At 44.8% G+C, this 144,179-nt stretch overlaps 1 protein-coding gene across 1 annotated transcript; it reads left to right on the forward strand.

The window, feature by feature from the left end:
• Positions 1-1,294: 1,294 nt before the first annotated feature.
• Positions 1,295-98,862, forward strand: FNDC1 (fibronectin type III domain containing 1; the record flags this gene model as incomplete). Its single annotated transcript, XM_079716660.1, has 23 exons — positions 1,295-1,403; positions 27,396-27,590; positions 29,937-30,023; positions 30,450-30,518; positions 46,336-46,542; positions 51,177-51,275; positions 52,786-52,903; positions 54,857-55,044; positions 55,764-55,871; positions 58,546-58,734; positions 60,184-62,733; positions 64,509-64,609; positions 66,750-66,861; positions 67,962-68,348; positions 75,861-75,929; positions 77,363-77,506; positions 80,235-80,465; positions 85,737-85,845; positions 90,604-90,683; positions 93,189-93,218; positions 93,989-94,150; positions 95,504-95,626; positions 98,747-98,862. 23 exons carry the CDS (start codon positions 1,295-1,297, stop codon positions 98,860-98,862), a joined length of 5,583 nt encoding a protein of 1,860 aa, XP_079572786.1.
• Positions 98,863-144,179: the final 45,317 nt, after the last annotated feature.

Below are 144,179 nucleotides of genomic sequence, written 5' to 3' on the forward strand. Positions count from 1 at the left end.
TGGGGAGTAATTAAACATTAAAACGGTTGCAAACTGCAAGAAGAGTTCCGGGAGCTCATAGACCTTGCAGGATGAACGAAGAACTGGGACCCAGGGGAATGTTTTCCCGAAAGGAAGGCCATAGAATTCTGCCTTTCCTGGGTGCTCACGGGGCAAGCGGCGCCTGCCAGGGCTTAACGGCGCGGATGTGGTGTTTCCGTTCAGAAAAGAGATGCTGTGTTTCTTTTTCGTCAGTCGAGAATTCGTCTTGCAATCTTTTCCTCTTTTCAGAAGGACACAAGTCTGGTCAAGTTGGGGCCTGTCACGACGGAGGGCTGACTCGACCTTAGGCTGTGAGCTGCAGTCCGATGAGGTCTGCGAGGACGCTGCTGGGCGACGGCGGCACCTGCGCGCAGAGCGCGGACCTGCCCGGGCGCAGGCGTCCTGGTCGCCTCGGGGGCTCTCCCAGTCCGCTCCGGCGGGCGGCGAGGCTTCCAAGGCGGGGAGCCGACCACAGATAGGTGGGAATCGGGAGAGGGAGCCCTAGGCCGTGTTAGCATCCTAGAGACCGGAGGAAGCGAGGCCAGACGAGTGCTCGGCCTTGAGAGCTCCGCGCTTACAGAACGCTGCCTTTGAAGCCAGTTCAGGCGCTCCGCAGAAACCACAGCCGGGAGCAGCAGTATCTGAGAACCTTAAACCCCTTTCCCGGGCGCGGGGTGTGGGAAGACCGGGGAGGGCTGCAGGAACGACCGCAACAGGCTGGTAGAGGTGAAGGGGCCTGGCTCGGGTCCCCAGCGTTGAAGCCAGAGGTATTTATTTAAAGTGACAGAGGGCATGCCTGGGCTTGGCAAGGATTGGACGTGATGGGCCATTCCCGCAGCCGGAAAGCCGGAGAGGTTAGACAGCGGGAGCGCCCGCCCGCACAGCAATCACCGCGTTTCTAGACCCGCCCAGCGGTTTTCCCGGGCGCTTGGGCACCCTGAGCCGCGACCCTGAGCCGCGGCCCTGCGCCCCGCCCGCCTCGGGCCATCACCCCGCCACCCTCGCCACCCCCGCAGCCCGCACGCCGGCAGGGGGCGCCCGCGCGCGGCTAAAAGGCGCGGCCGGCGGCCGGCGGCCTCAGTGCGGAGCGCGGCGGCCGCGGCGTGGGCAGGGAGCGAGCGGCGCGGGGCCTGGGCGCGCGGGCGCGGCGCAGAGCGCTCCGACGCACACCGACGGCGAGGACCCGACAGCGGCCCCTCTGCGCTCCCAGGCTCCAGCCCAGCGCCCACCCGGCAGCCGCCCGGCCCAGCCCGCCGCGCACGCCGGGCTCCCGATGGCGTCCGAGGTCGGGGCGTCCCCGCGGGCTCGGCTCCCGCTGCCCTGGGCGGCGCTGCTGCTCCTGGCCGCGCTGCTGCCAGTCGTCTCCTCGGCGAGGGCTCCAGGTATGCGCAGTCCCGGCCTCGGCCGCCCGGCTCTCCGCGCCTCCTCACCGCTTCCCTGTCCGCCTTCCGTGCGCCGCTCACCCGCCTGTCGCTCGGGGGACCGCCGGCCTGCGCTGTACTGGCTGCATGTCCTGTCACTAACCTGTGCGTCCTCATCGCTCGCGGGTCGGGGCGCGGAGGGGCGGCTGGTGACGCGGGTCCGGGCGTTCGGAGCCTCGCGCGCTGGAGGCGGGCCCGGGGACACGTTTGGCGGCAGGGGACCTCAGCGCAAAGCGGTTTCATCTTTGCCGTCGAACGCCTGGAGTCGGGAGACTCAGCAGTCTAACATTCCGGGAACATTCCGGCAAAGAAAAGAAGGGGGGAAAAAAGAAAAGAAAGGCGACCGCTCGGCGCTGCGGTGGGGGGAGGGGTGACGCTTTCCTTTGCCCAGAATTTCCCCGTGGGCACCTTCTTTCCTCCAGTTCACGTGCCCCGAGGCAGGGATGCCTGGTGAAGGACGGCACTCGGGAGACCAGAGGGAGGCAGAGAGGCAGGACTGTTCTAGAAGGGCACGGGGAAAGCTGTGGGCCGCTGCGGGGCGGTCGGGTACCTCGGTGCCCAAGGAGAAGCCGCGCTCTTACTTTGCATCTCGGTGGGAAGTTTGGAGCTGGGAAGGGGACATCTGTCTTGAGAGGAGGGAGAGGGGAGAGGGAGGGTCACCATTCCCCGAAGGATGAGGCTGGAGACGGGGGGGATGATTTCTTTGGGGTCCGAAATGTGAGCAACGCTTTTCAGAAAATGCAAGCGCGCTGTTTTCAGATTTCTTGTACGTTTCCCGCAGAGCGAGACAAATTTTTCATCCCTAAGCCGTTGGTGGCCCTTGTTTCCACCTCCTGTGCAGGCATTTTCACACTTGACACTGCGTGGCTTTTATTTATGTCATCGGTTTGTAGGAATCCAAGAAGTCGACATTTTTGTTGATACTGCTCACTCGCAGCTGGCTTATAAAAATTCAGATGCGATTCTAAGGAGGGCTACTTGCTTTATGATGCTATTTAGTGTCTCGATTGTCCTCCTACTACAAGGGAAAGGGGAAAAGTTGGGGGTCACATTGCCTTCTGAGTCTTTTTGGTGGGTGCATCATGCATAACGCTTGTCTCAGGATTATGCCAAGCGCTGGGATGCTAAATGCCACTTTTTCATAAAACGAGGGTCCAGCTGTAGGTTGTTTTCGTCTCTGTTAGCTACTTCTAGGAAAGCATTCACTGAATATTTGTATAGTACTTATCAAGAATAAAACGATTTTAAAGACTTTCAACTTCCCCACCTACAACCCGTGGCTTTTCTTTTTTTTCTAAATTAAAATTCTCTGAATTTGAAAGAGTTTTTGTATCAAAAACAGACTGAAAGTGGAACCAGTGCCACACTGGCATTTTACAGCCTTGAACCTGTTAGGTTCCACTGCCACCTGCCCGATGGTTTTACATTTGAGTGGGTCTGAAGTCTGGGTGGCTTGTGATCGCTCCCGGGATCCTGCTGTCTTCTGCGTGCTGCTCCTTGGCTTGCCTTCTGCTCTGTAAATCACTGAGCTGTGGAATGTGGGAGCTGGAACGCTTGCTGGCACTTCTCTCTACTGTGTTGACGTGGGATTTGCAATAAAATGATGACCAGACTAGAAGCAGACAAAGGAGGACAAACACATTTTGAAATGCATTTCTACTGCATTTAAATGATAGAAGGAAAGGAAGCGACGTCACCTGCAGAGAGCTCCATGTGCTGGGGAAGAAATCAGGGGGCACGTAATTTATTCATCTGCTTCTCTGGAAGGCTTCCTGCCTGTCTTGCTGTAACAGCTGCAGTCACTGCTCCAGACTTGTACTCTGGTACTTACAGCAGGGCTGTGGGCACACTGCTTCCTCTCTCACTGAATGAATGCATGGGCTTAGCAAGCTGCTCGAGTCAGGCCCTCTCCTATCCCCCAGACCTTTGGGATCAGAATCCCTGTCATGAAATCACCCAGAGCCACGTTCCTAGTGGCTGATCCATCAGCGCTCAGAGGAGCTTTCCTTAAAACAGAGGTGATTTGCAGGGCAGGCTGAAGATCTAAATAAACCCTTCAACTTGGTGGTCAATTAAAATGTCAAACAAAATAAGCAAGTGATGCATGCTCCCCTCCCCATCCCTACAATAAAATACTACACAACAGTTAAAATTGTGACTGCACTTGCAAGTCTGATAAGATATGTTTTTCTAAAAACACATGAGGACACACATACTCTCATACATTTATAATGGTTATCTTAGGATGGTTTTGGGTGATTTAAAAGCTTTTTTCTTTAAAGCTTGAGGAAACTGTCAGGGAATCTGCAAGGTCAAAGCGATTTTCAAAGTAATACTAAGATACTATTTGCCTTTTTCACAGTGTTGACGTCTGTAGTGAGGGTACAAAAGGTTAGTGAGAAAACTTCAACTGCGGGCACTGTAGTGTGACTCTTAGCATTGGTGCCGTCGTGAGCTGGTAGTCACTGCATTTTTCAGGCTTTTGAAGTTAAGAAAGGATATGCCAGTTTCAATGAAGAATGTCCTTGGTGCAACGGTAAAAATTATTAATTTAACCAAATCTCTACCCTTGTATGCATGTCTTTTTAATATTCCGTGTGAGGAAAAGGGAAAGGCACGTAAAGCACTTCTGCTGAGTGCCCGAGTTCATCAGGAATCCTGCAGAAAAGCAGTTGTGTGATAGTTTGAGTTGTGAGCTGAACTAGCTGCTTTTTTTCATGGAACGCCACCTTTACCGGAAAGAATGGCTGCAGACAGACCAGTTATTTTGACTTGAGTATTTGGCAGACATCTCAAAAAATGAACAAAGGCGGTCTGCCACTTCTGGTAAAATAACTGCTAGTATGTCTTGCCAGTGAGAAAATTGAGCTCTCAAGTGAAAATTAGAATTTTGCCATGTCACCTCCAACGTCCTAAGCTTGAAAGCTTCCCAATACTTAGAAACTTTTCTAACAAGATAGGTGGTGGTATAAAAGAATGTGGTTTTGAAATACCGTGTTATAAAATGTGTCAACATTTAGATGCTCTGCATAAGCAAGTGAACTGGTAAATCCAAGTGACTGATGCACAGTGTTACAAAATCTTGCCTGGCTAAAAGGTCCATCAAAGTGCAAAATAGCCCAGTGGATTTTTAATGTAACAAAATGTGAAAAATTCTTTTTATGGTTTCAGATTGTACATTGCAACTAACCTTTAAGAAACTGCTACTTGATGAGTTTTGGTGTAGTATCAAAGATTTTCCAAAATTATCTGTAAGGCTAGTAAAATACCTTTCCCATATCTGTATGAGGTCAGATTGTCTTCAGGTACTTCAGCCAAAACAACATACTGCAATAGGTTGAAGGCATAATTGGATAGGAGATCCCGCTGTCTTCTATGAAAGAGATTTGCCAAAATGCCAAAAAATGCCATTCTTCTCATTTTCTTTGTGTTTTGGAAAACAGTTATTTTTCATAAAATACAGTTTGTTGTGTCAGTTTGTAATGGTTTACTATTGCTATTTTAACATGAATTAATAAGTACGTAGTTTAACCTCTTCCTAGATTTAATTTCTGGTCAGTAGATATGGATAGATAAAATCCACAAAAACACAAACTCTGTGAGATCCTCATTAATTTAAGAGTAGATAGGAATCTGAGAAAAGGAAGTTTGATAACCACTGCCGTATAGAAAGGATGTAGGTTCAACATCAAGGCGCCTGGGTTTGAGTCTCAGCACTGCCATTCACCTGCTGTGTGGCTTCGGGCCAGTTAGTCAATCCCCACTGGACCAAGCAAATGGAAAGATTCCTTCCACCTCTAGAAGCCCTCACAGATTTTCCTGTGGCCCAACCTACATGCAGCTCTGTAGGGTTCCCCTCCTATTTCTGTTCTCTTTGAGAGGAGGGGGTGAATACACCCTTTCCTTTTATCTTGTACATTGGAGCCCCTCCGCCCCCAGATGAAAGAACTGTTTTATTTGTCAACTGAGCACACAATTCATTAGTAGGAATTAGAGGTTGTAATAGAATTGCAGAGTGATAATTTATGTTCTTGGAAAGTGATCACTGGTCAGTTCCAGAGCATCATCTTACCAAGACCATTCATAGCTCTATTTAAGACACAAAGGCCCATTCCCTGAAAACCGGCCCTGTTGGGGGTGAGGGGTGGAGGGGTGTATTAGTTTCCTGTTGCTGTTATAACAAATGACCACAAACTTAGTGGCTTAAAATAACACAAATGTATTATCTTATAGTTCTGGAGGTTAGAAGTCTGCAATGGGTCTCACTGGCCTAACATCAAAGGTTTTGTTCCTCCTGGGGCTCTAGGGAGAATCCGGTTCTCGACTTCTTCAGCTCCTAGAGGTGCCCGCGATCCTCACCTGGTGACCTCTCCAGCAATGGCATCACTGCACTTCCATCCATGCCTCACCTTCTCTGACTCTGACGTTCCTTCTCCCTCTTTCACTTAGAAGCCCCCTTGTGATTACATCGGACCACCTCCCATCTCTGGATCGTTAACTGAATCACATGTGCAAAGTCTGTTTTGCTGTGTGAGATCACACATTCACAGGTTCTGGGGTTAGGACATGCACATCTTTGGGGGCCATTATTTTGCTACTGCAAGGGGTGAAGGTGTGGGGAAAGGGAGCCTAGATGCAAGCGTTTCAGGAAAGGCCCCATCATGATTTGCTGACTAAGGAGCGGAGCTCTCTTCATTGGTCCCTGTGGAATTTAGGAATTTCTTGAGTTCTAATGAAACTTCTCTTCAGAAGCTTTTATTTCAGTTAGAAAATATGGACGTGAGTATTTAAATGTATAAAGATAAAGGAGAGAAAAGAATATATATGTATGTGTATTCACTTGTTTAACCATAGAATATTTATGTTAGGATACATCTGACTCAGTTGAGACCTTGGCTGCCTTTGGGGAGAACTGGGTAGCTGAGGGCAGGGAATGGATATTATTTCATTATTTTAAATAATTTTTAAAAATATTTATTTATTTATTTGGTTGCACCGGGTCTTAGATGCGTCAGGCGGGCTCTTTAGTTGCAGCATGCGAACTCTTAGTTGCGGCACGCACTTGGGATCTAGTTCCCTGACCAGGGGTGGAACTTGGGCCCCCTGCATTGGGAGCGCAGAGTCTTAACCACTGTGCCACCAGGGTAGTCCCTGTTGCATTATTTTAGTAGACATATTTTAGAGCATTTGGAATCAGGGAGATATTGGTTAAACACATGGTGAACATCCTTTTTTCCTAAGACATTATCCTTGTCTTAGTTACAAAGAAGACGAATTTAATTTAATTTGGGGGAATTGTGTCATTAGTATCATCTTATCAAGGAAAATTCTCCAGTATGGATCAGATGATTAAAATTTAGAAATTGTGAATAAGGAATTTTTGTGCCCCTGAGTATTAGGTGATGCCACGTGGAAGATGCGGAAGACACAATTTTCTCCCAGTTCCTTCCTTTTTCGGCTCCTGGCCCGGCAGGCGACAGCACTTGCGGTCCACGGCCCTTAGAGGGCGCTCGGGGCCTTCCCGCCGCGTTGCCCAGTTGCCGCCGCCCGCTGGCTCCTCGCGTTCCAGCCCCCGTCGCCGGGGCTTTACAGAGACAAGAAACTTAGGACACACGTTCATTTACCTGCTTTGGTTTTCCCTTAGTGTTTGCCTTTTTTTTTTTTTTCCAATTTTGCTACTCATTGGCGTTTCCTTCAGATATTAAGCTGGGAAGGACAAATCACTCACTGAGCGTGGACATGCCTGCAAGTTAGCAATTTTCAGTTGCTCATTGGTGAGAAAGAATTTGAAGCCTAAACCTAAAGCTGGGGTCCGCGGCGCTTTAGCTGCTGGGGTACCCCTGTTATATCTGCAGGTTCTGGCCAAAGCTGCAGCAGCTGGAGGATGGGTGAGCACCAGGGACCCTGAGGGGAGGTACCTGCCTTCTGGGCACTGGAAGTCACTTTTGAGTGAGTTCTGTTGAAACTGTCTCTCTCAGTATCTCCCCTCCATGCTCACTGAATTCATTTTGTAACCGGAGAGAGTAATGCAAATCCTAAGACAGGTTTAGAAGTGCATGGAAATAACTGGGGAGCTGCTCATTCTTCTCCTGTGGCCTCCTGTATGTGAAGGCCGTGATAAAATGATAACATCATCATAATCCTTCAAGTACAGTCTAATTAATCCTATGTTCATCTTTATGAGTTCTTAGGTGTGCACTGACTTTCTTTTTAATATGAACTGGCAGTTAAAGGTGCCGCACTTTACCATTTCCCTGTATGTCGTTTCATTTAATTTTCACTGCAGCCTTGTGAAGTTGGTAACATCCTCATCTTACCCCGAGGGGACTGGATTCAAGAAACGTTAACTGGTTTTCCCAGAGTCGGACATCTAGTTAAGTGGTTGTCCTGGGATTTGGACTCCAGTCTTCTGGATTGAGATCCCATGTTCTTCCTACAGACGCCCCGGCTCCCGCTGGCTTGGACGTTTCCTATGTTCCCCTTGGTCTCTTCGTTAGTCCAGTACAACCGTTTCCGATTTGCTCTGGATGCCCTTCCAAATCTGTGCTTTGGTCACATTGCTGTTGAGAAATGATCCTGTCATACACGGAAGCATGTTAAACTCTGGGAGGGCTTAACTTCAGATGGGGTTTTAGTGACCCCTATTCCCTGTTACGAAACCGATTGGGCATTTGGATATAAGCAAGATCCTTACTGTGGCAAGTGCCCTTTACTTAGTGGGCCCTGGAGGCCAGTGCTCTGTGTCTAGTTTGTTACATGAACCCTTCAACCTTTAACACAGGGGTTCTCTGTGGATGTTGGATCCGTATGATGGAATTCATAACCCTGAACCGCTGGCCTTGGATTTTCACCAGAATTCAAGTTTGATTACAGCAGAGGGTTAAATCAAGGAACAATGCTGAGAAACAGGAGCAGCTCATCTGTGGGGTTGACAGACCTCCACCCGGTGAGACTGTACTACTAAGGGCGTGAAAGTGTTTCAGACTTCTCAGACGAGATGTGTCATTTAAATGCTGGGATTTGTCTTTTAGGAATTATTCTCTGGTGTCACATCTCTTCATTCACTCCAGTAGTCCTGACCCAGCCGCTCATTTGCACTGTGACCTTAGGCAGGTCATGACTCTTCAGGCCTCAGTTTTCTCATCTGCAAAATTACGGGATTGGACTAGAGATCTGGAGAAGGGCCCCCTCCTGCTCTCACTTTGTGGGAGTTTCCATTGGAAGGTGTCCATTCATTCATCCATTCATTTAGCAAGCACAGGAATGCCAAGTCCAGTAAACACAGTCCGTCTGTGACAGCACAGGCTTGGGGAGGGGAGGGGAGGGTACAGACAGTGTGATGCGTGTTAGGACTGGAAGGTCCAAGACAGCTGTATTGTGTCGTCGCAGGCAGATGGTTGGCCAAAGCCAGCAGACACGGATCGGGGATGCACCTGTGTTGCTCTTGCGAGAAGGGTGGACGGTGGGTCCCTGCACCCTAGTGCTGTGGCTGGAACCACTTAGCATCGCAGGAAACAATCCGAGCAGGTGTGCAGCCACGGCTCCTGATTTGAGACGACACCGCATTTGTCTGCATCTCCCACTGAAAGTCCCCCGCAGCTGGACCACCCAGCGTGGGTCAGGGCCAAAGAGGCGGGAGCCCTGCTTGGTCACGTGTGGCCTCCGGGAGCTCAGAGGAACAACCCGAGCCAGGCCAGGCCAGGTGAGGGCGGCCCCGGCCAGGCGGGCCCTCCTGGCTGGGATCTGAAGAACCAGACCTGTTGACACCGATGGGTACTTTGGGTCGACAGAGGGGAAAGCTGCCGGCACGATCTCACGAGGGCAGCGCCACCTCATCCTCACAGTGTTTTATAAAACAAAATCCTCTACAGCGAAGGCTCGGGCTCTCCGGGCTAGCGATGGCCCAGCTGTGTGGTCGTCACACTGATGCTTCCACCTAGAAAGTGGAGAGCGTGGGTGAACCTGTCACACGGAGGCCAGGGGGGCTTACTATACTTATTGTAGGTCAGTGTAAAGACAGCTTTACGGGAGCATTGCCCCAGGCAGAAGGGTCAGGACTTCGGACGACATTATGTGTGTAAAAGGTCATTTGTTTTAATGGTTTTTAAAAGTTTTTATTTTCAGAGAGTTGTAGATTCCCTTGCGTCACCCAGTTTCTCCCGAAGGTCACATCTTGCGTGACCGCAGTGCACTGCCCTGGTCCGGGAGCTGACACCGGTGTAAGTCATCAACTTTATTCGGAGCTCACCAGTTTCTTGTGCTTTTGTGTGTGTGTTTCTGTGTAATTTCATCACACGTGTGTGTAGATTGTGCAAGCACCACGGTCCAGATACAGAACATTCCATTAGAAGGACCCCTCCTGCTCGTCTTTTATAGCCACGCCCACCTCCCTTCTTCCCCTCCTCCTTGGCAACCACTAATCTGTGCTCCATCTTTGTAATGTTGTCATTCCAAGAATGTCATATCAGGGACTTCCCTGGTGGTCCAGCGGTTAAGACTCTGAGCTTCCACTGCAGGGGGTGAGGAGGCTCCAATCCCTGGTCAGGGAACTAGGGCCAAAAAAAAAAAAAGTCATGTCATGTCAATGGAATTGTGTAGATAACCTTCTGAGGTTGGTAAAAGCCTATTTTTAAAAAGTATATATTTTTGCCCGTTCTGCGTGAGATCACTACAGTTAGTTTGCAAGTCTTTTGTGTGTACTGAGACATTATGGTGAGTAATTTGGCATGGCAGGGAAGTACTACGCCCACCCTGGTCCAAGCCACCTTACCTGGATTATTGCGATAACCTTCTCTCTGGTCCCCCTGCTCCTGCCCTCTTCCCCTATAGTCTTGTTTCTAAAACAGCATCCCAGTGATTCTCATGATGCATGAAGTCACAGAGCCTCCTACCTCTCTCAGATAAAAACCGAAGTCCTAGCAAGTTTCAAGGCTACACGTGATCGTCTTCCTCACCAGGCCTTCCCTCACTATCAGCTTCAGCCCCTGGGCCTCCTTGCTGCTTCCCTAATGTGCTAGGCACCTTCCAGCCCCAGTGCCTTTGCACTTGCTGTTCCCGTGGCCTGAACAACTTTCCATAAACATGTATGGGATATCCCTCACCGTCTTCAGGTTCTTTATGCGGTATCATCTTCTTGTGAGGCCTCACCTGACCACTCCCCACCATTTAACAGTATAATCTTACCCTTACCCCACAGCACTTCTTATCCCAGTTTCATTTTTCTGCTCAACCTCTATCACTACCTGAGAGTGTGCGTATTTCACGTGTCTGGTGGTAATTGCCTGTCTTTCTCCTCTGGAACAGAAGCTCCATCTTGTCAGTTTTGTTCACTGAATTCTCCCCATTGCCTGGAACGCTGCCTGAAAATAGTGGGTACTTAGTAAATATTCACTGAATGATTGGATATGCTTTCTTTGGTATTAATGACATATGATATACATTCAGTCTCTTTATGTGTGTTGACCTGAGGCCAGCAGGATATGTGTGGTTGGTGGGCGTGGGGCAGGCCCTTTCATCCCTCTCACTCACCTGTGGAGTCAGCACACAAATTTTGAGGAGTGTTGGCTTGTGTTGGAAGTCCCGTCTGCAGCGGGAGTGAAGAATTTTATTTACACGGTATTCTTGTTTCCTAGGGCTGCCCTAACAAAGGGCCACGAACTGGGTGGCCCTTTAAACAACAGAAATTTATTCTCTCGTCGCTCTGGAGGCTAGAAATCTGAAATCTGCAGGGCAAGGTCATACTCTTTCTGAAGGCTCTAGGGAAGAATCCTTCCTTTCTTAGCTTCTGGTGGTTTCCAGAATCATTGGTGCTTCTTGGTTTGTAGATGTGTCACTCCAATCTCTGTCTCCGTTGGCATGTGGCATTCTCCCTGTGTGTCATCGTATAAGGATATTGGTCACACTGGATTAAGGCCAACCCTAGTCAAGCATGATCTCATCCTAATTTGATTACATCTGCAAAAACCCTGTTTCTAAATCCCGTTCACAGGTACTGGGCATTAGGGCTCAACATATCTTTCTGGAGGACGCAATTCAACCCACAACATATGGTATGCCTTCATACCAACACAGTTCCTTTACAGTAGGTGAAAGAATTCGCACAACTTCCAGCACTGGGCCGTAGTTGAGAAGTGGGCAGATATGAGTCACTGTGTTGCATTGTGTGCTGAACTGTCAACCCAGAGCTCCAAACACCTACGCACATTCAGTGAGCCTAATTCATAGATCCAGCCTGGCTAAAGCCTTCGTTCATAAAGTAAGTAATTCAATAGTTAAATCAGGTCTTCTATGGGCAAGTAGCTCTGCTAGGCTCTAAGGCACAGGCTACAGCACAGGCCACAAAGGCTTTATAAAGAGGTTGGGATTGATGCAACAATAAATAATGGCATCAGATGTGATCAGTGTAGCAATACAGGATCATCTAGAACTTTCTAATCAACTTCCACCTGCCAGATAGAGTGTTAAGTTCTGAATGTTTTTACACTGACACACATAGAATCGTAAGATCAGCAAGAGAAATCACCAGATTTGTCCGAGGACTTGGCCTGGCGGGTGCACTTTAAAGTTGACACAATCTACGTTTTTCTCCTGTTTAGTAACAATTGGGATGTGTTGCTGTCTTTCTTTGATCTAGGCTGTATTCTCTAGTGGAGTCTTCTAGGTGGTGTGATGTGGCAGCCTTGCTCTCCCAGGGTGTCTGATTCCCTGACATTCTTTGTGTTATGGAAAGCCACCATGTTCTCTTGCTGCTGTAACACCTCCCTGGCCCTGCTGTTTATAATACTATTTTCTACCCTACCCAACAATTTCTTTCTATTATGTTCTGATAGACTGGGAGGATTGAAGCATCTTCTTACGTTGACTAACTCTCAGAATCCACATACATACCTACAGATACCCAAGCAAACCATAGTCAAAGGGAAGAGAGAAGAGGGGCAGAGAATACTAAGCTCCTTGACTTTCCCGAGACCTGGGCCGATCTTACTTTTCGGTTGTCATGACGACATTTTGACTGTAACACCCAGGGAGAGAGAGGTCTGGGAGATGAGGCACAGGCTACTGTCTGAGTAGATTGTGTGTCTCTTGTAGAACATGAGGGGTGTCTGCAATGAGTTCCATAGGGTCTGATGATGCTCTGAAGTTGCAGTGAGCTTTCCTTGCAGGGAGCAATTCAGGAACGTTCTGAGGGTTAGAGGGTAGGCTGGGTTAGAGCCTTAAGAGATTAAATGTCCTATTAGAATTCAAGTTGTGGAAAGCAGTGGCCAGGGCTCCACTCATGGGAGAAACCTCTAGCAAAGGCTGTCCTTGAATTCCACTGATGCCATACTTTGTTCTCCGATCCTCCTAGCCTGAAGAGGACCTTCTGAGCCCTGATAATGTTTATGGTTAGTAGCCCTCAGCTGATATTTAATGTCGGATGCCCTTGCTCTTCCTTTTGGATGCCAGTATAGTGCTTCCCTCAGGAGACTGAAGACCTTTGCCTTTCTTATATATCTGTGGTTACCTCACTTGTATCCCTGGGCAGTGCCTTGCCTAATAACCCCACATCACCCAGTTGAGTAACACATTCATAGATGTTTACCCTTGAAGGTGGGGGAAACCTATTGGAATTTGGGTAGAACCATATAGTCATGGAAAGCACTGAAGACCATTTTAGACGCACAGTTGATAGGCAGATTGAAGAGGGGAGATTGGATCAGATTACCCGACTTTCAACTCTCGAGATTTAAAAATTCTAATAAGTATATTATGTAAGCGTATTTCCTGAGATTGAGGGAAATGAGGACCCAAAGCCCACTCCTGCTGTGTGTGTGTGGGGGGCGGGCGCTGGCCAAGAGCCCAGGTACTGGGAATCCTGCCGGGTCATTTTCTATTGGGCTGTAATTGGTGACATTGGTCCTTCTGTATCTCACATTTATTGAGTGCTTTATGATTTTCTTTCACATTTTATTCTCACAAAAATCCTTGGAGGGTAGCTATAGAAAAGGAACGAATTAAGTTCGATATTTGCAGAGTGAAACATCGGTGGCATATTTGCTTGGTTGGGGGGCTTTGAATGGGAGTGGACACGTCCTAATAACAGGCGGAGAAAAAATGAGCTCTTCTGAGCCTTGACTTGACTTAACACTGACGGACCTTCCCTTCTTCCTGAAAATCTCTCCACTCCTGTCTTCCGTGATGCAATTTGAATCCTGGTTCTCCTCTTTATCACTAATGTTTCAGATTTAAAGCATTTTGGTCCCAGTCATCCTTTAGACACCAGTGTTCTTTGGTTTCATTGGAGATGCTAAGTAGGCAGTTGGATGCGCTGGTGCTCAGAGGAAAAGCCAGAGCTAGAGTTGTGAATTCGGGAGCCGTCAGCACATGGATGGTGTTTGCAGTCCTGGGACTGGATGTGCTAACTTAGTGAAGGGTACGCAGAGAAGAGGGGGGTCCAGAGCGGGGCTTGGAAGCACTTGCACGTTTTGAGTTCTGGCAAAGAAGGAGGAGCTGCTGAAGGAGACAAGTGATGGGGAAGGGAAACCAGGGAGTGTGGGGTCCTGGGAGGCGGGAGACTGTGTCTCCGGGAGGACAGGAGAGGTCCTTCCACGAGCAGCATGATTCAGCTGTCGCTGGAAGCAGCGTAAGTGAAGGAGCGAGAAGGCGGATTTGGCAGCATGACATCTTCCTGACACTTACAAGAGCTCATTCATGTGTCCCAGGGAATTCAGCTTCCACTAATGACTTTCAGTTTTATACCTTTGGTTCTGATTTCTCTCCAGGCCTACATTTATTCCTTGTAGTTATAGTGACAGCTGAGAGGCAACCAGATACAGCAGGAAGAGCATATGGTCTATGATTTCAGATAGGCCTGAGTCTAGTAAGTGACCACGATCACTTACTAGCTGTGTGCCCCTGGCGAGTCACTCAGCTCTCTAAGACTCAGTTTCCTCATTTATGCAAATGAGGATACTGTTTGGGTCAGCAGATGGAAGCTTTTATATATAGAATGGATAAACAACAAGGTCCTACTGTGGAGCACAGGGAACTATATGTTCAGTATCCTGTGGTAAACCATCATGGAAAGGGATATATAAAAAAGGAATGTATACACATGTATAACTGAGTCACTTTGCTGTACAGCAGAAATGAACACAACATTGTAAATCAACTGTGCTTTAATAAAAACAAAATATTGAATAAAAATGAGGACACCAAAGCACAGTTCACTGGGTTATTACAGAGATTCAAGAGCTAGTGGTTATGATCATGCGAACTCTTTTTAACCACCTCTGGATCCCCAGTGCGTAGCCCAGAATCTGACACGTAGTAGGTGCTCAGTAAATATCTGTTGCAGGAGTAAATGAAATGGCTGGCACTGAGTAGGTACACAACAAATGTTCATTTCCTTCCTTCTCTTTTGCTTCTCTATTTTTTCCTTTTCACAAACGGTCCCACTGCAAAACTTAAAACTTTTTGCTCATTGGATGTGTTGTGCATTTTTTCATCTTCATCGATAGATGATTTGCCTCTGCCCAGTTGTAACCAGTAAGTGATTATCTGAAATATTTAAAAATTTTAAATATGAAAACATATTTCAGAAAGTGATTATCCCTAGCAATCTGGGTTGTCACTGGGTCCGTGTGGGGTTGGCTTCTGGTCATGTCTGCCTCCTTTACTCTGTTTCATACCTTTCTCTCCACAACATTTGCTTGGCCTCTCTTCTAAGGGTATTTTTTGGGGAGCTCTCTGAGTAAGATGAGCGGTGATTATAGCGACAGTAATGCCCAAGTGTCTAACATAGTTAGACAATGACTTTCACATTTTGGGACAAGGAATGAATTTTCAGGGAGTTGTTTTTGGCTGGCATGTCAAGCAGTTTGTAGTAGGCTGAGTTTAAGCTGCACCAGCTATTTCTCAGCTGCGAATTGAATTTGAAGAATGTGCAAAAGATCCCACAAAAGCCTGGAAAACACTGGTTTCTTGTAGGGTCTCTGATGCCAGTCAACAGCAGGATGGAGTCCTATATTCCCTTCTCATATCTAGGCATTTTCTTTTTAGGGTCCCTTGTTTTCTTATTGTCATAGATAAATATGTCTATGGAATTCCTCCAATTACATTTCCCTAAACCATTCTGGGAAGCTGGTGGTTTAGATGGGGAAAAATTCTTGCTTTTGTCTCTGGAATAGTAGCTTTTGCTTACATTGGTTCCTGAATAAAATGGCCAAGGGCTTTAAAACCTTAACTCCAAATGTTCAAATTCTGCCAGCTCTGCTGGTTAAGTTCACCCTTTCTGGCTGAATCATGATCTGGGTAGAAGCACTTACTCAAGTCCATGGCATACTGACAAATAAATCATTGACATTGTCAAAATTAAATTCCTCAGTGTGTGTGAAAAAAAAAATAGACACATAAATGTATAAAATCAAAAAAAAAATTAAATTCCTGTAGTGGATCCCTTAGAAACAACAAACAGAAAGAAATTAAAGTTAAAGCAGTTCTCATTTAGAAATCAAGAGAAAAAGTGATTTGTTTTTATGGATCCAGAAATGATGATATCAGGTAGCCATGGATTGGGCTGCTGATAACACGATATCTGGTGAGCAGTGACTCAACAGGTGAGGGAATTGTTTATCTTACTCACCAATAAACTCGGGAGCAGAGAGGTTCTCAGGGACCTAGGATCTTTTCGTATTTCCACTCTGCCACCCCAGGCCAGGTCATCATTCTCAGACTTGTTACTTGATTGATGTTCCAAGATGGCTGCTGCATCTCCAGGTATCACATTGACATCCCGGGGAGGGGGAAATGGAGGAAGATACAAAAGGCAAAAGCATAGGACAGCAGATCCTGACCCTTTGATAATGCTTTCCTGGAGGTGGCAGCAGTAACTTTCTCATATGTCATTGGCTAGAATTGACCACATGACTACCCTTAGCTATAGGGGAAGCTGAAGCGTTATGAATATTCAGTATCTCAGCCTCTACTATAGAAGAAGGCAAGGGAGGAAGAAGAAGCTAGGCATGGCTCTTGGGTACCCAACCCACAGCGTCTATACAGCAGTTTCTGAATTCAATGCAAACTGCTAAACTGTTCTTAATTAGTTGGGAAACTTGGCTTGAATGGGACTAATAAAAATTCAACTTAAAACGTCTCAGAAAACATCCTGAGGGAAAAGGCAGATTCATTTTAAGAGTATCCTTTGGGCTTGAGAATTTGATTTTGGCTTTGCCGCTTGCTGTTTGTTTTGAAACAGAATTCTTTGCTGCTTCATTTTTGGGTCAATTTTTGTGTTTTTCTGCTTTGTAGATCTTTCCCAAGGTGCTGGGGGTCAGGAGAGAAGAAAGAAAGCAGATAATGAAGGGGATTAAAATGAGGTTAAACTATATTAGCAAGTATTCTGGCTTCCACTCTTCATCCCAGTATTCCCCCCAATACAAACAAACAACCTAGAATCTAGAACATTCTAAGCAAACTTTGTCCATCGGGAGCTGTTAACCCTTGAGGTGATGCGAGTGTTGGAATGATGGTGTTGTTTACCAGCATCAAGGGACTGTGGCTGCGTTGAGGGTGAAAGTGGCCTTGGCTGGGAAGTTGGGGGCCATCTCCTGTGGAGAAGGGGACAAAGGAGAGAGTGCTGCCCATGTGGCACTGGGCTCTTCCCTTGGGAAGTCCCCATGTGCCCACAGGAGTGCCTGGTGGCCTCAGGCGTGACCAGCTTGTGTGCAGCCCCCAAGGGGAGTAGTTTCCCGAAGCCAAGTGTGGGGATCAGCTCAGCCCATGACACGAGGCTGCCTGAAGCTGGCGCAGGGTGGAGGAGGCTTGCACAGAGCTGGATGCGGGTGCAGTGGTGCTGCCAGCAAGAGAGGGTGGAAATGCACTCAGACAAACTCTACTTAAAGACTAGCCAGTGGCTCAAATTTTGAGATTTGGATGGCTTCACCATTTGGCTTCTTTGAGCTAATGGAGAAAAAACGTGATTCACAGTTGTATTCAGTGACCATCCAGCACCCTTATAAGCACAGTGGCATGTACGCATATGAATCTGGCCTTTTCCTCTGAATAGAATGATGCTTTGTTGTTATCAAAATACTGGAAAATGCCCAAGGGGCCGGGGACCTTGCAGGGAATTCAGGTTTAGCAGAGGCTGCTGGCGTGGTGAGCAGGAGTGCAGTTGCACCCAGGGCTGGCCCCTCTGGGACTGATGCTCCAGCCACACACAAGAGCTGCCCAGGCCATTCCCGGGCCATTTGGAATCTTCTAGCTTCTCTACTCATACACCCTTACCAGGTAAATACGACGGGACATATTTGCCATATTTGGGGGCATGGGGTAGAATGTAGAATCCAGTAAGTCACCATTAACCTGGAGAAATTGACTGGGTTTTGAGGGATGTGAACCAGGGGTAAAGTCCAGAGAGCCCTGGCTACCCTTGATCTCCCGAGGGACCCGGAACATCTGCTTGCCTCGGTGTTTCTCTCTGCGTGAGGCCGGCATTGTGTGGATCCCCATGGTGGGGTCAGAGGTTCTGTCTGCAAAGCTCTTTCAGCTCCCTGGAGTGTTTTTTACGTTTGAAGACCCCAAAGATCTAGAGTTTGGTTTCATTTTTTATTCAGTTATACCTAAAGAACCATGCCAACCGTGGGGAACACTTGGATTGAACCCCATGCCTAGCGTGAAATGTCAGAAGAGGAGCCAGGCCATTATTTCCGTACTCTGTCTACCCAGCCCCAGATTTCCAGGTGGAAAACTCAATCGGCCACCTGTAAATTTTACTAGCATCAGTTTTACTTCGCACAGTAGCAAAACACCACCTACTTCCCCCCTCCCCTTCTTTTGGAAGGGAAGGGTCATAACTATTTGGCAAATAGAATTCCAACATCCATTTGAAAAATTACTTAAAAAGCAGTCATTTCAGTGTTTCGCCCACATGTTGCCAACCATCTGGTTGTTTCTGCATTTCTGGATAGTCCTGTGCTGTCTGGTATCTTATGGATAATTGTTGAAATTTTCCAGCTTTCCTCGGAATCATAGTCAGATCTGTAGATCACGTTGCTTCCTCCCCCAAGCTACACTGCAATTTCAGTATGTCCTAACCTTTTTTGGCGTATCGATTGGATTTTTGGTCAAACATTTGTGGTTACACTGAGATCTGTGTTTTCTTCATTTCAGAGTCTGGGAAGTATTTGGCGGTTTTCAGTGGAAAGTCAAACTTGAATTTCAGACAAAGCAGCAGTAGAGGGACTTGCACAAACCTGAAGGCTTTTTTTGCATTGAAGAACAGTCCTTGGTATACTTAAGAAATAATTTTAGCCTCCTTGGGTTTTAAGGGACCAGTTTCTTTCCAAAGCTTTTAACATTCCTTTGGGGGTTTTCTCCGTAACCAAGGTTGTCCTCTCCTGCTTCTCAGCCTCCACTGCCAGACTGGGTGGGCTACAGGGCACCCTCCGCTAAGCATGGCAGCCATCCCTGGCTGGTATTTGCCTTAATTTCTTTGGGTGTGTCTGCACTGGCAGCCTTTTGTGACCAAATGTACTGGCTGCTGGGGTAGCTTCAAAAAAGTTATTTTTGACTTCCATAGAAGACTTTGATTAATAGCCTCTTAATCCATTAGCTTCTGACTGCAAGTGGCGAAAACCCAGCTTGAACTAATTTAAATTCCAGAATTCATGGCTTGTGGAACCATACATTGGGAAGGGCATGACAATCCTGCTTAGGGATGCCCGGACTCTTTCTCTCCATCTCTGGTCTCTTCGCCGTGTGACAGCAGGAACTGGTCACCCACAATGCCAACCGAAAGCAAAGGCAGTGCTCAGGGTCCAGCTCCAATGAGAACAATTCCTGTGAAGTTTTTGGGGTTGGCTGGGCCACAGGACCAGAGGTCTGTTACCAGAGAACTGGGGGAGGCTTCGCTGGGTAGAGAAAAATAATATGTGTCCTTCACACAGCACATTTTTGGTTCCCTGCCTTGCAGAGATTTTAGGGTCTTATTAGGACTCTTTAGGAATGTAGGGAGCTGAGAGACTTCGGATTCCATTAATTTTAGTCCAGGGAATCCTGAAGAATCGACACCAATTCCAGTGAAAGATGGTAGAGATTGCAGTTGTGAGAGAACTCTGACCTCTGGGCATTTGAATGAATCTCTTCTGGCTGAGGCTAAACAGGATAAGACGTAAGGGAATAAAGCAATTTGGACTTCAAATCTTTCTATTTTATTTAAGCTGTGAGGCTGAGAAGCCTTCACTCTTGGACTTTACCTTTTCCCTGGGACTTTTGTAATAGGAGAGACAAATTGAAACGGGAACTTTTTTATGTTGCTAGTGTTATATTTTCAGAGTATCTTTATTTTGTCATTTCATCTCATTGCTGAAATCCCGTGGGCTATTTTGGACACCATGAGGCGGGCAAAATTTGGGATTGAAATAGGAAAGGCCAGAAGTGGATTTTCAGGCTAGAGGTCACCTTGGCTTTGGACTTGGTTAAAGAATGAGCCTTCCTCATTTCAGAGCTTTTTGGGCACCTGGGGGTGGGGGCAGTCCCCACCTACGGCCCCAGAAAGATACATGGTGGGACAGTGATTAGTACTGGGGGAGGCTCTGAAGGGGGGGCAAGTGGTCCTGACCCTCGCTCTGAAGAGGCAGCCACACTTGACCTCAGGTTGAGGTCATGCCCAGTGGTGTGAGGGAACAAGCTTCTGGGGATGCTCCGGGACTTCCATTGTCCTCTCCTGGTGTTTGCTTTGGCCTCTGTCCTCATCCTGTGCTCCCTCGCCTCCTTGAGGCGTGCTGATTGGAGGGGTGAGTGGTGAGAGCCCAGTCTCCATTGGTCTACTTTCTCTACTTGGTGGCATTCACGAATTAGAAGAGACAGGCACACAGGTGTCCTCTTGGAGCCTTCTTTGCTGTAGGAAGGCTGCATTCGGCTCCAATCCTGCTTACCCATGGGGAGTGCTGGGTGGAGGCCCAGGCCTGTTGCTCTCACCCAGCCTGTGAGGCAGTGGTCCTGAGCTGGTCTGCTCTGCAGGCTCAGCTGTGTCCACCCAGAACTGGAGACCGGAGGGGGGGACGGGAGCGGGGACAGGAGGTGCGATGGAGGTCACACATTAGATCCACCTTCTCCAGTGCAGCCTCCTCAGTAATAAACCTGATAGTTGGATTTCTGACTCCTTTATCTACTTTCTCAAATTGGTTGAGCTCAGATGTTCATAAGGACCGCTTTTGTCCCTTAGCCTTCAAATCCCGGAAGAGCTCCTTCACACCTTTCGTCAGGTGAGATAAAATTGTATGTGATTTGGGGGCTTCCCTGGTGGCGCAGTGGTTGCTAGTCCGCCTGCCGATGCAGGGGACGCGGGTTCGTGCCCCGGTCTGGGAAGATCCCACATGCCGCGGAGCGGCTGGGCCCGTGAGCCATGGCCGCTGAGCCTGCGCGTCCGGAGCCTGTGCTCCGCAATGGGAGAGGCCACAACATTGAGAGGCCCCCGTAACGCAAAAAAAAAAAAAAAAAAAAAAAATTGTATGTGATTTGTTATTTATCAGCTCAGGAGAAACATATAGGCCCTTTTTCATCGTTGTCCATCACTGCTATTTAACGTCAATCTATACATTGTGTAGTACAATATGACCGTGAGTTTTGAGATACAAATCTATTTTTCAGATTTAATTTTCAAGTCAAATCAAACTATCGTTTGAGTCATTTCCCTCAGTAAGTATGCAGTAGAAAACTCAAAGAAGAAATGCTTATTTTTCTTGTAATGACTGCATCAGTTATTGTCTCAGAAAATATTGGGTTCTACCAATTAACATTTTATCGGTGGATTTTCCTACCTCAGCTGGAGGGTAGCCTCCTTGTCTAGATGATTCTGTGAGAGGTTGCTCTGGCCAGTGCAGTCACAGGAATGAAAGGATTTGAGCTTGTTTGTCAGCAACTGTTCTGTTTCTAGATGGTAGGTGGACCGTAAATCCAGCTCAAAGTATTCATTCATTCCTCTGATATTCGTTGAACTCTGTGTGCCGACGCTTTGGTGTAGCGGATTTGACTAAAGTCAGTCAACTTGGAAAGCTGTGATGGAGCAGGTACAGAGGAAGCTTGCAGGCAGGTTAATGGTGGTCTCACAACTTCTCCCTCACGTCTGCCATCCATCTCCCTTCCCTTCTCTTTTTGCCTGTCTGGAGAATGTAATGAAGTAACTGGAGGATATTTTTAAAAAGTAGAACAAAACAAAACAAAGAAACACAACACTTTGGATCCAGAAAGATCCAGCTACTATTCTGAATCACAGTCTTAAGCAGGATTTCCCCATGGATTGTGTCATTTTTTTGGATCACTTTTATCCTTGATTCATTGTATGAATGGATTCTGAACTCTCCTTCTCTTAATCTGAGAAGTAGCCCTTGACAGAGCTCCCTTTCTAGGAACGTATTTATTTTCGGCTGTTGCAGATAGGTGTGTACCCTTAAGGATGGGTGGTGAGTCTGAACCAAGAGTTTCATTTTCAACACGTTCACTTTGGAACTCACATGGGCCTATCAAATAGGCAGTAGGGACTCTCCGTCTGGCATGGTTAGGGCAGAGCTGGGCATGTGGAAGTCATTGACTGTACGAGTAGTTGAAGCCTAGGTAGCACCTCACACTCCCCTCCCTAGACTCATCCTGAGATGGGTCCTCCTTACTTCCTTGGAGCCTAAGCAAGTTTTTTTTCACAGCTTTTGGGTCTCTTGGGAGAGAGAGGGAATTCTGGAGGTGAGAAATGTGTCCTTGAACAGATCTGTACCTCAAGCCTTCAGGGGCTGGGTTAGTGCTGGTTCTTCTCCAGACTTTAGCATGCACCTTGACCTGGCGCTCTTACTGATGGAGCCAGACTCCCACACGAGTCTCAGCATTCACACAGGACATTGGGAAGTTGTCAGGATCAGCAACCAAATGGTTTCTTCTGGAGTTAAGGTAGAGATCACCAGCTGGCTGCCAGTGGACTGAGTCTGGCCAGCTGGGTGTGTGTGTGTGTGTGTGTGTGTGTGTGTGTGTGTGTGTGTGTGTTCATATAGTGTTTCTTAAAACTTAAGTGAATTAGTATAAAATTGGGAGACTTCACACAAAAATCAGGATTTCTAGCTTCTTAGGAAAAAATCCCCAGAATATTGGACAATCCGGATCCTGAATTGCTTTTGGTCAGCAGGTGCCAGAAAGTAAATTGTGCCTTTGGTCAGAGTGTACATTCCTTAATATGTCTTCGCTTATTTGCTTCATCTTCCTGTCCTTGGAGGTGTTTGGGTTGGGGACCCTCGGTTGACCTCATTAGTCTAAACCATCCTAACGTCTTTCTCTTCAATCCATTAGCCATTTAAGTGAGTACTGAGTGTGTGGTCAGTATCCGATGCCCAGAGAGGTGCCAGAGTGGGGAGGTGGGGGGAAGGGAGAGGTGAGGGACTGAGCCCTGTCCACTATGATACATGAGCCCTGTAGAGGTTGGGCAGACCAGGCCGGCCGTGGGACCCAGCTCTGGACCCTGCCTTCCCGAGGGCTTTCGTCAGCCCTGGAGAATCCCTTGAGGCCACTCTGAGGACTCTCTTGAGGACCGACATTGCGGAGCCTTTGGAATCTTGAAATCCATCCTTGAACAGATGTGGATCCATACGTGGACCCTTCAACCAAATTGGCCTGCTAGGGCCCTCTTGGATGAGACCTGGAGTTTGGAGCTTAGACCAAAGTAAGAACTCTGGGTGCTGACTGTCCCTATTTTTCATTCTCAGACGGACCAGTAGAGGTCTCCTGGGAGCCATGGCATGGAGATGTCTAGCTTGGCAATTACCAGGTATCTGAAATATCATCAAAATACCATTTTGCCACTCAGTACCTGGTAAAACATTCTTGAATCTGGATGAGGTTTACTGGTATGAACTGTGGGATGACTCTGTCATGGTGTGAAATTGCTCAAGTCATAGCAGACTATGCTGGCTGCTGCTTCTGTCTTGAGCACCTTACCATCTGTCTCCATCAAAGACAGCCTCGAATGGGGGGTGATGGGGAAGGACACGGACAGGAAATTCTTTTTGTTTCCTCTGAAATCCCTTAGGGTGCAGCTTGAGCTCACGTCCTCATTTTGCCTTCTGTGGAGATGAAAAAACAGCTTGTCACAGCCCTAACCTGTCACACACACTCTGTGAGGTGCCCTCCCAACATCCCCTGTATTGGGTCATGTGATTCCTGTTCTCTTGACTTTGGGTTTGTCCTTCTCTTTGGAGAAGCGGTTCATGACATACATGGCTTTAAAGAGTATACCCCTGTATCATCTTCATCAGATGAGAATACTGAAAACTATTACAAGAGGGTTCTGTGCTTCAATTATCTAGCAGACAGGAGGGTCTGTTCTAAGTTTCTAAGAACACTTAAAAATAAATAAGGAGCCAGTGTATGTCATGTATCAACTTTATGCTACCAGAATGCTGATCTGGAACCCAGAATGCTGTCTGCAGACCCTGAAACCAATTTCACACTCCTTATGTCTCTACTTCACATTTAAGGAATGAAGTCATGAGACCTACAAAACGATGATCAGGAATAGAACAAACTGCCATGTTTTTAGCCCCAAGAATAAGTCTTCTGTCAAGTAATCCAAGTTCACACACATTGATCTGTACCTGCCTAGAATGGTTCTTCCTTAGATAGAGGCTGGTTTGATGAATACTCTCAGAGCTTAGGCACTTGTGTGGGGGGGCTAGGCCTGGAATGACCACAAATTTCCTTTCATGTAGCCCTCCTGTTCTTCTTTTCGTCCAAGCCTTTCTGAGGCATGGGTGATGTTGACTAGGCAGCATCAACAATGATACCAATTTTAAATATCAAAGTTGATGAGAATCCAGGGAATGAAAATGTCACTTAATTAAGTCACTGTAGTATTTTGTTTACTTGGCCCAATTTGTGTGTGTTGGCAAGTTGGGTGGGGGGACGGACGGGTTATGGTACATTGGTCTAAAGCCTTTGGAGAATCTTAAATTCAGGACTGATTTTACAAGCAGATTCACCCTAAGGCTGCCTCTAAGGGATGATTCCAGGGTCCCCAAGGTCTTCGTGTTCAAAAACGGCCTTTATTAGGTAACTCTCCAAGGCCTAAAATGTCACCATTAGAAAGTTGTTCCTTTGGCCTAAGATTTTGTTATAAGAATGCAAGTATTGTTCACTGACTCCATTCCTTCCAGAGAGAGGAGAGGATGGGTACAGGCAGCAGGAAGCAAGGTGACTGTAGGTGAATGCAGAGCAACCCCCAGAGGGGAAAACGGCATGGGAAGGTGGGACAGATGGCGGATCACATGATAAACACAGCTGGAGGCCTCACAGTTGGTTTCAGGAGACTAGTGGCTTCCTGAATTAATTCTCCATGAGTGTGGTCATTGGTCATTTATGAGCAGGGACAGGGTCTGAGGGTCTGTGAGCTCTGGGAAGAGCCCGGTTTTGCAGTTGGACACAGTAGGATCTGCATTTGGTTCCACCCCTGTTCCACACAGCTGTGTGACTCTGGGCAGTTCTCCTAACCTCTCTGTTCCAGGCCTTGCTTTCTTCATCTGCCACATGGAGGGAGTAAATAACACCTCTCAGGCTGTGTGTGTTAAGAGCACCTACTGCAGTGTAAGTTTCAGGGCAGAGGGTGGCAGGTGGTAGGCACTCAATAAGCCCTCTTTTCCTGTCCATTTCCCTCTCCCATTTTTATACTTTAGAGTCGTTTTACACCATATGGCCTTTTTCTTAGTGCACAAATGCTGATGCAGGCAGTTATCGAGTTGAGACACACTGATGGTACTTGATCATTGGCAAGAGGAGAACAAACAGACTCATGCGTGGACACGCTCGGAAACTGATGGGGTAAGCGGAATGCAATGATATGCGTTAGGTTTTGGCGACCCAGGGGGATTTGCCTCTTGTTCTTCTTTACTTTCCTCGTCTTATTGGAGCTCCTTGAGGTTTTGAATGTTCCCCTGTGCTGGGCTGATGCAACCATTTGACTGCGATTCTCATGTGACCTAGAAATTATTCCATGCTGTGTCCAAGGACAGATGTAAGGCAGAGCAGGAATGAACAATGAGCATATTTATAGATTGTTCCTCCTTTCAGACGTCAGTAATGATCATAAATCATCTTCAGACCCAGGCCGTTGTGTACTGATTGAATCACTCGCACCCAGAGGAAAACGTGATGGTGTTAGGGCTTCGCAAGTCTCACATTTCAGACCATCTATCTGAAGGGAGGTTTGGAATTGAACTGTAAAGAAAAGCATTATTCACTTATTCATTCATTTGTTTTCTTCCTTAGGAGAATCACCTAACCATGAACATCCTTTCATGGTGTTGGAGTCCTTGCTTTGTTTCCACCGATATTTTGGTCAGGGTGAAATATTGGATTCCTGGGAATGATTTCTGCTATTGTGGGAAATGGGGATTGCAACTAGAAAAGGTCAAACACGTGGCAGAGAAGGAGGGGAGGTTTTTGTAGTGAAGCCTTGGGAGAAATAAAGGAAACTGAGGAAAGGGAGCCCCGGTCCTCAGACAAAGTAAATCCTGAAAAGTTTCTCATAGGCGAGGAAGGGTCAGTGAAAATTATGGCAGAGTCGCCATGATTGCTAATTTTAAATATCCAGAAACTCACTAGTGTGCTGTCTTTATTGTCTCCTCAACTCAAAATTTCCCCGATGGTGTTAAGCTTCTTGTCTGTGCTTTCTCCCATCTCGGGTTTACAGGATCCTCACCTCTGACATTGCGGAAGGAATGCTTTCTGGGGTCTGGTCCGTGCTCATCTTCTGACACAGTGTTTTTGTCTCCAAAATGGACATTCTTTCTCTAGTGCCTCGAAAATTATTATATTCATACTCTATTTTTTCATTCCTTGAACTTCTTTAGTGGGGGTCCCAGGAGTTCTCTCCTTTTATCATTTTTACTCCTGAGGCAGCAGGGTAATTTTGGGAAGAATAAGTGTTAGAATCAGCCACACTTATTTTGTTCAGAATCTTCATTAGTGTTACAATCACATACTAACCAATCTATATGTTATCACGAAACACTCCTTTTTCCCTTTCTTCTTCTATGAGAGTCTAAATTCATTTTTCTTAATGTTACTAAGTTTAAATGTTTCTGGGTTTTTAAGATTACTTTCCCCCCCTGAGAATGCCTTGCATCATTGAATAATCAGTTTCAGATCCAGATTTGCCCCAGAATTGACTGTTGCGTGAATATTAGCATCTGTTTATATTATGTTGCATTGCAATATCGGTTACATTATGAGCTGAGATATTTTGTTTGACAAAATATTATGTTTCATTTTGGTTATTTTTGAAAATCAAGAACACTCTTTTGGAACTTCATAACTGGAGATAAAAATGTGCTTCTTAATAATTTGTCCTTCCTCTTCTGGGACAAAATATGGAAACATTTAAATTAGCTACATGCAGATAAAACCAGCGGGTTACCTCTCTTTCAAGGTGTTGATCTTGGTTTGTTTTCTTTGTGGAAACGAATGATTCTGTTATCTCACTTTGGATACAATGGAAATTCTTCCTGATCGTGAGAGTTTTATGTTATTTTTCTCAGAGTTGTTTGAAAGATTGTCCAGCTGTACCATGCAAAATCCTAAGAATTTATTTAATGCATGAATGCTTCTGGAGAATATGTCAAATTACTATTTTGTTAATCTTGCACTAACAAGGCAACATGATCAAGCTGGAGATCGCCTAGAGTTTATTTTGATTTTTCTTACTTTTGGTTTAAATTTACCACCCACAGTTCCCTGAAATGCGTAAAAGCTTGTAGGTTTGGTATGCCTGTTCTGCTGTCGCACTGTAATGATGTCCAAATGTGACGATACTTAAAGTCTTCAGGATCAGACAGATTGAAAGGCATTTGCTCTTTTGCTAACAATGTCAGAGAACATTGGAAAAAATTCGTTCTCCCAATCTGCCCTTCCCGTGAGTTGATAGTTGCGCTGTTTGCATAGCTGACCACCCACTGAAGCCAAGGCATGTGAAACTGCTGTCCACTAAAATGGGCCTGAAAGTCACGTGGGACCCACCCAAAGATGCTACCAGTAGACCCGTGGAGCATTACAACATTGCCTATGGGAAGTCACTGAAAAGTCTTAAATACATCAAGGTGAATGCGGAGACACACTCCTTCCTTATTGAGGATGTGGGTAAGTGACACTCTGGTCTTGTTCCCTGTCAGAACTAACTGTACACCTACATTCTCCTTCCATTCTCAGGGTGACTATTTGTGGGACAAAAATGGTACCCAGTGGTTCTTTGGGGATGGACAGCCAAGGTCAAGCGGCTATTAAGCAACAGCCTTCATCTTGCCCATGGGCTTCCCCAACCTGCCTTTGAAGTCCAGTATTCCTGGATCTCTCTCCACATTGATGTAGGGAACAATTTTTAGTTTCTGGATGTGCTTTTGGAAAATACATCAACCCTTTTTTATCTCAGGAAATTGACAACTGGACAAGTCTGTAGCCTGATCTTGAGATTTCTAATTTATAAACCATTTTATAATTAGGGATTACTCAAATAATATGTCCCTGTAGGGGTGTGTGATGTGTCATGCTTTGCCACATGTGGTTCAAAGATATAACATTTCTCGCCATTAGATTTGATTCTGGAAGTTTGGGGTATTTAGCATTTTGCCTAAATATATTCTTTTATAAGTGCAGGTGTAGGTGGTTTTGAACTTAGGCTTTGAGCTGCCTCCAGTGGATCCTCTATCTTCTGCTTTTTGGGTCCCACTGGCCTGAAACCCTGTTTATTCTACAGTCATCTCATGGTCCAACCTTAAGATGGATCATAAGAAGTAACAGAAGTCAGCACCTGTGACAACCAGGTTCCCCACCGGCCACGTTAGCATTCTGCTGCGTTCCTTCAGTGGATCAAAACCAGCTTGTGGCTTCTTAGTTTCCTGGTCACCATCCAGTACACTTACTCCTTCTCCACCTCCTGCATTGTGATATTAAGCTTTCTGGGTAGCAGAGCAGAAACTGCACGGAGGGGAGACAAAGAGGGACAGATTCCCGTCTTCATGGTTCCAGCGAAACATACGTTTCACTGGATCTGAATCTCCTCCACGTCACTAGGGCCCCACAGAGTCCTACTGCGAGGTTAAATGGAGTTTCTATCCCACCAAAGGCACGAGCAGCGTCACATTTGCTTGCTCAACCCTTGGGTTGTTAGGGTTGCTGCAGAGAAGAAAAACATGCAGTAAGAAAGCCCTAGAACTCACTGCAAACTGAGAGTGTCTCCCCAGCATCTTTCTGATGAGTTAACTGAACAGAATCGGAGACACGTTGATGAAATTTCTTTGAAATACAAATAAGCTCAGAGCGAAGAGAGAAAGTGCCTGGCGAAACCTGGTTTTGCTTTTTGTCTGAACCTAGAGCATTTCCCAGTTAGTCCGGCAGGTCGTGCCAAGCCCTCAATGCCACCAGGCCCTGCTATGGTCAGACAGAAGGCGGACCAGTCTTGAGCATAGCAGGGGTCCCAGATGTGTGGCTGCCCCTGGGCCTCTGGCTTGAGAACTGAAGTTTTGTGAAAGGAACGTTCCTCACTTTGAGCAATGCAATTAACGTTATTGCCTTGGACAGAGCTCTTACCTCTCCAACCCTTCATGCCCTCAAATGCCCACAAACTTTCATCTCTTCAAGGAATTGGCACCTTCATTTACCTTTCATAAGATAATAATTCATTTGGAGGAAAACCAGCACTACTAGAGTTTTGCTTTTTGAAGCTGCAAGTTCAGGGTACCCTCCACTTGTAACACGGTGTCTGGGTTTCCTTTTGTATCCCAGCAACTTCAGGATCTCAGCCAAAGAGACCTTTGCTACGTGTCCTTGACCTGTAGATGCATGTCAAAAAGTGAAGCCCAATTATTTCAAGCTTAGCATATCCAAGATCCCAGGAAATGTTTTTCTAGACTTTTGTTGAAATAGTCAAAGACAGCATGCATACATAGTAAGGGAAATATTTTATTATGAAAAGAGGAAAATTCCGTGTAGCTTTATTTATTGCAGTGAAGATTTCCCATGCACTAAATTTTATGAGTTACCCTGAAATTTTCTCACTATTTTTGGAGGTTGCCATTTGGAGTTTCCATTGGGAAATATTCTTTGTAGTTACTAACACTGTGGGTTAAACCAGTTATCTAGTGGACACTGCATGCCTGTTTTCTACATTGATTTCACATTAAAAAAACGCAAAAGCTTTTCTTGTTGACTGTTCATGAATGCAGGTTTATTACACATGTCATGTACTTTGTATTAAATAAATTTTGTGTTCTTTTGGTCAGGTGTGCTTCAGTTGCCTGGGATGAATGTCAGTGATTTTGATTAAAGAAAAGAGAGAAAGCTATAGTTAGACTGGTCACTTAATTCAGATTTTTATATTTGGTTATAACTGGTATAAGGTTATAACTGGTATATATTTGGTTATAACTGACTTAAATTGTCATTCTTGGAGATTTGAAACGGTGGCTTGATATAAACCATATGTTTCAGAGCCGGGGGTAGTGTACTTTGTGCTGGTTACTGCAGAAAACAACAGTGGAGTGAGCCGTCCAGTTTACAGAGCTGAAAGCCTGCCTGGTAAGTCTTATCTAGAATTGGAGGCTGTATTTTTGTGACTTAGATTGGGAGATTCTTTGCTTCGTCAGGTCAATACAAATCTAGAATCATTAAAGAGTTCCCAAACAAGAAATTTTTAGACTTGTATGCCAAGCTGAAAGATTGAAAACTAGGAGAGATTTATCCCTTTCTTTTAAAATAATTTTGATGTAGGTTATTAGCGTTTTGTCTTAAATTTCGGAGTACTCATTAGAGTAAACTATGTATAAAAGACCAGAAATGTGTGTTGTCCATACAGGTTAGGGGCCTAGTCACTCGTATGGCCTGAGCAGATCCTTTGGAAGATTGTTGAAGAGACCGTTGAAATATGCGTTTAGGGATGCACTGAAATGTGGACAGTCCAACAGTCCTCCTTTCTAACTATCAAGTTCCATTTTCCTAATTTAGGAGGTGAATGGATCAAGATTGATGGTTTTCCCATTAAGGGTCCTGGACCATTTAATGAAACCGTCACAGGTACTATTTGCTCATTTGGTTCGTGTCTTCACTGAAGCACCATCTCAAAAGAGGCCTGTGCTTCTGTCACACACACATGTGCTCACAAACCTTCATTTGGTTCCCATCGCTAGACTAACACACATGCCGCACAGTTTTGGTCGATCTGCTCTGTACCGGATGGTCCAGACTGCAGCCAGTGTTGCTCACTCCTCACTGCTCTTTCATGTTCTGGTGTGGGGGCATGTCTTCGTCTACATCTGGGGATGCTGTTGCACTGTTAACAGGCAAATATGGTGGTTGAGATGGCAGTCCTGGCCTGATGAGGATATTTACAGCTCTTCTACCTGTGGATGCAGAAATGAATGGGGCCCACCAAACAGTGGCTTTTATTGGCTAATATGCTGCCTCAAGGCTTTTTGTCTTTTCTTATCCATGGGATATTTTGTGATTTGTTAGATAACCTGCCTTCCATCTCCGCTCCATATTTGTATATATGTGTGTTTTATCATTTGGATGTTGATGTTGTCTGGCCATATTGTTTTACTTGTTGAGAGAAGTGTTGACATTTCCTGTGTGCTTCATGAATATATTTGATTAATGGTTAAACGATAATGCAAAATGAAAGCAGTTATTTCAGAGTGTGGTCGGGTGATATCCCAAAGGCAGTGAGGCAAGGAGCAGTGTTTTTAAATACATCAATCTGGTATTGTTGTTGAGAGGAAGGTGAGTATGTGGAAACCAATGACCCTAATCTGCTGCTCAGGTCAGATTTGATGGGTGTAGGCAGTTTTCAAAGTCCGCTTTATACAAAAAGGGAGTGGAAGAACAAAACAACCAGAAAAGGAAACTGGATTTCTAGGAAAGGTGATATGTTCTTGTTTAAATACGTTGGACGTGAGGGGATGTAGTGGCGATGTCTTATAGGTGATTGGAGATGAGGGCCTGAAAGTTGGAAGTGAGAAGCAAGAGGTAGGCATGGGTTTGGAAGTCATGCTGTAGAGGGAGAACTAAAGTAGGGAGAGTGATGAGTGGGTGAGAATTAGGAGAGACAAGAGTAGAAGACAAGGATCAAACCTTGGAAGACATTGACAGTAAAAGAGTCAAGAAGGTAGTACACCTAGAAAATGTGCAAAATAAGAAAGGACATTTATTTCAGAGGTTGTCTTCCCCTAAAGATACACATGTAAACATTCACAGACACACATAAACCTTTTACTGACAGATGTACTGTGCCTTGTATTTGAATTTTATACTTTGTATTTTAAATAACCATTTTATTTTTATCATCTTCCTGATAGAGTTTTCTGAATGGCAGTTTTAGAGCAAGTAATTTTCTTACTTTTTCTTAAGTAGTTAATTTCTTATGCCTTCTTTAATAGAAACAGGTGTGTGTTTGAGAGTGGGTGTGCATGTCCTTTCTGAGTAAGCACATGGGAATAAACCCTGGGAATTGGGAACCACAGACAATCATGCCCCAGCTCACTCTTGGTTTTATGGACTGTGAGATCCTTTAACCTCTCTCTGCAGGAGCCTCTGTAGGCCCTACTTGCCAAAGAATGCTCTGCTATAATACATAACTCTGTATTTGCCATACATTATGTTAAAAAAGAAGCTGGAAGAAATTGCTAGCCAAAACCTTTTGCAGTATATGATATAAAGCAGAACTTTAAAAAAATGCATATCCAGAATGCATAGACTTGGTTACAGTGCTCCAGAAAAAAATTACATTTCATTGTTAATGAAAATAAAAAAAATAATTTATGAGAAATTATCAATAAAGGATCAACATGCATCTGTACCTTTTTTAATATGGCCTGGAAAATATGCTATGCTATTGTTCTGAGGAAATTGTTAATATATGATAATCCTGTTAAACAAAAGAAGTACTATTCTGAATTCCAGGTATCTTCATGCAAAGGAAGGGATTTGTCCTAGAAACGCAGACATTAGCATCTGCACCTGGTGTGAGGCCCCAAGGGTTGGCTCTAGTGCTTTGATCAGTAATACCTCACGTTCTTCCGGTGTTTATTTGAAAGCAGAGGAAAATCCGTTCTTTTATTCTGCTGGAAACAGTGGTTTCAGTTCAGATTTCAGAAGGCCTCCTTTGCTGGCTAGAATCTATCTTGACCTCATTGTCTTTACTTAAAAATAGGACTTTAATTATTTAATTAATTCATTCAGGGCCTGCGGCTTTCCAGGCAGAGTTCTGGGTGCAAAAGACGCAATAGTGAATAAGATAGACAAGGGCCTTAATGGCCTTAATGAAGACTGTATTCTAGTGGGAAAGAAAGATCATAAACCTGTAAGCAAAAAGTAATGCATACAACCTGTATGAGTTTGATAGGGATGCCATAACAAAATATCACCGACTGGTTACCTTAAACAATAGATATTTATTTTCTCACAGTCCTAGAGTCTAGAAGTCCAAGATTAAGGTGTCAGCAGATTTGATTTCTCCTGATGTGTCAGCAGGTTTGTCTTTCTCTTTGGCTTATCTTCCCTCTGTGGGCATGCATCCTTGGTATCTTTGTGTGTCCAAATTTCTTCTCCTTCTAAGGACACCAGTCAGATGGGATTAGGGCCACCTTAGTAATAACCTCATTTTAACTTGATCACTTCTTAATAGGCCCAGTCTGCAAACACAGTCACATTCTGAGGTAACTAGGGTTTAGGTCTTAAACATAAAAATTTGGGGGGTGGGGAGACACAAAATTTAGCCTGTAACATAATCATAAATTCTTTGAAAAACCAACAGCTTGTGAAATAGAACAAGCAGGGTGGCGGAGCCTGGGAGGTGCCAATAAGATGGCGGAGACCCTATGGGGACTGTCTGAGAAGCCACAGGAGGGGAGGAAAAACGTGCAGGGAGTCCTGGAGGTGGGCTGGACCTGAGTGATTCTCAGATGGTCACTCAAGCAAATGTGGACACTCTCAGAAAATGATGGGACTAAGCAAAAATGCAACTCTAGGGCAGAAGTTTAGACTTCCTCTTTGGGTAGCTCATCTCATATCTTTTTGTTAGAAAGTGTTCTTAGTATGTAAATGTAAAATCTCTCCTGTTGAGATGTAAACCCATCTCCCTTTGTTTTGTCCCCAGGGAAGAGAGGTTGCACGTCCCTTCACATATTGGAATCCTATTATTTAGCTTTCCTGCAGACTTTTCTGAAGTTGTTTTAGCTCTTTTCCTGTGACGGGATCTGGGTAATCTGCTCTGTGCAGAACCAGGCACTGGGAGTCAAAATGAGGACCACGGTCCAGGATGAGGACCACGGTCCACCTCTGCTTCCAGCCAGCCCAGGGACTCAGAGGGCAATTCATCTGCTTTCACTTGCTCTTCATCTGGGAAATTTTAGCTCTCAGTAGGATCACATGTACTTTTAATAACGTTATGGTTTTCTAAAAACCTAGTCCTTTGCGCTTTCCTTAAGCTATGGTGCCCAAACTAGACATAAAATAAAAGTCGGATTTATGCCTCCTATTTTCTTTACATTATACTTAGTTCATGAAGCTTACTACTTTTTTTTTTTTTTTTTTTACAGTTAAATTAGAGCTCAGACTCAAGTTCAGCACAGAGTTCACAAGTCTCTTAGGCCATTTTCAACCAACACTGGCATGATACCTGTGGTCCAGCCATTCCTTTCCTTATCACAGTCACCCCCTGATCCCCAGGTTGCTCCCTGAATCCAGGTAACTTGAGGGCACTTGGCTTATTGTGCGCTTGCCACACCCACGTCCTGGACTGCACCCACCTCCGTGACAATGGTCCATTTGATGGTCTCACTCCTGTCACTTAAGATGAAGTTGCTCCCCTCCGCAATCTAGAATCATGAAATTCCCCATCATCTCACTTCTTAAGTGCCCTCGTGTCAGAAGCTTGTTTCAGATCCAATCAGGCTTTGTGTCTGTAGACCCTTCCCCCTTCCAGAGTCCAGAAGCCATCTCCTGGCTCATTTCTTGCTTAGTTTATCTGGGTCCCCAGCATTTCAACCGCACGCGTGTCAGCATGGCCATGCCAGACACCCTCCTCCCCCCAGCTCTCTGGTTTTCCCTCCTGTGTGCTAACTGCTGAGCCTTGTGGGACAAATAAAGAGCTAAGCTGATACGTGTTGTGACAGCTTCTCAGAGCTGGTTTTCTAACTTCATCTGGGCCCTCGGCTCCGCTTGGCATTGGTCTTACTCAGTTTCCTTTCTTTCTCCCACAGTGGCTAGTCCAAAATTTGGCCACTTTCTTCAGGCTCCTTCCCCCACCTGCCTTCCTCTCACTTCTAGCAAGTAACCTTGTTTCCTGCCTCCCTGGGAAGTAAAGGTCATCAGGGTGACACCTCTTGTCTTCCCTCTCTTGACTTCCAAACCTTCACGGCTCCCTTCCCTCCTCCTGGCTCTGAGGAAAGGTTGCTGTTCTCTTTAAGGTTGACTTCAGACACGTAAAGCTTCTTTGCAAGCGTGGTTAGACCCGAGGGCTGTTCTGGGGTTGGATTCAACTTTGGAGCCTCCCCTCCCCCATAGGAACTGGCTCAAAAGCTGATTTGAACAGGTGTCAAATTATTTGACACTGAAACAGTGAAACTATGAAACCCCGAAAACCAAAGCTTGGCCTCTTTCCTTTCTTCCCTGGCACTCCTTTCATAGGAAATGCCTGTGGACATATCAGGAAGGCGTGCCCCGAGCATGCGTTTTGGTCTTTTCTATCAGTAGTTCATCAAAATGAGCACCCATCTCCAGGTACATTTTCTTGCTAGTTTGTTTATATAGATGTAACTGATGTGGAATTTGAAAATTCTAACCCATTGTCTTGAGATGGGCTCCTTCCCTAATCTCTTAACTTAGAGCATAATTAATCCATCAAACCATAATCATCTCCACTGCACACTCTTGCAGCCCAGACTCAGGCTCAGCCAACAGTGAGAGCTGATCTTCTGAGCCCTTCAGCCATACAATGATGGGGCTCCCCAGGAAGACTCCAGGTTCAGTTCTAAGAACCTTCTCAGGTTCTAAGCTTCCTTCTAAGGTTCTAGGGTTCCTTTCAGCTTTGAAATTTCATGAATTAATGACACTAAGGCACTTTGAATGAGTGATCCTAAGCTTTGCAAGCAGTTGGGAAGCATTCCTGAGAAATGGTTGTTTGCCTTAGTCTCCACCCTACTTGGAGTGTCTTAGGTCAGCAAATCCAGGAAGCGTATTAGCCAAGGAAGAAACACTGAATTATAGTTTCTGGGTGTTGGGGTTGTGACTGAATACACAAAGATGCCCAGGATAAAGAACTGTCTCCAGTGATACACTGGAAGTGGCGCCCTCCCCTTCTGTGGATGCAAATGGCAGGCTTTCTGCCAGATGAGCCAAGGAGACGGTTGTGTTAACTCACTTAAACTGATGTGTGTGTGTATGACTCTGGGAAAGAGTAGCCTGTGTGGTACAGCAATAGGCAAACCACAGACAGCACTGCCTCCCTGGGCGGTCGTCAGATAATCCTGGAGCAAGATCCTGGGGCTGCTGAGTGTTGGACTTGAGCTTTAAGTGTAGCCCAGTTCAAACTTTCTAATTATGATCAAAGACTGTCCTCTTTGCACACACTGGTTTCAATTTAACAATTCTTTGGCCCACAGGGAATTAATAATGTCTGTGACATTATATTTTCAGTAGCTCTCTCATGCAATTATTAGTGGGTTTTTTTTTTTTTTTTTTTTTTTTTTTTGTGGTACGCGGGCCTCTCACTGTTGTGGCCTCTCCCGTTGCGGAGCACAGGCTCCAGACGCGCAGGCTCAGCGGCCATGGCTCACGGGCCCAGCCGCTCTGCGGCATGTGGGATCTTCACGGACCGGGGCACGAACCCGTGTCCCCTGCATCGGCAGGGGGACTCTCAACCACTGTACCACCAGGGAAGCCCCAATTATTAGTGTTTTTTTAAGTGTGCAATTCACAGGGCAGACCTGGTTTGTGGTTCCTGGCCTGGATGGCGAGCTCTTCCGGGGCAGGGCAAAATGATTTACTCATCTTTGTATCTCCAGAGCCTGGGCCAAGTGCATAGTATGTGCTCAAGACATGTTTGTTGAGTGAAATAAATTTGGAGGCTGCTTCTGCTCCACACCTGTGCTCTGGAGGACGCACAGTGTGTCAGGAGGTCGGGCACCCCCGTCTCGTTTAGCTGCTGACTCTGGGGCTGGCCCCGGGCAGGCCACTGTGTCGTCACTTTGTGGTGCTGTCATTAGTCAGAGATCCTAGTTCTTGTCCCCTGTTCTGGCGGGGCCTGGGGGAAGGATGGCGTTGAATGCATTTGGAGATTGGAGTCCCTCAGGGCTGGCTGCTCTGTGAAGACACAGTCAGATCCACCTGCTGTGGGGTTACCCCTCTCCACGGTCATCCTGGGGCTCAGGTCTCTTTACGTGAGTGCCTGTTTCAAAGCCGCCTCTCACATCAGAATGCGGTTAGACTTCACCAACCTTAGAGGCTGTTCTTTAGTCATAAAAAGTAGGCAGTAGAGGCTTGTGTGCAGAGCCATTTAACGTCATTTAGCCAGACGTTCTTGGGTGGTAACTCGGGAGTTTCAGCCCAGACAAGAATGCCGTGGGAAGGACTCAGCGCCGGCCAGCTGCCCGGAAGAGGCAGCAGTGGTGATCAGCCTTCCAGGACAGCAGGGCTGAAACCCACATTTTGTGGTGTTTCATTTCCATGTCTACACTGATGAGTGTAAATATCTGTGCACAGATTTTCCCTTCAGTGAATTGTTAGGAAATGAGCGACTGTGAGAGAGGCCCTTTCCTCCCATGGACGGGCGCTTATTTCAGAGGCTGATGAGTGGCTGCTTCGAGTGGGCGGGGCAGGGGCTGTGGACAGCTGGGGAGATGAACTGTCCCCACTGTCCCCACGTGTGTGGCCTTGAATGGAATGTCGGCCGACCTTGCCGTCAAGTCTTAGAGGAACCTGCAGTAGTTAATAAACCTACCGGCCCGATAAGGCGAGGATCCCGGGGGCTGGATGCCACTTTCTGACTGCGTATCTATCACCGGCTTTTCTTTCGATGTCTGAGTGAAGCAGGGGGTGGGAGGGGCAGTGATGTCACTGAAGAGGGTGGCAGCTTCTTATATAGGCTCCCTGCAGCGGAAGAGGTCAGTCGTGAAAGAAAGCACTTTCTTTTCTCAGTTGTCAACCTATTCATGTATGGTAACTGGATCTTTCATTTGCAAATGACATGTTGGATGGCGCTAAAAATTGAAATCATGAATAGCCTTTCAACAGAAAAAGGTCTTTCATACCCAGAAAACAACTGCATTGCTGAGTATCCTACTCCCAAATGAAACCAATGCAGAAGAGCTTTAGACTAAAACAAACCAGACCAAAAAAAAGCTTTGAATAATTTTTCTTAGAATTTTTAACACGCCTTCCTCTTAGCTTACATCGACCAGCAGGCTCTGTGTCCTCTGTGGGGTGAGGCAACGCCAGGTGTCCACATTTCAGCCGTTAAGGAGTTCAGGAAAGAATGCTTGCTTCCTTTGCTTTCTGTGGCCCTCCTGAGTCCTCAGGAAGCGTGGCTGAAAACTGAAGCACCACCAGATGGGTCCAGCAGATGCTTCTAACGATGCGCTTTCACATCCCTCGTGGAGGAGGCTTGGCAACGGGTCATCTGCAGGAGGTCCCCATCCTTCCTTCCACCCTGAGTCAGGTGAGGCTGGGCCAGGGACGGGGAGCGAGTGAGCTGGGCCCAGGCAAGGGCTCACCCTAGGCCCTGGTGCAGGAGGCTCAGCACGTCGGCAGCTGTGTCACTGTTCCAGGCTTGTAGTTGAGCCACTGCCCTGAGTAGGACACAGAGATCTTAGCTCTGCCTTCGTGGTGGTAGAGAAAAATGATCGGCTTAACGTAGGGAGAGACGCCCCTCAAAGGGCTTATGATCTGTAAGACTGAGGGATGTGTCCATGCAAACAGTTAGAGGACTGCTGATTTTTTGTTCTGGTAGTGGAGCACGGCTTCATCGCCAACTTGTGCAGAGTTTGCCTGTGTCGTTAATGTCCTGCTGGCTGCCACCATGGGGCGACCTGGCCTTCGCAGCCTCAGTCCTGTGCGGTGACACTGATGGTGTAATTTTCACTGATATCCATAGCACCACTGGGGTCAGAGTCAGCCACTGATTGACATTTTTGGATGACATCCTGAAGCTGCTGACATACTGCTCATTCTTGGGGCTTCTCAAACTGGTTTCTCAGAACTCGGGAGAACATGGCACTGCCAGCAGTCCAGGAAGGCATGAGATAAACGACGCAGATCCTACGGGAAGTGGTTTCTTGATGGTTGGTCATTTAAAATGTTATTTATGACTTTAAAACAAACAACAAAATATTATAGAGTAGTCTATAAAATTCAAATGCAATTTTGAGATAAAACCGAGATTGGGGCTAAATTGCCATGCTCCAGGCTTCTGGGGATTGAGCTCATTTTCTTTGCTGTTACATAAACCTTGGTGAAGCGTCTGAGGAGCTCTGTTCAGTGGTAAGGTGAGCCAGCACTTTTGTGAAACAAACAGCCAAACAAAACAACATGGTTGGAATGGAGAGGTCCCGGGTTGGCTGAAGCATTTGCTTTGTTTCTGAGACAGTCCTGCTGGATTTTGAGGACCCCACTGGGGACACAGATGCTGGCAGCCTTGTCCCAGCCTGTGGGGTTGGCCTCTGACTGCACCGTCCCTTTCTATACCCCACGTTGAGTAGGATTCCCTGTGGCTTCCTCATCTGGTGACAGCCTGGCTGTCCCTGCATAATCCTAGGAAGCAGGAAAGAGGAGTCTCTGTGAAACCTGGACAGGGGGCGCCAGAAACCTTAAACCGAGGGCACTTAGGTTTGTCTGTATTAAAAGTTAGTTTTAAATGCTTTATAAAAGGCTTCCCCTATCCTTAACATTATTCGTAATTGACATTGATTAGCTCGGGGGAGATCAAGGTTTTTTTTTTTCTTTCAAGACCTTCTGTCTTCTCCCAACCACCCCTCAAAAAGCAGCAGCGATGGACTGACTCCAGGCGATGGTTTAGGGGTGCTGTTCTGGTGTCTCTGAAGGACGCTGAGATGCGTGCCTGTCACACTCATTCTCCCCATGGTGTCCACAGTGCCTCCCAGCATGAGTCAGGCAGCCAGGCCATCGGGGTAGCTGCCCAAGTACTTGGCTGTTCATCAGATGGTCGCTCCTGGGAGACAGAAACACAGATGAACGTCAGGGGAATAGTGTGATGAGTGGATCATGACGGAACAAATGGACCCACCTGCCCTGAAGAGCAGCCAGGCCCTCGGGAAGGAACTTAGCTGGCATCTTCTGAAGCAGGGGTGCTCACGGCATGAAAGTCTTAGATGGTGACGCCTGGCTCTGCAGACCAGTCCTTCACCAGAGGTGTCTGTGAAGCACCAAGGGGGACCTCGTCCCAGACAGGCGCCACGCTTATGCCACAGCGCGCTGCTGGCGACGCCCACACTGCAGCCACCGTGAGTTTCGGAATAACAGTGCAGAGAGCCAGGGCCACAGCTCCGACAGACCTGGGTTCCGATGCCAGCTTAGTGCCTTTTGCTGCCCGGCTTCAAGATTCTCCCTTAATCTTTCTGAGCCTCACTTTTATTGTCTGTCGGTGGGGTGTTTATTGGGTTATTGTGAGGATGCTTGTCCAATGACTTACGTGGTAGGGATCCAATAAATTAGGAAGGTTGGTGATGCTCTGACAGACGCTATTCCAAAATGAAGCCACGAGATTTCCTTTCTCCTTGTTAAATAGCTGGGCCTGTCCAAATAGACAACAAGTCGGTTCATCGTTAAATGTACTGAGGTCCTGCAGAGCTTTGGGACTCATCAGACGTGTTGCGGGAGGATTGTGTGTCAGAATTCAGCCAGGAAGAAGGAGCCCTTGGCAGACAGACGCTGTGAGGTGTTGCTGACCTGCCCCCATGTCGGGGGCAGGGGACCCAGACTCACAGTGAGGGCAGCAAAGCGCGTGTCTGTCTCCTCCGGCTGAGACAGCTCATGTCACCCCCTCTGACGCATCGCCCCTCCCCCTCTCCACTTCCTCATCATGCTTATTCATCAAAAGCACATACAAGGCTCTGGAATCTCACCCAGACAGATAGACGTGGGAGGGGGGTGTGTGTTCACAAGCCCTCAGGTGTTCTGATGCGCAGTGCAGCCTGAGGACGGCGCCTCGTGGCCTGGCCGGAATCCCGCCCGCCCTCAGACCAGGGTCCCTGGTGGCCTTGAGGTCTGCTGCTTGGGGAGGGCAGGGAGGCTGCCTGGGGCAGAGGCTGGGCGAGTGGAAGGCCAGTGAGCACCCCGGGGTGAGGATGAGGACCATCTTCTCAAAGCTTGGAGGTCAGCACAGTGGGAGTCAGGTTGGTCCGTAAGCGGGACAGACCACTTACTCTGCGAAGCTCTAGACTGAGTGACCCCTCACATTCTCCCGGAAAACGAGGATGTCCTGCTAGCTGAGACCAGGCCAGGGAAAGCGGTCCCAGACAGCAGTGGCCGTGTACTTTTATACCAATGAAGAGGAGGGACCCGCTCAGATGGTAACTGAGATGCTGATGAGGGCAATGAACAGTGCTTTCTATTTATGGTGCAAAAAAAGTCACCTGGATGGAGACAGCCTCATATTTGTAGAGGCTTTGGCAATAAGTCCATCTCTTTTGCTCACGTCTGGTTCTTTGGAACCCATGTTTTTAGTGCCCAGTGTGTGTCAGGCATCACGAAAAGCTTTGTGATACACCCACAGCTCACTTTCTGGAAGGAGCCACCCATCCACCCACTGAATCTGATAAATGGGTGATTTCATTTTTATCACGACCACAAACACAACAGGCACTTAATGTGTGCTTCATAGATGCCAGTACGATGTGAAATGCTTTACGTGGATTCGATTACAAAACCCAGTGTGCTAGACACTAGTTTAGAGAGGAGGAAATTGAGGTGCGGGGAGGATTCTCAAAATCACACAGGAGTGAGAAGTACACGCAGATGCAGACCCCTACTTCTGAGCCTGCGGAAGCCCAATTCAGAAACTACACGTTTAACTAGCATTGAATTGTAAATGGGCAAAGCGTCATGTTGAATTTTGGATTTTTTTCTTTGTGATAAAAACAGATTTTAATTCCCTCCAGTTTCAGAATTCTTGCCAATTTGCATAGCTGGCGATACAAATCGGGAGAGACATTCTTCTATTTATTTATTTTTATACATTTATTTATTTATGGCTGCATTGGGTCTTCGTTGCTGCGTGCGGCCTTTCTCTGGTGGCGGCGAGCGGGGGCTACTCTCCGTTGCGGTGCGCGGGATTCTCATTGCTGAGGCTTCTCTTGTTGCAGAGCACGGGCTCTAGGTGCACAGGCCTCAGTACCTGTGGCGTGTGGGCTCAGTAGTTGTGGCTCGCGGGCTGTAGAGCGCAGGCTCAGTAGTTGTGGCGCGTGGGCTTAGTTGCTCCGCGGCATGTGGGATCTTCCCGGACCAGGGCTAGAACCCGTGTCCCCTGCATTGGCAGGCGGATTCTTAACCGCTGCACCACCAGGGAAGTCCTGGGAGAGACATCCTAATTGTGCCTGGCTTTGGATACTTATCATAATCTACACGGTAATTGTTTCACCCAGCTGACCTGCCTAGTGTACGGTGTGTAATCACTGTAGTTCTTCTGTGATCGACCCGTTCTGTGCAACGTCTACCTGGCTACGTGGTACCCAGAGTGATGGACGGAGTGTGTCCTGCCAAGTTTAAAATACACTCGGCACTGGTGGATGTGAACTTGACTACTCTTGGCAATTGTGACTTCCTGTTTTCAAGATAAAAGATTTACAGGGATTTATTAGAAAATTTTCAGAAGGCTTCTGTGAGGCTATCACATATGGCTGAGAGAAAACAGACAATCTCCTTGAGAGTGAATTTGAACCATATGAATAGTTTTTCTTCATGTGCGCATCAGCTTAAAAGAGGACTCCCAGATGATCTATAAAAGATCTATAAAAGCTGTTTAAAGTATGTATCACCAGAATTTTAAAGGAAGGAAAATTTGAAAGTACTTGAAAAAAATTGTGGTTGGCTTTTCTAAACTCAGAGATTTGAAGGATGGAGGGCTGTGTGTTGAGGGATGACACTGTCACCTCACTCTGGTTTCCAGGGTCAGTGGCCTCTGCGCAGTCTGGGGACAGTTGTCTGGGACAGTCTTGGGGGAGGGGCCTTGTCTGGTTCCTTAGCTACCTGCTGAGTATACTGTCTGATCCATTTAAAAAAATGCATACATGCAAATGTAATGCCTACTGTGCAAGGCATTACGCTCTCACTCGGAAGGGGGCCTGTCCAGCTCAGAGCCCTTGTCCCACATTCATTAGCAGAAGAGGTTGAGTGTTTGGTGGGATGGCTCGTGGGTAAGGGGAGAGCATGAACGGAAGGGGCGTAGGTGGACGAGAAGGGAACTTGGCATCAGTGGCTGAAGACAGGTCGCTGCTTGGCACTTAGCTGTGTGGCCTTGGGTCTGTTACTTCACCTCTCGAACCTCAGTTTTCTCGTGGGGATTATGGCATCGATCCTACTCACCTGGGAAATGTTGGAAGGACAATTAAAATGAGCCATGCAAGAGCTCGTGACAGACTGGGAGGTGCTGTAGGGAGGACTCAGTGTGGGTGGCTGTACTAGCCTCAGCCCTGTTCCCAAAGCTTGCTCAGCAGGCCTCGCCTCGTTCTCGAACCCTGGAGTGGAGGGTTAGACAGCAGGCTGGAGCCTGGGGGAAAGCCTGTACAGTCCGAGGGGGTGGCATGGCCGACGTTGAGTGGGCCTGGCGTGGGTCAGGACCTCAGGCAGAAACCTGTGCCGTCTGGGACCGAGCTCCTTGTCCCTGGAAACTCACGCCTTCCTCCTCCTCAGGGACCCTGTCATTTTGGGGCATTCCAGTGGTCTTTTTCCTTTTACTGTTTGTTCAGAATTTTGCTATTGAGTGTCAGGACTGTTTGTCCTGGAACCCAGCCCTACGACACTCCCCAAGGTCCCCCAGTAAAAGTGCTCTCTCCATGGACGCTGGTTCCACTGTAAAATGGGAGGCTGGAAGGGTCCCAGGACAGGGTCAGAGCCACAGAGCGGGGAATGCCATCTCTGGTCAGTAATTTATTTTTCAGCTGACTCCTGCGAGACCCATGCATGTGTTTTTGGTAGCTTTGCCCATTTTGCTGGAGATCATCCCAGAAGTCCCACGCTGATGTGCTGCCTTCTGCAATGGAGGGGAGTGTCGTTATGTCCCATGGGGCTTTAGAACAAGAGCTGTGGAGGGCAGCCCTGAGGCTGGTCAAGTCGGTGACAGCACCATGGACACCCACCACGTTTACTGCTGCCGCTGGGGAGATAGGCTGTGGTCGCCAGGTTGGTTGGGGGGGAAGCTGCCAGTCCCACTGGGAAAACGAGCAGAGCAAATGGCCTGTGGCAGCCTGAACAGGAGTCATTTCTCACCCCCGCGTCACTGAGGTTCCCTCGAGGAGGTATGAGCTTTTCTTAAAAGTAAAATAAGCATCGTATGTTGTTGGCAGAGATCATTTTCACCTTATAGACTTTTTAAAAAAACATAGCCCTGACCCCTGCCCAAAGCTGGGCACTCTGGAACCAAACACCAACCGCAGGGGCTTCACCTCAAAGAGGCCGTGGCTTCACTCGTGAGAGGGGCTTCTGTTAAAACAGTTTTGTGGGTAGGGATAGTTTGTATCAGGGGCACACAGAGTGAAACATGACTTAGAAGATGTAAAGAGAATGAAGCAAGGTTTTTTGCTTCCTTTAAAATTTCTTCTCTCGACCTCTATTCCCCTGCTTATGGCTCATGTCAAGTTTATTTAATAACTTTGCATAAATCTGAAAATGACACAAACTCCATTCCTGAAAAGTTAAACTCAGTTGTGTATTTTGTTCTGAGGAATGTGCTCCAAAAATGTGCTAACTTCAAAAACCAAACCAAAGCTTCATTGAGAATAAACATGCTGCTCCTTTTCCAGATTTTGCTTTCCATAAATGGTTTTTACAAGATATTTTCCCTATTTGTGTTTAAAAAACTATTCTTACCCTCGCCCCACACAAAGTCTGTTCAGCAGTGACACATGCTGATGGGGAAAATCCATGTCCACAGTCACCCACAACGCTTAACAAGATTTGCCAGCCTGTACCTTTCTAGAAACACTGGATGTCACGTTGTTATGAGTATATAACAGGAGATTCCCACTAGGAACTCATAAGAGTAATCAACTCATAGGATTAATTCAGGAACTCATTCGATTCATCAATGCTGTGCCATTAACGACTTGGACTGTTGGTACTGAACACTTTGGGTAAATCATTTTCTTTTGAATTATAGCGATAAGCATATTTGTCATTTCCGTAATTGTTTGGTGGTCCCTAATTTTTATAGAGGCTAGACCTTGAAATGGAGAGCCTACCCCTGAAGTTGGAATAAAATTGAAATTGTAGTATAACCCCAGCGAAAGTGGTTACACTCACATAACCAGGGTGCAAGACAAAGTTTTGTATAGTTAGTTCATTGACTACATTATTGGATTAAAAACAAAAAAAATCTCAGTAATCCCTACTTTGTGTACTGGGGAAAATATTTGTTGAACCATTATATGATATTCTTTTAGTAGCCTTTAGGAATGGCGGTGCCCAGTGACTGATTAGATAGCTCCAGCTAATATCCAAAAGGATATTCCTTTTGGTTCGATTCAAGACATCGGAGCCAGGTGTCTGGCTTTTCGGAATAACCATCTCCAATGGCTATTTACTATGCTATTGAAACTCACTAACTCAGAACATTTGTTTTTGTATTTTGTCTTAGTGTTGAAATGTTAGCTTAGGTGGGAATTTTCCACTTTAATAAAATTAGTCAGAACTGATGGCGGGGTTGATATACAGAAACTCATTAGGTAACTGGATCCCCAGAAAGGGCTAGAATGTGGCCCACTGTCAGAACCAGGCAGTGTAGTTGTCACATGGTCCATAGCCCTTGTTCCCGATGTAAAAACAAAACGTTGAACACTAAGTATTGGCCACTGGAATGCCTTGCCTTGAGAATGTTAACAGTGAGAGAGATTCTTTTTTTTTTTTGAATTTGGTTGTGCTGAGTCTCAGTTGCAGCGTGCCTGTGGAATACAGTCCCCTGACCAGGGGTCGAACCCGGGCCCCCTGCATTGGGAGCACGGAGTCTTAACCACTGAGCCACCAGGGAAGTCCCTAGAGTGATTCTTGAGATTTTCAGTTTAGTAAGAAGAGTTCTCTAAATGGATTCATTTAGCAGGAAGGCAACAACAGACATGGGGAATAGCAGCTGGGTTTGTCTGAAGGGGCAAGACTTGGACATGTAAGAGAAATTAAGATCAAGACCAGAAAGCGGTATTTAGTTCTTAGTGATTCACCATAAAGACAAGGAAAGCCCATTTTTTTTCAACTGTATAGTGGAAAAGCTTCCAGGAGGGCAGTTAAAAATAGCATGAAAGTGTTTGCTGTATTTCACGCTGACCTTTTGCTTTCACTAGAAGATATATAGTTTTGGCTTTAAGGGAGCAAGAGGAAGTAGATGAAAAGGAACATTGTAAAACATCCAAGATTTCTGGCCGGCAGTCTCGAACACAGTATGTTTTCACTTTGAGTCCTTGAGATCTCTCCGTGTGCAGTGTGGGGAGGAACGTGGACACGGAGTGTCGATGCCCTTGGGGGAAGGATGTTCTTACTAGAACTGGTTACCAAAAATGGATGTTTTAAGCCCAACTGCTCATTGTGGTGGCCGGTCTTTGGATACGCTTTCCATCCTTGATGGTGAGCTCCAGGGTGTGCTGTTTAATGGTCTCTGTGTCGTGTCCTCTTTAAGAAAAGGACGTGCCCAACAAGCCCTTGCGGGTCCGAGTCCACTCCTCCAACGACCAGCTGTCCGTGGCGTGGAAGGCGCCTCACCTGTCTGGAGCTAAGAGTCCACGCAGATCACGGGGTTTCCTTCTGGGCTACGGAGAAAGTGGCCGGAAGATGAATTATGTTCCACTGAGGAGGGATGAGCGAACACACGAAATTAAAAAGCTAGGTGAGTTTCATGTTCATTGCTATTCGTTATTTTAATGATGTTGGCTGTCATTTCAAGGTTTTGAAGCCTGTTCGTGACAGAGCGTCATATTCCAGTTGTAACGTTCATCTTCCAGGTATTAACAGTTATTCAGAAGCTCATTCTCTGTTCTATCCTCTGTCCATGCCTCCATTCTTCCCACCTTCTGTTAGTGGTGGGACAGGGCTGCCCAGCAAGTGCCCTTCAGTGGCTTCCGGACCCAGTTGCACTGGGTCACTTTTCTGGACGTGAGGGGGCGTGGCTCATGCTTTTCCATCTTGGCTCTGCTTTCATTGTTTTGCTCTCTAAGCTGCGTCTTAGATCCTGGGATACTGGTCCTTGCATCCCATCAAGATGAAATGTGGTGGCAGCTGATGGAGCCTGCGGACCAAGCCTGCCTTCCTTCTCCTTCCTCTTTGCAAGCGCTCACTGGGTGGAGAAAGCATCAAAGCACGGGCCGTGGAGGCTGTGACCGGGAGAGGTTATGTGCTTGGTTGCTTGGTTCCAGGCCTGATCTCTGCTGGCCTTGCTCCTCGATAGGCCTGGACGGTGGACCCGGACCACGTTCCCAGGGGCGCAGCAATGATCCCTCACGCCTGGCGCTTCCTTGGGGGTGGAGACACTGCAACACTCGTGCAACACTTCTGCTTTTCTCCCTTCCCTCATGCCCCCTTACCTACGTGATGAGTTTGGCAGGAGGCGCCGGGCAAGCGTGGCCCGGTCCCTCCCTATCGCCTCCTCTGGGGGAATCCAGGCTGCAGAGTACACACTCTGTTTTGCCCCTCTGTGCCCGAGTTGTGGAGGGCCCAGGGCTCCTGGGGCAGCAAGGTCTGTCTGACTCTGGGCTTTGGTGTTAGAACGTACACCTGCCCTGTGTTCTCCAGCTTAGTTTGTACGAGCCATAGATAGTTTGGCCTCCACTGCTTATTCTTGTTCACTTTCTAATTGGAGCTCAGGCAAGGAAGAGGGTGTGATTTATTGGGCCTTCCCAAGACTCCAGTGGGAACGAGGGTCTCTTCACGACGCAGTCATCAGGCGTGGCTTGGCTCCCAGCCTACACAGTGAGGGGCTGGAGGCTGACCTGGGCAGATTTGAGCTGGTGGAGACACCGAGCGGGAGGCCAGGCTGGACTCGCTCCCTGGAAGATTCTCCGAAGTTACCTTCACTGCTCTGCTCACACACCCACTGTTGGAAAAGTCTGTTGGGTGCTCATGGCACAGGGTCAGCCAGGCATTCTGTGGGCTTTACGGGGTCTCCATGTGGTGGCACAGGCAGCGGTGAGCCAGGCATGGCATTGAAGCCTCAAAATAGACTCCAGACTTTTTCCAGCCCAAAGAGACTAGCTACCTGTCTGCTCCAAAGCCGCACGGAAACAAGAGGGATCGTGGGAGCGAATGGAGAAATCCGAGCTGTCCGTGCTTCGTGAAGCCTGACTTCAGTGTTAGCAGTGAGACCCAGAGCTAGAGGCTCAGCACCTGGAGCCACAGAATAATTTGGGGACTCTTCATTCATTCATTCATTCCTGGGCCTACCCCTTGCCTTGAGTGGCTGTACTGTGCAGGTTAAGTGGCTCTGTTTTGGTGATTCAGGCCAAATTCTACCCAGGATGTCAGCAGATAAGTAGTCACTAGTTTTGGATTCTTTTTTTTTTTTTGCGGTACGCGGGCCTCTCACTGCTGTGGCCTCTCCCGTTGCGGAGCACAGGCTCCGGACACGCAGGCTCAGCAGCCATGGCTCACGGGCCCAGCTGCTCCGCGGCATGTGGGATCTTCCCGGACCGGGGCACAAACCTGTGTCCCCTGCATCGGCAGGTGGACTCTCAACCACTGCGCCACCAGGGAAGCCCCTGCATAGGATTTTAATTCCATTGATGACCAAGATGCCATTGAAAGTGTGGTACTGCAAGGAATGGCCAAATGTTAAGGAAACTTGGAGAAAAGTGGTGGGCCTGTGGTCCTGTCAGCAGAAACCCTGCCCTCGGAGTCATTCATTAAACATGTCCTCCTGGGCATCTTCCATGTCAGGCATCATGCTGGGTACCAGCTCCCCGGCGGTCCCTCACAAGGGCAGACGGTACCCAGAGTGCGTAGTGCTCACCGTTGTGAAAGCAGCTGGAGAGGGAAAAGCAGGCACCAGAGGCAGGAAGCTCTGGGCCTTCTGCGGGGGGAGGGAGGGCGCCAGTGTTGAATCCTGTGGTCAAAGGAGTCCCTGGGGGCATGGGAATACAGAGGGAGAGGAGGTAGCCAGCCCAGGTGAGGTGGGAGCCGGACAGTGAGGTGGGAGCCGGACAGTAATGAAGAATGAGCAGGTGTGCATTTGGAGTCCTTCAGAAAGTTTCCACGGACCTTCCGAAGTAGTTTCTGCCACGTTACACCGAGGTTGGGAAGTGAGCGAAAATGGTGGCTCTGACAGGGAGGGTTGGGGCTTGGGGTCCTGTGGTCCCTGGGCTGGTGACGCTGCCATCACTTTGGAAATTTTATTTCTGCCCTTTATTCAATCATCAGGAGCACAGAAAGAAGTGTGCTGTTATACCATGGTGTCTTTATTATATTTCTATGAAAAAGAGATGGACTGGTGCATACCCAGCTGTCAGGGGCTTTCTCAGGCCCGGGGTCAGTGCCCGGTGAGCCCTGGGGCCCCGCCCGTCCTCACCTGCATTAGTAAGAGCCTGGGGTTTGGAGCCACACAGAGCTGGGTGTGAGACCAGTCCTGCATTTAGGCCAGGACCTTGGGGTCATCTCACCCCACTGAGCTGGTTCCTCAGCTGTGAAAGGGGCACAATGAGAGTAGCTTCCTCGTGGGGCTTTGTTGGCACTAAATGAAGAATTGATGTGCAACGCTTAACGCAGCACAGAGACTAGACCCAGTACGTGTGAAACCACTGTTACAGTTTACTGCCGTGTAGACTGTTCCTTCGAGATCATCTCGGGCCCAGCTGACTTGGAGAGCACAGCAAGTCAAGAACCTGGGCGTTCAGCAAATCCAAGAACTTTAAGACATGCATCGCAGATACGTAAAAGAGTCAGTCGTGGGAAATTATTCTTTTCTTGGTGGTTCCTGATCAATGATAAGCCACTGCTTTTCATATTTAGTTACTTAGACATGTTCCTGGGTTGTGTTGAACGGCAGAGTGTTTCCTTTGTGGACGTTTGGTGTACTTGCCAATAGCAGCAAGAAATGAACAGACCTGAAAGGACTCCAGTGTTGAGAAGCTCAGTTTGATGTTCTATGAATTCAGGCGTTACAAACTCGATTCTTCCCTTTTGTAAAACATATATTTCAAAATTCTCTGACAGAATAAGACGTGAGAGCCTCAGTCTAACTAATTTATTCATGTCACAGTATGAGTTTCACCTGCCCTATGTGTGTGTGTATTCACACACACACACACACACACACACACACACACACACACACACACGGGAAGGAGCAGGTTGTCAAGTATTGCCCCTTCCCTTGAAATGTGATTAGACTACAGAAGTTTACTTTACATAAACAGGGCTCTCAGTGTGAGTGTTTTTGAGCATGGGTCTCCTTTTATGTTTAACCTGACATGCTGTTTGTAAAAATGACAGGTTTATTTTCCCACTGCCATATGGAAGTTTGCAATTCCTGCAGGCATGACACCAGTGTTAGAAGTTTCCTTTAGGGTCTTAGTGCCGCCTTGTTAATGTGCTGAGGTATTACCTGATGATATAACTATCCGCGTTAGAAGTATGTCAGGTTGCCTCATTTTTATTCTTGAATTGATCAAGGCTGTTACAGGAAACTAGGTCGATAGAACCTGGGGTTGGGCATTAGCACCTTTAGATTTAGGGAAGATTATGAGTCCTTTTAGGGGTGTGACCTCGGGCAAATCAATCCATTTTTATGGCTTTGTGTCCTTATTTGTAAACTAAGAAGGTCAAATTGGAAGCTAGCCAAGGTTTCACTGGGGTCTCAGACTCCGTGATTCCATAGCACTTGAGAGTTGTAAGTTTTAGTTCATTATTGTAATTTGTTTCCAAATAAAGTTTTCAAGTCTCGGGTAAGTTGGACATTAGTGGGCCCAATGCACAATTTGGGGGGTGGGGTGGAGGTGAACTAACTGAAAGAACAATCCAGAAATAAAGGATGAATTTAAACTCTTCCATTTGCCTTTAGCTAATCTTCGGAGACCCCGTTCTGAGGATTTCAGTTCGAAGGGCACAGCATCCCATCCGGGCTGCAAGCCTGGTGCACTGGCTCTTCTTGTCTCTCTCCCTTCTTTTTGATGACAAATAAAAACAGGGTCATTCCCTCCTCTATGTTTGGAGGTAAAAAAAAATTAGGGAATTGTGTGGGTAAATATTCCGTTCATTTCTTTTTTAAACGTTGTTCATCTTTCTTTGATGCTAATGAGCTAGAAACCCATTTTTCAGGAATTATAGGTAAAAATCCCTTCCACATTTCCTGACATAAATCGTGTTCTTTTTGAGTTTAGTTCCTACAGTTCTTGGTCTCACCTGTAGTTGTCCTGAATAAGTAGGAATGCCCAAGAGAGATGAGAAGGTAAAGGGGGAGGAACACAGACGAGCAAGGGTGTGCTTTCCAGAAAACCAGCTGCAGAACCTCATCCCTTGCTTGTTGGTCCACAGCCTCCGAGTCAGTGTACGTGGTCTCACTGCAGTCCCTGAACTCCCGGGGTCAGAGTCAGCCCGTCTACAGGGCTGCCCTAACAAAGCGGAAGATTTCAGGTATGTCTCCAAGGACGCGTCTGGTCAAGCCATGGTCTAGGGCTTGTTTGTTTCTAAATGATGCTGGCTGAGCGACAATGCACATGGATTTTATTGAGTATAAAAGGAAACAGCAGGGCAGACTTGGTCACATTTTGGAGGCATGTGTGTTTCTTTTCTACTCAGAGGCTGGAGTGTTCTTGTGATGAAATCTATCTCTGTGTATGTTTGAATGGCTTCAGATCTGTCATGATAGGAGTGCCAAGCATTTATTCCATTTAACAGGCACAGTCTGATCCATGCATAAACTGCCCTTGGTGAGAGACTGGGAACAAAGGGAGAGAAAGAAGAGTAGGTGTGGAGGGGGCAGCATGCAAGAGACGCACTCACACTTTATTTCAGCTAAAATTGCCTAAAAATCGCATTGAGAAGAGTGAGAAAAACTGTAATAGTGTCTTGCTGGTAGCCTGATCATTGGTTACTTACTAAGGGATACTTTTTTCCACATCCATTCAACAGATATTTTTTATATCAATCATATAGTAACAAATTAAATATACCTTTTCTGGATCATGTGCCTTAATTTAAAGAGGGAACCTACAGCGTAATGATTTTCATGAATTCACAATTTCTTTGAATTATACAATATAGCATATATCTATATATTATACTTTTATACTGATAATTATTATAATGGTACGTTGTATAAGAAAAATCCCACATGTATGTTGTTTCACTTTTTAAATTCTTTAATTGCTGCTCTAGAGGAAGTCCCTGTATCACTTTTCTAACAGGCTACATATTCCCACCTTCCCCTACTTGTACTGAAAGCCACATCCTTTTGAAACATGATCCCTGAAAGATGAAAAGAAAAACACAAAACAAATGAAAAACCCCCAAAATTCCAAGAGACTAAAAGCAAAACTGAAGACATCTTGTGAGTCTCAGTGTTACAGATTGAACAAAAACTATAAACTTTGTGACTTTACTGTATTCCATTGGAAGCTGGCAAACTGAATTCTCTTTTCTGTCTGAGTATTACTTTTAATCTGCCTTGGAATCACAGATTCTAAATTGTGAGGACCTTGGACTCAATGTGACTTGTGCAGTCGTTGAGCTAGAATTTTTATTTCATGCCATGATTGCCCAGGAAATGCTCTGAATTGACCCTTTCCTCCCCTAAACTTTTGCCTCCTGTAAAAATTGCATTATTTCCCAGAAACTCACAGTGTATATTGAGAAAACGCTGAGTGATTTGGAGTATCTCTGACCAAGGGCAAAGCACCTCCTTTTGTGCTACTCTTCTTATGTCGATTGAGTTAGGCAGCTTAGAATGTGTTTAAGAAGAGGAAGAGTGGGGATTTTGGGTTTTCTGCATTGACCAGTCAAATAATTGCTTGACTTTCTATTCATTTCATTTTATCTACCTCAAGCATAAGCAATTAAAAAAATAAACTCTGGGGACCAGAGGGACTCAGGGCAGAGCCTACTGTTGGGGACAGCCTTTCCATGTGCACAACTGTCATTGCAGAAGAGGATGAACTGGATGTACCTGAAGACATCAATGTCCGGGTAATATCGTCCCAATCTGTGCTGGTAGCCTGGGTGGATCCTGTTTTGGAAAAACAGAAGAAAGCTGTTGCATCAAGGTACCTTTCCTTCTTTCTTTGTCTTTATTTTCTATATGAGAGACATGGTTTTTCCGGCCCTGAAGAGATGTGTATCTATTTGAACGATTGTATTTTTGGACATATGTGAACGCTGACCTCTTTCGTAGCTGACGGGTAGACTGTTGTATGACAGTCTAGCTAATCTCGAGTGTGGTACACATTGCCCACAAATCAGATTTGTGTAAGACACACAGCAGGACCTCACCTCTCATGTGTTCAAAGTCTTAACTTGTGTTTGGAATTCTCCTAGATTCTGTTTCTTTCTTTGCCCCCAGTTGTGTTTTGCTTTGTCTCATGAATGTTCTGTTCACGCACAGGGGACGTGGGTCCATCTTGGGAGGAGCCTTACCATCTTCCTGTTATCTGGGAAGAGTGGCAGCAGGAAGGGTCCTATGTAGAGTGGTGGACGTCTGTCTGATGCCTTGCACACAGTGGTTCTTCTTTAGACAGTCTTCGGACACTGCACTGCTTCCTGTTCAGCTCCTCTGTGTGTAACAAAGTGCACATATTTTGTCTTAAGCCACGATCTTATGCTATTCTGGTTTTTACATTCATTTGCAATAGCAATGGAGGAAAAACCATAAGGTTAAAATAATTTTTGTGCTAAAAAGGCCACTGGTGAATGCCATTTCTAGTTAGTGGTAGATTAACAGAGTCACAAAAATTTTGTGTGTTAAATGACTAAGTAGTGTACATAGCCAAGAGAAAGCCAAAGATTTGGTGGTCTAGTCACTATGTATTAATTTTTGAACCTATTTGCAACCAGGAAAAGTGATTATACTTTAGAAGATGAATGGAATATAATGCTGAGTGTGTGTGTGTGTGTGTGTGTATATGATATATATTATAGAGCGAGATATTATACATTGGATATATATTAGATATATTATTTGTACTAGATAGAGCTTCTGTTACTGTCTGCTAGTAAAAAAAAGACATCTGCTTCTTGTCAAAGACCTCAGAAAATGCATAGTGATTCTCTCCCAAGCCATAGGGCCTCCCCCAACATGAAGTGTTCCTGATTACCACTGGACTTTGATTTCCAACATCTTGATGAAAACAAGAGGGCTTGAGTTTTCTTAGCAGAACTTTTATTGCAAATTGGTATGCTGTGTCTGCAACTGAAGTCTTATCCTAACTAATTAAATATCGTAATGAATAGCACACTTTTAATGCATCAAATGCTTTCTACTGTAAAGTGGCCACAAAGAAAACTTCTTAGAAAAGCAGTGCAGTAAATGTCATTTGCAACTCTTAATGTCAAGTGTTGAGGATGTCTTATGTCGGGGATTGCCCAGTATGACCATGTTGGGTCACACCGTACTTCTCTGCCTGATAATCACACAGCAGAGTTCCTTTCATAAGCGCCTCTCTCCTGCTCTGTTACACATTTTTGTTCCATCTCATGGTAATAAGTCTACTCAAAACCACATGGTGCCTTTCCTTATAGAACTTATAGAAAACATGCCTGCTTTGGCATGAAATGAGTCTTCTTGTCTTTCTTTTCTGGAGAGCCAAGGTACTTTGGGCCAGTTCTGGTTCTTAATATTGCGTCTTACACACAGTGTACACACACACACACACACACACACACACACACACACCCCTAATAAGGCCCTTGCCTCAGAAAAACAGTCTCCCTTCCATCCCTTCCTTTTAATCGCTGCTTGACCTTTTGAGCAATAAGACATTTTGGTGTTGAAAAGACAATAAGGTCCATCTCTTCTGGGCTATTTTAGACACATCTCCCTGGAACTTAAGTAGATCTTTGAGCCAATAACAAAGTCAAAAGTTCAGAATTTTCTCCTCTTTGATTTCTCTACTTACCTCCAAAAGTCATCACTGTGGGGAAGGGAAAACGTCAAGGAATCCAGTGTTCAGGTGCAGAGAATTGGTCAGAGGGGTGTGCTGTTGCCTTGCATTTTCTTACAGACAGTACACTGTGCGCTACCGAGAAAAGGGGGAGTCTGCAAGGTGGGATTACAAGCAGGTCTCCAACAGACGAGTGCTGATAGAGAACCTGATTCCAGACACCATGTATGAATTTGCAGTCCGCATCTCACAGGGTGAACGAGACGGCAAATGGAGTACATCTGTCTTCCAGAGAACACCAGAATCTGGTCTGTATTCAAAATGGCCTTTGGACTTTCAACTTGGGAATTACCACTAAAAGAAGATTTAAAGACAGTTTAAGATGCCAGTAGTGATAAAGGGCAGCAGAGGCATTTTTCAAAGTAACATTAACCCTAAATTTTGGAAGCGTTTCTATGTATGAACACAAAGAAGTTTCCTTGGGTCCATGTTGTATTCTTCACTGGCTATTTTCATGAGCATGTTATTCTGACATGTGGAGCACATTAAAACCACGTGGAGCCTCCATAAATCCCCACTGTATGTGTGAATGCCCCTGGACAACACATGGCTCTAGAATAGAGGAGAGACTCTTCTCTTTTAAGGCTGAGGTCGTGTTTGATTTGGGGGGAGAAATTTGTTCTATATTTAAGACTACAATTATTTTCTTTTAAACTGTGTCTTTAGAAACCTTATTCAAAAGAAGTTGAAACTGGATTTTCATCTTCTTTGTATATTTCAATTTTCAGCAACGAGGGAAATTCTGAATTCCTAAAAGCATTTCCCTATGTATGTCTAACCTTACTATATGAGTTGGTAAAACTGATATAAATCACACAAAGAGCAAGTGGAGAATTTTCTCTCATGTATAATAAAAATTAACACAGTAGCTCTGCAATAAAAAATGTGTATGTAGGGACCACGTGTCATTTACTTTTAGAATACCCATAAGGGCACAATTAAACCTTGGATCCTTGTCCTTTTGTAGCTCCTACCACAGCTCCTGAAAATTTAACCGTCTGGCCAGTCAATGGCAAACCTACGGCTGTCACTGTAGCTTGGGATGCACTGCTTGAGACCGAGGGGAAAGTGAAAGGTAGGAACCTCATTACTTAAAGTATAAGAAGCACGTGAGAGTGAAATACCCCAAAGAGAGCTGTGTACGTTGACTCTGATAAAAACGGGTTCTAATCGCAGGCTTGGTGACTGCACAAGCAACAGGGAAGCAACATACCTATGTGGGGTGCTAACGCAATGGACAAGGGTATTTCATGAGGGGTTTTCATTGTCAGTAAGACCCAGGTCATCATGAAGATGACTTTTCATCTTCCCTCTATGCAGGTATTTTGATGCTATTATCAAGAGGGCTGTTTTTAATTGTATGGATGTGACATCATAACCTTTAACCAAACAAAATGACACCCTGTTTTTCACGCTGTGGGCCTTTTCATGGTGCCAGTAAGATCATGGCAGGTAGGAGTGAGCAGAAATCCCATGGGACCATAAATGTCTCGAACGGGACTATAAATATTTAATGGGCTTGAAAATCAAGTAATAAAATAAAATGTTAAATAGACTTTTTCCCTATTTGTCAGCATTTTGAACAATTGATTTTGGGTGGGGGGCTGGTTGAGGAAAATATGAACTTAAAATAGAAAAAAATACTATAGATTTAAAAAAATGAAAATAGCATAGAATATCCACAACTAAATATTAAAATGGTCTGTTGAGAACATTAAATAAAAGCGCAGATAATTTCTTTTTAATGTAAAAACATTTAAGAACCTTTTGGAAGTCTATCTGGAGACACTTAAAAGGGTGGTGTTGAGGGTTCCCCTGACATCACCTATACAAATGTACTCTAAGGCTACTTTTTATTGTTGCTTGATTTTGGAAGAAAACTATAATATGGAAAGTTTGTGTAAGCTTAAGAAAATTCAGAAAATTATCACTGATCATCTTTGAGAATTTCTTAATTGAAGAAATTGGGTGGTTCTGTTTTATAGTCAACTGTAAGTTATCTTTTCTGACCTATAAGGATATCTTTTCACTGAACGGTAGAAATTACAGAAGGTAGAGGTAGGATAGTATTTTCTAAACTTAATGCTTTCTCACTTCCCACGTTTTTAAAGAATATACTGTACTATTCTTGCTCATTTTTTTCAGTGGAATAAATCAGAAACAAATGAAGAGAAAAAATTGTTAGGATACCCCCTTTTAATTGTTCTTTTTATGACAGTTTGAACATTGGTTCTGTATCATTATTGTGATGCTAAAAAGACTTCTGAAACTCGAATAAAGACATGTTTTAGCTGACTACCTTTTTTATAAAAAAAATTATGAAGTTATTTAAAAAAAGTTATTGCTCCTTTGGTGACCTTATTACCATGCCACTTATTTTTTTCCTCTTTCCCACATCTTAGTTTATATTTATAGCTCTTTGGCAAAAGAAGCTCCCTGGTAGTCAATTAAATATTGCCAGAAGTAATAAATAGCTACTGAGTTTTTATGTCCAAAAGAACTCATGTACCTCACTAACCTAAAGGTGTAGTGGTAGGATTGTAAATTCATAATTATCCTGGGGCATTTTTTATGCCTGAGAAATAGAAAACATAATAAAAGAATATACTTTGACATGGTTAAATTTTTTCCAGATGAATTGAATCCACAAAAAAAATATCAGAATTACAAAATTTTGTAGACAGTGGGTTCTTTTAATTCTTACTTTTGACCACCACAAATGACTAGTTTGTTCATTTTCAATGAGAAAAGAATGCTGGTTTTTCTTGTTTTTTGTTTTTCAGACAAATGTACTTTTTAAAGATTAGAGCTTAGGGAAAAGGAAAGATCATCCATGCTCCCCTAGGAAGTATGGTAATTGCTTGGTCATTCTGTAATTTAAATTATTTTTCTTGGTTAGCTCCTACCCATATTAATTTGATAAGTTTTGTAAATCTTGAGTTCATTGGCAGGAAAATAGGCATGACAGTTTTTAGTTGAGGGTGAAAATTATGCTTTAAAATGTGGCTTCCTTATGTTGCAGTATTTCCATATAAGCATAGAGATATATTAGTCCCTTGGACTGAATTTGCTATGATTTTCAAAGGCCCAAGGCATTATATATTTATCGATATAGCCAATTAAGGATGGAGACATTAAACATCACATAAATCCGTGACTCAGCAACTTTTCCTCACAGTTTTAAATACTGTGAAAAATCTTTATCTGAATATATTAAGAACTTTCGTATTTCCTACAAAAGTGAAATTATATTCCAAATATGGAATTTATCTGGCTTAATGCACAAATGCAGATAGCCCAGATTAATAAAATGGAACTCTTAGAGGTGTCAGCAGCTATTCAGAATCAGTTCCTAGGAATTGTCATCTTTTTTCCTGTGGTTTCATGTCTTCTGCATACAGCCTGTCATAGTAAATTAGTAAATAAACACAATGAAGAAAAAACCCAAACACAAGGGTAAATATTTTTGGTAAATGTATGAAGACTGGCCTCCTGGGGTCCATATATTTAGTTTGCTGTAAATGGAAAGTTGCCAGCTGACTGACTCCATAGGCCTGTCTGGTAGCCTGATTGAATTGCCAGTTCACCTTCTACTGTGTCTTTATGCTCCAGCTACTGACTTGGCGTGCATCGCTAGAGAATTAATTTTAGTAATGCACGTTCTAATTCATCCTGCCCATACAGTCTGTCTACTGGACACAGGACTGTTTTCAGTTTCCTCCTTCCAACCGTCTGCCAAATCATTTCAGAATACATTCTTTCATACGCCCCGGCTCTCAAACCATTTGGAGCAAAGTCCCTCACCTATCCTGGAGAGACTACTTCTGCCCTAGTGGATGGTCTGCAGCCTGGGGAACGCTATCTTTTCAAAATCCGGGCCGCAAACAGGAGAGGATTGGGGCCTCATTCCAAAGCCTTCATTGTCGCTCTGCCAACAAGTAAGTAAGCATTGTGTATTTGTGGTTCTCTTTTTCTCTCTCTTCATTACTGCTAATTGTGGTGTGTTACTTTGAATCATGCTCTTGGGTTTAGAACTGCTCTGTTGATGAATTTTGGGGTTAAGGTACCATACTGATGCCTATAATATTTTTGTGGCCCCTTTAGAAATTGATCTCCCCAAACGCTAAGATGTTATTGATGGCTAATAACATTAATTACTATTATAATAGTAATTATGAATTATGTAGTAATTATGTGACTAATATATTCATTATGTGATTCATCTTATATCACTGTGTAATTTGGGGTTTATGATGACAGGGAAAGAACATTTTTACAGACAGAATGTGACATTTTTAGTTCATTTTAATGAATAAATGGCACCTAAAATTTTTATAGTTTGTACACCATTATTTTGGGGTGCAACCTTACTCAGAAGAATTTCAGTTACCTTGTTTATCTGCTCAGTATCAAACCCCAGCATGTTAACAAAAACCAAAATTGGAGTGGGGTGTTTCTGGACTGTGTTTTCTTTCCTGCTTGTCTACATTTACACCAGATATTGGGAGCTTTCTCCTTCATTATATGCTGTGAGGATCCACAGTATACTGCAATATTACACAGTTCTATCATTAAAAAAAACCTGAAATAGATGAAGTTTGATCTCTCTGGATCTCCCATTGCTATATAAGTCCTTCTCCCCTTACAGCATCCCTTCCCGCATTCCATCCTGCTCTCAATAAAGGGTAAATTATAGGGTACACGTAATATAATGTTTTGCCTACCCCGGGGGTCTTTTTATTTTAGGCTTTATTGTGGGATTACAAATGTATCCATTATAAAAGGGATTTTAAGCAAGAAAAAAGCAAGTAAGGACATGTTATGTGGAATAGGGGACTCTTTGTCATGCCTCAAAAATTACAAATTTGTAGCTCGCCCCGGTCATTTGCAAATTACACACAACACATCTCCGTATAGCTTTCAGTATAGATCATTCAACATTTTGTGCCAGGCTTGTGTGTATTTCTTGCCTACATTGTAAAGAATGGCTATAATGCACTTGTAATATCTTGACAGTTATATTAAGAAAGTCCTATATAAGATTTTGTGCTTACAAAATCAGTGAATTACTTCCAAGTACTCATTTCAATTACTTCCAAGTACTCATCACAAGCCTGAAAAGCCCGGCTTCAAATAAGACGTGGCATACATAGCCTGAGTCAATTTATAGAAACTCGATACACTTCTTTTCTAGGACTATATTACTTAAAGCAAAATAGAACTTTAAAAGAGATTGCTATAATTGGGAAAGTAAGTGTCATGTCTAAAGTGTCATGTCTAAAGTTATCAATTATTATTACTAATTTTAAACACCTCCGTACTGCCATCTGACTCATTTTCATATTTCTTCTCTTCTTTGACATCAAATTCTTTAAAATCTATTACAGCCCCTACCAGTGAGTCTGATGTTCATCAGAAAGCAGACACGGAAGATCCTCCCAAGCCTGAAGAGCCCGAGCCTTCCTCATCTTCGCCCAAAGCTCCAGCTTCCTCAAAACACACTCGTTTGCCTGTTTCTCCCCAAGGGAGAAATGTCAAGAACCTGCTTCTTGACTTGAAGAACAAAATATTGGCTAATGGTGGGCTGCCCAGAAAACCCCACCTTCCCCCTCGGAAGAGTGGAGGGGTGGATCTTCAGTCGACAGAAATCACCGAGGAGGAAGCGCTGGATTCCCGAGGGCACCCACCAACCTCGCCCTCGGAGACCCAAGGCCAGAAGCCCCAGCAGAGGCCACCAAGTAGGCCTGTTCACCCGGTCCTGCCTGCGGGGCGGGCTCCAGGGAGAGCCCGAACGCCGGGGCTGCCCCGGAAGGACGGCGCGGACAAGCGTGGCTCCTCGCCCCCCTCCGCCTCTTTGGTCCCAGCCACACCCCCTGAGAGCCGCGCTCACCGCCCTTCCAGCTCTGATGACAATGACTCCGAGGGCCAAGAGGAGGAAGGGCCAGCCGCAGGCTCCCCGCAGCCGCCTCCCAGGAGCGCAGCGCACGCCCGGCCCGCCCTGGCGCCCGCCCGGCACCCAGCCTGGGGCACCCTGCGCGACGGAGGCTCCGCGAACCACGGCGCCAAACCAGCCTTGCCCACTCGGAGGGCGCTCCACTCTGAGGATGGGGAGGAAAATTCCAGGGCTTCAGCCCCACCCGCGAGACTGTCTCCATCCCACGCGGGGCCGTCTCAGCTGCTGCCCACCCAACCACAGCCCGGGCCCCCGCTCTCCAGGGGCTGGAAGGATGGTCACGATGCCCCAGCCGCCAAGTCCACGGCGCCGTTACGGGCTACCCAGCCCTCCTCGGTCTCCTCTAGTCTCTCCTCAAGGACACAGGCCTCTGAAGGCGGAGATGAGTCGGACGGCGGCGGTGACAGTGATGCTGAAGAGAAAGGGAAGCCGGCTGAAGCCACGGCCCCGACGGTGCGGTCCCGGGCGCCTGTCTCTGGACATTTCAGTGCGTTCAGGAACAGGCCTTTCGCTGCCCCCGGCAGATATCCGCACAGGCTTGGTGGCAGCCGAGGACCCCGGTTACGGACCTCCAGCTCCCCGCCATCCACCGTGGCCCCCCGGGTTCACTCGAGGGTGAATTCTCACCCAGCTTCTGACCACAGGCGAGGCTTGGGCGGCCATGAAGACAGCGAAGAAGAGGCAGGGGACGAACAGCCGCTCCCGGCCACCGTGGCGAGTGACCACGCGTCTTCCTTCTCCGGGCAGCCTGTCTCCCGGGGCGCGGACCACCTGAGAAGAGGGCCCCAGAGAGCGGCGAGCCTGCAGCGGAAGGAGCCCCTCGAAGAGAACCCCAAGTCCGCGGGGACCTGGGCAGGGGCGCATCCTCAGGCCAAATCTCCGCCCTCTAAGGCGCAGGATGTTCAACAGAGCACCGACGCGGGCGTGGAGGGCGGCTCTCCGCAGGCGCAGCTGCCTCCTGCGCCTCGCTCGCAGCACCACCGCGGGACCCGCGTACCCCGGAGGATGGGTGCCGGGTCCGCCGCTCCGGAAAAGCAGCCTTCATCGGCCGTCTCCGCGTCCCAGCAGCAGCCCCGCGGCCCGCAGAGCAAGGAAGAGGGGCGTCCGCCTTCCAAACCCCAGGCCGGGCGTCCCCACCCCATGTCGCAGGAAAGCGCCTCCTTCTCAGACCCTTACTCGTCCAGAGGCAGCCCCCACGGGGGGCTCCCCACGTCTCCCCAGAATCAGAGCGAGGATTCCGACGACAGCGCAGAAGCCGAGACCAGGGGCATCCGGGCGCCCGCATACTCGGAGGCTGCCAAGGTCGCCACCCCGTCCCTTCCCAAGCACCGCCAGGTGGAGGCTCCGGCAAGAAGCGCCGGCGACAGTCACCTCCGCAGCCCCCTAGGCAGGCCTGGCAGCCTCCACCCCCAAGCCCGCCCCAGGGTCCCCGGCAGAGCAGGGCCCCAGGCGGTGGGGAGGAAGGCCGGTGCGTCCCAGGCTGCGCCACCCAAAAGGGAGCCCCTGCCGTCAAAATCGCAGCAGTCGGTCTCGGCCGAGGAGGAAGACGAAGACGTGATGTTTTTTAAAGGAGGAAAGGACAAGGACAAGGACCCACTGTCTTCCTCTGTTCCAAAGTGGCCCTCCTCCTTCATCCCCAGGGGCGGGAAGCACGTGGATGGGAGCATCGCTAAGGGGGAAGCAGAGCTTGCGCCTCCCAGAGTGAGCTCCCCGCAGGACAAGAACGCCACCCCGGTGAAGCGTCCTCCTCCTCCACCTCCGGGCAGCTCCCCGAGAGCCACTCATCTCCCGCCCAGACAGCCCCCTCGCAGCCCTGCCACCCCAAGTCCCACGGAGACTCCCCCCTCCTCGCCGCGGTTCACCACGCGCGCCCCGGCCGTCTACTCGTCCACCACCCCTATGCTCTCCTTGCGCCAGCGCATGATGAACTCAAGATTCCGGAACCCTTTCTCACGCGCACCTGTGAGACCCCCTTCCAGACAAGGTAATTTGTTTTTAACTTAACACTTTCTTTACGGTTCTCAGCAGTGTTCGTAGAAATTCCTGAGAGCCTTTTATTTTATCGAGCATCTGCTCTGTCCAGGCATTGTGTTAGGAGCTTTGCAGATGTAACATGAGCGCATCCTCTTATCCATCGCCTGGGTTTGCATTGCTTCTCCTGGTCTTCAGATGAGGAAACCAGTGCTTAGGGGTCTGAGTGGTTTGCTGGAGGCCAGACAGCTGTGAAGTGGCTGAGCTGCAATTCCATTCCCAAACACTAACTCCACAGCCCTCGGCCATTCCGCTATCCCATACTGCTTCTTTGAGTTCCTTAACATGCTCTAAATCTGAAAATATGTCGTAGCCATGATGCCAAACTCAGGTTCCTGTGTTTTACGTTATTTTTAGTTGTCCCTGTGCCAGGGCATATTAAGGAGTCCACAGGAAGGAGTACCTCTCTGTGTGGGCTGGATCATGTGCTTGTTCTGCATATAAAACCCTCAGCTGAAAATACCCGGGGACAAACTCAAATGTCTTGGGTGAGGATTGCTCAGACATTGCAATTAGTGAATGTTGCTTCAAACCTCCAGAAAAGGCATGTTAAAGATGAATGTCACACAGCGGGGTAGCAGGCCGATGTGTGACTTAGGTTGAGGACAGCATGTAGGCAGCTGTGAACTAGAGTCTACATGGACCCCAGGGCAGGATCTAAGGTATTTACCCGAAATCTGCATTCAGTTAACTGGTGCCTTACCCTCTCCTTGCATGGAATCAGGGCTTAATAGAACACTTTTGAATGAATGTATTAATATTTGTTAATCTGTGCAATATGTTCTTAATTTAGCCCAGCGTAAAGACATAGAACAGTATCCCACGTGGAGTTCAGTTTTCCACTAAAATGGACTCTTTTGCACAAAAACCTAAGACCCTGACAATAGAGGTAAACCCCACATTCCCTTGTACATAGAAAAAACTCAATAAATTTTAAATTTTCATTAACTATTTGAGCGAGAGAAATGTCTCTGACCCGCAAATAGCTGTCAGGAAGCCCAAGCACTTTATCTGGTGGGCCAGGCTGGAGCAGAATGCTCCCAGTGGAGGCCTCAACCAAACTGCAGCTGATCAGAAAGGGCATGAGGTGAAGAGAGAGGGCCGGTGCAAGGAGCAGACAGACAGCAACTAAGGCCAGCCAGCTGGGCCTGCCACTTCCTCTCTGAGCAAATACTTCTCAAGCAGCCCACTGAAGTCAAGCTTTGAGTCAGCTCTGTGGGCTTATGCTCTGCAATTGACGATCGGGACCCAAGTCAGCTAGAAATAGTGGGCATGTTAAGTAGAATCTGTGGAGGAGAGCAGGACAGCATCTCGTACACTTTAGAGAGAATTTTCCCCATCCTTCCAACTCTCCTTCCCTCTACCTTCCAACTGGCTAAAATAAAGCTACAGCTACTAGCTTTAAGGTCTTAAGCCTTATCTGGAAAATTTACTTAGGCTGAACATGTTTATTCCCCCAGTAATGTCAGAAAACTGTGACTTCACCATACTTTTCATAGACATTCATATTTGTCATGAAGAAGTCACAATTTAAGACTATCATTATCTAATATATTTGAGCTATTGGTTTAAAATTCTGTTTAGTGTTCCTGTTTGAAAAGGTGTGTTACTACATATAGTTTGGTATGAAGCCAACTTTCCAGGAATGATGAATTTACCAGGTTCTGTTGTTGGATTTTTTTTGTTTCTGTTTTGGTTTGTTTTTTGTTTTTTTTTTGTACTGTGTAGGTTATAATGGAAGACCAAATGCAGAAGGGAGAGTACTTCCTGGTAGTAATGGAAAACCAAGTGGACAAAGAATTATCAATGGCCCTCAAGGAACAAAGTGGGTAGGGTAAACTTCTTTACACATACCGATTATTTTCATGCTGTTGGGAAGAGAAAAATGGTGGGCATTGTATAATAAAAAATGAAGCGGTCTTTTTTTTTTTTTCTCTAGTTTTAACCACTTGTATGTCAATATACTTATACTATATTGTTTCTTCCAGTGCTCAGAAAAACCCTTGATTCTCCTGAGTTAACTAGTTTGCTTTCTTCTCATAACTAATTAGGTCAGACGTGGGCCTTTGTTCCCATTTGCCTTGATTGGTTAGGAAGGTCACACAAATGTTTGGGCCAACCAGTTACAGAAGCACAGCCTCTCAAATGAACTTCTGTTTTCCCACTCCTGCCTGACAGCTTTATTTTATTTCTTGTTATTGTTCGATTAAAGAGTATACATATTTCTTGTAAATTGTCTCAAATCCTTTGTAAAAGGAAGCAGGGTAAAAACAATTGAACAAACCAAAAATCCCTGAATCAGATAGGCAGTTTTTTTTGTTTTTTTTTTTTTTTGCGGCACGCGGGCCGCTCACTGTTGTGGCCTCTCCCGTTGCGGAGCACAGGCTCCAGACGTGCAGGCCCAGTGGCCATGGCTCACAGGCCCAGCCGCTCCGCGGCATGTGGGATCTTCCCGGACCGGGGCACGAACCCGTGTCTCCTGCATCGGCAGGCGGACTCCCAACCACTGCGCCACCAGGGAAGCCCCAAATAGGCAGTTTTTATCAGATCACCTTTTGACTCTTCCAACAATTTGACCAAAATAAAAAATAAGAATTAGTGCTTTATGTATGTTTAAGCTAAATGACTTTAACTTCCTGGGGTGAAGATAAATGTTTAGGAGTTTTTGGTGGGTTGGGGGTGACAGGCAGAACACCTTACAATGTTCAGAGTTTTAAAATATTTTTTCGGAGACTCAAAAAATTATTTATAGTAGAATTCCCAGTCAAAACTTCCCATTTAAAACAATAAGGTTTAGGAAAACATACTGAAGAACTTCAAAGAATTTTCAGTCACAGGTGACCTAAAGATCCATTTTATCATTTCTCAAAGGAACAGAAATTTATGGAAGGAAGAATGCATATTAAAGCAAAGTGTCATTATAAACAATTTTGAATTGAAACGGTATGGAGTAGATTTCAAAAGTAGGGTTTATATAAATAAGTTTTATTTTAATTACTGAGACAGCACCCAACAAAGTGGCCTGCTTGCAGGGGCTCCTCCAATGGCCTGATTGTGCAGAGTCATGGTTTTCAAACATTGGTGAGCATCAGAATCCCTGGGGGGCTTGTCAGTGCGGTCTGGGTAGGGCCAGGTAATTCTCATATCCGACAAGTTCCCAGGTGAGGCTGGGGCAGCTGGTCCAGGACCACACTTTGAGAACCAACAGTGTAGAGCATGAGTTGTTTCTTAACAGAGATAATAATACCTTTTGTTCAAGTTTTATAATTCCTTAGAATATGAAAAATTTTCATGCATACTGTACTAGGCAATTTAATTACAAATTAAATTGGTTTTGTTATAGCAACTTTGATTTTTAACACTAACAGCCAAATAGAAACATGTCATGTTCATGGCAAGAAGTTAAAACAATTCAGAAATATATGAAAAAGATAAGCATCCCAAACCACTTCTTAGAAATAACCCCTATTAACAGTTTGGGATATAATCTGTCCAGAATTTTCTCTCTGCACTTTTAAGTTTATATACACGAATATATTTTAGTTCTGCAACCTAATCAGTCCTATAATCTAAGTCTGCATCAGGATATGTCAATAAATATAGAATTTCCAAATCCTTTTCATTGGCTGCATAGTATTTCACTGGATGGATGGGCCATAATTTATTTAATCTCTTTCCTCTGTTGATGAACACTTAGGTTGTTTCCTACTTTTTACATACTACAACATATTAAATGGTAAAAGTATTTTGAACATCTTTTGAATATTTGAGAAACTTAAAACAATTTACATATTATATAGATAAGCAATTATAATATGAAATGTGACTGTTTCGTACTTTATTCTTATTAAACCTTATGAATGATGCTGACAAAAATAATGTTTCCTATTCACATATGTTCATGTAGTTGGATTAAGGTGAACATTTTGAAATGTTCAATATATCCTTTAATCTGTGTCATGGATTTAGGTCGTGGATCTTGATCGTGGGTTAGTATTGAACGGAGAAGGAAGGTACCTCCAAGATTCACAAGGAAATCCCCTTCGAGTTAAACTAGGAGGAGATGGTCGAACCATTGTGGGTAAGTGAGAGTGTTTTTTAAGGAACAAAAGTGTCCTGACTTAGCTGTAGAGTGACATCTTCTCTCTTTCTCCTCCTACTCATTTTTTTTTTTGCGGTACACGGGTGTCTCACTGTTGTGGCCTCTCCCTTTGTGGAGCACAGGCTCCGGACGCGCAGGCTCAGTGGCCACGGCTCACGGGCCCAGCCGCTCCACGGCATGTGGGATCCTCCCGGACCGGGGCACGAATCGGTGTCCCCTGCATCGGCAGGCGGACTCTCAACCACTGCGCCACCAGGGAAGCCCCCTACTCATTTTTAATGGGGGCCCTTGAGCCATGTGGAAAGGAGGTGCCTCAGAAGGGGGCAGAACTTAGCTTCTTCCCTGATCCAACTGTCTTCTTACAGACTCCACCCTCTAGAAAAGGTGGCTCTTGACTTCATTCTTGGAATTGGGCAGCCGAGAGCAGGAGTCAGCAAAGCAGCTTCTAAAGCCAAACCCTGTCTGCTGCCTGTTGTTATATAGCCTGGGAGCTCAGAATAGTTTTTACATTTTTAAATGACTGCCAAAAAATCATAGAATGATAATATTTGTGACATGTGAATATTATATTAAATTCACATTTCACTATCCATACATAAAGTTTCAGTGGAGCATAGAAACATGCATTTGTTGGTGTACTGTCTGTGGCTTTTTTGCCCTGTAGTGGCAAAGTTGAGTAGTGGTGTCATAAAGCTTAAAATATTTACTCTCTGGCCCTTTACAGAATAAGTTTGCCACCTTATTGTCCACAGTAACACTTAAGTCTTTAGGGGTAGGAATGAAGAGGGGGAAAGAATTACTTTCCTTACTGGAGACTTCGAGTTATTGCAGGTAATGGGGCATAGCAATGAAATATTTATATATTTATATAAGGTAGTACAGAGTAATGGATAATATAAATAGCCTAGAAATTTCTGGATAGCAGCAGATACTGCTCCCTCACCTGATGTCCCTTTAATTATTTCTTTGCCTTTTACTGATGAAAATAGAAGCCTCTGAGAAGACATTTTCCGCTTGCTTTTTGCTTTCCCTGTGTCCTTTCACCTTGTTGCACAGCTTTTGTTTGATTTTTGTTTCAGATCTGGGAGGGACCCCCGTGGTGAGCCCCGATGGCCTCCCCCTCTTCGGGCAGGGGCGACATGGCAAACCCTTGGCCGGCCCCCAGGATAAGCCCATTTTGAGCCTCGGAGGGAAGCCCCTGGTGGGCTTGGGGGTCGTCAAGACAACCACCCATGCCTCCACCGCCAGCACGCGACCCCCGACCGCCACGCCCCCTCGGCCCACCACGACCAGCACCACGCGCCCAGCGACCACCCGAACCACTACACAGTCAACCACCACTACCACCACCCCCGAGCCCACCGCCCGCATCCCCACCTGTCGCCCCGGGACCCTGGAGCGACACGACGAGGATGGCAACCTCGTCGTGGGCTCAGATGGGATCCCGGAGTGCCACCCCGAGGAAGGTAACCGTCTTCGTTGTACCGGTAACTCACGTGATGGCACGCTGCGTTGCCGACTAGGGCCGCAGAGACTGTGGGGCGGTGAGTCGGGTTGCACAGTGGAGCTGCAGCTGCAGGCGCTTGTAGTTCACGGGGTTTACTGACCACGCTGTGTCACAACTAGGGTGGTCAGACTCAGCAAACAAAAATATTGCGTGGGATGTGCTTATATGAAAGCTTCTCTAAAATTCAAATCTAAGTGGGCATCCTCTGTTTTATCTGGCAATCCTTGTCACCACCCCAGTCAAAACTCTGGCTGAAACACGGGACATTGTCAGTTTGGACCAGTGCTTCCCAAAGTGTGTCCCACTGGATATTAGTAGATTAGTACTTGTTATAATAATAATTAAAATATAATAATAATTATATAGTAATTTTAAAAAAAAGGTTCTGTGATTAGCTGTGTGCTGTAAACAAGGTTAAAGGAATTTCTTACTGTTGGACTCTAACCGTGGAATAGTCTCAATGTGAATTTTCAAGTAAAGTAGCATTTCCCAAGCACGCTTGCTCAGTAGTCCCTTTGGAAAATGCTCATCCTTGCGTGGCAGCAGGGGCCGTCCACTGGCTAAGACTGAGCCCTTTCCCTGCTCTGGGGCACCCAGCCAGGGCTGCCCTGCGCCCCTGCTGTGTCGTCCTGTATTTGCCTCAGGCTCGAGGAGGCAAACCCACCCCCATTCCCTCGGGTCGAAATGAACTGCAATGCAGACTGTCAAGCTTCTGTCTTTTCAAGCTAACGCAGAGTGAAGACCCTTCATTTCAGGAAATCACACTCATGCCCCGAATTCTTACATAGCATCATTCACCTCATAAACCCAATCAGTTTGAACATGAATGCTGTCTCCAAACTGGGAATTCTGTTTGAAGTTAGTCTTTCCACGAACAAGTTCCGAAGAAACAGGAACATTTGACATATCTGAAAAATTCACACCAAAGAACAAGGAACACACTGGAGAAGAGGATGATTGGGAAGAAAATTCTCACACTACCAACTAACCCAGTGAGTACGAATTGGAATTTACCTTTGGGTTTCTGGTATGAAAATATTATGTATCTTCCTTACTTCTGCATAGGTTGATGTGTTTAGTTTTTTTAATTGAAGTATAATTAGAACAGATATTTGTTTAATAATTGGTTGTAAACAGAAGAGTGACTATTTTGGATTTGGTTCTAATTACTACTACTATTATTATTAATATTTTACATTTTCTTTTGTCTCCTCTGATGTAGGCCTTATTGCATGTTCTTTGCATTTCGGGGCTTTTTAGTTGGCATGAAAGTCAATATTTTTCTTGGTATTTTTTGTTTCTTCTTTTCTTTGCAGATCATGATAGAGATGTGTATTTTTTACTTCACTCCTGTCCATTCGTCTGATAGCCTAGCCCAAGCCAAATTAGTGTCCAGGTGTTAGTAATAATTTATCTCTAAAAGCAACTATACTCCAATAAAAATAAAAAAATAAAAATAAATAAAAAAGAAATGCAATGGTAGTAAAAAAAAAAAAAAGTAATAATTTACCTCTAGACAGCATTCTGAAAATAAGTACAAAGTCTTGGAAAAAAAATTAAATTTGGGGAGAGCAACCTATCATCCTCAAACAATATCATGAAGTACTATAATTTATGATTTTAAAAATACTTCTGTATGGCTTACCTTCTTTATTTCTGCTGCTCCACTAACAACTTTATTAAACATTTCATTCCTAGTATTAATTCTAATCATAGTTGTTTTTATTAAAAACATCTTTAATAATAGCTTTCTTGGGACAGAAATCACATGCCATCAAGTTCTCCCTTTTAAAGTGTACAGTTTTTAGCATATTCATAGAGTTGTGCAACAAGCACCACTCTCAAATTCCAGAACATTTTCATCACCTTCCAAAACAAACCCTATACTCATGAGTCGTCACGCCCCATTCTCTGCTCCTCCCAACTCCGGGAAACCACTCATCTACTTTCTGTCTCTATAGTTGCCTGTTCTGGACATTTCATGTAAATGGAATCATGTGAAATGTGTCCTTCTGTGTCTGGCTTCTTTCAATTAGCATACTTTGTCTTCAAGTCTCATCCACATTGTAGAAGATGTCTGTACTTCAGTCCTTTTATTGCTGGTTAATATTCCATTGTGTGGACAGACCACATTTCGTCCATTTATCAGTTGATGGACGTTTGGGTTGTTTCCACCTTTTGTCTATTGTGATTAGTGCTGCTATGAACATTCGTGTTCAGGTTTGTTCTTTTTTTTTTTTTTTTTTTTTGAATTCCTGTTTTTAATTCTCTTGTGTAGAGTTGCTGTGTCGAATGGTAACTCTCTGTTTAACTTTTTCAGGAACCACCAAACTGTTTTCCATAGCAGCTGCACCATTTTTATTCCCACCAGCAATGTATGAGGTGTCCAGTTTCTCTCCATCTTCACCAACGCCTGTTACTATCTGTCTTTTTCATTGACAGTGGGTGTGAAGTGGTATCTCATTGTGGTTTAGATTCATAGTCCCCTAATAACTAATGATGGTGACATAGCTATTTTTTATACTTTCTGTGTATAGGTTCTGAAATTGAAAGTGAGCACGATTAAGTCTTGTGTCTAGATAAACCCTGATTTAGTGAATTCATTTGATAAGTGTTTCTTTATCATTGTACAGTGATTTCATTATGAGAAATCCCGTGTGGTAATTTGAAGAGGATGGAGTAGCTCTTGTTTTTGTTGTTCTGGCTTCATTCATAATTTTGGAAAATAATGTCAGCAAATGATCATTAATCACCACATGGGTTGGGTTCTGTGGGAAACATAGAAAAGTCGGTGACATAGCCGTGCCTCTGAAACCTCACAATCTAATGCACAATCTACCTGAAATTACAGTAGAAACAGCTCCCTCTCATTAGGAAACCAAGTTGTTTATCTTTATGGCAGAGCAAGATGGGATAAAGATCCGTTTCTCCAGGCCTGAGGCTTTGGTGTCTCGTGTCTCCTTTTGTTCTCTCATCTCTGTTGTCAGGTCTCATCGGTTCCCACCGATTCTTCCTCCGTCACATTTCTTAGACTTCATACCTCCCTTGCTAGGCTGACCCTATGGGCCCAACACTCAAATTATTACTCCTTACTGGGCTTCCTTACACCAGCTTCCATGAGCCTCCTATCCAGATGTGCAGCTCGACACACATTCCTTGAATGAGACTCTGAGCCAAGCACGGCGCTTGCCTGAGAAATAGAAAGCATAGTCCCCGCTTCAGCCACCACTGGAATGCAACTGTCAGGGCTAATCCTGGAGAGGGGTAGAGGTGGAAGGGAGCATCTTAGGGGGGAATTAGCTTCTAAAGACGGCTTGTAATTAGAAAATCACAGTCAAAATTATTCACGAAAATCCTCTGCATTATCTATAAAGTACAGTAGAGTTTGCCATTTCTTAGTTGAACACGTTCCAGTGGCCTCGACCTGCAAAAACGCATCCTGTAAATGGGACAATGAGACTCAGGACAGATGCTGATGTCAGCGGAGCGACAGTCCCAACTCTCCCCCTCACACTTCACTCCCAGAACCACCTGCACCGTGTCTCCCTGCCTCTTGCTGTGCTCTCGTGTTCGTGTTTTCTCTCAAGTACTTTTTTTGTTGTATTCGGTGTACAGTGGGCCCTCCGTACCGTGGGTTTCACATCCACGGATTCAACCAAACTTGGATTCCTTGTACTACGCTATTTTATAAAAAGGACTTGAGCATCCACAGATTTTGGTATTCACAGGGGCTCCTGGACCAAGTCCCAGTGTATATCTAGGGACAACTGTAGTTCAGTTTATAATGTACACCCACAAGTGCTGGGGCTCCATGTGTATACAACCAATATTTATTTACCAAGCAAATTTTGGCCATGGCACTTTGCAACCTAGTAACCTGAAATTGCTGTTGTAGGGATGATGATTTAGAACCTGTGTTGTGACCCCTGAGAGAATACCTGCCCTTCCAAGAGTCCCCTCTTCAACCCCCATATAGCCGACCATTTGTCATCATCTTCCATTGGCACAGTCCTAACATTTTGTTTCTAGCACTCCAATTTTAAAATCATCTTTTCACATCTCTTAGTCTTGGCTCCCCTGGTTAAATCATGCCCCTCTTTCCCTTGAAAACACTGCTTTAAAATAGTGTTTTGGGAATAACCTTGTGTCATTAACTCATTCCAGTAATTTAAGCATTTGTTATAGAGGCCATATTGTTTGCATATTCCTGTAAGCATAGATGTATATATTATATGCTTGTTTCCAGCATATTGGTGCTCTTTCTCTCTCTTACACACACACACACACACACACGCACACACGCACGCACACTTTTTTGCTTGCTATGACTTCTCTATTAAATAATAAACTCCTTGCAGTAGAGGCAGCGTCCTCTGCTTCATCTCAGATTCCTTATGGTACCTAATTATGCATCTTTGGATATCTACACCATACCCCAAGCCATAGGCATTCTCTGTTTTCTACTGAGAAGTCTTTTACCAGAGATCCTTGTTTTTCAGGTTTCATTTCGACAGCAGATCTGATGGTATCGTGTGTGTCTGAAAGTGTTACGAGCCAGCTGAACGTCTTCAACAATTTGTAACATGACCTTGGGGCATGTTTTAGAAGAACATCAATCATTGTGGAAAACAGTTCCCTCCTGCCACAGCTCACTCTCAAGACAGAAAATACAAACAGAATAATTGAAAATTCACTTGAGCTGGACCAACCAAATAATTTGCAAATATCCTTGGGTTTCAAATGGCTGGAATTTACCTTCTCTCTAAACTTCTAATGAGAACCTTTTTTACAGTTTTAAAAAAATATCTCTGGAGCTAAGACCCGAACATTTTGTGCTCATTTTTTTTCATGACTGTTTGGATAAACTACTCAAGAAAATAAACTTGAGTACCACATGGTTGGTGGCTGGCAGCTACTTTTATATGAAGAGGTGGAAGCTTTTGACATTGATTCTGGTTTGGCTTATAAAACATCCAGTTTTATGTAGCTCCAAATGCTTCAAAAGCATTCAGGTGGGGCAAATTCTGAGGGTCAGCTTTTCCCCCAAAATTGTAAATCTACTTCATTACATCTGGAAGTTTCTTTTACTTGGAATCAAGATGGTGCTATTTTAGAAAAATTATGCCTGACTTTATTTGGTCTTAAAACAAAAAGAGGAGCACTAGATCACTCAGTAGGATGTTTACTTTTGCCAGAAGACTTAACTGTCACTCATCTCAAGAAGTGATCCAAGTTCGCAGGTGAAAGGCATCGTTTCTGTGGCCGGGTGCTGGACCAGAGCATTTCAGCTCCTCAAGGAATTGTATTTAGTATCAGGAATCCATGAAAGAAACCCTATACTTTGCCCTTTTCTCGTTCACTCTAGGATGCAAAAATTGTACAGTTTATTCATTCTGACCTGACCAAAAATAATAATGAAAGGAAATGAACCTGAGCTGATAATGAGGTACAACAAGACTACATTCTTGAAAGTTAAATGGACACGGGGGAAAATGGTTTCTGGGAAACAACAGCCAGATAACTCCACACGTTAGGTGGTGTCAGCCTGAGAACTGTCTAATTTAAACCAGCCCAGAAGTCATTCTTCTTGGATCCAGACATATTGACATTGGAATGACCTAAAAAAAATCGCGTCTAATCGTTTTTCTCGAAATGCCCATCCTGAAAGGCAGATCATTTACAACTTCTCTTTGTTGACTTTCGTTGGCCCTGTCAGAACATCCCCCGCATCACCACCTCCATGGTGAGGCGGGTGGGGGGCACGTCACAGGCCTCGGGTGTATGCGGGGCTCTTCGTCGCAGAGGGGCCAGACAGGCGAGGCAAGGTTGCCACTGTCCTCGGCTGCTGGAGTTTGTTTCGGCAGCATCGCATTCATGAAGTTATTCAAAGTAGGCTCAGACAAGGCTAGTAGAATGACTACATTGGTGTATTTCTCAGGAATGATCAATGATTTCCTAGCAAGAAAACAATTCAAAATTGTTGCCTGTAATATTTTGAGTGAAGGGGGTCGGTATACTTTCTCAATTCCCCTTTCATTATGCTGCAGAATGACGATTCTAATAAAATGCCTTAAGGTTTACAAGCAAAAGACTGGTTAGTCCAACTTCTGAACAGTGGCAGCAGTTTGATGAAGTATAAAGAACATAGCCTTTGGAGCCAAGGCCTTCAAGTCCAATTCTGTTTCAGCTCTTTGTCCTTTACCAGCTGTGTGTCTCCAGGCATGTTTTAAATCCTTGGTGTCCCTGGCTGAGAAGTGGGTATAATGAACCCCATTTATCTTATGTGAGGATTAACTCGAACCATATATATGTGACAGTGCCTGATGCCCAGAGGGCAAGTGATAAATCCTGGTTCCTGCTTGCTGTCCCCTCACACCCCCTCTGCCTTTTAAGTGTGCCTTGAATTGAGAGTTCTGTATAATTGCTGTGGCTTCAGGTCAAAAGGAAGAAAGGAATTCCTCTGAATTTTTAAGGTGCCTCAAAATTTTTGCCAGCTACAAAGAAACGGTCTCCTTTTTGCAGCTGCGTTTTCCTCCCACAAGTTGAGAAGTAATATATTGATCTCCTCCCACCTTCTCAAAAAAGCTTCTGCTGAAAGGACCCAGATGGTGGACGCAAAAAAAATGTGTTTTTTGCCTTCACTCACCTTTCTTAACCAAGTTGTCGTCCATGCTCGTGATGTCAGTTCAGTCATTAATAATAGTCATTTTAACAATGGTTCTTATAATTAGGGCTTTCTGGAAGACATCAAAAAAGCACATATAAAAGTGTATTAATTGCATTTAGAGGATAATTTTGCAGTCATAATAGATCTCATGGGTTTGTAAATAAAGCCCTCCCCGTTTGTAAAGAAGTTTGTCATCACTGGAATATTATTTCCAAACTTCATATGCAAGTTAAGAAGTCTAATCCGTACGGATTTATCTCCTGAGTCGGTGAGAGAGGGTGGGAGCTTAGAGGGGCAGTGAAGCCAGATTGGAAAAGAGGAGAAGCAGGAGGTCACCCTGCTTCTGGAACATGCGAGTGGCAAGATCCAGGGGGTGGAGAGAATGAGGGTGCCATGAACACAGGAGCTCCCGGAAGGAGGGTTTTTGTCCCCATCCTGGGTACCAGCTGCCGCTCTCTGCTCTCCCAGGATGCCTGTTCTCAGGCCTGCAACATCCCGGGCCAGGGGGAGCCTGAGCACCGCAGAGGTGGGAGGAAGGTCAGAAACAGCCCCTTGTGCTGGTCGGGAATGCTGGGGAGGTATCTTTGTTTTGATCCTTGAGGGCACCCCAGTGCCCTTTTCTGAGTACAAAGGAGAGAAAATCTGGGTTCCAACTCCCTTCCTTCTGAGGAAGCTGAGGAGCCCCTGGCAGGGGGCGCTTATTCCCCTGGAACCATCATGGGGCTGGATCACTGTGCCCTCGGCGTGATGCTGAGAAGAAACCCGGGGGCATTTGCTGACCCTTCCCCCCTCCTCCTTCACTAGATGAGTTCTCAGGATTGGAGACCGACACGGCAGTGCCCACGGAAGAGGCGTACGTGATCTATGATGAAGGTACTAATGTTTTTGGACACATAATTTGGATAGTTTTCTGATGGGAGGATCTTATTTTAATGACTAAGTGGATGACTTCAATTTCCGTTTCCTTCAGAACTCAGGGGTGGGTGGCAATGCTTAGGGAAGGGTGGTTATACCGTCCCCCTCCAAGTTACCCCCCACTACAGGTTAACCTAAAGGAGAACAGTGTGCTTGATACACAGATGCAGCTTCCAGACAAGTTCCCTGCGCCCCGCTTTCCCTCCCTCTCAACCCCTCCTTCCTCTAGAAATTCTGGAGCTGCTTCCTTCTGAGCCTCCTGTCCCCCATCCACACTGTTAGTAAAGTGACTTGGTTTAACCAGGTCTCAGCCTCCAGCCTTGACCCTTCCCATTCTCATTCTTTCCTTTCTCTCCTTTTCTAATTACATAAAACAATGCAGTGCTCTAGATGCGCTGATATTCTTTTTTTTTTTTTTATCATAGCATGTTTTCAAGTCAAGGTAAGTTTCTAAGATAAAGAATACACATGCCTTGCATGACATCTGGAGCAGTCACTCCGTCAATGGCAACTAATCCTGTCATTGTACTTAAGACCCTGCAGTTGTTCTGTGTGTTTTGTAAGTTGCCTCCAAAATTGAAGGAATTCACGTGGAAATCTTGTCCCCCCCGCCACAGTGCTGGCCTTTGACACTCGGGATATCTGTCCCCACTTTTGTGCTCTGCCTGCGTGCTGCTGTCTGTAGTTCCAAGGCTCTTAAATCACGAATGTGGGAATAATGTCACCTTGGATGCAATCACGATTGTTCCATGTAGTGGTTTAATCCCCCAATTTTCAAAAAAAAAAAAAATGAACTTAAAAACAGCAGATGTGAGAAAGCAAAGGAAGCTTTCTTAGCATCTTTGAAAATAGCACCTTTCTTGTGGTTTGGAGCTGTTGACAGGAAGCAGAGTTTTCTTTTTTGTTAACGGATTAGTTCTCTGAACAGGATTAATCCTACACCCCTCCCCAGAGAAAAGCCCATACACAGAAGAGAAATTTTTAAAAAAATCAAGTTTCTTTTCTCATGTGGATTTTTTATGGCTTTAGAAGGGAAAATTATTTAGGCAGAGAATGGTCTCGGACCAGTAACAGGAGCCTGCAAAACTGGGTGAATTCTAGGGTTCTGTCCAGCTTTGATGCTAAAAATCTCATTTTTCTGGTCATTGTGTTTCTTTTTTTCCTTCCTTTCTTTTACCAGGAGCTGCTTTTCCGAGAAGACTGAAATGGGAGGAAATACTGTTTTGTTAGCAACAAATTCTGTTCAGGCATAGCATTTATCCTACGGAGTGGTGGGGTGCGCGCGCGTACATGCTTTCGTGTAGAGATCAATCTTAAGAAGGTATCTTTTGATGGCACACAGTGCCCCTTTTCTGGAAGTGCCCAATTACAAAACCGTCACATCGTTTCAGATTATGAAGTTGAGACCTCAAGGCTGCCGGCCACCACCCAGCCCTCCACCCCTGCTGCCACTCCTGCTGTCATCCCCCCAGAAGGCTCCATCACTTCCTACCCTGAAGAAGAGTTCGATCTGGCTGGAAAGAAACGCTTTGTTGGTAAATAGAGCTTCCTGAATCAGAGAGCCATGGGTTTCAACTTTTGTTCTTTGAAGAAGAGCACAACTAATCCCTTGGATTGGCCAAGGCAGCTCATTTGCAGCGGTAGCTTATGTTCCCAGATGAGTTTTCCATTTGGGCTGATTCAGCGAGTCATTCCTGTTTAGGTGCACATGAACTTGCTTTCTGCAGAAGTCAGGAGCGGGGATGAATGCAGGAGAACGTTTGGTATCCGACAGAATAGAGTTTAGAGAGGCCGCCTTGTGTGGACAAAGAGGAAGGAACACTTTCGATAATCACCAGTCCAGGGAATATGAGTATTTTTATTGTAGCCAACTTTTCTGAGATGAGACTTCCACTAGGCCTTGCCTGCACTTCATTAACTTCTTCCTAAAAGATGAGCAGTTTACTGAATTGAGCTACTTAGAGTTTCAAAGAGCTGAAGCTGTTTTCCTTCAGTTTTTTTTTAAATTAATTAATTTATTGTTGGCTGCGTTGGGTCTTTGTGGCAGCGCGCGGGCTTTCTCTAGTTGTGGTGCGCGGGCTTCTCATTGTGGTGGCTTCTCTTGTTGCAGAGCATGGGCTGTAGGCGCGGGCTTCAGTAGTTGTGGCTCACAGGCTCAGTAGTTGTGGCTCACGGGCTGTAGAGTGCAGGCTCAGTAGTTGTGGTGCACGGGCTTAGTTGCTCCACGGCATGTGGGATCTTCCCGCACCGGGGCACGAACCCGTGTCCCCTGCATCGGCAGGTGGACTCTCAACCACTGTGCCACCAGGGAAGCCCTGCCAGCAGATTCTTAACCAGTGGCCACCAGGGAAGCCCATTCCTTCAGTTTTTTCTTCCACTCTTTTTTACATTCTTTTCCCATACAGGTCATTACAGAGTATTGAATAGAGCTCCCTGTGCTATTCAGCAGGTTCTTATTCTCTTTTCTATATATAGTACTGTGTATGTCAATCCCAATCTTCCAATTTATCCCTCCCTCTTCTTTCCCCCCAGTAACCACAATTTTGTTTTCTACATCTGAGACTCAACTTCTGTTTTGTAAATAGGTTCGTTTGCCCTTCAGTTTATTTCCTATAGTTTTTGTTAGCCTCAAGGACTTGTGATCTAGAAATTGATTTTATTCTTCTTTCTCAACTATTAAAACAATTTCAGGAGGATATTCTGTTTCACTAAACTGTGTTTCATTCCCTTTGGGAGTCCTCTCTTCACATGCCCTTAATGAACTTCGCTAACAAGACAGATTAACATATTACTAAGTGAAAAAAAAATAAGTTATTACTGAGTGGAGACAAGCAACAGCTTAAACTAATATCACACTTTTCTGTTTCCAAAACATATGTTCTGCCATCAGCAGAGAACAACTCTTGCCAGCCAAGATGTAGTACTGAGTGTCTGAACCACACGTACTTGAAGAACAAGAACCTTTGTGTGTGTGTGTGTGTGTGTGTGTGTGTGTTATCTGTTTGAAGTACTTTTTAAATTTTTTTGAATTTTAAGAATCTTAATTAGATGGAGGAGTCCTGAGGCAAATGGTAATGCTGGCCCATGACACGCAGCAGCCTGGCTGAGTCTGCCGAATGTGCTGACTTTTCTCTCTATAGCTCCGTGACAGAAATAGAAATGCTTTCAGTGCTATTATTAACTGCTCCAAAGAACTCTTCAAAGACTGAAAGGCTTACTATTGTCTGGCTATTTTCATATGCCTATAACTCTATAAAGCATAGTAGATGACTCCCCCAAACTTCCTGATGAGATCATGAACAAGCTCCAAAGGCCTAATTTTATACAGAGTATTGGAATATACAGGATCTAAAAATTGCTTTCAGTCCTCACAGCCACTGAGAATGAGAACCTGTATGAAAAGATGCAATGGAACGTTTAGAAAGTTCTAGAAATTGTTACTTGGGAGCACTTGGGGGTCTTGAATGTATAAAGCTCAAATCCAATTCCTTGGATTTTCTAACTTCTAGAGCATATGTAATAAGAAGAGCTGTGGACTAGAGGGAAAAGCTTCTGTTTGCCCCCTGCTTTGGGGGGCCTCTGTCAGCATCCGTAGGCTCAGCTGGAGTGTGGGTTATCAGTTCTTGTCCTGCCTTAATTCTGGGGCCCGTGTATCTACTGAGATCACGTGTATAGAGAAAGCTTGAGCCTATCCATAAATGTGAGGTAGCTGTTATTGTCCTGAGCGGTAATGTTGTAGAAGGGTATTCAGGCCTGGCCTGTGCAGACATTGCAGGTAGTTATGTGAGTCCCTGAAGTCCCAGGGAAGGCCACCCAGAACTGAGGCTAAGGCTGTGTATCTTGATCAGTGTATGGTTTTTTCTGGTCCCAAGACAGCCTAGGGCATGAACTGAGTTGAGAGAACTCTTAAGTCGGGCTGATTCACACCCTTCTAAGTTTTGGGGCATAGGAATGGCAGAATGCTGCAGGCTTATGTTACATTACATTGTAGCTCAGAGATGTTTCAAAACCACCGAGGTCATAATCATTGATGTTGATGGGGCAATAAGCTGTTTTGACACCATGATGTTAAAAGATATAAATATATAGATCCATACAAGAGAGCTAGGGATGTGCGTCTGAGTTTGGCATCAGGGCTGATGACCCTGGATGCTTAGCAGGAAGAGACTGAATCGGGGGGTCTACTCCGTGGAGCAGACATCATGTTTCTGCCTCCAGAGAAAGCCCTCAGCAATCTGACTGGGTATCTTTGTTCTTTTCCAGCTCCTTATGTGACATACCTAAATAAAGACCCGTCTGTCCCATGCTCTCTGACTGATGCTCTGGATCACTTCCAAGTGGACAGCCTGGATGAAATCATTCCAAACGACCTGAAGAAGAGTGACCTGCCTCCTCAGCATGCCCCCCGCAACATCACTGTGGTCGCCGTGGAAGGCTGCCACTCATTTGTCATTGTAGACTGGGACAAATCCGCCCCGGGAGATATGATAACAGGTGTGTCCAAGGCAGATGCTCCGAGTTCCTGTCAACCAGTAGGTGGGAAATACAGACAATAAGGGATGGATGGATGATGGATGAGTGGATGGATGGGAAATAGATGGATGGAGGGATGGATGGATGGATCGATACATGAATGGATGGATTGGATAAATGAATGATGGATGGATGCAAGGATGGATGGATAGGTTAAATGGATGGACAGATGCATGACCTGGATGATGAATTGGATGGATGAACGCAGATGTCTTCTTTTAAAAGGATGAAATAGAGGCAGTACGGGAAGCCTTTGTGGGGTAGTATGAAGAGTACTAGATGGAAGTCAGAAGTCCTGAATCCGAGTCCCAAATTGGTTTTTATGACTTTGAGCTACCTACTTCATCTCTCTGGACCTTGCTTTCCTCCTATGCAAAATGTCGTCACATCTCTTATACTCTGTAATCCTGCAAACAGCCAGGGAGTCCACAGAGCCACATGGAAGATGAGATCCCACAGCACGGGTGATGAAAGAGCTCCTATTGTGCGCTACCCGGAGTCACAGTCAACCCTGGGGTCGTGACTCAGCCTCTTCCCTCCTTCCCCTGTCTGCTGGGTGCTTCCAGACCAGTCTCCGTGTCCCTGAATTCCTTAGACGGGCCCCAGTTGTGATGGAAAAGTGCCCAGGGATCTTGAGCCTCCTAGGTCTTGGCCTGTGAGATGTTCATGAGTTCATTTGATTCTGCCAAGGATATATTTGAGGATAAATTTTTGAGCTAAGTTCTTACAGTAAAGAATTAATGTTTTTTTGAATAGACCCTTCTTTTGCAAAGGATTCTTTTTGGGTCAGTTAGTTATATAAGAGGAAGGAACATATGTGTGTGTGTGTGACTCGGGACTGGGGATGGTGCTGTAAGTCAGAGTTTGACATATTATCTGTCACTATTATGCTAGTGTGGTTCATCAAATTCAAAATTTTTAGTGCTTTTGCGTTATGTCCCCAATATTATCTCTTGAAATGATAAGAAAGGGCTTCCCTGGTGGCGCAGTGGTTGAGAGTCCACCTGCCGATGCAGGGGACACGGCTTCGTGCTCCGGTCTGGGAAGATCCCACATGCCATGGAGCAGTTGGGCCCGTGAGCCATGGCCACTGAGCCTGCGCGTCCGGAGCCTGTGCTTCACAACGGGAGAGGCCACAACAGTGAGAGGCCGCGTACCGCAAAAAAAAAAAAAAAAAAAAGATAAGAAAATATCCAAGCACATCCAAGAACAACTTTTCTAATGGAGTTTGCACAGCAGCCCAAAAACCAGGATAAGGAACACAGGAAAGAGTGCCTGGGTATTGTGCCAGGTAAGGTGTAAGGGCCAGGTCAGAGCGAGGGCACAGGTCAAGGGGGCGGAGTTTTGGTGTAACTGTAAGTGATGGTCTCCCCCCCACAACCTGTGAGCTGCAGAGGCTGCAGAGGCCAGCTTCTGTGAAGTCCAGCATGTTCCTAATAGAAAACGAATAAATCAATGGAAGGAGGAAAGCTTGTAGTCAAAACAGCCAGAAAATCCTTTTATTAACTGAATATGATTTTATGAATGGCAATTTTGAAAAGCAAGCAAGTAAGCATACAGAAAAAAAAATAATGGAAAATCTTATCTTAAGCTATTTAGCTTTTGATCTCTTGCATAACAGATGTTACTTAGAATAAATATACCACTATGCCCTGAGCCACGGGGCTTCTGAAAAACAGAAGGATGGATACAGGATGAGAGCGCCAGCCACCTTAGACATGCCTCAAGGGCTGCAGCGTGAGGAGCCTTCCGAGAACTCCCGGTAAATGTCACTGGACTTAACTCCGGAGCAGTTCCTGTATCATCCCATAGAGGTCGTGCTTCTGAAACACATGCTCTTGTTAACTTCACATCCCAAGCCTTCCAAAGCTGCCTGGAGACTTTGAGGTCATGTCACCAACACATACCCTACACCTAACCCTAAACCAAACCTCAGTGCCCTAATCACGAGTACTCATGCCACGAGCATAGATAATATGGCTGAAGTATTTATAAGGATTCGGGCACTCCCAATAGAAGGTTGTGCTGATTCTGCAAAGCTGTTTACTGTGGAATAGTTCAGCGCACGACAGCCCTAAACAGCAGGGCTGTTTAGACTCCAGAGGCTAAAAGAGAATATTGTGGGAGCTCTTCATCAGCAAATGAATCAAGCACCAGCTCTTTTAGCTGTAGAGCAGCGAGGCAAAGTGGATACACAGATACTTCCTAGACCCAAACAGAACATCACACTTCTGGGCCCACTGCAGGGCACCTGGGTCCTAGTAGCTCCATGAGATACTGAGCACTCTGCTGGTTTCCACCAGCTGTACTTTCTTGCACAAGCGGTTGAGTCAACATGTAACCGGGTGGTATCCAAACAATACAAAACTCCTGCAGAGTGAGAAGGCCTGCGACCCGTTGCTTTCCCTGATCAGTCGCAATGAATGAGGCAGTTACTCCATCAGGAGTGACTCCATAGTGAAATCACCCACATGATGGCCTCTGAGTTTTTCAGGACAGGTTTTTATTTTTTATTTTTTTTCCGTATGTGGGCCTCTCACTGTTGTGGCCTCTCCCGCTGTGGAGCACAGACTCCGGACGCGCAGGCTCAGCGGCCATGGCTCACGGGCCCAGCCACTCCGCAGCATGTGGGATCTTCCCGGACCGGGGCCCGAACCCGTGTCCCCTGCATCGGCAGGCGGACTCTCAACCACTGCGCCACCAGGGAAGCCCTCAGGACAGGTTTTGATAAGAACAGGGAAAGCAGGAGTTACACGTGCTCAGAAAGCACATTAGAAAAATTCAGACCCAAGGATAAGCAGAGAAACCTGCGTAGCATGTGCGATGAAGCACAGGATTCTGATGGAGTTGATTTCAAGGTGGATGAGCCGGGCAGACCCGTCAAAGCAGGGCTCCTCTGGCACATGTGTGAGGCTGTGCCTTTGTTATATGCAGCATGTGTGGCTTGATGTGGCCGTCCTCAGAGGAGGAGGGAGCCCTGTGGAGAGAGCAGCAGCCCTTCCAGGTCCCCAAGAAATATTTGTTGACAAAAGAGAAGAACGAATTCCTCCGGAAAGCAGCGTGGAAAGGCTTCGGAGCCCAGTGCCTCTGCTTCTGCCCCCTGTGCGCTCGGTAATTTGCTGTGTGACTCTAATCCACTATTCCCATCAGCAGAATAGGTCTTAATGGAGGCGATCAGAGAGAACAGGTTGCTGAATAAAGTTGTTTGCCTCTTAGATGCGTTTGATGCTATTAATCTTTTCCTCCTTGACCTGCGATCCAGTTCTCTCAACCCAAGTCTCCCTCACAGGCTCACCCTCTTTGAGCAAACATTAGAGATCGGACTTGCCGAAGGCTTGGTCCTAAGTTCTCTTTTCCTCTTACTCTGTGTTCTCTCGCTCCAGGATTTTACCCACGCACACGGTTTTAATTCATCTGGGAGAGGAGTCATTGGTTTATAGCTCAAGGCCCAGCCTGCCTCTCCTCTGAGCCTCAAACAGTCAAATCATGTCTAGTTGACATCGTCACCGGGATGTCTCCAAAGCATCGCACACTCAGCGTATCCAGAATCAAACTCATGATCCTTCAGAGCCCCAAACCTGCTCATCTGGGCTTTCTATCTCAGAGAAGCCCTCACTTTTCCATCCATTTTTGCAAGCTGGAAGCTTTGGAGTCATCTTAAAATCTCCTTTCAGTTCCCCTCTATATTCAGTTCATCACTAAGTCCTGTCAGCTTCACCTTTCAGATTTCTCTTGCATGCATCCATTTCCTTCCATTAACACCACGGGACCTGAGTTGTCACCGCCTCTCACCTGGATATTGTGACAGCTGTCTAGCTAGACCGTCCCATCCATGCCCCACACCCTGTCGGTTCTCCGTTTTGCACCAGAGAGATGAAGACAGTCTTGTTGTGTCACCCCTTCGACGTGTTCCCTTTCTTCTAGAATGAAAAGCAGAAGCCTTTGTGACCAAAGGGCCCTGCATATGTTTTCCATTTTGTGCTTCCTCAGCTTCATTTCTTGTCGCCCTCTCCTCCCACCCTGCCACTCGGAGGCTCCGCCTTCTCCTGGTTCCTCCCTCTTCAGCATCTTTGCCCAGGACTTCCCTCTACCTGGAACCCACCCCACCTCCCACCATGCATCTTAGCTACTTCCCATCCTTCAGTCATCAGCCCCATTTCGGGGCCCTGGGGAAGCTCTGCCCACCCCGTATCCCCCGGCGCGTGGGCCGCTCCTTCTTAGTTCTCATCACGGCTGTATCATCCTGTTTGCCTGCCTGCCTACTGCTCCTGGAGTTTTAGATAAAACGAGTCGCCATTTGACCTCCAGCACTTAGTGCAGTGTCTGACACATAGAAGGCACACAGTAAATATTTGTTGAATGAATTAACGAATGTGAACTTGGACCAGATTTTTACCCCCTCTCTAAGACTCAGTCTCCTCATGTGTCAGAATGAGGGCAGGGAAACCTATGTCCAGGAGAATTCATCAAAGTAAAACTTAATCCAAAGGATTCGGCATGATGTCTGGCATGTAGAAAGTACTTGACAACGATTTCCTTCCAACGTAAGTAAAGAATGTGTGAAGCTGTGACTGAGCTTCGCTTGGCCTGATGAGGCAGCCTTGGAGGCTGGGCAGGTGTCAGGGCTGAGGGCCCACCCGCTGAGGCCCATTAACAGCAGATAAGGCAGAGAAAAGAGCTGCCTGACTGTTGTCACTAGACATCGAGGTCAAGGGCGGGCAGAGATATTCAATGACTGGAAACTGAAGAAGAGCCGATAGCAGTAGGTGAGGAGATCACCCGCCGTGAGTCTGGGGTCTTTCAGCCACACACACGGCATTCACCACCACGGTTTCTTCGTTTCACGTGAAGGACAATTGTATGTATCTCTACCGGGAACTTCTTAAAAACTTGTGTGGAGGTCACTGTTCTTTTCTTCTGCTGCGCGTTCACAGACGTGATCAGTTCTAAGGAGATGAGGAAGGCCAGGGAACGTGGGAGATGAGGACGCGGAAGAGAAGTAGGGAACCAGCTAGTCATCAGGAAGAGTCTTTAATTTCGTCATCTGCATCTGGTTTCACCAGCGGGTACCAGCGTTCTATCCCGTCTGACCCAACACACTCCCGTCTTGACTTCTCGCACAGAGCTGCCTCCACGCCACTGTTTCCTCCCCATCGTCCTCCCCTGGGTTATGCCTCTGGTGTGATGTGGTTCCTTGTTGCTCATTGGGTCCTGCCTCCTTTCCACTTGTAGGTTACTTGGTTTACAGTGCATCCTATGAAGACTTCATCAGGAACAAGTGGTCCACCCAAGCTTCATCAGTAACTCACCTGCCCATTGAGAACCTGAAGCCAAACACGAGGTATGATGTGTCAGTCATTTACAAACAGAAAATGAGACCTATGTGCCTGGTCATGGATATATCCTTAGGTTGAAAAGGAAAGGATTAATCAAAAATGTTTTTATGGTTTCTTTTGAATTCTCTAGTTAGTTCTCATAGACTATCAATGAATGCTCACCATATGTCATGTATTTTTCTTAGGAGAAAGCACTGTGGGCACCGTAATTGTTAGATTATTGTATTTCTATTTTGTTCCCTATTTTCCGGAGACTAAAACTACCCACCATTGGGGAGGGAAAGCCTGCTCTGTGTGTTGAAAGGGGATCGATCTGTTTGCACTCAAACCATGGTGGCTTAGGCAGCACAAGCTTTGTACGTGACATTGATGGAGCAGCAATTACTCAGACTCTATACTGTACAAGTTCAGATCATTCAAGAAAGATGTATTCTACCCATTAATAATGGTTACAAGAAGCGTGTAACCTAGTCGGGGCAGTGGCTCGCTAGCCAGAGGGCCATCTGAGAGGGAGGCCCCAGTGTGAAATATGCAGAACTTGTTTCGAGGGTACAAACAGCATGAGTGTGCATTTCCTCTTTTATACTATGTGGTTTTGCTGGTAACAGCCATCAGGAAAGAACACAATGGTCGAGCTGTGGTATGCTTGTAAACTGGCTCTCTGGGAAGAAAAACCCAAAACAATAACAACTGGTTTATGGTATTTGCCAATTTCTCCCACCGTGGCCAATTTTGAGCAACTCTGGCTCTGCGGAATTCCTGATATTTAACGATTGGCTCTCTGAAGCCTGTAGAATGGCTCTAGCACACCGTGTCACGTCAAGCCACTGTATTTCCATAGCAAAGTGTTTTACATGAAGTGACTTGGACCCAGGGTCTCCCATTTTTTATAGAGTCAGAGGAACACAGAGGAGATTGGAACAAAATACTCTCCTTAAACAGAAATGTGTTGAAAGGGATAGAAACTGGACAATGTCCTTGGGCACTGAGAGACTTCTGCACTAGCGGAGAACTTTCCTCAGGGCCTGCTAATGTCCTGGGCTCCCTTGCACTGCGCTTTCACAAACTGTTATAAATTTTGAGAGCCAGCAAATAAAACACAGGAAACTGAGGGAGCACTTGTCTTAGCTCTTCTTCTCTGATAGTAACGAAAAGTTGATTCATTACGAAAAGAATAAAACTAAAGAAAACGAAGTCAACATCCCATTTTTTTTATTGTGGGCAGAGTGAATGTTTTTACAGCACAGCCTCAGTATCAGCTGAAAGAGGCCTTAGGGATGTTTGGCCTCATGGCTCCTTGCAAATCCCGGTCTCCTGCACCCTCCACAGTCCAGCGTTCCTGTGGCAACTTTTGGTACCAAACTGATGCTGAGTTGTGAATAATAACAGGGCATGGTTATGTAGGATGGTTTATTCATTCTTTCAGTAGGTATGACTGTGTGTCCACGATCCACCGGTAGGTGCTTAACTGAGTGTCTGCTCAGGCCAGGCACCGGGCTGCACACAGGAGAGAGCAGTGGGCATGGGGAGCGCGTGGGGCAGGGGCACACAGTACACCGTGGCCCCTCATGGCTCGCACAGCCTGGTGGAGGCAGATGGTTTATAGACGCGTAAGTATGAACTTTCCCCGGCCAGTGTTGTGAGCGAGAAGTACACTGGGCTCTGAGGGTATGATAGGGGGCTTTCTGCCTGAGCTTGGGGGTTAGCATGCAGCCAGATGAGCTTCCGTGGGGAGTAAGATAAACAGCACTTCACCTGGAGAAGGTGGATGAGCAGCTCAAGTTGCTCCAGGCAGGAAGGGTGTTGGGAAGCCGGTGGGTTTAAGGAAGAGAGGGAGGCTGATGTGGGGGAGGGGGGGACAGGGAAGTGGGGAGGAGAGGAGGCTGGAGGCTGGACCAGCTGGTCCCAGAGGGCCCTAGTGTCCCCTGAGGCTCGAGTCCTGCGTCCACCCACACTGGGCGTCCTGATAGACAGGCTGGGAGCAGCAGCCGCCCCTGCCCCGTGGTTCCTGCGTCCTGCAGAGGGAGTGGGCTGGCTGGAAAGCGGGGCGTGTGCTTCCTCCTACAGAGGCTTCCTCCGCACCCCCCACAACAGCTGCTGAGCTTTTACAGCCCGGGAAGCGTGGCACGATGTAAGGACGCTCATTTTTCCCCGCGTTTCCCCTAACGCAGGGCATCTCCGATGGGCTCACTGGAGCGTCCATGTGCTTATCCCACGGAGGCTGCATCTCCCCACCCTCTGCACAGTCCTCAGGGCTTCTCAGGTCCCCCTTCAGAGTCCTCGTAAGAGACGCAGAAGTCAGTCCAGCCCAAGAGGAGACAGGATGTAAAAACTGGCTTTGGTTCTTTATAACTGAATCTTCTTTTTTGACAAGATTAAGTGGGCATTGTCCACCTTATTCACCCAACTCAGCCCTGAATCACTTTCTGGAATCTTCATATTTTAAGTCCATACCTAAAGTACAAAGATTTGTCACCATGGAGGCTATTCAAAAGAAGGTGCCAGAAGCTTATATAAGAAGGCAAGGCATGGATTGCTTTTGTTACTTGGGTGAGACAGAGACTCTTCAGGGTATGAAATATACATTTTAGTCCGTAGAAAAAGTTTAATGTGGTTTTCGAAAATAGGAATTTTACTTCCTTCATAATCCCATGTTGTTTTTCAGCTCAGCATATTTAAACTTACTTTGACATATTAGGCGAGTTCAAGTGGAAATACATCTTTAGAACTGCGCCCTGTGGGCTTTGTGGAGGACTGGAATTCTTGTGTGGACAGGAGGGTAGATTTGGAGAAGACGTAGGTTTCAGTGGTAAAACCAAATGGATACAACCAAGAAATCGGAATAGTCTCTGGAGCTGGGGAAGAGGTAGCAGCTTGGCTCCAGGGACGGCTTGAGAAATATTCAACAGAAAGGTCCCCGGTAGCCTCTGAATATCAGTGTCACGCTCTAGGTTTTGATTTCCTTTTTTTTTGCGGTACACGGGCCTCTCAGTGTTGTGGTCTCTCCCGTTGCGGAGCACAGGCTCCGACGCGCAGGCCCAGTGGCCATGGCTCACAGGCCCAGCCACTCCGCGGCATGTGGGATCTTCCCAGACCGGCACGAACCCGTGTCCCCTGCATCGGCAGGCGGACTCTCAACCACTGAGCCACCAGGGAAGCCCTCCTATTTTTTTAAGGAAAAAAAAGTATCCGTAAAGTTGGACTGTTATCATTGATGTATGCCCAACCCACTGTTTGAACTGCCAGCAGAGTCTGCCTTAAATAACTCCACGACCGCTGAGTTAAAAGTACGCACAACTGAGAAAACACGAAATGCTGAGTGAATTGAGATTTGGGAATTCCTATGTTCTTAATTGTGCATATCTTTTGTATAAAAAAATGAAATTTAAAAAAGGATTCTGTCCTAAATGAGACGTGAATATACTTTGTTGGAAAGCTTAAAAGGAGGCTTGATTTTACTGAATGGGCTTTTCTTTGCTTTCTGTTTAAGCAAACCCCAAGTCAAATATTTCTGTGTATCTGTGAGACCAGAGGCTCCCTTGGGGTTCTCAGAAGCTCAGAAACTCAGGAGGCTTGGTGCCAGGGCAGAGGTGCCGTGGACACATGCCTTTGCTCTCTAAATGTAAATAATTCTCCTTTTAAAAATTTAGGGTATCTTAATTAGTGCATGTGATCTGTGTGTCTGACAATCAAATACAGGATTTTGTAGCATTAAAGTGTCGCTTCTGCTGGCTGGAAACCAAGACTCCTTCTGAACTCTCTGAAGTGGTGGAGAGCTTCCCCTCACAGGGATTTTTTTTACCCGCCTTCTTTACCTGGAAGTATTGATACTTAGGGGCTAAGAGAGCACAGATGACACCTGGAATCCCAGAGGGGAGGACAGCACAGAGATGAGCAGTAGGTAGAGTGGGTCTTAACTGTGTTGGTCTCCAGTATTTTCTCATCACCACTTTTGGTCCTGTAGCTCATCAGAGTCCAAAGTAAGATGCCCTGGGACTCCCAATCTACCTGGCTTGTCATTCTCCCTCTAGATGAACAGGCTGATTCAGACAATGTGCTTTCTAGCACATTCTCTGTTCCAAGAAAAAGATTAATCCACAGCAAAGCCTCTCCAGGCCTTTTCCACTTCCCCTTCCCGGACTTGCTTCTCTTTCCTCGAGGCACAGAAGCTGGAAACTCAGTGACTTTAAGGCTCCCGAGCCAAGCATAGCGCTTGTCCTGCACCCAGAACATTGCTGTCATGTTAGTTCCCCCGAGGAGACCAGCCTCAGGACTGCTTAGCCTTCTCCCTGCCAACAATGGGTTTGCATTGTCACACTGTCAAACATCCTGCTTTTTCACACACAGTCCAGTGATTAGAATTAGGTTACGATTGGAATTCTGCTTGGTAAGCGTTTCACTGCTCCAGCTTCTCCCTCGGGTCAGTAGAGCTCAAGACGGGGCAAGAGGAGACCATTGCATCCAAGGACGGGCCTGCGCGGGGCAGTTCAACCCTTGATGCTCTAAATAACACACACAATCTAAGTGACCTGTTTGCCCAGTATGCCCCTCTGTTCCCATTAGTCACATGTATTGTTTTGAAAAGTTATTCGAAAATGAGAAAGTTTAGAAATAACCCGAAGAAATAGCAGTGGTGTATGCATTTGTGAAAAATAGGACTCAAACCCTGCCACAGAGTAGGTGCTGAATAGTGTGGGTGTATGTCTCATTACACAAAAATTAAACGAGGTTCTCTTTCAAAAAATGTTTTCTTCCAATTTCAGGTATTATTTCAAAGTTCAAGCCAAAAATCCTCACGGCTATGGACCTATCAGCCCTTCGGTCTCATTTGTCACAGAATCAGGTATGGGTGACTTCATGTTCTCGTTTTTTTCCTTTTCTTAAAAACAAATAGTCTGAAATCATGTCTACAATAGAATAAAAACTGAAGAAGTTAAATCCTCTTCTCTTTAATCAGTTCATATTGGATGTCATTTTATAAGATAAACATGATTTTCTTTCTGCTAAGCTAAAAGTTGGATAATAAAATTTAAAGTAATCATTGGAACTGCCTGGGAAGTGAAAAGGTCAAATTCCAATGAAAAGGGGGGGAAAAATCTAGTTTTCAACCCTGTGGGAAAGATAAGTTTGAACCTATCAGTAGAGATTTAGTTACACAGATAAATTCCTTTTGTTTTTTAATTGCAAACAGCTGAAGAGCATAAATGTCATGTGACCTGAGGGCCAGTTGCTTCTTTCAATTAGTCAGATCTCTAAGTTGCTTCCTTTACTAGGAGACAAAAATGTCTCTACTTAATATGGAGGATCTAATTAAAATACTGTCCATCTTGCAAGCAATATCACTCAGAGGATGTCCCTACTTTGGGATGCTGGTGTGCAGAGCTCTTAAGCCCTTCAGTGAAATGTCCCCGTGGTCATGGTCTGAGGCAGTACACACAGAGCTGGCCCATGGTGGCAGGTGCCGGCTTGGCAGCCTTTCTGTATAGGAAGCCAGGCTGGAGAGTTGGTACCCCTGGTCCCAAGACAGGCACTTACAGAAGCCCAGCTGGGTCGGCTCCACACTAACGTGGCTGTCGCTTCCATTTGGTTAGATTATTTCCTAAGAGCAGGAGAGTAAAACAAGCATTTACACTTATAGCTAATGGTATGTCGCTTTATTTTATAGACAGCAGATGATGTCAGAATGAACGATCTGTACAAAGGGGCAGCACAAAGCAGATTTGGAGGAGATGAAAATGTGCTGTGTGTGATTGTGGTGGAGTTCCATGAGTCTATATGTGTGTTAAAAATTCATAGGATGGGGCTTCCCTGGTGGCGCAGTGGTTGAGAGTCTGCCTGCCAATGCAGGGGACACGGGTTCATGCCCCAGTCTGGGAGGATCCCACATGCCACGGAGTGGCTGGGCCCATGAGCCATGGCCGCTGAGCCTGCGCATCTGGAGCCTGTGCTCCGCAACGGGAGAGGCCACAACAGTGAGAGGCCCGTGTACCGCAAAAAAAAAAAAAAAAAAAATTCATAGGATGTGTACCCTAAAAAAGTAATTTTAATCTGTGATAATTAAAAAAAAAAAAAAAAAAGGATGGCCCATGTTTACCTGGCCTGTATTTTATAAAAATGAACTTCTTCTAAAGCAGAACTCCTTATAATGTAGTTTCATATTAAGTGGCACTATTTGGGCTAAGATATAGACCTTTTTTTTTTGTTTTTTGGGTTTTTTTTTGCAGTACACGGGCCTCTCACTGTTGTGGCCTCTCCTGTTGCGGAGCACAGGCTCCGGACGCGCAGGCTCAGCGGCCATGGCTCACGGGCCCAGCCGCTCCGCGGCATGCGGGATCTTCCTGGACCGGGGCACGAACCCGTGTCCCCTGCATCGGCAGGCGGACTCTCAACCACTGCGCCACTAGGGAAGCCCTAGACATGTTTTAAAACAGCTTATTGAGGTAGAAATGGCATACAGTAAACTGTTCATCCTCAAAATGTACAGCTGAGGAAGTTTTGAGGTATGTTTATACCCTTGGAGCCATCACTGCAGTCATGCTGGTGAACAGCTCCATCACCCTGACAGTCTCTTCCTGCTGCTGTACAATCCAGCCCTCCCTTCCCTCCCCGTGTGCCCATCCTCTCGCCTCTTCTCAGACAACCACTCATGGGCCTTCTGTCACTATGGATTCATTTGCACTTTCTAGAATTTTGTATCAATGGAATCATACAGTGTGAGTTCTTTTGTCTGGCTTCTTTCACTTAGCATCCTTTTGAGATCCATCCATGTTGTCATATTTATAAGTAGTTCATTCTTTTTTATTACTTAGCAGTATTCCATTGTATGTGCCACAGTTTGTATCTATTCACCTGTTAATAGACATTGGATTGTTCCTACTTTTGGACTATTACAAATAAATCTGCCATGAGCATTCATGTACAAGTATTTTTAAGGACATATGCTTTAATTTCTCTTGGGTAAATACTCAAGAGTAGAATGGATGGATTGCATAGTAGGTGTGTGTTTTTACTTTTTTAAGAAACCACTGAACTGTTTTCCCAAGATGGACACATTTTAAAACATAATGAGTATTGAATTATTTTGTAGTACCCAATGTCAAAATATTATCTTCAAGGACCCACACCTTCTATATAAATAATAAGACAATATAAATGGAAAAGAGTATTTCTTGAAAGGAAATGCCTAGAAAATAAAAACTAAGGGAATGTCTTAGCATCTGTCAAATGAATCTTACACTTTATCTATTCTAGGTTGGTTAGTTCTTTTAATTACAAAAAAAAACATTTCAACAGTTGCATGGTTGTGTGATGTAATAGTGAAGTCAATTATTTATTTTTCATTCTACAGATAATCCTTTGCTTGTTGTGAGGCCACCAGGTAAGTTTCTCTTCTTGATAAACTTGACATTCTAGTAATCAAGTTGAATATTGAATATGAGATTCTTATGGTTACAAGTAGACACGCTGAACCATTTTTGTATTTTCATAATTTTCTGATAACTTCTGTGGTTTCTTTGCACCCATCATCCTAATCTAGGGAAAAGCATGTTCTGGAAATTTTTAAATAGGGCCATAGCAGCCAATATCTATAAAAACCATTATGGGTGGCCAGTATCTATGAAAATAGATAACTTTATTTTCATAACCCCTTTGAATATTTTAAATTGCTGAAAAGATAGCAAAATGCATTAAGTGTACGACAAAATTTTACTTTGTTTTTCAAATAAACCAAGAAAGACCTATTGCTTAAGTTCAGGGCTGGTCTTATAAGTGACAAGAACAGGAGGTGCCTGTGCTGAGGGATTTTGAGGGTGGGGAGGTAGGGTGACATGCCCTGCAAGGTCAAATTTGCCATTATAGCTTATGTTTCTTGGCTTAAATTAGGCTTTTTCTTACTCTGAGAATCCTTTATAGAAATGCAAATACGTTAACTGCATTCAGGTACAAGGAACTCCCCAGTTGTACTTCAGTACAAAGAAAGAAGAGAAAAGACAGACAGAGAGAGACCACTGGGAGGTGGGAAAACTGCTCAGAAAAGCCCTGAGAGAAGGGGAAGTCCCAGTGAATAAATCAGATTCTCTGGTATTTTGTGCAAGAATAAACACTGTGAAACGCCATGACTTAGAAGGTGTGCTGTGTGTCGTCCAGGTGGTGAGCCCATCTGGATCCCATTTGCTTTCAAACATGACCCTGGCTACACGGACTGCCACGGCCGACAGTACGTGAAGCGGACATGGTACAGAAAGTTTGTGGGAGTCGTTCTTTGTAATTCACTGCGGTATAAGATCTACCTCAGTGATAACCTGAAAGGTAGGTCTTTAGGGATGGTGTGCTATGGGAAGGTGTGGAAAGCTTTTAGTTTATCAGATGCTAACTTGACATAGCAGGTGCATCAGAATGCATTTGAGGTATCGACTCATCACATCTCAGTCTGGCTCAAGTGCAAACCAGTTTTGCAGGCTCTATTCTGGAGTGACTAGTATTTACATTGGTACCCAGGAATATATGTATATATTTTAAATCGACTACTTTTTAGGAATGAAATCCAAAATTCTGTTAGAAACTTAAAGGCTGTTTTTCTTTGTTGTTAATCCCATAACATTAACAACGAAGAAAAACGGCCTTTAAGTTTCTTTAAGGTATGAGTGTAAGCTGGAAGTATTGAGGAAAAGTACCCCCTACGATTTTTGCCATTGGAACAACTTTACAGAGAAACAATGTGGATGGTGAAACATATGAGGTGCGCTCTTTGTTCTGTGTCCAAAAATCACATTGTTTTCATCATGGTAGGGGATTAAAACAAAGAATAACATAAGTATTTACCTTGAACTACTAACATTTCAAAATGCCATTTCTACCCTGCTGGTTTTAACTCACCCACCTACCCAAAATTGTTTTGTATTTCAAAGTTTGCACAACTTTTAATTTTTCTAGTACATACATTTAAAAAGAAAGAAAACGTTCCCTCAGCTGGTTTATATTTTGTCATAGGTTGCTAGTGCTCATCATTTCTAGATAATGTCAAACTCTCCCCAGCCATCCCCCGCTCTTGCAATGTCTCCGTGTCTACGCCTCTCCCTACAGCCGGTCTGTCTGTCTCTTGCTGCTCTTTTTTTCCCTCTTGCACACACTCCCCTTTTGTTCCTCTGCTTCAGAATTCCTGGGAGAGGTGACACAGCCATGTCTGGTATCCCAGGGTTGAGAGAAGCAACTTTGCCCTACTGTGCAGCTCTGGTTCAGGACCAAGGACAGCACCTCATGCTACAGACACACCCCCTACTTCTAGTTATGTATGAAAAGAGTTTCTTCTATTTTTCTAGGTATTCATGCTTTTCACAATTATTTCATAATACAGTCTCTGCCTATCAGAGTTTCCTCCTTTTTCTTAAACCAAAGAGTAGAAAGGTCTCCCATTTACAGGCTGAAAATGCCTATAATCTTAGTAGTTTCCATTTAATGAACACTCGCTAAGTATTTAGCATACCCGATCTTGCTGAATCCTTATAACACTTTGAAATCGGTGCCATTATCACCCTCTTTCAAACATGGAAGGTATGACACACAGAGTTTAAGTCATGTGCCCACTTCAAAGCTTGTGCAAATTCCTCAGCCAGCTGTGGCAGTTCTGGAGCCGTCACTGACGCATCGTATTCCTTTATGCAGATACCTTCTACAGCATTGGGGACAGTTGGGGAAGAGGTGAAGACCATTGTCAATTTGTGGATTCACACCTGGATGGAAGAACAGGGCCTCAGTCCTACATAGAAGCCCTCCCTGCCATTCAAGGTAATGTGAGCAAAGGCCCAGGGTACTATACCGGGGGGTGGAGAGGAGGGCTGATACAAGGAGAAAAGTCACTGTAGCTCCGCATTTGGTTTACCATTTGAAGATGGATATTAGCAGAATTTTGGAGCATAAAAACAAGGAAGAAACAAAATACTCCTACCACATGCTGGGTTTAGGGTGAGCCTTGGAGAGGTAGGGACACAAAGGAATATAAGACCTTACCCCTACTCTCAGGAAACATGGTCAGTAATTGGGAAGGGAGGATAAATATGTGAAAGGTAACTAAGAGCAAAAGCAACTTAAAGTACAAATAAGGACAAGAGTTATGTCACATGATTGTCCCATGGTCAGGTAATTGTGTAGATTATAGTTACTCTCTGAGTTCAAAGGGCGGGGGCTGCTGCTTGAGGCTTCCAGGGAAGGTTTTCAGAAGAGGCAGTCTGAGCTGAGGCATAAAAATACATGCAAAGATTAGAGGGCCTTCCAGGTGGAGCATGCCATGACAAGAGTCCAGAGAAAGAAAAAATAAGCAAATACAAACCAACCATGATATGCTTCAGGAGAGCATGTATCAACTATTTCTTGATGGCATTGCAAGGTGAAGATAAGTGTATTAATCTCAAAGTTAACAACTTGTAATACATTACTAACTGCCCCAAGACCCCAAATAAACAAATAAACAGAACAATTGAATGAAGTCCAGCGCTTTTAGTGATCTGGCATTTTTTAAGATATAAGATGCTCTGATCTTTAACATTTTTTAGTTTGGAAAAAAATACCATAGGTGGTACAAAGATTACCCATTTTCAAAAAATTAAGATACATTAAAATACACAAAACAGTAAAACAGGTATATTAGGCAGGGTTCTCCAGAGAAACAGAACCAATGGGAGAAAGAGAGAGAGAGAGAGAGAGAGATGGAGAGAGGGAAAGAGAGAGAGAGAACAAGATTTATTTTAAGGAACTGGCTCTATGATTGTGGAGGCTGGCAAGTCCAAAATCTACAGGGTGGGCCAGCAAGCCTGCTAGAGACCCCGGGAAGAGCCAATGCTGCAGTTAGTCCGAAGGCAGGCTTCTGGCAGAAGACCCCTCTCTTCAGGGAAAGTCAGTCCTTTCCTACTAGGGCCTTCAACTAGTTGGATGAGGCCCACCCACATTGTGGAGAGTAATCTGCTTTACTTAAAGTCTGCTGATGGAAATGTTCATCTCATCTAGAAAATAATTTCACAGAAACACCTAGAAAAATATTTGACCAAATAGCTGGATGCCATATCCTAGCCAAGTTGACACAGAAAATTAACAATCACAATAAACATACATAATATACCACATCTCTTAATTGTTTCAGGATCTTGCAGTGCCCCAGGGTTAGTGTTAAATGCCTTATTTGTATTTCACTGTGTTTCTGTGACTGTTGTCATGGTTTTGGCTCTGAACAGAGGTGCTGGTTCATCAGAAACTCACTGGCGGAATGGCAGGTAACCTTTCATCTTATAAGAGGACACAGGGCCAAAGGGGTGAGAGCAGCTGTTGAGTTGCCAACATTTTTTGAGGAGGTTGGAGCATCACTTCTTGAAAGGAGAAGTGGTCAGAACTGCTGCAGGATTCTTTCCTCTGAGAGATTTACTTGAAAGATCTGAAAGTCTACCGCAGATTCCAAGACGTACATCTTGGAGGCCTGAGGTTCTAGGCAAGTCAGGGGCCCCAGATTCTGTGGGAATCTTGGTTAAGGTTGCTTGCGCAGCTCAGGGCCTGCCCTACTGGGAGTGCTCCATTGTGATTGACTAAAACGATCTTCCTCTGTGGAGAGGGAGGGAGGACTGATGAGCACGCTTTCCTACCTGTGTCACACATGTGGAGACTGGATTATCCCCACAAATCATCCTTGGGATAAACCTCAGAGGGTGGGTATTGTGACTCCACACAAAAATGGCTGTATTTATTTGGAAGTAACTTTTGTCGCAAGAACAACTTATCAGAAGTCTTCTGTCTAAAAGGAGGTTGTAAGGATGGGGATTCTTCCTGTTGGTTCAGGTGCTTTTGATGCTACGATACAGACACCAATTCCCAGTGTGGGTTCTTTTCCCGCACCACCAAGCAATTCTCCAACACCAGTGGGAGCTCTACAGTTCAACTCTGTTCTGAAACCACTTACCCAGAGATAGCATCAGATGCCATAGTTTCAGACCTCAGTCCTACAAGACTGCCCCTCTTCATCCACTTTATTTTATTTTTTTTTTTTGCGATACGCAGGCCTCTCACTGTTGTGGCCTCTCCCGTTGGCGGAGCACAGGCTCCGGACGCGCAGGCTCAGTGGCCATGGCCATGTGGGATCTTCCTGGACTGGGGCACGAACCCGTGTCCCCTGCATTAGCAGGCGGACTCTCAACCACTGCGCCATCAGGGAAGCCCTCTTCATCCACTTTAGATGCCAATCACAAGTCCACATGGTCACCTGTCCTTCTGATAAGGACAGGCTATAAATCAGAGGTTCCCATGACCCCCTCTTTGGATTTGATTAACTTGCTAGAGGGGCTCACAAAACTCAGAGAGACATTTCACTTACTAAGTTTCGGTTTATTATAAAAGGAGGTAACTTGGGAAGAGCCGGGTGGAGGAGATGCATAGGGCAAGGTGTGGGGAAGGGCAGGGGGCATCCACGCCCCTTCCAAGCACCACCCTGCCTGAATCTCCACGTGCTCGCCAACCTGCAAGCTCTCCAAACCTGTCCTTTGGGGGTTTTCTGGAGGCTTCATTACCTGGGCACAATTGATGAGATCATTGGCCATTCGTGACTGAACTCCATCTCCAGCCCCTCTCTTCTCCCTGGAAGTTGTGGGTAGGGCTGAAGGTTCCCCCCCTACAATCACACGGTTGGTTCCACTGGTGACCAGCCCTCATCCTTAGGTGCTTTCCGAAAGTCACGTCATTATCATAAACTCCGGGGTGGTTGAAACAGGGTTTACTATGAATATAATAATATTCCACACACCTGTATAGCTCTTGTCACTCAGGAAGTTCCAAGAGCTTCAGGAGCTCTGTGCTCCAATGGAGATGAGGACCAATTATAAATCACAATATTGCTGATTATTCTTTCCTCTCTTTCCTTTTACCTTCCAGGCTACTATCGCCAGTACCGCCAGGAGCCAGTCAGCTTTGGCAACATAGGCTTTGGGACCCCCTACTACTACGTGGGCTGGTACGAGTGTGGGGTTTCCATCCCAGGGAAGTGGTAACCACAGGACGGTCGTGCTGGAAGCTCGCCCTGCCCGGCCCCCTCGACTAACTTGCACTAGGGCCTGTGAGCAGGAGAAGAGATGGTGTCCCAAGCCTCACTGTCCCCAGTGTCAGCAAGGCCATACGGTGGACACCGGACACTTCAGGCATCTTTGATCTGGAGCTCAGTCCTACTTCTTGGCCTGGACCACACACAGGATTCAATGTTGCTGTTAACTTTGCTTCTCCACATGTTTTGCTTATAATAGCTCATGCCAGAGACGGCAGATATACATAGCTACCAGGACGCCTGGTGTGACTTTCATACTTTTTAGGCACAAAGTTCAGACACTTTGATATCTCCCGGGATCAGCATAAACACGCGGTGCTTGCTTTGTGGAACACCACCCATGTTCTTTTTTCTCACTGGACCCCTCCAAAAGTAGCTAAATTTAAGCTTTGGATCCCTTTCTGTGCAGTAGAACTGAATTACTAAAGATGCCACCAAAGGAAATGTAGCCTACTTAAGATTTATTCTGTGGACTTACCCACCACTAGACCAATTGTATCAAATCTTACTTGTAAATTCTCAATTTTGATATATATATATATATGTATATATGCATATACATATCCACACGTGTCTGCAAAGACATTGATTAAAATTGCTAAGTTTGTACTTGTTCACTAGATAAATGTGTGTGGGACTTTTTGGAGCAGAAGTGCTGTTTATTAACATCTTTTTAGAAGGGTCCAAAGAATAGGTCTCTGTATAACACAGCAAGAATGGCAAGGTGTGTGTTCTTTCTGAGAATGCTGCTGAGCTGTGGAAACGCTTGGGATGCAGCCATGCTAGCTGTGAGCCAGTGGCAAACTGAGTGATTTCCACCTTCCATCCTCACGTGAAAAATGGACTGGTGGTCTCTGTGCGGACATATCCAGTACGTTTCCAGATTAAGATGTTAGGTCCCAGATGATTTTGAAATCCAGTTTAACAAAACTTCTTTCGCCTTTTCTCCCTAGCTCAGTACTCCTTGAAATAGAAGCATCTTACCCCTCTTAACTGCAGCATGAGACGGTTTATTTAATGACACTTTAATTCTTCTTAAAACGAAGTGTCCTTTCCACGTGAGTGGCACCTCCACGTCCTCAGGCAGCTCTGGGGAATGAAGGGTTTGTCTTCTACGTTTCAGGGTAGAAGAACCAGTAGTGGGAACAAGCCAGAGGCAGACACACTTCTGGGGCCTGGGGGCTGTACCACTACGTAAATGATGTAATGGCAGAAAGCATTCCGCCAACTGGAATCAGTTATTTTCGGTGCCAGCAGCGTGTTGAGGGGAAGCCTGATGTGTCCGGTAGGTTTGAAGATAAAACAGGAAACAAGTCACTGCGGGATTTTTGTGATGGGGCAGTGGGAGCTGACGTCTTCCCCAGTGGCCACAGTTCTCTCTTCTACGGTAAACGACAGTGAAGAAAATGCAGGCGTTGTGACAGTCTGGGAAAATACTAGGATAGGAATCTTCTGGGTTTCTGGGGCTCTTGTACATAAAAGGGGAATTGTTTAAAAGGGTGTCTAAAAAACACCTATTTTCCACACTAACATTCAAACATGCTTCACAATAACAAGCAAGGATAAGATCTTTAAATATAAGTGAATTTTCCTAATAAACCCATCTTTGTTCTGGGGCCTCCCACGAAAGAGATGGGGGATCAGATCCAACATAGAGATGCAGGCACCTCTCCTCCGTGATTCACACTTTCATACATTAAACGTTGTGTTCCCCGTCAGCCTCGCCCTGAAAGGTTTTACACTCATTTCATACACAAAAGGACATGTTTCCCTCAGAAGGACTTTATCCTTACTTCCCAGAAATACAAAGATTTCACTGGTGTTCATTCAGGCAATGTTTTTTGAGCCCCACCTGGAACCTTAGACTGTATTTGATTCTGGAAAGCTGAACTTTTATTACAAAGAGATGTTTGCAGTTCTTTATAGAACTTACTGCAAATCCCAGATGATAGCGCAACCAAAACAAAAACACTGAATTTATGCAAAAAGGTGACAGTATTCTCAATACTCTCTCCAAATTAGGTTATTCAATAGTTCAGATGAGTCCACAGTGGTCACATCAAGTTTCTAGTGCTGTGTGGTCCTGGAGGACACGTTTTAGAGACTCCATTGGCAGCGGGATGCCAAGAAGGGGGCATTCAAGATAGTAGAGGGTCTGGAAGCCATTCCATGTCAAGTTAGAAGAGTTGAATTACCAGATGAGCCTTGTTGGAAAAAACTGAGATGTTCGTCGTTGAAAAACCTTAAATATAGCTGGAAATGTCTAAACCTGCAATTTTAGGCCCTCAGCCTGTTTTTAATTGGCCTGTGAGCTCAGAATGGTTTTTCTATGCATTTAAAGGGTTGTAAACAAAACAAACAAACAGTCCAAGCAAAAACACCAATAATGTGCAATGGAGACCATACGTGGTTCCAAGGCCTAAAATATTTACCCTATAAGACAAAGTCTGTATAGCTGTAGATTAGAGTTTTCTTGAGGTTTAAAGAAGGTTTTTATCAAACTCCAGATTTTAAAACTAGCACATGCTACTTAACAGATGTTTGTTGGCTCTTCTCTGACTTGAGTTATATTTGGTATCTAACTAGCAAATCTGAACTCTGCGTTGAGCGGTTGATCTGGGTCCCCCAGTTTCCTGTCGGTCAAGCCCTCTGTGCTGTGGTCTCGGGAAGTATTATGGTCTCTAGGGGACTTCATGCATATTTAATATAACCATTTGGTTAAAACATCATTTCCAGCTTTTACCAGATGAGTTTTGACTTATTTTTTTCCCTCTTTTGACCTATTCAAGCCATATATTTTGGTCAGTTCAGGAGGGTGGGGAATTTGAGAATTTGGTGATGAATGGGGTTAAAACGCATTTGCCTCTCTGCACAGAACACAGATCTTAGTCACTACACGTAATTATAACCCCACTGGTGGTCCAGTGGTTAGGACTCTGCACTTCCACTGCCGGGGACATGGGTTCGATCCCTAGTCGGGGAACTACTAGATACCGCATGCTGTGCAGCACAGCCAAAACAAAACAAACAAAAAAATAAAGATGAGGAAACTGAAGAAAAGGACTCTTCAAGGATACACAGCCTCAAACTGGGTGGATCAGGCCAGAATGAGCCTTGTGATTCAGAGTGGCTCCTTTCAGTATATATAGTTATCTTAAAGTCAGGTAGAAAAGTAAAGCTCAAACAATGCAAAAATCCTTCCTTAATGAAAAGCACAAATGTATTTCTTACAAAATTCTAAAACAACAATAAAACAATTCCACCGATAGAATTAGCCCACACTTCTGCAACAGAATACAGGTTGTAGATGCCTTAAAATCATCTCCTTAAGATGTAACTATTTTGCAGTTGGAGACAAGAAGTGAGTCTAAAAATATCTTCCCAATAACCCCATGTCCCCATTCTCAGATTAGGCTGAGTCAGGAAAATTGTATGAAAACTCAAAGTGTACTTGTCATGGATGGCGATCGAATTTAAATATTAATTGTAAGATTATCAATGTGCACATTTAAACAATCATGATGAGAGCTAAGCACATAGGGATTTATGATAAAAGGGAAATAAAATCAACACAGAAATGGAGGCTGATAAATTTAACACACACACACAAAATCCTTAGTCCAAATTGGGAAAGCAGTTCTCTCTCACGCAGAGATTGTTTGCTGGCCAAGAACAGAAATGCCCTCAAGTGTTAAGGAAAGGGTTTAAGTGAGGTTGGACCACGTGGTCTCAGGACAGGGAATAACTTGCAGGAGGTGCTGCCGGGTCGTGGAGGTGAGCGAGCAGTTGTCCTTGCCTCCCTGTCAATGAAAACATACGCGCCCCTCCAGCCTGCCAAGCCGTCTGAGTCCTCTGAGCTCCCTGTGGTTTTCTGCAACTGCTGTTTGTTAGACACGCCCATGGTCTTCACGCTCCACCCCCATCGCCACTCCCCTCCATCCGCTTCCCCTCCCACTTCGGGAGTCCCCACCTCACTTCACCAGGCAGATGGCAGATCTCCACGCACCTGCAGCTGCGTCCATCCTGCCATCCTCACCAAGAGCTGCCCCCCTCCGGCCCAGGACCAGACTCTGATCTGTAACTGCAGTGTCTCCCTCTTGAAAGATCCTTCCCCAACATTCAGACGTGCTCTAGCGCTTCTCATCTTAAAAAGTTTTTAATTCGAATTAAAAACTTTTTTCAACACCCGTGGTCCCCTTCAGCTACTCCCTTCACACTGTGTGGCTTTGAGCTCAGGTCCTGAATTAATCACCCCATTCCATCCCCTCATCCCCCACTCCCCTGTATTTCTTACACGGCCACACCCTGGCCTCTCGCAGCTCAGCTCTCCCAGGTCTCTCCTGGTGGCTACATCCAGTGGACACTGATCAGGCTATTTCTGTTGTGATCTTTCGGCGGCACTTGACAGCGTGTCCTTCTTGAGCCATCTCCTACTTGGATCTTCCCTCCCAGCTCCAAAGGCATCCGAGCCTTCCTGGTCCTTGTTTAAGGGGCTTTGGTGTTTCAGGGTGACTCTGGTGACTTTCTCCCCTGGCTTTTCTTTCAAAAGCCTAAACACATAAAGAGATTATTTGAGGTGGGGGAGGAGGAAGGTGGGTATTATGGGGTCTTTGTGGAGTGGGGGGAAGACGGGTAAGAGCAGTGCAGGAGACATCCCCCCAAGACGGAGGGAGGATGCTAGTTGGGGTTCTAGGAGGATCAGGGCCCCACAGACCTCTCTCTCTCCATCTCCCTGGGAATACAGCGGGGTGAGGATGACCATGGGGAGCTGATGAGGCTGGACCTGGGTGAAGGGAGGCTTCCAGCTCACCCCACCCGAGCCCATCCCACCCCACCCCACGGGGCTGGGAGCAGGAGGGTGTTTGCCTTCCAGGGCCATGGAGGACCGTGGTGGACACTGCATTAGTGACAACCATGCCTCTCATTCACAAAGCAGATGTCAACTGAATCCAAAATACATGCCGGACATCCTTCTAGACCCTTTTCCAGGCTGCAGGGTGCTCAAAATACACACGATCCCTGCCCTCGTGGAGACTGTATCCTCGCGGAGCAGGCAGAAGACACACAAGCCAGTAACCAGGTGTCAGCTGGTGGAAGTGAATGGCACAAATAGAGCAGATGACAGTGTCATGAGCAAGTGGGGACCTAAAGCAGCGAAGAGGCTCCTCAATGGCTGGAGAGAAGGGAGGTGGGCATGGAGGGAGCACCAGCAACACCTGAGGCCGAAGGGTTTCTGCCTTGGCCTGTGGGATCTCAGACTTGACTTTTAAAGGCAATAATAAAATAATGCTCATTTTCTGGTCTTTGAATTCAGTAGAACTAACCTAGTTGACCCATTATGTTGCTAAAACTTTGACACCATAAAGGAAAACGTCTTGTTCCTGTCTCACCCACGGGAGGGCTGACCCCAATCCAAGTCCACCCATCCAACTAATCACCCATCTTCAAGATCCACACATCTAGGGGAGAGGAGAGGGACAGCAGGGGTCTTGCAGCCAGAATCACCCAGCCAGGCCTCATCCCTCCTCTCCACAGTGACTGGCTACTGACTTTATATTTGGGTGGAAAAAGGGTCCTTTTGTAATTTTCCCAGAACAAAAGGCATTTAACCTCATGATGAGCTGAAATCTCCCTTCCAACAGAAAAATTAATTGGTGTCTACCTTTTCTGGAACTTTGCCATACCAATTTCCACTACTCACTGAATTATCAGTTTTATGAAGGCAGAGGCTGTAACAGAGCAGGATCCTATGGGACTTTCCCAGAACAGATGCGCCCCCCACCATGTCATCTGCCTGCCTTTTGTCTGTAGAAAAATTTTAGCCAAAGAATAAGTTTAATCGGAGAAGTGAGAAATTGCAGAAAGAAAGCAAAACAGTCAGGCAAGACACAATAATAATAGTTTAGCCATTAAACAAAGTCAAGGACTTTTAGTTCCTCCTCAAGAGCTATAGGCAATATCCTGAGCCATAACCTTTCAGCTGTTTTTCAGATACCGAAACCCCCACCAGGTGGAAGAAATTAACTGTGTGCTGCCCACAAGCACGGAGACCCCAGACTGGCTGGAACCAGAAGGTTGTTGATGTTGACTCCCAATTACATCACCACCAACCAATCAGAAGCATGTCCACAAGCTGATCACACACCCCCCAATCCCCTTCCCTCACCCTGTCTTTAAAAACCTTTCCCTGAAAGTCTTCAGGGAGTTCGTGTCTTTTGAGCACTAGCTTCCTGGATTCCTTGTTTGGTACCTGCAATAAATGCTGCACTTTCTTTCAGCACAACCCAGTGTCAGTAGATTGGCTTTACTGTGCGTGGCCAAGCGGACCCAAGTTTGGTTCCGTAACAAGGCCACATCTGTTATTTCATTTACTATATCGCATCCTGCCATCTAACACAGAGCCTGGTGCTTTGTGCTCTCCTGAGTGCATTTCTTCTATGTGTCCTACTTTGTTCAGTCTGCTGGCCCTGTTCACTTTGTTTCAGAGAATTTGAGGCCAAGATCATTTTCTCAAGGAAGTCCCATTGGCATGGAGAAATCTGTCCAGTGTCTGACAATGGTCCTCTGTTAGCTTATTTCCAGTTCTGTGACAATGTTTTTGGTTTCTGTTATTTTTTTTCCATTTAGAAATTGGAGATGAGATACAATGTAGGTCATTTGTAACATAGAACCTGGAATATAAAAGGTTGGTAAATCAAGCTTATTTCGTTTTTTTCTTTCTGATAGCAGGGAAACTTGTAGTTGGGCAAAAAAAAAATTGAGCAGGGGAGGAAAAACCCATGCACATAGGGGTCCCCAGAAGTTTACTCCTTCCCCTGTCTTCCAGAAGGCTGGTTGATGCCAGGTAGTAGAAGGGGCCTGGGTGGGAGCTGTGTCTCAGGCTAGGGAAGAGGTGGTGAGAAAGATTCTAAAGGTGGATCTCTATGTTGACATCTTGCTTCCTGCTCCTCTCTGGCCTGTCCTTCATGTCTTTGCAGTCTACTCGTACTGGACAGGACCCCTCAGCGCACCTGCAATTTACACTTCAATCCACTGTCCTTTCTAAGAAAAGCAGCTTTGTGAAGGAGCAAAAGTTGGCTACACTGTCCAATTCTCATTGGACAAGAACAGTTCTGGAACTACAGCATGACAGTAGGGAATGTTGAGATGCATCCATCAGATTACATATCCCTTTATGGAGTTGATAGGTAGGTAGATAGTAGAAAGATAGATGAATGGATGGATGGATGGAGAGAGAGAGAGAGAGAGAGATAAGGGAGAATAACACCATCAAGATTTTCAACAGTGATACCAAGAGAGAGGCTCAGGGAGCAAGAGAGACACCAGAAGAGTCACGCTGGTCTACAGGTACCACATCTGTTTGGTCCAGATGTTTGCTCTCGATCAGAAACCTTGGTTTCAGCTCCACAAATTCTTCTCTATCCTTGCTGTCTGCAACTTTTGTCCCATTTCTTCAAAGATGATGCAGCCATTTGAGCAGATATATATGCAGCCATTTGAGCAGATATAGACCTTATACATATTTCATTAAGTAAGCAAACATTTATTATTTACTAACTTGTAGAAGGCCCTGTGATGATGGATTAGTGTCCCACCAGTAAACAGATGTCACCTTCAAATTAGGATAATTAAAGGAAGTTTAAGAAAGGGATTGTTTATGTAGGTGAAGGTGGGAAGCCACAGGGAATAGTGCACCAGTGGGCTGTTGCTACCTGCAGCCTGGAGGGTCAGAGGGAGGAGTGGTTGGCAGGATCTAGAAGGAGAGTCTGACAGACAAGCCCAGCTTCAGAGAAGTGATAACCTCAGTCAATGGATCAAGCAACCCTTCAGGGAGGGAACCCAGGTTTCCTCCTGCTCACTCTCCTCCCTTCCTTTTCTCTTTCCCCTTCCTCTCGCCTTCCCTCCTATTTCCTGCCAGGGTCCTCGTTACCCAAAGCCACCTGGAAGCCAGGTGGCAAGGAGGCTGGTTGATGAGGTTGAAACAGGTTGGCTCCCACCACAGAGAGCAGGGTGAAGAAAGGAAGAGAGCAGATCTGCAGAGACACGATTAGAGGCATCCACCGCTTCTGGGAAGTGATAATGCATTTTTTGCAATCATTCGTTACTTTTAGCCCATTAGGATACCATTAGCAAAAATTAGTTAAAGACAATTTTTAGAGAGCTCATTTAAATAGAAAGGGCCTTCATACTCCCTTTTCTTCTTGGAGCTGGTAGAGACATCAAGGACATTTAGTTTAAATCATTATATAATTAAGGAAACTGAGACCCGGAAAGCTGAAATCACCTGCCAAAGGCACACAGCTAGTCACAGGCCTTGCTCTCCCAGCAGCAGGAATGGCAGGTGTGAGCACCTGGCTACGCTCCGATTTCCCTGATTGTGACGGACGCTGCTAGTTGATCAAGGCAGAAGAAGCTGCATCACTGTCAACACTGACCTCTCAGCCGTCTCTCAGTTGAACAGCACCCGTAGTCAAATCCAAACATGCTTGTGGTCCCCACACTACACTGTCTCATCCCTGTAAATGTCTCTTGGGCTTTTTTTTTGGCCATGCCGCCCAGCCTGTGGGATCTTAGCTCCCCAACGAGGGATCAAACCCGTGCCCTTTGCAGTGGAAGCGTGGACTCCTAACCACTGGACTGCCTGGGAATTCCCAATGTCTCTTAGTGTTGATTCCTGACAAAAACGAAACTTTCATTCTCAGGGCCCCATATTATGTGGTTGGCATAGAAGAGAAATGATAGTTTGAATGAACTCAGTGTTTTCCACCCCAGTTTTTCCCTTAGTTGACAAACTTGGCTTTGTTCAGCAACAGGTTCTCATTTAGTTCGATTTATCAAGGATTTGCTCAGCGCTTGTTGGGTACTCAGCACTGTGCTGGTTGCTGCTGAGGCCAAAGGGAGAGAAGCTGGGTTTGTTGTCCTTAAAGGTCTAGTCAGCTTCAGGGGAAAAGCACCCACGCCTCGCCCTCGCGCAGGGCTGAACCTGGGGTTACTCCTCCCAGCCGCCTCCTGTGGGCCCAGACTCAGGAGCGCTGTGTCTCCTCCCGCGTCCGTCCCTGCGCATGTGCCGCGCACACACTCTTCATGGCCCTCCCACCTGGCCCTGCGCAGGCATCGCTTCCAGACCACCCGCCACCCTAACAAGACCCCAGTAAGCCTAACCCCATTACCAAACCTTGGAAGGTTTGGAAATTTATGGATTTGTCTCAGGATGAAAAAGTGGAGCAATTCACAGATGGATCTCAAAAGCTCTCTATGGGAGCTGGTCCTGCCCTACTAAACTGAGATTCCTTCAGGAATGGCTGTGTATGGCCAGCTGCTCCCAGGCACTACACGCCCACTCTGGCCCAGGACTTCATGGGACCCAACTGCAGACCCAGGGCCATGTCGGGAGAGTGGATGCAACCTAACTTGTGCCCTCAGTACCTGGTGACATTTAGCAACAATGTCAGGCTTTCTCCACTGTTCAGCGTTTATCCATCCTTTCTTTAATTCGACAAACTTTCCATGACAACAAGTGCCAGGGAGTGTGAATGAATAACAAACACATAGAGTTCATGCCCATCTCAGAGTTCACACTCTACCCTAAAACAATACTTGAAAAGCTGGACTTTTTTCGAAGCTTGGTGAAATAATATCTAAGTGATGGGTATTTTATGTTTGTTTCTCTGTGTGCTGTCATCTCTATTGTTCTATGTCCGTGTGAAGCGCAGCTGCTTTGAGACTCTCTAAGTTCCATTTCCAACGTTTCTGGGCTGCCTTGTTGTATAGGAAATATTTATTTGGTGACAACTGCTCTGTTCAGCTTTTGATGCTGAATTGGAAAATGTAGTCTCTCCTTTGGGAATGTTCTGGTTAATGAAAAACAAATGGTGGTCTGAGAGGTACAAAGCTTGTTGGCCAGTCCAGAAGATTTTCTTGGTATAAATTCATGGCTTTGTCTGTAGTCAGGATATTTCATGTACTGATAGAGTTGGAATATACCTTGTAATCTGCTTCACAGTTCAAATACAAGGTGAATACCATTAATACATCCATCCATACATCTATAATAGCCAATTGTCCTTACTAAGTTCCAGAGACCTTTCCAAGTACAGATTCATTCTTTGTTTTCATTTTTTATTTTTAAGCCATTTTATTGAACTAGGAGTAACATACAAAAAGCTGTGTATAATTAATATATAAAACTTGATGGGTTTGGAGATAAGTCTACACTTGTGAAACCAACACCACAATCTATGCCACAAACATATGTATCACCTTCGAAAGTTTCCTCACACCCTCTTTATTTATTATTATTTTCGCATGTGATAAGAACACAGTGTAAGATCTATGCTCTTTGCAAATTTTTAAGTATATAATACAGTGTTACTATAGCCCCTATGCTGTACAGTGGATCTCTATGACTTACTCATCTTGCATAATTGAAACTTTGTAGACTACTAACTCTTCATTTTCCTCTCTCCCAGTCCTTGGCAACCATTATTCTACTCTCTGCTTCTATGAGTTTTCCTATTTTAGATTCCTCCTATAAGTGGAATCATTAGTACATGACCTTTGTGACTGGCTTATTTCACACAGCTTAATGTCCTCTGGGTTCAAACATGTCTTCCTTTCTTAAGGCTGAATAACGTTCCTGTGTGAGTGTGTGTGTATGTATAATGTGTTTTTATTCACCTAAAATTTTTTTCTGTTCAGTAGAATTCACGCTTTGTAGCGTATATCTCTGTGAATCTTGACAAATTCATACAGTCATGTAACCACTAATATAATTAAATTCCATCACCCCCAAAATTCCTATTCCCCATCGCCAGCCCTGTCACCTGACCTGTTTTCTGTCTTTATAATTTCACCTTTTCCAGAATGTCATGTAAAAGGGACCATACAGACTTCTGAGCCTGCCTTCACTCTGAATGAGCTTAATGCCTTTGAGATTCGTACCTGGTGTTACCACATGGAGTCATCCTTTTACTTCCTGAGTACTGTTCCATTGTATAAATATGCCACAGTGTGATTATGCACTTACCAGATGGAAGGACATTTGAGTAGTTTCTGATTTGGGTTGCTTGTGTATAAAGCCACTATAAATGTTCGTGTACAGGACTTTCTGGGAACATAAGCTTTTATTTCTCCAGGAGTGGACTTTCTTAGTCATATGTTAAGTGTGTGTGTGTCTACCTTTGTCTGAAACTGTCAAAATGCTTTCTAAAGTGGAGTACCATTTGCATTCTTACTGGTAATGTGTGAGACTTTCAGTCACTCTACATCTTTGTCAGCACCTGTATTTTTCTATTTTAAAACTTTAGCCATTCTCACAGGTGTGGAGTGATGTCTCACTGTGGTTTTAATTTGCATTTCCCTAATGACTAATGATGTTGAGCATCTCTTCACGTGCCATCCAGATATCGTTGAAGTGAAGTGTCTTTTAAAATATTTAGTCCATTCTTTTTAATTGGGTTGTTTGTTTACTTATTTTTACTTAAGTTTACTCTATAAAACTTATAAATGTTTTATATAGTCTGGAAATGAGTGTTTTGTCAGATACATGATTAACATATATTTTCTTCCAGTGTGTGGCTTGACTGTACTTTTCTTAACAGTGTCTTCTATATAGCACAAGTTTTAAATTTTATTCGTTTAGTTTATCAAGTTTTTTCTTTTATGAATTGTGATTTTAGTGAAATAATTAAGAAATTACAAAGATTTCCTCTTATGTTTTCTTCTAGAAGTTTTATAATTTTAGCTCTTAGTTGTAGGTCTATAATCCATTGTGAGCTAATTTTCGTGGAAGATGTGAGGTATAGGTTGATGTTCTTTTTTTTTCTGCATATGCAGAAAAAATGTTCTAACACTATTTGTTGAAAAGACAAGCCTTTCTCCATTCAGTTGCCTCTATTGAAATTCAATTGATATGCATGTGTGGGTCTATTTATGGATTCTATGTTCTGTTACATTGGTTTATCTTTACATCAATACCACAGTCTTTTTTTTTTGTAGCTTCGTAATGCCTTGAACTCACATAATATGAGTTATCCAACTTTGCCCTTCTTTTGTAAAATCATTTTGTCTATTCAAGTTCCTTTGCCTTTCCATAGAAATTTTAGAATCTGCTTGTCAATTCCTACCAAAACAATGTATTGTGGGACTGATTGGCATTACATTGAATCAATGAAAAATTTAAGAAGAATTCATATCTTAACAATACTGAGTCTCCCAGTCCATGAATTTGATATATCTTTTGATTTATATAGATCTTATTTGATTTCTATCATCAATGTTTTTAGTTTCCAGGATACAAATCTTGTGTATATTTTGTTGGACTTATGTCTAAATAGTTCACATTTTTTGGCAATACTATAAATGGTACTTAAAAAATTTATTTCCAATTGCTTATTGCTAGTATATAGAATTACAATTTATTTTGTATGTTGGCCTTATGTCCTCAATCATGCTAAACACACTTAATAGTTTTAGGAGACATTTTTGGACATCTTGGGACTTTGTACATAGGCAATCATATCATCTATGAATAGAGACAGGCTTATTTCTTCCTTCCCAATATATATGCACTTTACTTCTTTTTCTTGCCTATCTCTCTGCTAGGACCTCCAGTATGATGATGAATAGGAAAGGTGAAAGAAGACATCTTTGCCTTGTTCCTGATTTTAGGAGGAAAGCATTTAGTCTTTCACCACTAAGCATGATGTTAGCAGTAAGCTTTTCTTGTAGATTCCTTTTATCTTGTACTTACTCCCTTTTATTCCTAGTTTCTTCTGAATTATTGTCATTAATGAATATTGAATTTTGTCAAACTATCTATTGAGATAGTTTTTATTATTTTATCTGATGATACAGTGAATTATATCATTAGATTTCAAATATACAACCCATCTTGCATTCCTGGAATAAACCTCATTTGGCCATGATGTAGTATTATTGTTATTTTAATATATTGTTAATTTCAATTTTTCTAGTATTTTTGTTGAGCATTCTTGCAACTATGCTCATGAGAGATAATAAAAAGTACAACTATTCTTATCTGATGAACAGTCTGCCCTTAGTTCTCTGCTCTCTGAGAGCCAACCACCATTCCTAAATGCAGGCTGTTTCCTGTGTCTGTTGCCACGTTAGGGTGGATGAAATCCCAGTATTGTTATGGGCTCATTAATCACCCAGAACCATTGCTCGTATGCTTAGGTTTTGAATAAATCCCAAAGACATTTGCACAGTCTCTGTCTCCAGTTTTGAACCACCGAGTAACAGAAACTTTGTTCTTACATCAATGATCCATCTATAACTCATGATTAAAATTTTATTCAGCTGGAGCCAAGAAGACTGTCTTTTCCTCGTGAAAAAAAGCTAAAGTCACTTTTTTTGCAACTGGCAAATAACAAAAATCTTAATTTAGTCTGAAATCCTAACCTCACTAAGTTTTAGTGGCTTCTGATCTGGGCCAATAGAGCAGCCCTCAGCTTATAAAAGATTCATACTTAGAGTTCTTCTTCCTTGGTTTCTGCCATGATAACCAGTGTAAAGCAAATATCTCTAGATTTACTCCCCCCGCAAAAGCCACCGAGATCCTCTAAGACTTCTCTAAATGTTTTATCACATATTGCTGACAGACCCTCCTTAAAGAAAATCACCTGAATTTTGCTGCCATCAGAATGACTTCTTAAATTTCTTAAAGGTGGAAATAAAATATATATGTATCAGATTGGAATTATGTAGTTATACATGTCTATTTTGACAGAAAAATCAAGTTAGTTGTAGTGTCTTTTGGAGGAAAGGCCTTCTTGAGTGAATACTGCTTGTATAACTTTTTCAGCATTGTACACCCAGCACACAGCCAGGCCTGAGCACTGTGAGAATTTCCTAGGAACTTATACTTAATGACGTCCCCTTAGGGTGTCTGTAAAAACTGTTGCAGAACACATGCACTGAGCTGCTATAATCACACATGTAACGGTGTATAGGTTGCACACTGAGCAAGAATGTGGAAAGACCTAAAAAAATTTTTGAGAACTCAGTCTCTGCTTTCTATTAGTTTCCCCATATTTCAAATAATCAAAACCTGTTGCCAAATGTAAAATAAAATTGAACTGTTAACTTTCACTTACAAGAGAAGATACAAAGTACTTTGCTTACTAAACGTACCAAGTTACTCAAATGCCCCAGAACCACCGTCTTCTATGTCTTCTCTGCTGACCACACGCCAGGGTCCCACCAGCCACAGAGCTAGGTGAGACACAGGACCTTCCAAATGGAAGCAATGCAAGGAAAATCTTAAATCTCATCAACTCCAAAGTCTCTTTTCTCTTTCAGAGTGAGGAGAAAATTCATGTACAATAAAGCAGTGAGAATCTTCCTAAGAGACTGCCGATAAAAAAAAAAAAAAAAAGCAGGCGAGGAACGATGATGAGTAGGAGGATTCTGGTCACTGAGATGTTTTCATTCCCTCTGAGTTGGGTCTGTGGCTGTAGAAGTTGACCTGGATGGGTCAGTAGGATGTAAGGTTTGTGTGACTCTTGCAGAAAGATGTCCATAGTATCCAGAGCTTTTCTTGTTACGAACATTATTGTCCTTATTTAAGTGGACAATGGCCATTACTGTGGCTCTTCCCAAGTATTCTATTCTCCTCTTTCCGAGCACTGAGCAGGACGGCAAACTCCTTGTGCTTCCAGCAGCAGTGAAGTGCACGACCTCCAAGCAGAAGCACTGAATTTCCTGTGTGACGCACTCCCTTTTCCTGCTTTGAAGGTCATGAAGGCAAGTGTTGCCATGGATCCTTGACCATCCCGGATTCTGGATGACCACAGTGAGTGGAGTATCTCCAACTCATCCTGTATGTGCAGCAGGAGCAAAGGATCCACACCTGTTGTGTTTCTCCTGTGATATGGAGGTTATTTATTAGCATAGCAGAGATTTGTCTTTGAGTTCCTTACAAATTCAGGTCAAAATACATGTGATGGGGTAACATTTTGGAAATATTAAGTTTTTTGCTTCCCCTTTCTCCCCCTGTATGTCATGGCTACTGCTTCTGTGTTCGTTGTCTCGGGAGGGGGATGTGGTGGTGTGAAGAGCAGATATCCATTCATTAATTCAGGTATTAACTCATTTTGTAATTACTTATTGAGCTACCTGACTGACGCAGATCTCAGTGCTGAAGATCAGCCATGAATAACGGAGCCTATGCTCTCTCCTGGCTTTGCGTTTCCAGTGTCTCTGTTGGGAAATGGAGAGTGCAAGCATCAACAAGATAGTGGATGGCAGGAGCTTTGAGAAGAATGTGGCTGGTCTTCTCTTTTCCCTGGACAGTGGTCCTGCACCCCGCCTTCTGGCAAGGCAGCAAAGCCTGGGGAAGTTGGGAAGAATCTGAGGGGAGCTCTATGTAGTGGCTCCACAGGAGCCCTGCCCAAGTGGCTAGAACTTGGGGAAGGACCAGCAAACCCAGGCAGACAAGGCGAGTCTCATCAAGGTTCCCAAACCAGGAGCAGAATTATCCCTGTGCCCCAGGGGGAGGGATAGAAGTAACAGCTAAGCCCCTGGGTCTGTAAGAGGCCAGTCGACAGGACTTACAAGGATTGATAACCACAGATCCTACGATCAGAGGGAGATCTCAGCAGGTACCTGTTGAGCAGACACCACTGAACTAATGCGGACCTGTCTCCTCCCACATGCACGATGGCTTGGTTCAATGTACGCACTATAGAACTTAGCACAACTGCAGAAAAGGGGAAGGGCATCCAATGAATGGAGATTCAGTTTTTGCCGCCTGGTGGTATCAGGGTAGCGAGGCTCAGAATCAAAGGTGCATTTTTGGTCACAGAGTGGCTGAGATTTATAACTACTAGGCACAAATAAGATTTCTTCCTGGAGACAGTCTGTACTTGAAACCCATGCTGAAGACCAGCAAAGCAAACTTAACGTGGCTGCAAGTAAAAATAAGCCATCAAGGCTCAGTCTGTCACTGACCTGGAAGAAGACAGCACAGAGAGGTGCCTCAGCTGGTCAGCTCCCCTGCAGGGGGAAGACACAGGCTTCTCCTTTGGCCCCGTGACCCCCCGCACTCCCCACCCCCGGCTTCTCTCCTCCGTGGTCTCACCTCTTCTGCCCTCTGCTGAGGTCCCCTCTTCAAATGAGTCTGGAAAGCCCAGACTGCCCCCAGGGTCAGCCTTAGACCCATCTCTCTTCTCACACCCTGCAAAGGATCTACTGTTTGTGTCCCCCCAGGATTTGTATGCAGTATGGTGGTGACAGGAGGTGGGGCCTTTGGGAGGTGATTAGTTCATGAAGGTGAAGCCCTTATAAGAAGAGACACCAGGGAGCTTGCTCTCTCCCTGCCATGTGAGGACACATCCAGAAGATCGCCAGCTGCGAGGCAGGAAGGGAGCGCTCGCCAAAACCCAAACATGCTGGCCTCCTGCTCTGGTACTTCCAACCTCCAGAAATGTGAGAAATAAATGTCTGCTGTTTAGGCCACCCAGTCTATGTTATCTGTTATCTGTGACTCAGACACTTTCTACTTATTTTCAGCTTTGTGCTGAGAATGATACGCTGTTCAGGAGAGCTGAGAGCAAAGCTCCCTGGGAAAGACAGTTAACTCAGAAACAACATTGTGGAAAGACAGCATCCAGTCTCGTGATGTTTGCAAATTTCTGTGGAGTTGGCTCCTTTCTGTGAACTAATTCATTCCTGTTTCCAATCATTCTTTTAAAAATGTTCACAAATCAATTTTCCATGATCTCCATTATCTACATCCCCATTTTTCATGACTACTGATAACTCAGCAGCCAAGGACAGCACAGTTACAAAGTACATTTAATTTTGCTTAGATTTAATTTTGTTCCAAGATTATGCTTTGATACTCTGGAGATTAAAAAAAGATTTAGAAACCATGGGTCAATTTAAATTAACTTGTTGAGAGATATTCTCAGAAGAAATCTAGAATATTTTTATTTTTAAGTATTGCTGAAAATATTTTTGGCCTCTGAGTATATATGCATTCTCCACTGAGCATTTACTTTGATGATCCTATCTAGATGAACCGTTTCATTCAATTTGATTCAGTTTGATTTTATTCAGTTCAACTCAACTCAATTCCATCATACTAATTGATATCATTTAGTATGATGGAATTGATGTAGGTGATGATTAGCACCTACATTTACATATAGCAATTTGCTAGGCATTCAGTCATGGTCCCTGAATTTGAAAATTCGTCATCGAATTGGGAAAGGGAACAACTCCAAGATGATTTGTAAGCCAAAGCATGGTAATCAGAAGAGGCTGGGGATGACAAAGATGAAGCAGTCACACCACACTTTCCTCCCATGTCCATGGCAGACATTGCTAATCATTGCTGCATTATCTCTGTGGCCAGTGGTGACCTCAAGATCTTTCTTGGTCAGTCACGATCAATTAATCCATATTGGTATGTTAACTGAGCCTCTTATCTATCCCTGGAATAAATTATATAAGTGCTCAGATTAATTCCAAATTGGAGAATTTCATTTGAATTTGTGCCTGAAAGTTTTTTGCTTAAGAAAATAAAGTAGCTTGGGAATTATAAGGATTTGGTGTTCAAGAATGAATTAGAGCAACATGAGTTTTTACTGAGTTTTTCCCAGTCAATTCACAGCATGAATTTATACAGTATTGCAAAGAAACATTTGAGAGACTAATCAGAGGGTTTTGAAATCTGAAAGTGAGATTAAAATGTCAAAATCTGCAAACTGTATTGAGACCCAGAAGCACAAGTTTCCACCGTACTTTACCACTATTCAATCATGTGATCTTCGGGAATTCTCAATGCTTTGGTCATTTGAGCCTCATGACTGGGTTGGGAAGCGTAATGTTTTTACAGCAATTTTTTCAAAATAATCTGAATTCAGCATCCTAATATAAGTAACAGATACAAATTCAACATTCCTGGTTGAAGCTGAGGCTTGGAGCCTGGGCCCCGACCCCTGTTATCTGCACTTCCGCCTCCACCTCAAACTTACGGAAGACCCTGAAATACCTGCAAAGAACGTTAGCAACTTGAGGAACATATTTTGAAGACTCCTAGACAAGAGATTCTTTAGATATTCTTCCAGCTCTACACAGGTTAATGCGTGTAAATCAGCTAGATCTGATTCAATACAGTTGTGATGGCATTGATAAAAATAACAAACTCTGGAAATCATTTATATAAAGGGAAGATTTGAGCAGATAGAGAAGGCAGTCAATCCTTTGTGCTGTTTCGGGCCACTCATCACTCACAAGGTCCCGGCCTGGGAACTTCTGTGCAGCCCATCTGACTGTTTTCCTATTACTTTGCTCCCTCTACCATGTGGCAGCGTGAGATCACTTCTGTGTATATAAAATGAGAGAGATGAATAAACTTTTAGTGACTTGGAGGCCAGGTTTTCAACTTCAGTCTATTTTTAGTATTTTGACATTTTCTCCTTGACACCAGTTCAATAACACATTAAAAGCCTTTCCAAAGGCTGTATTTATCATAAATACAGACTCATTGGATCCTGCACGTCATTGAGACAGCAAGGCCAGAATTAGAGCCTCTGAAACTTACGGTTTGGCTACTGCTTCTTTGGTATAAGTAAGAGTAAAAAAAAGTTATAAATGAGAAGCAAAATCTTTGATCTCTACTGGTAGCAGAATAGGTATTTGGTGATTTGGCTCTTGCATTCTGGGCTCTAGAGTTTCTTAGGCCCTGACAGCTCGGGGCTTATGGGGAGCCTGTACAGCTTTGTAACAACAGACCATTCATGGATTCAGTCCTGCTGGTTTTAGGTTGGAATCACACAAGGAAAAAAAGGCAAATTAAATCATTTAACACAATCCTGCTTTTTGATTGCTCACATGTAAATAACTAAAGAGAACCTGGAACATCTCTTCTCGGATAAACTTTCACAACAAATTTTCCAAGCTCTAAGGTTCTGAAGAACTGGATCTCTCACGGGGGGACCCAGGACCTCACACAGACACTAGTGAGTAGCAAAAAGAACATAAAGAGAAATAAGCTTGGGCAACATTGAACAGGACTGGAAGCTGGTATCAGTCCTTGAGCTGGGGGTGAGGAGAATAGATTTTTTTTTTTTTAATGGGAATTGTCTTTAAAAGGGGAAGATTGGAAGAGAATCAGATGTGTTAGGAAGTGGGGTTTGGAGCTGGAGACTGTATCAGACTGATCCTCACCTGCATTTTCTTCTTCTGCTTTCCTCACGCATCTGTTTACAGCTCTCCAGCGCGCTGGACCGAGCTTTCAGTGGGCGTGGCCTCCCCGTCTGTCAGGGCTGCACGGTCTCAGTTGTGCTCTTAGGAAATGCACCTTCCTGGGAGCCCACTTCAAACCTCTGAATTAGAATTTCTGAAGGTGGCTCCTAGAAATAAGTAGGTTTTTAAAGAAAAATCTTCAGCACTGCTTCCTCGGGGAAGCCTCCCCCGACTTTGCTGTAGCATGGGCTGCAGTGCTGACTGTACACTTATTTGCATGATTATGTGTTATTTTCTGTCTTCCCCACTCAACCAAAACTCTGTAAGAGCAGAGACTGTGTCATTCTCACTCACCGTTGAAAGTCAGGTCTTAGCACTGCACCAGGCACATCACAGCTACTGAATCTGTTGAATGAACAAATAAATGAATAGGTAAACAGGTGAATGAATGAATGGAGGGCTAGGGGAATGAATAGATGAGCCGCTGGGTTTGGGAAATGCTATGGCGGTGAAAGTCCCTTCACAGGTTAGCTTTTCTGATCTCTGCTAACATCATAGTCCTTATTACGGGATGTACGTTGTTATGATTATTAGGGGAAGGAGGAAAGAAAATTAGGAGTGGAATTTGCGAGATGGATAAAAATATAAACTACATAAATTTTGTCAAAGTTTACTCCACTGAGTAGGGGTTACTTGGTCACATTTCCAGCTCAAAGGGGGGCAACTGATGTCATGAGGAGACAGATCTTGCCCAAGCTTCGAGCCAATCTCATTGCCCTTCTTACATTATCCTGGGTCTAAAGGAGACCCACTTCTGATTGTTTATTACTTACTGAATTCTGTCATGAACAATGTTCTCACACTGAAGCAGTCAGAAACTAAAAATACCACGTGACTTTACATGGTAGAGAGCCCCAAACTCAGCTGTTGAACAGAACTGGTTACTTTTCAACTGGCTCTCAGAACCAGGGTGAATGTATAAGATCTTGCAGGGTTTACACAGTTTTCAGATAACCTCATTAGAGGGCCCAGAAAATGGCAAAACAAGTTACTCCAGGACATGGGCTAACTCAACAGATGTGACTGAGACAGGAAGGAACAGGTCTTGGCTCAGGTTTACGGCAAGTAAGGGGCACATCCTTTTCAGAAGTCAGGAGAGGTGAGCGGTCTGGAAGCTGGATAGCCAGTCCAGGCCTGCAGTCAGAAGTCAGAGCAAGCTCTCATAACTAACGTCGATACCTAAGACAGGGTCCAGAATCCAGGATTACCAGGGCTCTGGCACAAACCTGTGCGCAGGAGTCCAGAGGTTCAGCCAGAGTTTCAATGATTAGGATCCCGCTCAGAGGTCATCCCAAGTTCAGAGTCAACAAATACTGCACAGCACAGGTGCTGAGCACCTACACCTCGCAGTTAATCCTCACCCTAAAGTTAGAAACTGGGTATTACCACCATTACCTATAGCTGAGATTGGGCAATAGTTCCAGACACTGGAACTATTTATTTATTATTTAACTATTTATTATTTAATTATTTATTATTATTAATTATTTGATTAATATTATTTTATTATTTAATTAAATTATTTGATTAATAATTGATTCTTAATTATTTAACTATTTATTAATAGGTAAATAAATAATAACACTTTTTGAATATTAATAACTTATTAACATGTATTAATTCACTTGAGTCTCAAAATTCAATAAATACTTACTAAATGCCGTCTCTACAACAGGGAATATTCTAGGTGTTAGGGATTTAAAGATAAGTAAAACATTGTCATCACCCTCTGATCTCAGAGTCCAGAACAGTGATTCTCAACTGGGGTAATTTTGCCTCCCAAGGGACATTTGTCTGACAACAGTTTTGGAGGGGAGGCAGATGCTAGCAGCATCATCCAGTAGGTAGAGGCCAGGGATGATGCTAAATATTCCACAAGACACAAGGCAGCCTCACAGCAAAACATTATCTGGCCCACAATGGCAATAACACAGAGACTGGGAAACCCCGAGTGAGAAAGTGACATCCACACGTAAAGCTGTAAGTGCAATAAAGTATGGGACTTCCCTGGTGGTCCAGTGGTTAAGACTCCATGCTCCCAGTGCAGGGGATGAGGTTTCGATCCGCGGTTGAGGAACTAAGATCCCGCGTGTCACATGGCGCAGCCAAAAATCAAAAATAAATTTTTAAAAAAGTGTTAAGCACATGATGGTGTCAGGATTGTGCAGGATGCAGTGGGGATTCGACGGACAATATGATCAGTTCTACTGTAGGTGGGGGAGGGAAGTCTGCGAAGACTTTTTGGAAAAACTGGGTCTTGAAAGATGAACAGGCAGTGTCCTGGCAGATAGATGGGTGGGCGGGTGCAGGTACAAGCCAAGACCAAGGGTGAGGAACGCTGTGACCTCCTAGGTCTGGGAGACTGTCCAGCCCTTGGGGTTAGGTCCCATCCAGTTACAAAAACTACTCTCTGAGGTGTCCAGAAAAAAAAAGATAATTGCACATCAGTTTTGCCCTCAAAGAGCTCATATTATATAAGACCAGTCATATCTCTAAATCAAAATAATTCCTCTTGTCAAGTTTTCGTTTTGACACAGAAGTGAGGAAACATAAATTAAGAACACTTACAATATCAGCTCTGCAGTGTGTTCTAGCCACTCGCCATTGTTTGATTCACTTTGAAGTGTAAGGGCAAGCCCATGAAATTGATCTTCCCACTTGAGAGCTCAAAGTTTTCGTATGAGAAGTACACAAAAATTAAATAACTGCATAGTAAGCTTCCTTTACCAAGGAGGGCATAATGAGATCAAGAGCCCATAAAATATTTTTGGAATTTGCTAGAACTTACCGAGGGCTGTCACTTTGTTCATAACACTTTCTCACTTCAGTCCTATCACATAGAATTAAACCCCGCCTGAGCAAGCCAGCCCTCTTTGCTGGATATTCACCTACAGATAGAGGCTAGAGAGGTGCTTTATGGAAATGCTGCCTTGCATAGTCAGAACTCGAATGTTCCCCCATATACGAAAAAAAAAAAAAAAAAAACACAGTAATGAGACATCAGGATAAAAGAGAAAGGTCAGTGTCTGAGAACGCAGGAGAAAATACACTGAGTAAATCCTTGAGCGGGAGATGGGTTACATAAAACTCTGGCTGACGTGGCACAGACTTTCCTGAAACCCTGTTATTCGAACTCTCTTCTTATGGCATAGGATAGGGTTACAGGAGCGTCATGTGCCGGGTAATTGATTGAACCGTTAAAAATAACAGCATAAAAGTTTAGAGCTTTGATGGGCTTGATTCTTTTCAGAAGAAAGCTGGACTTGCAAAAGTGCTGATGTGCATCTTTGCACAGTTCTATAAAACTGTGGTGAGAAAGGGAAATTTATATTGGAACTCCTCCACCCGTCAGCTGAATTTCCATTGCGCTGTTCACTAGACTGCCTTGCTGGCTGCTGGCTGACTGGGACATGGGAAAGGAGCTCAAGTCCAAATGCACGAGGCTGCACCTCAGCCAACCACTGGGAAATTTACAAGAGGAGGACATTTTCGCCAGGAAAGGTGAAGACACGTGTGCAACCTGGGGACGGGACAGAAAGAAGGTCATAAATCACTGATGAACTTTCCAGCAGCACAGATGACAGATGGTTTTGTGAGCAGAGACAATCTCCTGCCTGGTCAGATTGTAGAGAAGAAAATAAATTTACCTAACGGCTTTCCTGTGTGTAAGAATGGCAACCCCAGGACTGCAGGAAACCTCAAAATATGTATAAAGCCGTGTTCCTAGGGTGCTCTCTGAAAAGAGAAAACACACTGCCCTGTGTTTTCTTGTCCACGGATGTGGTGACTGAGCAGTGCTGATTCCTGGAGACTTGTCATGACCACCAGATCAGGGGGCACTTATGTAAAAGAGGTGGAAACAGCATCCATCCCATGATTTGGAAAAATTGGGCTGTTATCTTTTAAATCATTGCTTATGTATCCCTCTTGCTTTACTGGCTTTTTCCTTCACTGAGTAATTTGACTTTTCTTCTCATACTCCATGTTCCAGGGGAAGGGGAGGGAGAGAGAGACTGTGTCACTGGAGGGGTCCGTCTGCTCTTGGGCAGATTCCTCCTTGCACGAGGGTGCCCTGGCAAGGGACACCTGTGGGCTGAAGGCTCCCAAGTCCCCCTCCAGGTCTGCCAAGCCCTGATCCCTGGCAAACTCACTGGGCAGCCTTTTTCCCATTCATCCTCGTCTGTGTGTAATCATCCACATGGATGGGGCAGCTTCTACTCCCTCCCTCAAGGATGCCGTATGTGCTGGGGGGGCCTGTCTGCAGCCCTTATTCTCACTGAGTTCTTGTTCAGACCAGTCTACATACACGTCCTCCCTCTTTCCCCTCTTGCCCTGCTCCTAAGGCTGGAGGAGCCTGGAGGCACCCCAGCTGCTAGACCCAGAATACAGAGGCGGGCGGGGGCAGCCCACCTGTGATGTTCCAGATGAATTGTTCCCGTTGGAATGGCCGAATAGGTCCTGGCTCGTGGCTGGATGCTGTGCTGTTAGCTGCATGCTCTCCTGTGTGTGTGTGCGTGTGCACATGTGTCCATGTGGGCTCCGTGTGAGAGTGTAAGCCCTTGCCTCATGAACACGGACAGTCGAGGCTTTTGTGACTGAGAACCATCCCAGAACTGGGAGGAATGGAAGAGGAACAGCCAGAGATAGCCCAGGTTGTCCCGTGCTTGAAAGCAGACAGAGAGGTGGAATTCTGGGAATGCAACACCGGTTCAGCACAGGCGAGAGTGCTGTTTGTACCTGGTCGGCCCCTGTGCCACGCAGAGGCCATGAGGGGACTGGGAAGCAGTCCCCTCGAGACCCTGACCTAGTTTGGAAAAACAGTGGCTTAGAGAGCAGGATAGACTGAAAAGAATCCTGCTGGAAAGAGTCCTGCAAGTAGACAGGAGGCACACTTTCTAACCCCACCTTTGCCCCTAAACAGCTGTGTGTCCCCTGGAGTTGCTAGATAGCCACTTCTGCTGAGAGCCTTTCGTGGTGCTATTACTGTGGCCTTGATATGTTTCAACCTGTGGGTTGAACCACTTATGCAAACACAGACATCCTGGAGCAAAAGCAGGACGGGGAGAAGAGGTGTGAGCTGAGCCCTGACATAGTGAATCTGGAGTGTTTCAGAAGGTCCCAGTACAGAGCAGCCCGAGGTAACCAGTTGCAAATGCAGAGGGAACAGGAAACCACACTGCTAGGGTCAGTAGATCTTCCAGGTGTTATGGAGGTAAAGAGATTTTTCTAGGAGGCTAATGCAATCAAAAATCTACTCCAAACAACCTTTTGTATTCCTTGTGATTATTTTAATGTTCCAGCCACTTATGCTTTTTTTTTTTTTTTAAGATTTAAAGGTAAAGCATTCTTCCAGAACCCTGCTCCATATCTATCTAGAACTGACCTCTACAAATGTCCAGTCCTAGCTGCATCTTGTGGGGCAGGGAAGGAAGGTTGTCTTGGATATTGTGAAACAACGGGATAGATAACAGGAAGTGTTTTCCTGCTGGAATAACGTCCCTGCCCTCAGATGAAGACTTCCCTGTGGTGCCAACCACTGTTTGATCTTTTCTTTTCCGTCTGGATTTGAAATGAGCGATCCAGATCAGTGGTATGAAAATCATGGTCTGCAAAGACTGAGTTGGAAGGTGGCTGGGTCCTTGTGCCTGATTAAAGCAAACAAATGTTATGAGCAGTTAAAACACCCTTAGAGACACTGTGTTTACATGTCTAACTTCTAACAGCCAAGGAACTGGAATGAGTTAGATTGGAGGTCTGGACATCATTGCCAGCAATACAATCAGTATTCTCAGAGAGGTGAGAGTCATTGCTTTTCTGTGTTTCCTGTCACTTCTCTCAACACAGATCCTCCTCATTTCCAGTTTCCTGGCCTCTTCCTTCCTTGATCTTCCTGATGGCAGACGGTTTATTGCCACTGGAAGGATCCTAGTCTCTCCACTGAGGTTTGCTGAGTGGCTGTAACCTGACCCCTCTCGGGTTTGTCTCAGAGAGGAAACTTGCTACCTTCTTCAGTAGCAAGGCTGGTCTCTGGGGTCCTTACAAAAGCAAGAAACATTTTCATTCTTCTTCAGCATGAACAGGAGAGAACCTGAAGCAACTAGTTTTTACTATTCCTGCAGGGGTAAGGTTTCACTTCCTATTTTTTCTATTTGGAAACAATCCTTACGTATAAAGGAAATTGCTGACAGAGTTATGTCCCCTAACTTCAGAATTATATGAAATTATATGATCCAATTTGTTCTGTTATGAGGTGCAACAGCAGTTCTACACAGAGTGGGTTTGATTCACAATTATAAGGTGAAAAAGATACATCCAGATTTGGTCCAAATGCTTTGGACCTATCTTTGAGGTTTTGTTTATTAGTTGGTTTGCTTGTTGGGGGTTAAAAAATAATTTATTTTCCCGATTTTTGATCTTCTTTAAGTTCCACAGAAAAGGGAAATCACAATAAAATTGATAAACCTCTAGCCAACCTGATAAGGAAATATATGTATACATATACATAGTAATATTTGTCATATATATATATATATATATATATATATATATATACAGACAGAGAGAGAGAGAGGTGGTACAAATTACTTATATCAGGAATTAGAGAGGGTCGAATCATTATAGACCCTGGAAATATTAGGGGATGTTATAAATAACTTTGTGCCAGTACATTTGACAACTTAGATGAAGTCAAAAAAGAAGGCTTTAAAGGTACAAATTACCAAAGCTCACTCACAAAGAAATAAATAACCTGAAAAACCTTATGCTTTTTAAATAAATCAAATTTTTAGTTCAAAACCACCAGACCCTGATTGCTTCACTGGTAAATTATATCAAACATTTAAGGAGGAAATAATACTAGCTCTTCACAAATTCTAGAAAATTATAGGGAAAAGAATACTTTTAAACTCATTCTATGAGGCTAACATTATGCTGGTAATAAAACCAGACAAGGGTATTACATGAAAAGAAATTTATAGACCAATATCTGTCATGAACATAAATGCAAAATTGTTTAACAAAACTTTAGCAAATCGAGTCTCATAATATATAAACAATACATAAAAAGAATCGTGGCCATTATGACCAAGTGTGTTTTATCCCAGGAGTGCAAAATTGGTTTGACATTCAAAAAGCTTTCTACTCATTTCATCATAATAACACACTTATAAAGAAAAACCATATGATAATCTGAATAAACACAGAAAAATACATTTGAAAAAACTCTCACATCTATTCATGATAAAAACTCTCAATAAACTAGGGGGAAAAAGAACTTTCTCAACTTGACAAAGGGCATCTAGGAAAGATGTACAGGTAATATCACACTTAATGGTGAAAAACTGGATGCTTTCTCCCTAAGATCAGGAACAAGACAATTATGTCCACTGAAATCACTTACATTCAACATTGTTCTAGCCAGTGTCATAAGGCAAGAAAAACAAATAAAAAACATCCGGATTGGAAAGAAAAATGATCATGTATGTAGAAAATCAGATGAAATCTAGAAAAAAGCTACTAGACATAATAAGTGAGATTAGCAAGTCTGCAAAGATACAAATGAATGTATACAAGAGTCAACTGTATTTCTATATAATAGAAATGAACAATTGGAAATTGAAATTAATTTTAAAAATCATTTACAATTACACTCAAATATTACATATTTAAGGATAAATCTGACAAAAGATGTCCAAGACTTGTACAATAAAGACTACAAAGCACTGCTGAGAGGAATTTTTAAAGACCTGAATGAAGGAGAGATATACTGTGTTCATGGGTCAGAAGTCTCAACATAATTAAAGATATCAATTCTCCCCAATTTGATCAATGTAATTTCAATGAAATCCCCATCAGGGCTTTTTTTCATAGAAGTTCACAAGCTGACTCTAAAATTCATATGGAAATTCAAAGGACATGAAATAACTAAAATTCTTTGAAAAAGAAGAACAGAGTTGAGTACTTACACTATCTAACTTCAAGACATTATAAAGAAATGATAATTAAGACTGTGGTATTGGTGGACATATAGAACAGTGGAATAGAGAATACATAATCCAGAAATAGACTCACACATACATGGACAACTGACTTTGAAAAAGCTGCAATGGCAGTGCAGTGGAGAAAGGACAGTCTTTTCTACAAATAGTGCTGGATCAATTGTATATCCTTATTGGGAAAAAGAAAAACTTCAATTTATGCATCATGACATATATAAGAATTAACTCAAATTGGATTATAGACTTAATTGTAAAACCTAAAATGTATAAAACATCTAGAAGGAACACAGAGGACAAATATTTGTGACACTGGGTTAGGCAATGATTTCTTATTTCCAACAAAGGAAACGCAATACATAAAAGAACAAGTTGATAGCTAAGACTTCATCAAAACTTAAAACTTCAACAGACACTGCTAAGAAAAAAAAGATAATCTGTCACATACTGAGAGAAAGTCTTTGCAAGCAAGTATACATTTTATATTGGACTTGTTTCCAAAACACATAAAGAATCCTTAAAATTCAAAAATAAGAAGATGAACAGCCCAATAAAAAAGGACAAAAGTCTTGAAAGACACTTCACCAAAGAAGATATATGAATGGCAAATACACACACGAAAGAGGTTCAACATCATTAATCATTAAGGAAATGAAAAATAAAACCATAAGATACAACTTACACATATATTAGATTGACAAAAATTTAAAAGACCAACCCTACCAAGTATAGGCAAATATATGGAGGATCTGGAATGTTCATCCACTGCTGGTAGGAATGTAAAATATTATAACCTGTTCAGAAGTTGTCATTAAACATATACCTACAACTTGACCAGTAATTGCACTCCTAGACAATTACCCAGGCGACATAAAAGCATATGTCCACACAAAGACTTGCACATAAAATGTTGACAGCAGCTTTATTTATAACAACTCAAAACTGCAAACAACTCAACTGATGGAAAGCAGATCAGTAGTTGCCTGGGAAAGGAGAGTGGGTGGTGAGGAGGATTACAATGGGCCACGGGGACACTTTCAGGGTGATGGCTATTTTCATTATCTTAATCGCACCAATGTTTCATGGATTTATACATATGTTAAAACTTAATACATTATATTTAATATAATTAATGTAATATATTAATATAATTATAATTGTATTTAATATAATTAATGCAGCGAATGTGCATTTTGCCCTATTCATGGAGTGAATGATTGGGCTGAGAGGTGAGTTAGGGAATGTTGGTGTCAGGGGTCAGAAGCCAAAGGTGAAGGTTCTCTTTTCAAAGCACATCTACTCAGTGCCTCACTTCAGCTACAGAGCGGGGTGTGCTATGAGGGTGCTGTGGACTAGAGTATTCCAGGCAGGAGCCCCCGCTCACTCCCATTTCAACATGGAACTTTCAGTGATGTCAACACGAACCCAGCTGGATCTGGCCCGACTCCAGGGTAGCTGGGGGTTCCCTCCAATGGGTCTTTCCTCTGTGTCAACCAGGTGATTCACAAACAGAGCAGTACTTGTCACAAGTGGGCTAAGATTAGATAGAGATTAATAGCTTAAATCCTTTTCCGTTGGCAAAGAGATGGGTATGAGCACAGTCTAGAGTCCACCCAGTTTGCCCAGAACTTTCCTGGGTTCATCCCTGAAGATGTCTTGTTCCCAGAACTCCCTGGTGTCAGATGAGCTTGCATGTGGCTGAATCCAGAGCGCTCTGTTTTACAGGAACATCTCTGCTTCGGAAAGGCCCATGAAGCATCCACATCTGTGAGGTGGGGAATGGGCACCAGATGAGAAAGATGTGGTTAGAGCTTAAACCGAGGCCCCCAGTGTAGACTCTTATTACTGTGAATGAAAAATATTGCCTGCCATATCAGTAAACAAAGGATGTTGCAACCATCAAGCCATCACATCACAGACCCCCCCAGTGGTGGGCCCTGGGGGAACTCAGGATGGAGGCGAGATGCCCACCATCAAGCAGTCGGCCGCTGCAGCCACCCCTGACGGTGCACCTTGAGGAGACTCAGGGTGAAAAAGCACAGGATACTGGTCCCAGGTAGCTGAGGTGCGTATCAAAGGAACGATTTCAGTGAGCCCAGACTCCTGCACCTTCCCATACATAGAAAGCACTAATTTCATTAACTTGAGATGTCTGGTTTTCTTTAATTGACAGCAATCTTTTGATGTTTGGCTACCTGGTCTTTGTTGCAAAAACTCCTGTGTATCCTGGCTCCCCCCACCTCGCCTCCTCGGAGCAGTCCCTCAGAGCGATCTGAGATGCTGTGTCCTGGGCTGAAGTCCTCAGTTTTGCCCGTCAGATAAAACATAACTCTCAGCTTTTAGGTTGTGCTTTTTTTTTTTCAGTCGACATTCCCCAAGGAAGAACGATGTTAAATAACAAAGAAATGGACTTCCCTGGTGGCGGGGTGGTTAAGAATCCGCCTGCCAATGCAGGGGACACGGGTTCAAGCCCTGGTCCGGGAAGATCCCACATGCCGCAACTAAGCCCGTGTGCCACAACTACTGAAGCCTGCGTGCCTAGAGCCCATGCTCTGCAACAAGAGAAGCCACCACAATGAGAAGCCCGCGCACTGCAACAAAGAGTAGCCCCTGCTCGCCACAACTAGAGAAAGCCCGCGCACAGCAACGAAGATCCAACACAGCCAAAATACAAATAAATAAATTTATTTTAAAAAATAAATAAATAACAGCCAATTTGACAGTGAAAACAACTGTGGAAACCCTTTCAGCTGAGGATTCAGAAGGTAACAAAACCAAACCTTCCCCGGCCCTCTGTGGCCAATACTTCTTCCTTCTTTTACTCCAAAAAGAGATAAAGACCTGGGGTTTCTCTCCCCAAGAGATTTAGTCTCCCTCACGCTGGTCTCGCAGGTCACCTGACACTTCATTTCAGGTGGTAGCTCCTGGGATGGTGACAGGGAAGCCATAGTTAATGATCCATAATTTAAAACCTTAACAGGGGTTATCGTTATCTCTGCTCAGCATTGACCGTCATCCTCTCAGGAGCCTTTCCCGTAAGTTGGTGTTTTGGGGGAGTAAGCGGGCCCTTTTGGGGCAGGCGTCCCGGTGTGTGGAAGGGGCTCGTCTCTGGGCCTCACTGCTGGCTGGACCCCTCGGGAGCTCTGAGCACTTGGGCAAGGTTCCCAGCCTCTGTGTGTCTGGGTTTCCTCTTCTAGAATGGAAATAAGAGTACCTGCCTCGTGGGTTGTTTCGAGAACGAAGTTAGCATCTGTAACATGCTCAGATGAATGCCTGGCTCACAGGGAGCCACAGAAATGTTTGTTGAACATAACACGTAATTGTTACTTTTTTAATTGAAGTATAGTTGATTTACAATGTTGTGTTAATTACTGTTGTACAGCAAAGTGAGTCAGCTATAAATATATATACATTCTTTTTTTATATATTTTTTCCATTACGGTTTATCATAGGATATTGAACATAGTTCTCTGTGCTATACAGGAGGACCTTGTTGTTTATCCATTCTATATGTAATAGTTTGCATCCCAAACTCCCCATCCTTCCCTCCCCAACCCCTTGTCCCCCTTGGCAACCACCAGTCTATTCTCTATGTCTGCACAACACGGATTTTTTAGCAGCTGCCTAGAAGCAAACACACAGCAGAAGCTTCCTCTTCATTCTAATGGCTCTGGTACCTCTCAGCTGTTGGTAATCCTCCAAAGCCTCACTAAGCTGATGTGTCTTATGGAAACTCACGAGGTCTTGTAAAAACTGCCACCATGGCAATGAAGCCCAAAACCTGCCAGCTTCAAGCAGGAATGGCATTTGGCTGTGTGGGCATGTGTTTCATTTCCAGAGAGAAGAGCCTCTAAACTCATCAAACACCCAACATAATACAAAGCTCAAAACTTTTAATGAAGGGTGTGGTGCATTCTGTGGCAATGTTTGTAAAGTTCTTAAACTTGAAGATGTGCTGAGGAAATGGCCAAATGCTGGAACTGAAGGGAAACATCACCATTCTTTTTTATGAATGTTGACCTCACATTGTTTCTCCATTTCCTGCCATGCTGGGGACATTTCTTCCCATGACAGCAGCTCCCTCAGAGCAGTGATCAAGTGTGGAGAGGCAGCCACATGAACAGGTGTGGAGAGGCAGCCACGTGAACAGGGGAGGGATATTCTGAATTTTCCATATCTAGACACCACCTTGAAACATGGTGAAGCATTTCAGAGCATAAACTTGGAAAAGAAAAGCTTTTTGGTCAAGTAAATTTGGAAGATTAAGTACTATGGGCCCTGCAATCTGCCCTGAAGGTGAGAAGGACAGACCTCTACCTTTGGAGGGAGCCCCGTGGCTTCAGGGCTCCACTGCTGGGCCATCAGCTCCCTGCCAGCCTCTCCTGAAACTTGCTCTGGGTCCAGGGGAGAAGGTCAGACCTCTTCTGCCACTGGTCCCTTGAGACAGCTGCAGTGGAGCAGATACACCCCCTTCCCGCTAACTCCAGGACACATGACGTCTCTGCTCACACTAGGAAAACATGTTTCGGTAGGAGGTGAACCTCAAAGGAACAGGCTTTCGCTGCTCCGACAGGGGATTGGTTAATGTAACCGCCCTCTGCGGGCGCTGCTCTAAGCCAAGAAACACGTGTTCCAGTCCCAGCTTCCAACACAAACTTCCTTAGCTCTGTGTTCTCCCAGACGAGCATTCTTGCCTCTGCAGATGCAGGCCTCCTGGTCCTGCGTCTTCCCCTCCAGCGAAATCCCTCAGGATACAAAGGCCAGAGGCTTTCTGACTTGCCGGTTAAATCAGGGTTTGGTGTCCCTACCACGGGGCTTGTGTCCACCATTTTTCCCATAAAACACAGTCCACTTCTACGGCAGCCAGTCTCTCGGCCACCTTTGCTGGGTCAGGGGTTTTCTCCTGGATCCATTCAGGTGCTTTGGACACCTTCTCACCAACTGGCGACCCTGACGTGCTGGGGGGCTCCTGAGACCTGGCAAAGGGCAATTTACTGAAAAAGAGGAGAATCAGTGGAGACTGGATTTTCATTTTAAGATTACGATGTCAAATACATTGCTTCTCTTCTGTGCAGCAAAACAATTTAGAACTTGGCTTTTATTAGTAGTGTCCTAGAAGAAACATAGGCTGGAATATGATTCATATTTTTAAACCTACCCTGCTTCATCTCTTACCAAAAATATAACGCTAACAGAAAACAAAAAAGGCCACACCTTCACGTGAGAAATGAATTCTCCCTGTAACACGCGATGATCATTTAAGATGACAACGACATGGTACATGATACATACAATGTTTACTTTTGGCTTTTTTCATTTAATCCTGATAATTTTTGTATAAAGTTGACAGAGCAGATAGGATTCTCTTTACTTTGTAAAGGGGAGTTGCCTGAAGCCACATGCTGATGTAATCTCAGCACAAAAGAGGAATTTGGTTCACCTCAGTCTGGTCCAGGATTGGATCCATCTGGGGGGAGACTGGCTTCTCTCAGCCCATCCCAGCCGGCATGACGGGATTCTGGACCTTCTTTCTCCTCTCCCCCCTCCCCCCGGGGAAGGCTGCCTTTTACCAAAGGGTAGATCAGAGTTAAGCCTAGAGAAGTAGGCGGTGCCAGTACCAATGAGGAGGTTCGCTTTTTCTGGTTCTCTGTACAGATGGCTGTGAACATCCAAGGCAGACACTCTTACTGTAACGGGGATGAGGACAGACATCACACTGCGGTGGAACTCAGTGGAGGATGGAGTAGAAAAGCCAGGAGGCAGCGACCCCAGAGAGAAGGGCAGGTTTCCAGAGGTTTGTCCGAGGAGGCCTGAAACCGACCCCGGGGCAGCAGTAAGGCCAGTTTCCACTGCCCCCAGACGCTGCAGGAGACAAGCCTGAGCCTCTAGGCCTTGGTCACCGTGAGGCAAGACTGCGGTTTCCCCGCTGGACCCTCCTCTTAGGGGGAGGAATTGCTTCCAATTGCCGATGGGAGGAAACTAAAACTTTATAAGCCTACTGTGCTGAAGCTAAGTTGGGGCCTCTAGTGGGTATCAAATATAGATAACACACATGTGGGCGGTAGACCTCACTCCATGGAATCAGTGTGATTCTCAGACGTGAATTTTCTCAAATGTTATGGACCAGGGGTTCCCGACCCCTGGGCCATGGACCGGTACCAGCCCCATGGCCTGTTAGGAACCGGGCCGCAGAGCAGGAGGTGAGCGGCAAGCGAACGAGGAAGTGAAGCTTCATCTGTATTCACAGCCGCTCCCTGTCACTCGCATAACCACCTGAGCTCCGCCTCCTGTCAGATCAGCGGGCGCATCAGATTCTCATAGGAGTGGGAACCCTACTGTGAACTGTGCGCGTGAGGGATCTAGGTTGCGCGCTTCTTATGAGAATCTAATGCCTGATGATCTGAGGTAGAGCTGAGGCAGTGATGTAAGTGCTGGGGAGCGGCTGCAAATACAGATTATCATTAGTAGAGAGGTCTGACTGCACAGAGACCATAATAGATCAACTGCTTGCAGACTCATATCAAAACCCTATCACAGGGCTTCCCTGGTGGCGCAGTGGTTGAGAGTCCGCCTGCTGATGCAGAGGACACGGGTTGGTGCCCCGGTCCGGGAGGATCCCACATGCCGTGGAGCGGCTGGGCCCGTGAGCCATGGCCGCTGAGCCTGCGCGTCCGGATCCTGTGCTCTGCAACGGGAGAGGCCACAGCAGTGAGAGGCCCACGTATCGCAAACAAACAAAAAAAAAACAGCACCAGGCATGGAATAAGCATCACCTAGGTGTTCACTATCACTGTATATGAATCAGTTTCCTGCCTTGGAAGCTTGGTAATGGTAACTTTTGATAAGGTGTTTCTCTGTCACCTTGTACACTGTGGCCTCTTTGACTCATTCCCAGATGATGTAGGTAGAATTATTCATATTGTTATTCCACATTGTCCAGGTTATCATCAGTGTTGCTCTATAACAGACCACCCAAAACTTGGGAGCTCAAAACCACAGCCGTCTCACTGCCTGTGATCTTATGCTTCAGGAATTGGGCAGGACTTAGAAGAGATGGTTCATCTTTGCTCGCATGGTGTCAGCTGGGTGGCTCAGTTCTCATCCACGTGGCCTCTCTCCTGCCCTGGGACCCTCACCATTCAGGGGTCCAGCCTGAGTTTCCAACATGGCGGCTGGCTTCAAAGAGGAGGAAAGCTGTGCAGCCTCTTGATGTCCGGGCTCAGGGGCAGCATGTCACCCCTTCTGTCTCATCCTGTTGGTCTATCAAGTCTTTGAACAGCTTGAATTCAGGAAAGGGAAATTGATTCCACCTTTTGATGGGAGGGGCTGCACACAGACATGGGATGGTGTCCTGTTTACACTCATCAGCGGTGGTACCCATCCTGCAGACAATTTACCACAGTGCTCTTTTGCAATTTTGCAACACTTATTACAATTATTTATTATGCATGCATGCCTTTCTTCTCTACGTGCATATGTGTTCCCTTCTCAATGATAGCACCATGGTGTGTTTATCCGTGTAGCCTCAGAGCACAGCATACAGACTGACATGCTTAATAAATGCTGATTGAACTAGTGCATGAGGAAACGGATGAATCTCGATTTTTACCTTAACTTGACAACAATAACAAGAAGAGAGTATTCTTTAAAAAAAAAAAAACCTCAAAGCCATATTTGAGATTTTGAAAATGTCAGATTTCCTTTCCTTTGTAAAATTTTAATATTGAGTACATGTAGTTCTCTCTCGGCCATTATGTGTTCAGCCTTTGGGCACTACAAATAGGAAAAGAGCAGTTTTAAAGGGATTCTGTGGGAAAAAAAAGTGTATCTCACCCAAAACGCAGACAGAAGAGGTTTAACTGGAGACTGTATGGGAATCAGGACTTTGGGGAAGTGATATTCAAGCGTTGAAAAAAGGTGAAGAGAGATAGGTATATGTGTGTTGGCAGGGGGAAACTGAAATTTCAAACAAGTGGACAATTTTTAAAGCAAAACGAAGTTGAGCAATAAAAGCAAATCCCTATAACATCTCTAGGGAATCTGTACTTTAGCTTCAAGGCACATTCTTGCCTCAAATCTTAGTAAATAGATTTTTCTCTTCATAGAGAGCTATAAAGCAGACCCTGGGTTGGCAGTAAGAAGCTTTGTTTTCATCTTTGCATTCAAGCTAAACAACCTGCAGTCCTTGTGTAAACTGAAGTCCCCAGGAAAGAAACTCCAGGGGTCTGGACAAACAAAAAGTCCGCAGAGCCGCGGACTCAGTGAAGTGCGTGCACACGTCCCCACTCTGCTCTGACACAGGCCCCAGCCACTCCCCACAGCTGAAAGCAAACAGGATGTCCTGCTTTGTTTGGTGGCTGTGGATTCCTGCAGCTGTGTCCTCAGCCAGGGATTCAAAAAGCAAGGGAAGCAGTGGGGATGGGAGTAGAGTGGGAGGGGAAGAACAAACTTTTCACTTTAGAGGGTGCTTAGAGGGACTTCCCCGGTGGTCCAGTGGTTAAAGACTTCGCCTTCTAGGGCAGGGCGTGCGGGTTCAATCCCCGGCTGGGGAGCTAAGATCCCACATGCCTTGTGGCCAAAAAACCAAAACATAAAAACAGAAGCAATATAGTAACAAATTCAATAAAGACTTTAAAAATGGTCCACATTAGAGTGTGCTTAGAACAAGACAAATCCCTAAACTGTGGCCGCAGTTTAACCAACACCAGCCACATGGAAACTTGGGAGCAGCCTGAAGCCAGGATCATTTGTCAAGCATAATGGGTTTCAAACAGGAATCTCAATAGTCACTAATAAAACCTTGCTGACTTTGGGACAGACGTGCTTCATTTTAACACTTTTGCTCCCTGGTTTGGGGGGTTATTTGTTCTTGTGAGCTGTGCCTTTGGGATTGGCAAACTCCAAACTAGCCATGTTGATCCCTGGTCATGTGGCACAAAGACACTGCAGGCTGGGAGGCTTGGAGGGGTGCTTCTTGGATACTTGTGGGGAACAGTGGCTGAAACCCGGAAGGAGAGCGGTGAGGACGCTAGCTTTGGGGTCTGGCACTGACTTGGAATCAAACCCAGTGGCTGCCGCTTACCAGCCTTTCAATCTTCGAGGCTTTATCTTCTCTGAGCTTCTCATCTGTAGGAAAGAAGTAATCATACTTCCTCACAGGGTTGCGGGGGGGACTATACTCTTCAGCATCACTCCAGGGCTTCATAAATAAGAGCTCTTATGAGTTACTTAAGAATGTGTGAACCAAAGCCATATATGTTCCTAGTACTTGTGGAACTTTCTCATGATTAGAAGTTCATTCCCATGAATCTCCATTTTACGATGATACTGAATGAAGGAACCATGTTAGACAAGAAGAATATTCAGTTCGTGGCCTTAGACCTCATGGGAACGAGACTGGCAGCTACCAAGTGCCAAATCATTTTTTTCTCACCCACTAAATGGAAACTTCTTAGAAGAAAGTTCTCTACTCCCTGGGTGATTGTATTCATGCAGAAGAACAATCTCAAGATAAATTCATTTTAAAAGACATTGGGACTTCACTGGTGGTGCAGTGGTTAAGAATCCGCCTTCTAATGCAGGGAATGTGGGTTCAATCCCTGGTCTGGGAAGATCCCATATGCCGTGGAACAACTAAGCCTGTGCGCCACAACTACTGAGCCTGCGCTCCAGAGCCCGGGAGCCACAACTACTGAGCCCGTGTGCCATACCTACTGGAGCCCGCGTGCCTAGAGCCCGTGCTCCATAAGAGGAGCCACCGCAATGAGAAGCCCGTGCACTGCAATGAAGAGTAGCCCCAGCTGGCTGCAACTAGAGAAAGCCCGCGTACAGCAGCGAAGACCAAATGCAGCCAAAAATAAATAAATAAATAAGAAATTTATTAAAAATAAATAAAAGACATTAACACCCCCTGCACAAGTGTTTTCTTGGGAATGAGCTCTCAGAGTTTCAGCAGAGTGAGTCCAAAATTTCCCAGAGAAGTAATTGAAGAGGAATTCACTGAAAGCCTTCCAATTTGACATATCTTTATCCATAATTTCCAAGAGTGTGAACTATCTATAATTCCTCCTGTATAGGACAATCAACAATAATTGCATTTAATAAGAAAAAAATGTATTTTTAAGTTAATTGATAAAAAAACAGTGTTGACAATCTTAAGAGTGATCTTACAGAAAAAGGAGATGAATTTTTAGCTCTTCATTTTGGTTGATTCAATGACACTTTGTCAGTTGAGGGGGGACTCAGACCTATTTGGAAACCATTAGGTTGGAAGTATCTGGAAGAGCTGAGCAGACCAGCCAGGGCCTCCCTGGATGAGCTAGTCCACAGAAGGCATTGTGTCCAGGAGAGGCTGATAGATCAGGGGTAGAGATGCCAGTCTGGCTGACCAGAGGGGCAGAAACCAAAAGACAGTAAGTCTTCCAAAAATAAGAAGGCCAGGGAGAAGAGCTGCCTTAGGAGAGATCCCTAAGTGGGATCAGATTTATTCTGAAGCCTTTTAGCCAAGGTTTAGATCAGGCTCAATCATCCCTGTAGGGATGACTCTTTTAAAGGGCTGAAGTCAGACAAGGCAATCCTGGGTCTCTCCAGATGAGTGAGTGCTCATTATCAGAACTTCAATTTCTGTGCATGAAGAGAGAACTACTAAAACGCACAGAGGACCTGCCCAGATACCTGGGATTCCTTCTCTCCAGAGAGTTTGGATTCCAGGGTTGAAGAAGTTCAGGTGTGTTACAAGTTGTCTATCACCTCCACATACAGGAATCCTCATCCTTGACTCAGTCCACCCTAAGACAAGAGTAAGAATCCAAGGCCTTCCAGACCCACTCCATCAGGGAGGCAAGGCCTGGTTTGGCTTGATGTTTCTAGCAGGAGAATCAGACAATTAAACCAAACCTTGGCCCTTTCTACCTACTGGTACAACCAGATCCTATACTCCAGAATGAAGCTGACCTCAAGTTCTTCATTTTGGTTTACCTAATTTAGGAATGAATGCACTGATGGAGAGTAAAAACCAGGGACAACTTATTTAAGGTGTTAGAGGAAAAAGTGAAAAACTAGATGGATCCACAAAAAGTGAATTAATAGAAAAAGACTAATTTTCTGAAGAACCACAAGAATCCCAAGGAACTCTTCTGCTGTTATTGGAGAATAGGGTCAAAATAACTCAAAATTTCTGCGAATGTTTCTTGGTAGTCTGATGGGAATTACATTACAAACGGCAGGGAGGGCTCAGAGATCTGAAAAATGAAACCTGACAAGCAGGAAGTCACGTGCTTCCAGGGAACCTTGACTCCCAGGAAGTGCTTAAGGCGAGCTGTTGCTTGATGAAAAATATGGAATGAGGTCTCTTATTTCAGCCAAAGGCAGCCACATCCTCAAAGAGTCAAAGTCAACCATAGGAGCTCATGTTTCATAAAGAAAACCAGTCCTCTGTCAGGCTCAAGAGAACCTACATCCTTCGTCTGAAGTAGAGGCTTCCCAGGATGAACTTTGGGAGGAAGAAAGGAAGAGCAGGAAGAAGACGAGCGAACCAGAAGTTCTCTTTTCTCTGGCATAGAGTGGAATTCCTAATTTTAATAACCCACCCACCAGCCAGGTGACAGGAGGTAGGAGCTGATGTCCCCCCGTTTCAACCAAAGGGGCGATTTTGTCTATGTTTGCAAGAATGTGAGAAGTTCATTCAAGCCCTTGTTTCTAAATATATCCCCTTCTATTCTCGTTCAGTTTTTGGCAAAAGATGCTCAAGAAGTTTCAGCCTTATCCAAGAAGTCTTTGGGACTTGAGAAACTGTGCTGAGAAATAGAAGATGTCATGCAAAACTCCAGATTCAGCTCAATTCACAAAATAATTATTTCCATTCTCCTTTGTTACTTCCTATTGTGGGCACTAAGTATTTCACACGGAAAAAATGATCAATTTCTAATAACACAAGGATATATTTAGAAGTTAGACGTATCTTAAAAAATAGTCTTGTTGAGTCTTACATTTCTAAATATATATTACACATCGATTAAAAATAAAGTATTAACAAAAAAGTATTGCTTTCCAAAGATCATCAACTAATCATTGTGTATACACTCACACATATGTGTGTGTATGTAACTTTACAGTATAAGTCTGTATTAGAAAATTAATTCCAGAATATACAGGCTTACTTTTGTAAAAACTAAATTTATTTATTTATTTATTGGCTGCGTTTGGCCTTCATAGCTGAGTGTGGGCTTTCTCTAGTTGAGGTGAGCAGGGTCTACTCTTTGTTGTGGTACGTGGACTTCTCATTGCGGTGGCTTCTCGTTGTGGAGCACGGGCTCTAGATGAGCAGCCTTCAGTAGTTGTGGCACGTGGGCTTCAGTAGTTGTGGCACATGGGCTTCAGTAGTTGTGGCGCATGGGCTTCAGTAGCTGTGGTATGTGGACTTCAGTAGTTGTGACTCTCAGGCTGTAGAGCGCAGGCTCAGTAGTTGTGGCTCATGGGCTTAGTTGCTCCGTGGCATGTGGGATCTTCCCGGACCAGAGATCGAACCTATGTTCCCTGCATTGGTAGGCAGATTCTTAACCACTGCACCATGGGGGAAGTCCCTACAAGCTTACTTTTTTTTTTTTTTTTTTAGTTTGGGCTGCTATAATAAAAACACCATAGAGTGGGTGGTTTAAATAAACATTTATTTCTCACAATTCTGGAGACAAGGAAGTCCAAGATCAAGATGGTGACAGATTTGGTGTCTAGTAAGCCCACTTCTTCAGCAGACATCATAGGCTGTCTTTTCACTGTGTCCTCACGTGGAAGAAGGGGTGAGAGTGTTCTCTGGATTAACACCTTCTGTAATGGTGCTAATCCCATTCGTGAGGGCTCCACACTCATGACCTAATCACCTTCCAAAGGCCTCATCTCCAAATTCCATCACATTGCGGGGTTAGGATTTCAACACAGAAATCTGGGGGGAACACAAACCTGAAATTCTGATATTAAGAAAATTGACATATACTTTGTTTCTTGCAGATAATAAGTGTTTGGGCTATATTTATAAATATAATGATTGGTTGAAAATAAGGTTTATTTCTTCTTGTTATCTTGTAATTCTCTTTGCCATAATTTTAAAAGTTCCTTCCACATAATTATATAATTAATTTTAACTTTACACTATACCTTCAAAATCACAGTTCTGATGAGAACATTTCAAGTTTTAAAAACCTCCTTGGAGTTCCACTTCCACCTCTAGGTAAAAAGCTGCAAGAGTATTGGCCTGCTATAATAATGAGAAAAATGCAGAAAACAATATAATATCACAGCATTTCTTGACCTGTCAGAGAACTGACCTCACAGGGCAATTAAGTAACACAAAATCCAGGAGGAATGGGCTTCCCCAGGAAAGTCAGGATGCACAGACTAGCTCACCTATGAAAAACATGGGAGGAAAGGAAGTTGCCACATAGGTGAGTAAGAAGAAGTGAGCTAGATTTTTAAAGAGTTTCTAAAAGCCAACACTAAGCTAACATGACTGTATAGGATGCATGGAAGTCTCAGACATCAGGGGAGTTTGCTGTGACTCCCAGGATGTTGTCCATGAACTTCTACTGGGGACTCACAAGGAAGCTCGGGGGCAGGGTAGGAGACAGAGAGCCCCCCTTAGTGGTGCAGATGTTGGGAGGTAGAGCAACTGCCACGATGGAAAAGGCTTGAAGCCTTCCCCTTGCCTGGGGATCTTTTCTCACAGAACAAACATCTTGAGCTTCTCAGAGAAGGAAATCAAACCTTGTCATCCCCAGGACACAGGTAAAGATTCATTGTTGCTGTGGGAAAGACAGAACCAAAACCGAAACCAAACAAACCCCTTTATCCATAGGGAAGGGGAGGAAAGAGTCCAGGGCCCAGGATCCTCTACCAATATAATGAGAGACGTCCTACTTCAGGTTGGGGGTCAGTAGACACTCCTCTGATCAATATCTGCCCCAGATACAAGGCAAAGTTTGGCTGCTAAGGCAGGTGGAAGAGGAATAGGAACACTGAGAAAGTCTCATCACAAGGTCCAGAAACAGTATCTTTCTAAGGCTGAGGCTGGTCAAGGCAACAGAGAGCACTGCCTGCCCCCACCAGGGTAACAAGTCCAGAATAACAAGCAAGAGCAGTCAACCTCTGGGGATGGTGTAAGAGATAGAGAGACCCTCTGTGATGCAAGTATGCAGGGATGGCTTTTAAAGCAGAGGATGAAGCACAAACACTGAGAAAAACCATACAGAACCTAAGCATTGGACCGTAAGTACAAGGCATCATTAGAGAAATTTGAACCCTGTGGTGCTCTGAATGCATCAACAACAACAACAACAAAAATCCAAGCCCAACTCAACCCCTGACTAGATTGACTCACGTGGGAATGGCCTTACAGAAGAAAAAGTACACACATTTCCAGACAAATATTTACTTAAGTCTTTACCGTTCTGCAGAAAATGTCCAGCATTTAATTAAAAATTACAAGACGCAAAAGAGGGAAAAGTAAACTAACCCGTCATCAGGAGATAAAGCAATCAATCAACAGAACCAGACTCAGATGACCCCAAACTGGAACAATTAGAAATAAAGTTTAAAATAAGTATGATTATTGAGTTAAAGGACCTAGTGGGAAAGGCGGGATGTTTCAGTAGAGAGATGGAAACTATAAGAGTCAAACAGAAATGCAAGACATAATAAGAATTCCTCTGATGATGGACTCATTGGCTAGACCCAACTGAGGAAGGAATCAGCAAACCTAAAGAGAAGCCTTTGGGTATTGGAGGAGAGAGAGAGAGAGAGAGAGTGAAAGAGAGAGAGAGAGAGAGCAAACAGACTAACAAAGTTTTGCAAAACAATATAGCTCATTGGAGTTCCAGATAGAAAAGATATAGATAAAGGAGTAGAAGAAATATTTTTAAAGATATGGCTAAGAATTTTTTTAAAAGAATTACAGATATTAAGCCATAGATTCAAGAAGCTCAGAGAATCCCAAGATAAATAATAAGAAATAAAAAAGAAAAAAACAAAATAAAAATAAATACACCTAGACATTTATATTCCAGCTTCAAGAAACTAATGTTAAAGAAAAAACTTGAAATAGATACATGTATTGATATATGTATAACTGAATCACTTTGCTGTACACCTGAAACTATCACATTGTTAATCAACTATATTCCAAGATAAAATAAAAAGTTTAAAAAAAAAGAAAAACTTTGAGGGCAACCAGAGAAAAAAGACATACTACATACAAAGGAATATGCCAAAAATAAGAATTAGAGCTGACTTATCTTCAGAAACTATGCAAGCCTGAAGACAATAAACTAATGTCTTTAAGGTACTGAAAGAAAATATCAAAACAGGGTTCTCTACCCAGAGACTGTATCTTTCAAAAATGAAGGTGAAATAAAGGCTTTTCAGCAAAGAAAACCTGAATTCACTTCCAACAGACCTGCCCTATGATAAATATTAAGGAAAGTTCTTCAGGCAAAAGGAATATGATAGTAGACAGAAACTTAAATCTACGCAAAGAAAAAACCCTGAACGTAGTAAAAAAAAAAAAAGTAAATATAAAATATATTTTTTATTGTTAATCACTTTAAAAGACAGTTGATTTCCTAAAGCAAAAATAGTAACAATGTATTGCTGGGTTTCTGCCATATATAAAGTAAATATTTAACAACTGTACTAAATATGAAACAGAAGGATTAGAAATATATTGTTGCAGGGGTTTTACAATATACGTGGAATGGTAAAATATTATTTGAAGGTACATTATAATAAATTAAAGACATATATTATAAATCCTAGGGCAACCACTAAAGAAAAATTCGGGAAATAAAGCATTATTAATAAGCATTAACTATAAAGGAGCATGAGGAAAATTTTTGAGGTGATATATTTACTTGTTTACTTGTCACAGCAAATATAAAATCTCATAGAACTGTACATCTAAAAGGGGTGAATTTTAATGTATGCAAAACATACTTCAATAACTCTGACCCCTCCCCCTAAAGAAGAACAAAAAATAATTTCCCAAGGTTATTCCACTGCTCCTTCCTTTCCCCTCCCTTCTTTGCTAAAAACTTTAGCTGTAGATCCACTTCGGTGGACTTTGCAAGGTGGGCATGCATGCTTCGTGCAGAGGAGCCACTGTGCAGCCAAGGGGAGTGTCAGAGTCTGTGAAGAGTACAGGGGCATCCACCCCCACCACCACGTTGTGACCTTTTGAGAGATGCCATGGCTCCAGCTGGATAAGGAGGACGTCACCATGTGGGAGGTGCCTGGGTAGGAAGTCAGAGCCCAAAGAGAGTGAAGAGGGCATCCACACAAGTGGGGCATCAGATCCCATGGGGTAAGTAAAGCTTTCACAGTTGGTGGTGGTCCAGCGTGGGATGTCACAGGCTGAGCAGGGTGAAGAGTTGTCCATTTGAGAGAAGGACACAGCGTAGGTGTTGGAAGCGCACATACAAGTTGGGAGTAACCCAGCGTGGGGATTAGGATGCAGAGCAGGGCAAGGAAGGTGTCCACATGGGGTGTGAGATGGCCCACCATGTTGGTGGTCTGGAATGAAAGCCTGAAGAAGGTGAGGAGTACGTCCAAGCAGTGTATGGTCCAGCATGGATGGTGGCATACGAGTGGGTTAAAGATGGTGTCCGTACAGGGGATGCAGGCTGTCACAGAGTGTCAGAGTCCAGAGGAATAAATGCTCCCATGGCATGGGATGTTAGAGCCCAAACAGTAAGTAGGTTTCCTCCTCTGTCAAGTTGGAACAGATGGTTTCAACTGAAGCTTTGCTCAGGAAAATGACTTACTGAAAATTTGAGTACAGTTAGAATTGTTAAATTCAGCCAGGTGGGCTGGGTTGAAACAGAATGCTTGTTCCACCTCCATTCAGCAGCACTGGGGAGAATGCAGATTCTTGCAAAATATAGGGGAGCTTCTGGCAGACCCAGGAGAGCAGACCTGTCACCACTTGGATTCCCACAGCAGATTCAGGGCTACCGGTATTAGTGGGGCTAAGTGCACCAGGCCAGATAGAGCTAAGGATGCAGGACCACCAGGGATTCCAACAATAAAGACAGCCAGCTTTATGAGATTGGGAAAGAGGAAATTCCTGAGGAAATGATAGAAACTAACTTCTCTTTGAATCCATCTCCACCTGTTGAGATCCTTCCTATCTTTCCAACCTTTCCCATAATTATCACTTTTCCTTTGAAATCATTTTCCCAAGATTCCACGCAGAGGCAAACTCCTCCTTCCATACATTCCCATAGCATTTTTTAAAGCTTTTCATCCTGGAAATTATGAAACATATTCAAAAGTAGAGAGAATTGCATAATGAACACCTTTTGCCACATACCCATCACCCAGCTTCAACAATTACTAATACATGGCCTTCAAGACATTTCACTTGTGTTCCTTTTTTGACAATTATAGTCTGAACTTTGTTTGAATTATTTCCGTATGAGCCTCACACAACCACATCTCTTCCCCTTCCCTCACAGACACATGCAGACCTCATTTAATTGCACTTCACTTTATTGTGCTCCGCAGAGTTTGTGTTGTGGTTTTTTACAAATTGAAGGTTTGTGGTAACCCAGTGTTGTCAGATGATGGTTAGCATTTTTTAGTAATAAAGTATTGTTTCATTAAGGCATGTCCATTGCTTGTTTAGACATAATGCTACTGCACACTTAATAGATTACAATAGAGTGTAAACATAACTTTTATATGCATTGGGAAACCAAAACATTCATGCAGCTTGCCATGGTTGCAGTGGTCTGGAACTGAACCCGCAAGATCCCCAAGGTATGCCTGTGTAAGATTCTGCAGGATAGGTAGGACCTGTATCATATCATCAGTGTAATTCCCACTGTATTCAGCAAGTGCTTGGCGCATAGCTGCTTAATTGAATTGAATTAACAAGCACTCAGTACTTCTGTTTGAGTTTTCTTTCTCTAAATACCAGAGGCAGATTTCTCCCCAAGACCTGCGTAGTTTTTTA

Source organism: Hyperoodon ampullatus (assembly GCF_949752795.1).
Source record: "Hyperoodon ampullatus genome assembly, chromosome: 12".
Lineage (NCBI taxonomy): Eukaryota > Metazoa > Chordata > Mammalia > Artiodactyla > Ziphiidae > Hyperoodon > Hyperoodon ampullatus.